This window comes from Falco punctatus (genome assembly GCF_963210335.1).
Source record: "Falco punctatus genome assembly, chromosome: 3".
Taxonomy (NCBI): domain Eukaryota; kingdom Metazoa; phylum Chordata; class Aves; order Falconiformes; family Falconidae; genus Falco; species Falco punctatus.
Genome location: NC_137582.1, coordinates 57,447,211 through 57,571,821, shown reverse-complemented (window position 1 = coordinate 57,571,821; position 124,611 = coordinate 57,447,211). Strand labels below are relative to the sequence as shown.

General features: G+C 40.3%; 4 protein-coding genes across 5 annotated transcripts; 2 read left to right on the top strand and 2 right to left on the bottom strand.

Annotated features, from left to right (window-relative positions):
• The first annotated feature begins 12,922 nt into the window (after positions 1-12,922).
• On the top strand, positions 12,923-66,179 carry YES1 (YES proto-oncogene 1, Src family tyrosine kinase). The gene is made up of 12 exons (XM_080378832.1): positions 12,923-13,562; positions 47,522-47,794; positions 52,077-52,176; positions 53,287-53,385; positions 57,716-57,819; positions 58,616-58,765; positions 58,969-59,124; positions 59,395-59,574; positions 61,817-61,893; positions 62,240-62,393; positions 62,964-63,095; positions 63,869-66,179. Exons 1-12 carry the CDS (start codon positions 12,932-12,934, stop codon positions 64,075-64,077), a joined length of 2,265 nt encoding a protein of 754 aa, XP_080234958.1. The 5' UTR covers positions 12,923-12,931; the 3' UTR covers positions 64,078-66,179.
• Positions 66,180-72,416: 6,237 nt separating this feature from the next.
• ENOSF1 (enolase superfamily member 1) lies at positions 72,417-86,362 on the top strand (the record flags this gene model as incomplete). Its single annotated transcript, XM_080380626.1, has 4 exons — positions 72,417-72,508; positions 73,021-73,080; positions 78,898-79,123; positions 84,093-86,362. The coding sequence occupies 4 exons, from the start codon at positions 72,417-72,419 to the stop codon at positions 84,384-84,386; spliced, it is 672 nt and encodes a 223-aa protein (XP_080236752.1). The 3' UTR covers positions 84,387-86,362.
• An 837-nt stretch (positions 86,363-87,199) lies between these two features.
• On the bottom strand, positions 87,200-99,062 carry TYMS (thymidylate synthetase). Of its 2 annotated transcripts, none has more exons than XM_080378834.1 (7): positions 96,534-99,062; positions 95,756-95,829; positions 94,355-94,529; positions 91,913-92,014; positions 90,550-90,639; positions 89,103-89,174; positions 87,200-88,229 (listed from the first exon to the last, which is right to left on the bottom strand). In XM_080378834.1, the coding sequence occupies exons 1-7, from the start codon at positions 97,363-97,365 to the stop codon at positions 88,183-88,185; spliced, it is 1,392 nt and encodes a 463-aa protein (XP_080234960.1). In that variant the 5' UTR covers positions 97,366-99,062; the 3' UTR covers positions 87,200-88,182. The 2 variants fall into 2 exon arrangements, with proteins under 2 accessions (XP_080234960.1, XP_080234959.1); XM_080378833.1 differs by having other exon boundaries at positions 87,635-88,229; positions 90,550-90,725.
• Positions 99,063-100,848: 1,786 nt separating this feature from the next.
• Positions 100,849-114,831, bottom strand: CLUL1 (clusterin like 1). The gene is made up of 8 exons (XM_080378835.1): positions 114,713-114,831; positions 113,683-113,792; positions 112,373-112,521; positions 109,655-109,822; positions 107,213-107,657; positions 105,780-105,917; positions 102,144-102,358; positions 100,849-101,019 (listed from the first exon to the last, which is right to left on the bottom strand). The coding sequence occupies exons 2-8, from the start codon at positions 113,783-113,785 to the stop codon at positions 100,852-100,854; spliced, it is 1,386 nt and encodes a 461-aa protein (XP_080234961.1). The 5' UTR covers positions 113,786-113,792; positions 114,713-114,831; the 3' UTR covers positions 100,849-100,851.
• Between the last annotated feature and the right edge of the window lie 9,780 nt (positions 114,832-124,611).

Genomic DNA, 124,611 nt, shown 5'->3' with positions numbered 1-124,611 from the left:
GGTTAATATTCAAGAAAGGGTTTCCAAAGAAATGAACAGAGAAGTTTTGCTGATTGTAGAGTTTTGCAAAGCCTAATGCCAGAGGCACCCAATTATCTTAACTGGATGTTGTGGTTTAACCCTCCCCAGCAGCTCAGCCCTACACAGCCACTCACTCACTGGCCCCCTGTGGGATGGGGGAGAGAATCAGAGGGGTAAAAGTGAGAAAACTCGTGGGTTGAGATAAAGACAGCTTAATAGGCAAAGCAAAAGCTGTGCATGCAAGCAAAGCAAAATGAGCTTTCTCTTCACCACTTCCCATCAGCAGGCAGGTGTTCGGCCATCTCCAGGAGAGCAGGGCTCCACCACATGTAATGGTTACTTGGGAAGACAAACGCCACAACTCTAAACATCTCCCCATTCCTTCCTCTTCCCCCAGCTCTATATGCTGAGCATGATGTCATATGGTATGGAACATCCTTTTGGTCTGTTTGGGTCAGCTGTCCCGGCTGTGTCCCCTCCCAGCTCCTTGTGCCCCCCCAGGCTGCTCACTGGTGGGGTGGGGTGAGAGGCAGAAAAGGCCCTGGCGCTGTGTAAGCTGCTCAGCAGTAACTAAAACACCCCTGACTTACCAACACTGTTTTAAGCACAAATCCAAACCCCATACCAGCTACTATGAAGATTAACTCTATCCCAGCCAAAACCAATGCACTGAAGCACAAGTGGGGATCCATGGGTAATGTTTAAGCTGGAAGGAGAAATAAGATATTTGGTAGGATTCTGGTCACTTGTAAATGAAGATCTAGGTTTCTTTGTGGATTTTCCAAGGCCAGAAGACTTGTGAAGAAGAGTACCATGGCCACAGTGAGTTTGTTTAAGATGAGTTGATGAGAAATGGAGGCCACTGCTTTGTAGCCATTCTAGGGCTGGAATTATGGGTTCTGGGTGGAAAGGACAGAAAATTTTTGCTTCCTGCATTTCACAAGGCCAGTGCATCTTAAAGTCAACTTCTCTTTAAAGGTAGGGTTGGAAATTGGATTATATTTGGAGTATGGGATGAGGAGCTGTTGCCAGGGATGTGGAGTTGTATCTGGTAGAGATGCTCAGGATTATAAAGCAAGGGATCAATACTAGGAGTTGAAAATGGCTTTTTACTATTTATTAGCCATGTGGGAACTGTGTTAGGTAGTTTGATCTGCTTGTAGATCCTTTGCTTTCAGCAATGGGTTTTTTAAATGGGACTGGACATGCTCCTTTCCCCAAGAGAGACTGGGAAATCAGCTGAAATCATGCAGAAACATGAGACATGGCTACAGTGGCGAATTCTGGGTACGCCAGCTTGAAAGAAATTCAGATTACAGAGGACTAGATAACATGCCAGGATTTCAGCAGGGAGGTAACCTCTGTGGCAGGCACCCAGGGAAATAGGCAGGCTGGTTCAAGACCAAAGCACTGCAGTGTGGGATCATAGCTGAAGTGCTTGGAGTGATCTAATTAACTTGAAAGAGGGATGCAGCTGCATAAACTTCACATCCATGCTAGCTCTAGAAAAGGAGCAAGCTCCCATGATTGAAGTGTGATAAAAGGAGCCCTTCAGAGTTTGGTGGCATCAAGCAATCAATGCATGTTGAGGTCCAAGTAGTAGCTTTTCTGTATATGAGGGTGCTTGTAATTCTATTTTGTCCATCCACCTGTGCATACTTGCATGCCCTGTGGAAAGACACAACAAAATTATAATGTTGACAGTCATGAGAGTACTTGACCCGTTTCTTTCCCTTTATGACAGCCCACAGAGTCCAAAGCCGTCCGGGCCATGTAAGCCATGCCAGCTGGAGATCTGCAACCATAGCTGCTCCTCCTGGGTCAGCCAGCAGGGTGCCAGGCTTACCACTGTTCTGCCAGAAGTACATAAAGTCCAGCATACAGGATGAGTGCAAATATCCAACAGAGATATAAAAATGAGGCTTATATCCTCATCTGGGTTCAAGCACCATATTACTGACTGCAGAAACATATACTGTTTGAGAATGGCAAAGAGCCCTTTAAAGCACAGAGCAAAATCACAACACACAAGCGAGTAGAAATACAAATGTGAAACACTGTTGATTGCTGTGGAATTTCAGAAAGCACAGAAGCCCTGTCCCAGGTAAGGCAATGTTAGTATCAGACCAGGACCCCTTAAACCTGACTTTCAGACCAGCATCTTGAATTCTGTTACCCCACCCAGAGGTGTTGATAGGTTGTATTTCACCTCTCAGTGAGACATGCTGGCAGTGCAAGAACATGTTCAGACATAAAAATGCAAATTAACTCACCTCATTACATTCTACATAGGGAATCAAATGCTGTATAACAATTTTTTTTCTCTTTTTTTAATTAACCATTTGCAGAGAGCAAGACAAATTCTTCCAGCTTTGTAATTGACATCAGAGCAGACTCTGGGTTAATTCTTTGCTCCAAGAAAAGAACAGCAGTGCTGTGGCCCACAAAAAACTGCTGCTGCTTACATGGGAGTTTAATGCATTTGAATACTTAGTGTATTAAAATTATGTAAAATCTTTTAGTATCATTTCATTAAAATTTACTAATGGAAAGTGATATTTTCCTAAATGTCTTGTTACTCTTGGGGCATTTTTATCCTTTTATCAGTGAGTGTGTCTGCTTATGGAAGACATGAGAATTTTTTTTTTTTTAATCCGTATTTCTTTCACTGTGTCTCAGTCAGAAAGTCCTTGTGTTCACACTAACAGTGAAAAAAAAAGTTTGAGGCTTTTTTGCAGAAAGAGTAATTTCCTGTAAACAATTTTTCTTCTTTTTTTTAAGTAAGGGAAATACTGTATGGGACCCTCTGTGTGACCCCATGTACTGCAGAGTGGGAGTTGGACATGCCAATATACTTGTTTCACCAGGTGAAGTTATTGCTTCCCCTGCCACCACTCCTCAGAAACCAGAGTATAAATGCATTCATGAATTTAAATGCACTTCCTTTAAATAAGGTGTCCACATGAGTCACAGAAAAAAACTGACATCTCGAGATATACAAGTGTTCAAAGCTAAATTTTTAACGTGCAGCCTAACCTACTCCGTTCACAAGCATACTTGCCTGCAAGAACATGCCCTATTTCCATTAGTGGATACAGGGAGACCGACATCTGTGTTCATGGATTTGCACACACAGAGAATGAATGTAAATTATTTTTCAGGTCCATGCTGGAAACTCTTAATGAATTACTGTCCTTAGACTTAGCTGTACCATTTCTATGCATACAGCCATACCAACTCTATTTCTCTTGAAAAATATATTATGATAGGGATCCCCACAAAAAACAAGGGCAGGAAGGTCTCCCAGGGTGCCTTTGAAAATCTTCCCCACAGAAGTTTGTCTTCAAAGGCTGTCCGAGTTCAGACATTCCAAAGTTGCAGCTTGTTTTTTTTGAAGTTCTCCAGGAAGCTTTGTTGCTGTGTGGCCTCAGGACGCTTCTGCTATTTGTTTTCATTTGACTTGTTCAGAAAAAATAAACCAGGTGGTACCAGGAAACCGAAATAATCTACTTACCAGCCTCCACAAGAGGGTGCAGTTGCATTTTGTTAAATCCAGAGCCAACCACAACTAATAAACGGTTTGCAACAGCTGCCTAGCTGCCTACAGAAATGACTAACAAAACAATTATAGAAAAAACACAACCCTCATCAAGAGTGGTAAAAGACGAGAAAAATTATATTGAAACACACTGAATGTATTAATAAACAACACTGTTTGTCAGGTGATGTTGACTAAAAACCCTAATACCCTTAAAACATCTGTCAAACCTCAGTGGGATCCATTTGTAATTTTTCTTTGACCTAGTGAAAAACCACAAGTGCTTCAAGGGGAAGCCCTCAGCTATGAAATCTACTCTTCCATTTTAATTTGACTTCCCAGACATTCCCAGAGACATCATGCAGCAAGTAGAGCATTTTCTGATTTTATCAGCATAAATCTGCAATGGCCCTGGGCCCTTCAATAGCTCACCATGCATTCCCTGCGGTGTGATGAAGCTCAGAGTTGTTAGTGGCTATTTTGCACATCAGACTAGCAAGGGCTGTCTATATTACTGTAGGTTTTATTACATAAACACCTACCAGGCCCACCACGGGGACTAGCATCCCATTATGAAAACTTTACACACAAAGAACAACAAAAAAAGATACATGCCTGCAAGAACCAGGTGAAAGATCATAAAACTTAGCTGACCAAATGATTGATGTGCCAACAGGTGTGATGCCAACAGTAGTATTCAAACACCTGTCAAACAAACAGTCGTATTCAAACAAACCCCATTTGATTTGTTGCTCTGCTCTTCTTGATTGTTGGTCCCTTAAACCTTGCCACCCAATGCTGGGCAATCCCCATCTCTTGGTGCCTTCTGATCAATATGGGACACTTTGATCTGGCACAAGTGACTGGGCTGAAGCGTGGGTGAAATCTGAGAGGTGGTGATAGTCAGAGCAGTTGATACTGGCTGGTCTGTTTGTCACTTTTTCTCATAAACTTGGTGCATCGCTCCTTTATTATACTCAGAAAAACATGTAATTAATTTGGGCAATGGGAAATAACAGGCTCTGTCTTCTACCCACTATTGTCAAGATGAAGCTTGCCCTGATACAAAAGAAGCCAGGACAAAGTTTGTCACATTTAGAGCAGAAGCTGTTCTGAAAAACAGACATTGAGATGACCATCAGTTCTAGAAAGTCAGTGACTCACAGCCACTTTTACAAGGCTATAAAATGGCCTGACAGGTTATCTTAACTACCCATAGCCTAAAAATTCAGTAAGACTACCACATCCTGTATGTTTCTCAAAAATACTTTGCTGTTGTTAAAAAGAGGTTTGTGCCCATTTTTTTTAGAAATCAAATTTAGCAGTAAATTTCTAAGTATTAAATAACGAATTTTGCGGTCTGTTTCTAAAGCTGTAAGTATGTTTCTAAACACAAACTTTTGTGTGGTGGACAGAGATACTTTTTTTAAAAAAAGCAGTGCTCAGTTTTTAAAAAATGCCCAATTCTAGCAAATCAGTTGTGAAATCTCAGATGTGATTTTTCACCTCAAAGACCCAAGCCTTCCAGCACAGCTCTTTCACATTTTTTAAACAGAGTTTTCGAGTGTCCCTGTGAAACACCATTATTTCAAATATGTTGAAACACATTAAGCCATGCCACATGGATTTCATTACACTATGTTTGGTGTCTGTGAAATATACTTACCTTCATATAAAATTCTTATTGCTAGGTTGGAGTGGTCATAAGGTTCTCTAGGGAGGACATTTTCAAATGTGCTTGGTTTTGGCTTGACTGCTTCCCTCTATTGCTGCTCCAGAATTTTCTGTTCATAGTTTTTAATAGAAAAGTGGTTTCTGTAATATTGACTTTTTTCCACAGGAAAAAGCTGGTTATGCCAAAACAATGTAACATCCCTTTTGGGAAAATAAAAAAGAATCCAAAATGTTTTGAACTGTCCAAGCGAATCTAAATGTTTTTCTTCAGGATGGTTTGTCATTACTCATCATGATTTGTCATGGTTTAGGTCCCTCATTTCCCCCATCATCTGGTGTTCCTGAATGGATTGCATTTTCCATCGAGAACAATAGAGTTCCTTCTAGTTGTGTTATGATGATGCATCAAAGATGTCCCAAGCCCACATTTTAAAACAAAAATATTTTTTAACTTTCCATGGTTTTTTTTTTCTCCCCAATTAGAAAACAAAAGCAAAAATATGGGACAGCGTAGAACACACAGTCTGACTTTCAATAGGCTCTATTTTGAAGGAATGAGGAGTAGGATAACTAAATTCTTGTGCTTTGGAAAATCCCACTTTAACCAAAAGTGAAAGGAAAAACAAGCAGAAGGAAGCACCATATCACCATGTCAGCCATACTAATGCAATCGTTAATGCCATGTATTTTAGCTACATTTGTCTGCATATTATTAACTAGCATTGCCTCATTATTATGAGAATAATAAATTTATCTTTTTAACCCATCATTTACAATTTATTAAATTAATAAATAATAATATTTTTTCTGAAAATAGCTCACAATTTGGAGAAATGTGTATTGGTAAATACTCTCCTTTCTTAAAAATATTTTTTTTTTTACATCATCCTTTTTATAGCTTCTAGTTCTGAATTCATGGCATGTACTTAGTTCTCCTGAACCTTTATATCAGCCCTTTTTTCCCTTCTGAAGAAGATGAACAGAAAGCTTCTGAGCAGCCATGATGTTTCATCACCGACTTCAGCACTCATGGAGGGGGCTCCGATTGGTTTCTGTTACGCTCCTTTCCCCCAAGAGCCAGATTCTCAAGAAGCATGGTGATAAAACAACAGGACAAATCCGGAGCCTGCAGAAGAAAAAGAGTAACAACTTGGAAGCAGTCTTCCTTATTTATTCGTTCCTGTACTTTTTTTCTTTTTAAGCAAATGTTGGAGAAGGGAAAAGCCGCTACCATTTTCCCACAATAGTTGTTGCATGGTGGGAGGTCCATTCCAGCTCTGCGTGCCTATCTAATCACAAAGAAATGCTGGCTTAGCCTTTTAAGCCTTGGAACGAAACACCTCCATCTTCCTGGGTGAGTAGGACTTGTGGGTAGATATGCAGTTAGTTTTTGGAGAATTCACCTTAGATCTGCTAAGCCCCTACATGCGAAGTGAGACTCTGCAGAGGCTCACTTAGCATCAGGTCAGATGTGGATGTATTATTAACACATACTGCAAAATGCATATATCTCTGACATCTGCATGGGAGACTTGCTAAAATTCAAAGGACTGTGTCCAGTTTGGAAGTGGAGGTGCTTCTCTACAACTCAGCTGGCAAAGTTGCTTCCTCCTAGCATGAGAAAGCAGCAGATTTTCACATTCCAAGTGTCAGAGCAGTGAGGCAGGCAATTGCCAAGAACAATCTTAGCCTAAGAAGTTGAATTTGGGTGGTTATAGACAACTGCTTTTAATGGACCCACGCTTATCCCATCTCTTAATGTGATTTTCAGATTTTAAAGATCAGGTTTTCCACAAGTGCCTCTTGAGTAGTTGTTACCTCGGCTACCTCATTCATGACTCTCATTCACCCAGACACAGACTGTCAGGGAAGAATGGAAGAGACTGCAGTTGCTTCAGGGCAGCAAAGCAGATAGCAATAAGGAAACCAAAGGGTGTTCATCTGGAGTGGGGTGGGAACTGAGAGAGATGCACGAAGAGCCAGGTAACAGTTAAACACCAGGGAAACAGAGCAATCTAGTCTTTCCTATTCCCCATCACCACTGCTCTCTTCTCATCTAGTAATGCAATTACACCGGGGTTTCCTACTTTCTGAAATTTCAGAAAATTTAGACTGTTCTGGCTGCAGCTGAGGTGGGATAAGAAGTCACTGGCCTCCTCCCTGTGGTGTTACCTCTTTACTCATGCCAGTGAGCATAACTGTATGTATGTCACTCCCTAGCAAAGCTGCATCAACATACTCTTGGTTTTTAGAAAACTATTAGGAGACTTAAATTGACTAAGATCACATTGGCAGAACTACAAAAAATAGGAAAAAAACTACAATTGTAGTTATGCCAGCAGACCTGAGGGGACTGTAAGCTCCAGCTGAAGGAATGGTCATGAGAAAATAGAAGATGGGAAAGAAACAACAGGGACACAGAGCATGCTGAGAAGAAAACCACACATTCGACAGCTGTCTAGTTTTCTGAGATCTCTAAATGGTGCACAACAGTTATGTCCACCTGTAACAGTGAACAGCCCCATCCTGACTGAAGCTCTCCTCTAAGGATTTGTCCGGCATCCCAGACTGAGGGGATGATTCTGTTATCCCGGAATTATTCCCAAAGTAATAAACTTCATCACATTCACCTCTAAATGAAGAAAGCAGGCTTTCTGGTGCCCAGGGTTGTGACAGACAATTATCCTCAAAACATTAGGGCAAGAATAACAACAACCTGGCATGGAAAACTGAAGATCTGTTAAGCACTAAATGCATAATAAAGGGCATCGATACAGGCCTGAGGAATTTGTCCATCTTTAGTCAGAGTGGGAGCCCAGAGGAAAGGACCATACAGAGTCTCAAGAATGGCTGAGCATAAGAACAAACAACTGGCTGCTGATGATGAAGAGAATAAGATAGGGGAATACAACAGGGACAACTACAATGGGGTGGACAGAGGCTGATTAGGAAAGGCTGGTCCCACAGGGCCACATTAAGACTCTGTATATAGTTGCTATGCCTTTTAAAAAAGAAGTTGACTAACTCTGTTTCACTTGGCTTCATTTTATGAAGTCATGCATAAAAGCGCCACAACAGCATGTGTGTTCCATAGCTAAAATTCAGGGTGCCTTGGAAGAGAAGACTGATGCAGAATCATCTAGCAGCACTCCCTAAATGCTGTATTAACTTGGATTTTGCATCTACTAACCTTATGAAGTGTTTCTTCCATAGTAATTTCTTAGGCAGTCAGCACAAGAATAACAGAATAAGTATAACCGATAACAAATATGTGCAGGTCTCCCAAAGTCAGCAGAAACTGCTCCTTCATACTGTCTACCAAATGAGGTCAGAAGTCTCTTACAGGCTATTAACGACTAGCAGTGATGTCAAAACCAAAGTCAGTTCAGGTCAGTGTTACCACACATACTTCTTTTTCTCCTACTGTTTGTCATTTTCCTTTCTGAATAAGAGTATGTGACCCGCTTTGTGAGGAGGAGAGCAGATGTTCCAGATCTCTCAGAAGAGCACAGTGCCCAAGTAATTGCATTAAATTTTTCTGGACATGTATGATTTCATGAGTTTTGGATTTTTCAAACATGAAATTTAAATGACAAATAAAAGAATGAATGTGTCTGTGCAGCTTCTAAATTAAATCATGCAAGAACCAAAGATACAGGATGTGTAGCTGCTGCCAAAGAAGGGTTGAGTGTTAAGTGTTCATCATAGGTGGCACTGCCCTTGAAAAAAGCAGCAGTTATTTTAAGTAACCATAAGCAATACTCATGCGCAATTCAAAGGAGATCTGATAAAAAGAGATAAAGATTAGAGTACAGCAATACGGCTTTCATTATACAATGTAATCCAGCATGTCTGATATAACTAGATGTGACACGAATAGCAACAGGTTTGGAAGTATAAGGTTTTCCAAGTCTAGCATGCTTTCAAAAATAACTTTAAATAATCTCAAAACCAGTGTTTGAATCAATGTTTTTCAAAAAGAACCCTCCACATACTTGCTAAAAGTATAATATGCATAAGTAGGTAGTCATGTTACACAAGATCAAACAGAAATATTACTTGAGAAAGAATGGATTATTTAATCTTGCAAATAGATGTGCACACCGAACACAAAGATCCCGGGCATTTGGAGATGCAGAACTATTTTGAGGCAAAATGGGGCATCTGTGACAAAAAATTTTGAAGTTTAACATAAACCTTAAATGGAATACTTGCTTCAGAATAGGAAATGATGACAGATACATCACCCAGTGACTTAGCACTCCATTTCCTTACTGAACTACTATATTCATATGTAATTTGCATTATATTCAAGGAATATGCTTCACTTTAAAAAATCAATTATTTTATTAATAGCTTCACTTGAAGAAATTAACATGACAAAACAAAAACTACCCACTTATTCGACTAATACTTAGAATATTCAGATTCAGAAGAACTACCCATGCTTTGCTAAACCTATTCTTAAAAACAGTGATGCAAGTGCTTAAAAGAAAGGGTGTGACTAATACTAATCAATTCCAAGAAGAACTGCTTTTTGTAATAGGATCACACAGTACAACGAGCAATGGGAACTTGGTCCATGAATTTTAGGAGATGCTGCTATAAAATACCAGTTTTCCACACTTTCAAAGAGTAAGCGATAGCTATTTCTCAGAAGGAATGAATTTAGGTCCAGAAGAACTTTTTCTATCTTTTAAAAGAAAATATTGTTTCAGGAGACCATGAACCACTACAATATTTTTCTATTTATTCCGATTTATTGGAAAACAATTCCACCAAGTGTTTTCATTAAGGTCTCAATGTTTCCAAATTACTATAAAATGTGCCATAGATTAACCTTTGGCATGTATCTTCAGAACACCAATCTGCCCATCTCCCTCAAAATAGCAGGGTACAAGTCCTGCATTCCCAATTGTGAATTACTGAACCCACATCAATACCTGAAATATTGCCTTCCTCCATCTCTATTCCTCTGTTCCTCCTTTTTTTCTTCCTGCTCTTACATCTGTATTCCCCCTTATAACCCTAAAAATACTTCCTCTGGCATAGTATGTACTTGATCCTACCAATCATTAATGCGAACAGAAAAAACAAATGTTAAGGATTGTTTAAACATAAATGGTCACCTTCTTTAGAAATTAACTCAACTATATGAGAATTCTGAAAGATACCCTACATTTAGGAAGGCATTTTTTGTGTACCATTTGCACAGATATTTAGGACTATGCTAATGCCAACTAAAAAAGGAGGAGTTGGTGAATGCTGAGCCTGTCTGAAGGGCTATTTGGGAAACTGTATCCAGCAAACAGCCGCAATGAACCCCTACAGCAGTAAGCATCTCGCACCATGTTCCAGCCATACTACAGCATATGAGGGTAGCTCCTCTCTTTCCTGGACAAAATAAAAATATTAATTTAAACCAATAGAGTAGAAGGGGTGGGAAATTCCTAAAAGCAGGCACCAGCTTTGGCTGACTCACAGCTGAGCTGGTGTCAGTTCCAGCTGATGCCTCCTGAACAAATACCAAGCAGTGTCAGTCCACCTGCACGGCTCAGAGCGCTCACAGCACTGCAACAGATTTGCGCACCCACTCAGTGACAGCAGTGCAGCAGCATAAGGGAATTTTAACTAAGTAAAATGTGGCAACAGGTTGCAGGCTGGCTCGCAGGCAGAAGGTGGCAATGATGCCCCAGGTCCCCTCCATTAATTGCAGGATTAAATGGACTGAACCACCAGCAGTTTGATCGTTTTAAGTCACCTGCTCAACATTTCCTTATAAAAATGAGGAACACTCAGACTATCAGTGACAAGTGCAAGACAATTTAAGCAGCAGTCAATTTTTCCACTGCAATGAAAGCATGTCTAGCCTCCAAGACTCCCGACTCAAACCCTTAATCTATTCTTTCATGCCCATATGGCGTGGTTCTGAGCTTGATGTCAGTTATGGGACTGGTCATCTCATCTTCTCCCCAACTGTTCTGCTATTTTAATCACACTGTGCCTGAAATTATGTGCGCTGGTCCCTCCACGATCAACCGAAGTTGATTACTGGTGTAGCCCCAGTACTCTGTGGCAGCTGATAAGACAGCAAGTGGAGGCCACAGTTAATGGCTCTGTCTTTCAGAAGCCCACCAAATTATTCCTTATATTCATCCTAAGGAGAAAAAGCAACGGGAGAGGTGTCATGAACTGAGAAACCCAACAAACCTTTCTGTGCCATGTGGGCACAGCCAGGTGCTGGGAGAAAGGACAGCTATGTAATCCCATCCATCAGTCCCTGGCCTGAAACTCTTTAAGTCAAATTGCAGTGACAGCTAGCAAGAGCCAATATGCCTTAAAAGCATATAGCTTTTCAGCAAAAAAATAGCCAAAAGCTACAAAGCTTTAGCCCAATGCCGAAAAAATTCTTAAAAAAAACCTAGTAACTTTGAAGCATAATGAAGAAGATTACATACTTGGGGCTTATTCCATTTTCCAGTTACCATTGTGCTGTAACCACCCAACACTGCCTGTGTATAAAAACCTCGCAACTGATACAGGTCAAACCTTGGTCTCACACAAGACTACTGTAAGCCCAGCCGGTGCCTTGAAGCCACAACAGACCCAGTGCTCCGACCAGCCTGCTAGACCTCCTCCTCAGTCGAATAATTCATGCTCCAGGTCAATTTGTAAAACTCACTGTTGGCTTCAATATTAAAAATCAGTTCTGTATAATGCTATTTAGGCTCCTGACTGAACAGGAACATGTTAAACTCCACTGCTCTAACAGGATTACACGTGTACAATTTATGGTAAGGAGTCTCCAAATCCAAAACACTTTTAACTTTTTTGTACTTTGTTAACTGCTTCGTCTATTTACGGTCCTGTAAGAGCAAATGCTTTATCTTAAATTAAAAGATACAGATGGCTTTACTCCACAGCATTGCCTGGAAGACAAACTGGACATCCTGTTCAATTTTTTTTAAAGATTAAAAATATATTGTACTATTATCATTAGTGAACAATAGTTTCATATTCAGCCTTTGAACCAAATAAAGAGGCAAGAGATGTGAACACTATTCCAGTGTCAAATTTGACTACTAGAGAACTGAAAACAATAAAGTTAATGCTGAATGAGAACTGCCAGTTTGCCCATGTGAACTTTAGTAACATTGCTTCTTTAGGGCAATCTGCAGTCTGCAGTTCTGAAGGCTAGATGCATTTGAACGACCTTTCTCCGTAAAGCCCACCTTGACACAAATCCAACGCTCTCTTCCTTAAAATGTGGAACGCTGACTTCTGGAATTGCGACGAGTGGGAAAGCCGTAACACAGAATACCACGGACTTACTGGTGCGTTATTTACAGGCTTGTCCTTTGTCTGCCGAGTGTTTGGGCGACAGGTCTGCGCGGTGGAGCAGCACGGGGCTGCCCCGAGCCGCCCGCGCTGCTCCCGCCCGCCGCCGCGGCCCCTGCGCTTCAGCAGGGTTTTGACCCAAAGGCATTAAGTTCACCCGACCTAAGCCCTGGCCCACCTGGAGACGCCTGGTTGACGAGTTTTAAAGTTATTTTTGTCCGCCTTTCCCCCACCACGCCGCAGGGCTCCCGCTGCCGAAATCTCTCAGGTTCAGCTTTCCCCTGCCGAGAGGCTTACCGAGGCCTCCCGCCCGACACGGCGGGCGGCGGGGGGCAGCCACGCGGCTCGGCCGCCCCCCCCATGTTTAGCCCGATAAGGGTCCCGCGACCCAGCCCCGCGTCCAGCCCGGGGAGACGGCGACAGGGGCAGGCCACGGCCCACGCCTCGCCCTCGGAGCCGCGGGGCATTGCAGCTCAAGCCCCGGCTCCCTCCCCGCCGCCCCCGCACCACGGGCCCGCCGGGGAAGCAGCTGCTCCGGGCGCATCCACCATGTTGACTCCGTGCGCGGTGGAGCGGAGGAGGGGGCCGCCTCCGGCTCGGCTCCGCAGGGGCCGCCCGGCTCCCCCCCCACGGCCTCCGACTCGGGCACGGAGTTGTTGCCCCGGCCGGCAGGCGCGGCGAGCCTGGCCCGGGGCGCATGGGGCGGCCGCGGGGGGAAACGCGGACGGAGGAGGGGCCGAGGTGCCCGCCGGAGAGCCCGGCCGTAGGGGCGGGGAGTCTCCTCCTCCTCCTCCTCCTCCTCCCGCAGCGAGGCTCCGGCTCCCCGCACGCACCGGAGCGCCAGCTCCCTCCTCCTGCTCCTCGTCCCTCCTCCCTTCCCCTCCTCCCCCCCTTCCCTCCCCGGGTCGCCGCGGCTCCGGGAGGAGCGGGGGGGGGCCCGCTTCCTTCCACCCCCCCTCCTTCTCCCACCCGCCACGCCGAGGAGAGGCAGGTGAGGCCCCGGCCGCGTCCCCGCTCCCCCGCCCCGCGGGAGAGGCGGCCGCGATGGCGGCGGCGCCCGCCGAGGCGCTAGGCCCCGGCCGCCCGCCCCCGGCCTCTCCCCGCCGGGCGGCCCCGCCGCCGCGCCCCGGGTGGGGGGGGCCGTCCCTCATCCCCGGCCCCTTCCTCTGCAGAAAGTTGCTCGGCAACTTTTTTCCGGGCCCGCGCCCCCGCCCGCGGGGCCGAGAGGTCGGGCGGGCGGGAGCCGCGGCGTTCCGCGCTGCCCGGGGCCGGGCTGGCCGCGGGGGGCGGGCGGAGGGGAACGAAGTTTGGGGGGGGAGGGCAGCGCCGCGTGTCCCCGCCGCCGCGGCCCCTTCCCGGCCGGCTGCTGTGGTCGCGGGGCGCTGCGGGGCGGGTGCTCCCCGGCGGGGGCGTGCGGCACCCGGCGTAACCCGGTCCCGGCTCGGCTCCCGGGCGCGGGCGGCCGAGTATCCGCACGGCCGGCCGGGGCTCCAGGATGCAGAAGGGCAGAATCCAGGAAACAGATTTGCGAGTTTTCTGTAGCTTGGCCTGAGTGGAATTATTTTATATTATTTTTTTCCCCCCTTCATTGTTCTGGTTTGTTTCCTTGCATTGAGCTGGAACGCAACTGCTTTAAATTTCCGAGTCAGTAATTTCAGTGTTCAGTCATATCACTTTTCTAAGCCTCCTTGACTTCCTCACGCTTAGGGAGCGTGCGGGACACATGCAGGCCCCTGTGCCAGCCGAGGCTGTCCCTGACTTTCCGCGCTGCGTGGACCCGCAGGCAGGCTTGCTGTGCGTAAAGCTGTGTGCACATCCCTCGGGCCGAGGGCTAGCGTGGCATCTTCCCCGTTGTACCACAGTGCAAACACACGGGTTTGTTGCATTCATTTCGGAATGGTCCGTTACAGATGTCCATGTGTGGGCACGGTCTGCTTTGTGCCAGGAAAACTGGGATAGAAATATTTCTCAACTTCATGTTGTTAAGAAGGTGTATTGAGACGTACCTGCTGGATTCAACACTAAGCAGAGGCTGGTCATTAATCAAAAAATAGATGTTTGGATTTATTTAAACTGGCAGAATGTTCCAAAACTGGTTTAAAACTCAAGAGTGTGTTGCCAAGCAAAGTGTATCGTCTTTTTCTTAATAATTCTTGAACAGCTGAATGAAACTTCAGGCAAATTTTTCAAGCAAAATTGTCATTCGGTGAGGGAAGCAAGATACAAAAGTTTACATTAGAGCCTTTTCCTTTCAGTTTTGGAAAGTAAGCCCTTGAAGAGAGATTTCTAATAAAATTTGTCTATTATGCTTGCAGTATCTCTGTCCGTAGGTAGTACAGTTTTGCCATAACTCAATGTTTCTGCAGGCTTCATAGGTGTAAAGAGCTGTTCCTTTCCAAACAGCAAAACCTTGTACTTCCACTCGTGTTTCTCCTGCATGTCAGTCAATTTAGCTATGAGGTTCTTGCTGAACATGGAGCAGAGACTATGGGTGTGTTTTGCACAGCTAGGGTGTCAGAATTAGTTTTGGAATGAGGTAGTGTCCATTATCGAGCGGAAGGAGAGCAGCACTGGTGCTGTGCTGAATTTCAAAGAAAAAGACCCAACGACACCAGGCATGTGAAAAGGTGACAGTAGTTGGTAGCAGTGGTTGATGGTAATTATTCCACAGGTTTCTTTAGCTTTATTTCCTCAGGAGGTACAGCTGAAATGCAACTGCAGTATCTGTGCCATCAGTCCCTCATTAGGCTCTTCTGGCTGTTAGATGCTTTCAAACAAATTTGGCAGCAGAGGTCTCCCAGGTAAGCAATTTCTACCAAATTTGTGAAAATAAGGAAGCCAGGTAGAAGAGAGCCCTTAAACAGTACACCAGAGAATTCACATCAACGCTTATCTCAAGCTGGAAATGGATGCAGGAAATGAGGCCTCCCTGATATTGCTGCGTGCAGCACTACTGGTCTAGTTTTCAATAACTTTTTAATATTTGGACCCCTCTTTGAAATCTGAAGAACTTAATTTGGAATGAGAGTAGTGAGCCCAAGGTAGCTTTAATCTGTATTTTGTATTATAAAGAGAAAATTTCAAGGGGGATATTTATTGCCTAACAACAGTTCTTTGGCTGTGAAATGAATGAAATTGGAAGTACGTTTAAGTTGCAATGTTATTTGAAATTGCTAGAAAAAGACATCATAAATCTTTGGTGTGCTGCATACTGTGTAACAGAACTATTGAAAACCTGCAGTTCACAGTTTAGGGGTTTTATCAGTATTCATGTAGCAGAGCAGAGAACTGTGGTTCTGCACTCGAGGAATACTCTTTGTTTTGAGCTTTGAATACTTTCTGCAGCTCCTGAAGAATGAAATCAGCACTCTCTTTGCTCCAGTAAATGATGACCGTCATGTGAGAGTGATGTGAAAGTCTGTGGTGTGGCACATGCCAGTTTATGTGGTCAAAGTTTACTTTATTAACTGCTTGGTTTTATGTTTCTATATGCACTATCTGTGGACAAAGCTGTCTATTTGCAATAGATAATTCCTTGTGTTCAAACCATTAGTTAAAAGAAATATGTTCTTTCATCTGTATTCCCTACTTGGATCCAACTGTTTTGCCTCGTATTTTGATCGCAGTTCGAGTAAGCTGCCTTGATGTTAATTTAAAAATTGGTGTCAGAATTAACACAAAGACTACTTGAGGAATGCATCCTTATTCTGCTGCGTCACATCAAGCAGCCTTTTTCAGATAGGATGCCTTCTGTGCATACGTGCACAGTCTGTGGTTTCTGTGAAGCCCTTGTGAAAGATTTCAGGCTTTTGGTACTGGAAGTCCTCTGCTGGTTGGTGTAACAGATTGATTAGTGAGGGAGAAATGTAGTTTTCTCAAACTACTGTAACAGAATGGTTTAGGTTTTGTCCTGGAGGATCTACCTCCAAATACAAGTAAATAGCTTGTTCTTGGTACTTACTTTGTTTTTCTTCTCCTTAAGAATGCCAGTAGGATGCTGTTTTATAGTGATGGATTTTATGATGTGGCAACCACTGAACTTTAATATTTTTTTTTAAAATACAAACTGCTTTAGGGTTGCCATATGGTAACTTCTTTCAGTCACTACAGTCCCCAGCTGCATTCAAAACCCAGTGACTTAGAGCAGTAGGGTTCCAGATTGTATTATTAATTGCCAGGTTTTGAAGGCAAACCTGGACAAATTCCCATACGTATGCTGAATTTAGTAGGGAAGAAGTCATGCTGAAAAGATGCTGTCAACTAACTGTAGGACAAGTTTAATTTTTAAGAGGTCATTCTTACTGTCTTTTCCACCTATGGGCGTTTATCCTTAACACAGTACCAATGCAACAAAGCAGAAACTGGCACCAAAGCAAGTTATTGAAATGAGCGGGACTGCACCCTTAGGTAGAGTTAAGGTGCACAGCTGATGGCAGGATCAGAGATCTAGATGATAGCAACATTAATGCTAGAACTTAAGTAAGTAAACGTTATTACTTATGCATGAGTTTTGTTCCCTTTAGATTTAAACACGTATTCTTTAAAAATGTAAAGGATAACTGGAAATAGTTTGGGTAGGCACCTGCATAGGGCACCAGGTTTCACACTGTGTCCCAAGTCAGATCAAAGTTGTGCTCAGCTGAAATGAGCCCTGGAGCTGATGGTCTCCTGTGAGGATTACTAGCCCTGGTTTGTGTCCAAACTCCACAGCCCAGCAGGATTCTGCTGTAGGGATCGTTCGTAAACGACTCCAAGGCTGCGTTGACTGTTGTGGCTGAGATTAGGGTTTTGTTTCGATTTTTCTTGACTGTAGTGTTAGGTAATGTTGCAGGGTATGGTTGGAGAGTTGCCGAGGAAGTAATGACCACTAAAACCTCAGACTGGCATCATCTGTAGTTCAGCTTCTTGAGTACTCGAAGATGGAGCATAGGAAATTAGATAACTTTTTTTGCTAACCTGGCTGTATTTTACCTTTGTATTTTTGGAAGGCAAACGCTATTACAAATGTTATATGAGACATTCTAGTAAGTATCTATATTGACTGCGTCCATATCTTCAACATTTACGTAAATTCCGAATTCTAATAGCACTACTGAACTTCAAATAATTCGTCTTTCAAATTTGTACTTCAGGGGGATGGAAAACTTCTGTGGCTTATGATACATGTTTCTGTGGGTTTTTTCACACAAGAAGTCTGGGAAAAATAAATGATTCTTCAGAAGTGTTTAGCTGCCCCTTCAGTTCAGATTTTAGGATCAGGTAGACCAGGTTTACAAAAGTGAATAACTTCATTTACTTCCATTGACAGTGAAGCTGAGTCAACCCACCCACGTAAGTAAGGGCCTTTAACTTTGTCTCGGGGAAACTTCCAGGAGCGTTGATCAGACATTTAAAGCCATATTGGAAGTCTTTGGTTCAGTGGGGTTAATTTCCTTTGCTTGCATATGGCCAAAGCACCTTCTGATCCTGCAAAACTGAGACAGTAGTAGTGTTTTATTGATTGTGTGAATGATGGGGTGTAACTGCAGTCAGGTCTCAGGTATGCTTAGCAGGACTGATGGCCCCGTTACAAAAGAGGGGTTGGAGTGGAGGACTGTGTTCATGTTCAGTCCTGTTCCAATGTTTATCCATAGTTCAAGTAAACTTCTTGATGGTGCGCATGAAGTTCAGCTTCAGGATGACAAAATACAGTATCTGGGCTAAAGGTTTTGAAATTTTCTACCATACTTAATGCCCTCACAATTGTAAGAAAAGGCAGTGCTTGTGTGAGGTATTTAAAGAGTAATTGGAGGGTACTATGACTCTCTTCTGTATTGCAATTGTATAGCATTATAACTGGTTTGGCAGTCATCCAGGAAAAGATGACTTAAAACTAATAGTGAACAACCTGGTTTTAATAAGTTATTTTTAGCATGGTTAGATAAAAAAAATAATATTTATGTTTAAAATATGACAAAGGAAACCCAGGTATGAGTTATGTGTATCTGCTTGCTTTTCAAGAACATTTTATGAGGGACCAAAATTGTGACTGACACTTGTAACCACATAAGAATCAAAAAAACCACCAAAACACCTCCAGAGTCCTCCTATATACCTTGCTTTTCCTGTTTCTGGTTGGTTTTTAACAGCTTAGCTTATTCAATGTAAATACTCCTATTTTGCCAGCAACAGTACCCCAAAGTCCAGAAGCTAAAAGACTGTGCACAGGATAGAATGGCCACAGGCTTTCCTGGTTCTTAGGCTCCCTTCCTGAGCATCCAGGGCTGCCCAGCATGTCAGACGGTGGAGATCAGTGGTGAACCTCTGGTCTGACTCAGAGGTATTTGTGCTAGATGGGCTTCCGGACTGATGTGTAACGGGCTGGCCTGTCCATAGACTTAACTTAATGAACATGTGCCTCAAAGATGAGCAACACTGTTAAGGCTTTGGTCAAAGCATGCACCACTGAAAAATGAGTATATTATTAATGTCTAGAAAATACTCTCATTTTCAAAATACACATTTATCTGAAACCAGCATTCATTTGGCAAACTGTGGGAAAGAGAACATTAACAAAGAGCTGCAGTTGAGGAAGGAAATTTGAACATAAATACAAAAGTTTTGTATTTCATTTTAATGTATTTATAGCAAATAAGTTAGTAGTACATCTTCCAAGTTAGTTTTTCAGTTCTCTTGTATCGCCTTTCTTTGCCTTGGTTCTGATGCTGTTTTTCTGAATGTCTGCAGTTTGACATGAAAATCTTACCTTACTGATTTCCAAACCAAGGTTTTCAGAAGCATATTAACAGACAAAATTTGTAATGTTTCAGTCAAAAGTTTGACAAGGTTAGTCAGTGAGAAACAGAATTAACATGCAGGCCTGAAATTTGTGTAAAATAGTGGTCTCCAAACATCTTAAAAATCTGCACCAAGCCTAATACCCAACTTCACATTTTGAAAATCTGTAAAGACATAGCATTTATATTTATGTGAGGGCTAAGCAAGGGTGAGATGAAATAGGAGGAAAGCTTATGGTAATAAAAGTGAGTATTTTGTGCCCCCTTTCCCATAACTTCTTGAGCTGAAAACAGTATGTGCCAGCAGAATATTTTACTTCTGGTGTTTTTGTTGATACACAGTATTTGTGACTAGCTTCAATTCCAGTAGTTCACCTGAAGTACTCCACACTTTCTTAAAGATATGAACTTAATATTGGTGCTATGATGAAGCTGCAAATGTATGGAATAGTGTATCTTATGCACTTGTACGTAATTTCTCTTAATAGAAAATCTTGCAATACTTAGTGACAGGTGAACCTGAAAATACAGAATTTTTTTCTTTTTCCCAATGCAAATTTATGCAATGTTTAGATAAGATCTGTATGGCAAAGACAATTCTCTACTTTGCATGATGACCAGCCCAAGTGAGTTGTGTATCATTCGTGTGAGAAGGCTGTCCTGTACTGCATGGAGATGGAAGACTTGTGGTTTTCAGGTTTGTTTGTTTTTTATCCTGAATTGTAACAGTGCTTCTCCTTGATGCACGTGTTCATTAAGAAAGAACAGCTGTCATGAATCAGACCAGAAGCCCATCTAGGTAACTATCTCCCTTTTTTATTTCCTCCCCTGCCCCATTCAGGAGAAATTTTTAACATCTCAAGTAAAAGTTTTTTGGAAGTTCCATTAAAGGGAAAATTTCAGAATGGATTCTTTCAATAACAGGTGGCAGTTCTGATTTTGCCTGTTCTAAATAAACAGCATGCAGGTTTCCTTCCAGCAGTAATATCTTAAAATGTAAGTGTGCTCTCTTTTTTTCTGAGGTTTCTGAGCCATGTGATAGTTGGGAATTTTGCCAAAGTATGTTCTTTGGTTTTGTTTTTTTGGGTACATCCTGCCCCCCGTCCTCCCCCCCCCAAGTTCTAGGTAGAAGGTACATTAATAGAATGGTGAAGTCCTGAAAGCAAAGAGAGGGAGGGATTTGTTTAACTGATACCGATGTTAAATATTTGTTTAAATGATTATTAAAGGTTGTAATAGCTCCTCCATACCTAACTGAAAAACATGCATCGGATAGAGAAAAAGAGTGTACAAATCTCACTGTGGACATCCATGTTTATTGCTGTTTTCATAGTAAAGTTAAATACTCCGTTCAGGAACACTTACATCATAGAGCAAAATACTGTTCCTTTTGAAAATGATTACCCATGAAGGAAAAATAAGGGAAAACCAGGATAATTCATGAGCTGTCAACTAGTCAGTTGGGGAAATTTTCCTGAGTCAAATTCCTTTTCTCAGCAGTCCTACTTTTCAAACCTGAAACGTATTTGATTAATATTCTGTAGGGGGTGAATAAAAAAAAAAGTTATGTTTTGGGACATCGTTGTGTTGTTTTTTTTAGTTCTGTGGTCTTCAAATGAGTGAGCAAAATGCAAGTACAAAATTCTCAACTTCAGAAGACAAACACATTAAATGCTAACTTGTATGTGGCTTTAGAGGCTAAGATGCAATATATGGACACTTTTTTTTTTTACTTTCAAGTGCAGTTCTGTACTGTCTTTTAAGTACATTTATATACTTAATTCATAAGTCATAGTGGTTGAGGTTATTTAAAGTGATAAGCTTTCAAAATAGCTTGCTGAATAATTATATATATTATGTAATTTGCTAAAGATACCAGTCTTTTGCATCCTAGGAAATATTTCTTAGCTTGTATGCTGTAGAAATCTGTAGGACTGATTGATTCAGGCAATTATGATGTATGTAAAATGAGACAAGTGATAGTTTATAGATTAAAAAATTATTTCCCTGGAAATGTTTGATTTGTTTATACAAAGTAAGTGTATTTAAATATTCTGGAATTAATTTGCATTGGTTGTCAAATGTAGGGCTCCTTTGATTACTTCCCCCCGCTTCAGCTTAGGTCTAACATACCTTTAGAATACTATTTAAATTTGGTGTATACATGGTGAAATCATAGCACAATACAAAGTGACTTACGTTAACAAACATGCCACCTTGATTTTATATGGTTATTTAAAATTCTTTTTACTTAGTTTTACACTTGTGCTTCTTCATTCTTTTCCCAAAGAAAGGTTGAGTCATACTGGTCAGTAAAATATATTGACTGTAGCTATAAATTAGGTTTACACTAATCTTAGCTTTTTGCCAGGGGCATATATTTTCTGCATGTGTATTTAATGTAAGGATAGAGTGTCTTAATAATTATTTTAACCTATATATGTAACTATTTAAGCAATGAAAGCCCAAGTTATATGCCAGACTTTTTTCTTTTCTTTCTAATTTATGTTCGGTGGCATTCGAATTGAAATTCTGATCAAAATTCATATAAATATCCACTGTTACATTTTAAAATACACGTTAATAATATGTTGCCTTTTAGATAAGGATACAGAAGGCAATAATTCTAAATGCAAAACACATTTTGTTTGAAATCTGTTGGATTTATTTAAGAAAGGGAATGTTAGCTTTAATTTGTTAATTAATTTTGGTCACCAAAACCTCTAAGGTGTTAGAATGGATAGATCTCATACTTGTAAATTTTTGTTTTCTTTGAAAATATGAACAAAAATCTCTCCTCTGTCTTTTAACCTTATCTTCTCTAAATGTTTCTTGGATTCTAGTGAATTAATATATAAATAATATTAATTGGCGCAGGGGATCCTCTACACTTGTAACAGCTTATGTTACCTCAGGTATGTAGGTGTTCAAATTCTGATTCCAGGTGGTTATATATGAGCTATGGTGGTTTGGTGATTTGAATTTGTTTAAAAGTTTGGTGGCCAACAACATGATTTAAAAATTATTTAAACTTAATACAGGTTATCCTAACAGTAAATTTGGGTCTGAATATAAATTGATGTTACAATTAAAAAAAAATACTTCTTTATTTAAATATTAAAAACATGCCATCAGAAGGGTAACTTTCCATTATAAACATGGCATGTGGTCAGTCAGCATGTGACTTAATTTGGCTGTGCAGGTACATGCTATTTTATTTTTGCTGTTATATGAATACTTAGAAGTAAACATTGTTTACTACATTATATGTTGTATAGTGTAGCCAGGTAACTAGGTAACTTAAGTGATGGAATCAAATCATATTCAGGCCAACAGAGTGGCCTGCTAAAACTTTTGAGCAGGTGGACTGATCACAGTGTAAGACGGTCTTGAGGAAACCCTGGCAGCACTGATGGAGAATTGAAAAGTTCGTAAGCGTTATTGCTGCATGATTTCTACAGCTTGGAAACCATGCCATTAAACTGTTGCTTCTCTTTAAAGTATTTCCTAGACCTGAAGGATTGTTACTTTTCCCACCTCAGTTACTCTGAAACTGAAAAGGTGAGGCAGATGCATTAGATAGTACAGTTTTACAGTCAGAATGTTTGAATGAGATTATAGTCTCTTTTTAAAAACATTGCCATGTAAAACAACTTTTCCTGTGCTTTAAACTGAAATGGAGATTAATTTTTTCCATTTTTAAAAATTGTTTATTTCATCAAATCAATTATATCTGTATATATATATATATTTATAATTTTTTTTAAGCTAATTAGGAAGTGGAAAATCTGAACCTATTTTTATTCACAAATATTTTAGCATTGCTGTTCTAGGACGTGATCCTTTTTCACACTGAAGCCAAGTGCAAAATTCCCCTTGACTTCAGGGAGAACTGGATTAGCTTTACACAAAAGGACCAAATTGTCCTCTGGAATAAGTGGAGGCAGCTCTATTCAAGTAGACTTCATTAGAGTATAAAATGAAGACAAAGAAGTGTTGCGTGCCTTTACAGGCGATGAAATTGGATCTGTTAGCTCAAAACAGCTAGGTTAATTTAACAGTTGAATCAAAGACTTTTTCTTTTTTCCAATTAGATAATACACTTACACTAATTCACTGCATTGAGCAGTGAATAAAATGCTACTTATTTTTGACTACAGATATTTTACAGAAGCTACAATCAGTTTATGAACTCTGTCTATATGACAAGAATTACCATGAGAAAACTCAAAACACTTTATAAGCTGTTAACGAATGTTCAAGCAGTTTATCCTTAAATAGCTGAAAGAGATCTGCGTACTGTTTAAATGTAATAGGCTTTATATGACAAGTTGTGTGGTGTTTGGGGGACTTTGTATTTTCAGCACAGTCTGGCAGTCTGAGTGGCTTTCTGTATTCTTGCTGAGACGGGAAGAGGGTAATTCATTTACACCAAAAGTCAGACTAGATGTTATCCCGTGTGTTTGCCAGTGGTATTTGGAGTAATCCTGCTAACTTCCACAGTACACAGTAGTGCCTTTGGCATCTTTTTTCTTATGCTTTACACAACAGTATCTGTATTGTGTACACAAACAATGAAGAAACAGTATTTGAAAAATGAATTCAAATATAGTGATTACTTATATAATACTCTGATATATTTCTTGTAAAATGTATCATTTGTCACTCTTGCATATCAAGTTTTTCTTTCAGTGCTTCTGGTATCTGTGGGGATCATGAATCAGTTCAGCAGTCTGTGATGATTTTGACCTAAGCACTGTATGGCTTTCTTTTTTCTTTGAAGTTTCACAAAGGGAAGGGGGGCTAGAACATTGTAATCTCCTTAGAATAATTTGTGGACAAGTCCTTAAATGCTGCTTCGCATTTCTTTATTAACACTTCACATGAAATAAAATCTGCTCCCTGGGAAGAATGCAGATCCACTGAGCTCTGAGCCGTTTAGCATACATAGCTCTGCAGAAAAAACTTCCGCAAATAACTGCTGCTGCAATATTTAGCTGGTGTTAAGGGGTTAAGTAGTAAACTGAAATTCTCTGAAGCACTTGAGGCGCTGTAATTTACAAAATAAGACACAAGAACTGTTTTAAGATTAGTCATAGTTAGGAAGCTTATTGAACCACCGGCATCTTCCCGGAAACATCCTGTGTTTTTGTCGTCATCAGCTAGCTTCATCTATTCAGGATTTTAACTGCTCTTTGGTTTTTAGGAACTCTTGCTGCAACTTCTTTGTGACTAAGGCCATTGTCAATCAGTCCTGTCCTGCCCATGCCAGCCAACTGTCCCCTTAATGCAGCAATTCACTTGGATGAATAGTGCTCATACTTTAAGGAGACAATAGCCTACCAGAGAGAGTGCCAAGCTGATTTAACTTAGCACAAGTGTGAAAGAGTTTTTAAACGGATGCTGTCAACTAGCATTGACCCGGGCTTCAGCTGCCTGAAAATTGTTACAACCTGATTGGGAGTACATCCAGATTTGTTTAAATTATTTTAGTTAATCAGTTGGCTGCAGAGAGCATTAGTACCCCAGAAACTTGTCAGGCGATCATCCTTGGTATGTCAGAACTGCAGCAGACATGTCCTGGCCAAATGTACAACACTGCTTTTAAAATGGACTCTTTTTTTCTTTTTTTTTTTTTTTTTTTTTTTGTCAGTATGCTGCTAAATTGACGAAAGGATACAGGATTCATGTTGTAATCTGCTCTTCCAGTTCAGTTTAATGCCACAGCATGTGTTTGAAATACTTAGTCGGATGTGTAATACAGTGTAAACCCACAACTGTAACGTGCCATTACCGTAAGACTTACAGAGCTGAGCTACCATTTAGCCAAACCAGCCACTAGATTATCCACTACCTGGAAACGTTTAGAACTGGACAGAGTTTGGGAAAACTGCATTGCCGCTTTGCTGGCCAGAAATTCTTTTTGCATTTTTAGTTTTAGTGGAGGTTGAAAAGACACTTACCTTACAGGTACTCCATCACTTGGATGCAGAGTGTTTGGTGCTGTGCATTCTTTCTTCCCCGATAAGTGTAAGCGCGGGCCTTTTCTTAAGCATAGTTTGGGGTCTGATATGTCTTCACTGCACTTACAAAGGGAAGAGAGAAGGTGAAAAAAGTTAAGGAAAAAAACATGTGGAGAAGATGCTCCCTAAATTCCTGATGTCTCTGTTTCAGGGAGGCCAGGAAATGTGAGAAAAGGAGCTACTTCTGTCGAGAGCCTGACAAAATTTGGGAGTTATACTAGATGTGTAGAAAGGATACTGTTAACAAAATTCTCAGTTTAAAGGAGGGAAAAATTCTGGTGGTTGGATGCAATGCTTGGTGAACTGGTGTTTTCCCAACAGTGAGTATGTTTGGGGGCGGGGAGGAGGGTGTTTTCTTGCTTCTCTGAGATCATTAGGCCCTTAACAGCTGCAACAACATCGCTACTAGTTTAGATACATTTGTGGAGAGAAAAAAGCAGCATTGTTACTTCAGTGCCTGGCTAGAATAAGTAGTTTGTTAAGCAGTGCCATGAGATTGTTAGTTGTTTTAAGGACACTCCAATTAGTAGATGTGCAGCTATTAATGAGTAAGTGTATTGTATACATCAGAAAAAAACGCTCAGATTGGAAAGGATGAGGAACAGGACCTGGAATAACTTCCAAATATTAAAGACTAGAAATTGATTTGGAGCTGTCAGTGTAGCATGGATTTATGAAGGGGAAGTCATGCTTAATCACCTTCTGTGACTGGCTGGGGGGTGAGAGCAGAGCAATGAATATTGTTTATTTTGACTTTAGTAAGGTTTTCTGCACGGTCTCCCATAGCATCCTCAGACAAACTGATGAAGTACATGCCAGGTGAGTGAACAGTGAGTGACTGGAAACTGGCTGAACTGCTGGGCTCAAAGGTCATCAGCAGTGGCACAAAGTCCAGCCAGAGGCCAGTTACTAGTGGTGTAGCGTGGGGCTCCGTACCAGGGCCAGTCCTGTATTACACCTCCATTACTGACCGAGGTGGTCACACAGAGGTGCAGCCTCGGCGAGTTTGCAGAGGATACGAAACTGTGAGGAGTGGCTGGCAAACTAGAGGGTTGTGCTGCCTTCCAGAGGGACCAGGGACCTTGGCAGACCAGAGGAATTTGTTGATGGGAACCTCATGAAGTTCAGTAAAGGCAAATATCAAGTCCTGCTCCTGGGGAGGAACTACCCCAGGCTGCAGTATATGGTAGGGTCCAACCAACTGGAAAGCAACTTTGCAGAAAAGGACCTGGGGTTCCTGATGGAAAAGGTGTACGTGAGCCAGCGATGTGCGCTTGCAGGAAAGGCAGCCAGAGGTGTCCTGGATGCATCAGGAAAACAGTTACTGGCAGCTTAAGGAGGTGATCCTTCCCCCCTGCTCAGCACTGGTGAGGCCACACCTGGCATGCTGCATCTGCTTCTGGGTGCCCCAGTACAAGGGACACATGGACATACGTGGTCTGACAAAGGGCCACTAAGGTGACTAGGGGTCTGGAGCAACTCTCCTGTGAGGAAAGCCTGAGAGAGCTGGGGCTGCTCAGGGAGATCTTAGGTATTTAAATACCGGCTGGGGTGGATGAAAAAGGACACAGCCAGGCTCCTCTCAGTAGTGTCCACTGACAGGACAAGAGACAATGGGCACAAATTGTAGTACAGGAAATTCCATTTAAACTTAAGGATAAAATGTGAGATTTTTTATTGTAAGAGTGAACACTGGAACAGGTGGTCCAGAAATGTTGTGTCGCCTCTGTCCTTGGCGAACTGGACACAGCCCTGAGCAACATGCCATTGTTTAAATGGCTTTGAGCAGGGCGGGGTGGAGTAGGCATCCTTCAGAAGTCCCTTCCAACTTCAGCTATTCTGTGATTTTCATGAAAGAATTTAATAGGGCCACAACAGTAAGTGTAGTAGTTGAAATGAAACAGAACACAAGTGTTGAAAAGCAGAATATTTTTGTTTGTTTTGACAGCCAAATGTTTTTCTGTTTCTACCAGCTTTCTTATGACCACTTGGGGAGGGGGGAGATAACTCTGCAACTGCATTGTTCTCTTGGGTTTCTTAGCTTTCTGCTGTTATTATCAAGTCTGTTTATGGCTATATTGTCTTCTGTATTTTCTCCCCACTCCCATGGCAGAAGTGGTGAGGATACCGTTAACTTCTCTGCTGCATGGAAGACTAGCAGCAACAGACGCTTTTAAGTCAAGGAAATGTTTTCATCTGGTATTTGGAAAGGTGTTTTTTTCAGTGCCTATGATAGGGTAATTTTTTTTTTTCTTCTTAATGCTGTAAAAATTTAGGATATGAATGCTAGGCTTGCTCCAACGTCTCTTTACCAGTGGTGATAAGATGTGGGCTTTTTGGTTTTGTCCCTGCATTTGACTAAACATACTGAATTGATGAATCCATGCTGCTGTTCTGTTGGTGTTAGAACTACAAACTTACGTTAGATTAATAAAAAAGGTAGAGGTGAAAAAGGAGCTGAAACAGTTGTATATGGATTTGAACACATTATTATGAATAACTTTAACATTCTACCAATAGAAATATGGTCACCATGAAACCTAGCATTTGAGCTTGCCTCACAGAAAGGCACCTCATCAGTTAAGTAAGATGGGACTCATTTTCAATTCTTCGTCTTTGGACTTGCAAGTGAAAAATAAGATGAAAGCACTATGCTGAAGAAAAATTGGGTGAACTTGGACTTGAAATTTAGAGGGCACTTAGAAACCTTGTGAAACAAAAGTGCAACTTCACAAAACTGGTGAGAATTAAAATACTTGTGTATGTTGAAAGTTGGCTTGGTTTAGTCTTTGTCTCAAGTTGCCTGCTTGTTAGTTGTAATTTTGCAGAGGTTCTCAGTTCCAGTCTTATAGCAATATGTTAGAAGTTATACTTCCCTTTGAACACTGCCTCATTTGCAAATGAATAACTATGTTTTCACAAGCTCATTTGTGTTTTGTGGTAATTAGGACAGCTATTAAATTATTGAATGGCTACTGCTGCACAGGAGCTTATCTTTCTGGAACTGTCATTTACAGACTGGAAAGATAAGAGAGTTCTTCTGATACAACTAAATATTTGTAGTATTTCTGTTATGGTAAATCTTTATCATGTACTGATCTTCCCAAAGATCCTGCTTAAACCTTCTAAGGAAAAAAAACAACCCACTTGCATGTCTTTAGAGAGGCTTGCTTTTGCACTTAGAAGTAGTAGAGCTTTCCAAATGGCGAGCAAGCAAGGTTCATTGTATCATAGACAGTTAGCAAAAAATTCAAGATCTAGCTAAGGTGTAAGTTCATTTATGTATGACCTACATACATATGTGACACTGATTTTATTAAAAAAAAAAAAAAAAAAAAAAAGGGCTCCAGGAAGAGATCTGGGGAACTGCAGATCACTAAGCCTGACATTTGTTCTGAGGAAATCAGTCAAAATAATAATGAAGATAACATGGATAAACATGATGTATTGAGGAAGAGTTAAGAGCCTGCTGTGAAGGGATGTCATGTTTTGCAAACTCACTGGAGGTTTCTTGAAGACAAGCACATGAATAAGCAAGATCTGACAGAAGTAGTTTACTTGGATGTCTGACAGGCATTTGACATGGGCCCCCACCAAAGAATTTTGAAGAACCTAAGCAGCCATAGGATAGGGGAGAGGATTTTCTGTGATTAACTTAATGACTAAAATAAAAGAAAGGGACAGTTGGAGGAAACAGAGTGGAGAGGGGTTCCATTTAACAGTTCTCCAGGGTTATGGTAGTGGAGAACGTTCAAGTTCTTAAAGGATAAAGAAGAAACATGAGCTCACAGACTACTGATGGGTAGCAGATGCAAAGGCAGACCTTAGTGCTGCACAAGGATTTGACATTGCTCAGCAACCGGACTTCAAAATGGCAGATGAAATTTCGCATAAATTGCTTCATGTGGTGTATTTGGAGGTGGGGAGAAGCAAGCTTGCCTTATATAAAAAGATGAGCTCAAAGCTGATTATTGCCACTAGAAATGGTTAGGAGAGAAAGGGAGAATAATGATTATACTGTTTAAAAAAGTAGTTTTTTAAAAAATTGAATTATCTTGTGTAGTTCTGCCCTGCTCACCCCTACCCCTGCCACCATCTCAAAAAGAACATAGTTCAAGTTTTTAGGAAGAGCAAATCTGAAATATGAAACAGTCTCTGTAAGAGGAGCAGTATGAATTCAGTAGGAAAGGTGATCAAAATGTGGTGTGACAGAATTCTGTAAAGTGTTCAGCAGCCAATGGGACATAAATAGAGTGTTTATTCACTGTCTTTAGTGTGCACACACTAAGAGGTATCTAATGAAACTAGCAGCTGATGAATTGAAAACAGTCAAAAGGAGGTCGTTCTCGACAGAACGTGTAATTAAGCTATAGGATTTCTTGCCTCAGGAATTTAAAGAGGCTAAACATTATATTAGTGCAGAGAGAAACTGCTGTTTTGTGGAAGAATCATCAAATGCAAATACCTGTTCTTGTCCAGGAAATCCTGCTGCTGCAAACTGTTGGGGGCTCAGGGGGTATTCTGGGGAAGTATTACTATATATTTGTTTTCTTCTTACATGCGTCGCTCTGTATCTGTTATTGGCTGCTGTTAGTGAGAGGGTATTTGAATGAACATGGACCTTTGGGTCTAGCTCAGTTCAGCCTTTCCCTTGTTGTAAAGCCTACTTCCCCTGTTTTTTTTGTGTTACTCTTTTTCTAGAATCCTTTCCAGCAGTAACATTCAAACTTTGGCCCAAAATGGGGTGTTAACCTATTTAGAAGGTGTCTTAGGGCTACTGATTACATACTTTTCTCTTTGTGTGACCTTGTATATGCTACCAAAATATAAAATCTCCATGAAACAAGGATCATATTCAGAGCAGGGGTAGGACTGCAGGTACATATGAGTCGAGTCAATAGCTTAATTTCATACAACTTCATCTTCTTACTGCTGCATAGTACGTTTTTGGTCATGTAATGGATGCACTTCCAATTGCATCTCTCTCGTATGCTCTGCATGCAATAGAGGCCCTTTAGGGAAAGACATATTTTAAAAGGCGTTTGAGTGGGCATTGATTGAACAAATGCATGGTCTGGGCTGTCTGTAGGCTGGTTGTTTCTGCTGTCCCTTCAGACTCCTTTGCGGTGATTTTGTATTGCCCTTTCCTCCTCCAGATGTGCTAAGCCCCTGTATCTCTGTTGTATGTGCCAAGCTTATCAATAAAAATATACTTCTTTGTGTCTGTAATGACTATTGAAATAATCAAGGGACCTCTACTCATAAATGGAGAAGTAATGCTAAGAGGACGTTGTGCTGAACAAAAATAATGCATTTGAGAAGATTCACACTATTTGAAACAAGAGGCTGCTATTTAATACAGCTGCCCTGTTCCTTTTGTTAAGGTGGCAGCTGCACAAATCACAGAAGATTTTTACTGTTTGGTTCAACCTTAATAGACTAGTTTGATTTAGTAGTATACTTGACTGTGTCACTAGTTTTTGAATCCTAAGTCCCTGCTTTCTGTAGAAACATTCTTAACATTTAGGCAATTAGTAGACTTAGTAATGTTTTCATCCAATTATGCATCAGGTTATGAAGATACGCGCTTCTGGATAGCTTTCTGTGGGTGGGTGCATTATTTTAAAATACTCCTTTCATATTCAACTGGTGTTAAGATTTATACAAAGATGTCAGATGCGTTGGGTTTTATTTGAAAGGTGTGCTTATTTTTCCACTAGCAGACCTCTAACTGTTGCACAAGGGGAAAGTAGTGACTGCTAATGTTTACTTACAACTTAAGCTAATTCCAGATGCTAATTTAGGGCAATGCTGCTTCTCACCTAGTTGAAAGAAAACTTTTCTAGCCTGATTTTTTGATTCAGTGATACATGATGATTAGCATGCTGTGCAGCATACACTTGAGCATTATCTATCAGGAGACAGGTTGGTGAATACCAGGGTTGGCTGCCTATATGTGAGCTAGTTTTGTAGGCTCGCTTTATAGTCAGTGGAGAGAAATAAACACTTTCACTGCATGATTCATCTCACCCCCATATGGATGTCTAAAATTGGAAGATGAATTCCACCTGAAGTCCATTACTGAATATAAATTTCATTAGTTTAAACTAGACAATTATTTGAAAGAGCACTAGCTTGACTGGCAAAGCAATTGAGTAGAAGTCTTTTGTTTTTTTCCATAAATTAGGTTTCAGAGATTTAAAGTTAGCACTCTGTAGCCGATTTCACATGTTGTGGTGTTTAAAGCAGGTTTTTGTGGCAGAAACTTAACAAGTAGGGTATATTCACACTGCCTAATTTCTAAGCATCTAGCTCTGCAAAGCTATCTGATTAGTCTTGTTGCCAACTGGTTTAGTTTTTGGGGTGGGGGAATGATGACAGGCACTAGCATAGTGGGAAGAGCAGGGCATATAACACAATTATTTTTTTCTGCTCTAAACTTTCTGTTAAATGTCAGGGATTGAAAGAAAAATAAATATTCCCGTGTCCTTAAAATCATTGTTCCTCTAGAGGAGTGTGTTGTCCCTCCATTGGTTGTACAGGAAGCCCGTGTAAGGTGAGCCAGCCTTCAAATTTTCAGGACCAAAAGATAGGCAGTGCAGATACCTTCCTTAATTTTTGTTTGTTTTTGTCTGGAGCAGATACTTGGAATGGCTGGTATCCTTTTTAGGTACTTTTCATGCTGTGCTATGCTTGGTCACTCTGCCATGCTTGAAAACTCCTAATCTTCCCCCCTTCTTTTTTTCTGTTTGTGTTGATTCCTGTCAGTGGCAGTCTCCTGCTGTTTTCTCTTTCTTTACTTTTGGGAACTCTTGCTTTTTATGTCATAATTTGAGGCAACTTTATCCTCTTGATCACAGTGATCAAGTCCTGCCATCAGACTCTATCCTTACTGCTGAATCAAAACTAAGAAATTACTACAGTCCCATTGCTATTGGACTACTACTATTTTTCTATCCTATTGGTTATACTTATATTCAGTTATATATCAAAGGCTGATGGAGCTCTGTCAAATACGTTGGGTTTGTATGTTTTTACATTAAAGTGAGTATTATTTTATTTCCTACATCAGCCTGAATATTCTGGAAAAGTAGTTTGGGATTAGAATAAAACTTATAACGACATTCAGGTTATGTATTTCATAGCAACATGCATCCTTCAAACAGTTTCCTCCACCAGATACAAACATGGAGGGAGGAGGAGTTCCCCACTAGGAGCTTAGGGGAAATGACTGGTTAGAAACTGGGAACTGAAGTGGGGTTCCCAGCTGGGAGAACGGGGTGCTGTACAGATATTGTGTGGACTCCTTATTTGTACTGACAAGAATGTAGAACAGTTCTTAGCTCTCTAACAGAAATAGCAAAAGTCAGAAGTCACAGCCATGACATGCTTCAGGAAGATACAAGGACAGATGAAGCACATTGGCAGCCCTTAACAGTAGCAGAGTGTTTGTCAAATAGAAGTTGCTTGGTACTCCTAGAAAGAAGCACCTTCCTTACAAGAGGAGACATAAAAACCCCAGCAGTCTACCAGCTGAGAATGGCTGCATAGTTCTCCCCATCCCTAATGTGGCAGTTTAAGGCTGGCTGTTGTATGAGCAGAAATGCAAACCTGTCCGTTTGTGTGATGAGGAGCAATTGCTGAGCTCGCCACTTGACTTTGCTTGGGGACAATATCCCTTCTTCAGGTTGAATTACATCCAGTGTTTGGTAGAAGTATGAAGTGCTACCTACTTCTTCCCTATAGACTGTTCCAGGGAAGTTACTCCCTTCTCGTTTTTCCTTTCTTACTGTGTATTTGGGGTTTTAGTGCTGTATTATGCAGATCTTACTTGTCCTTAGACCCGTTGCCAGTGAACTATGCCACTCCTCCAGTGGCTGAAGGTACAGGTGTTTACTTCTAATTCTGCTCAGCCTCAGGGTTATCACTCTTAGTATTATAGTTTTGAATAGCAGTGGGTTCTGGCAGGGAGCAGTCCACAAATTGCTGCAAACAGCAGAACCTGTTTTTCAGCAGATGCATTTTGTGTTTAGTCTAGAAGAGAGTGCTTAAAAATTTGCAGAACTGATTCTTAAAGCTGATTTGTGGGATGATAGTATTGCATTGCTTCCTGCTTGAAAGATGACATTTAGAAGCACAAAGTTTATAAAACTGGTGAGGATTTTAGGAATTTTTGGAGTACGGAAGATTTGAGGCTTATCAAAGAAATCCCATTTCTGCTGGATAGGGAGCACCTTTAACCTTCTCTTAGACACAGCTTCCTATTTAAGCTTGTGAGAAGTGAGGAATACAAGTTTTTTTACGTATTGTAAACCATTAGTTTGGATCAGTAAAAGAAGAACCAGAACACTGAATTGAATAAGAAGATAACATAAAAGTACATAAAATACCTCTTGTCTACCCTCCAGGAGAGACATGGAACAGGGCTTTCTTCCCTTTCTGTTGTTTTATGGGAACATGGTAAAATAAAATAATCGTAAATGTTTATTTTTTTATTTTTATTTAATAAATACTTGGTTTTGTTGAAATTTGCAGTTTGAGCTTGTCGAATCTGCAGCAAGGTACATATTTCGTTCTTTTAAGCATGCTGCTTATTTTTGAAGAGGAAAAGTTCTGACATTACAGTGTTTCTATCAGGCAGCATTAATTCTTTTTGAATACTGTTATTTTGTTGGTTCCTTCATTATTACTTGTAACTTAAGTCCTTCTGACCAGTGACCAAAATTTAAATACCTCATGGAAGTTACTGAGGAGTAAGTTGTTTGACATGCATGCTTCTGCTGAATCCCTAGTATCTTCCTCCCACCCTTCAATTTAACATTTAATTAAAATGGAAATTGTTCTTCCTTCTGGCAATAGTTTTGGAGTCAAAAGAGTATTGCTAAAAGCTCTGCTTACTGGTTAAGAACAAGAAAATTTGCTGCTAAACTAGTAGTTATTTAGCCTGAAGAGAATCTTTAAATATACACTGTATACTCCTGAAAACAAGGTACCAGAATGACTGGGAACACAAAATGGCCAATGCATTTCACTTACCTGTTTTGAAGAGTGTTATCTGAACGTGTCGGTAAAAACTGAAAGACGTCTTCGTGCTGTGGTATACCCTATTGTAGGTTAACAGTATTTACCTACATTAAATGTATCAAAACTGTTTTCTATTGCTTTTTTCTTTTTCTTTGATTCCTAATACTGTTTCTTCTTTTAAACAGAGCTCATAGCACTCCAGTTGTTGCTCTAGCATCTCTTCACTCTCCTTTTCGCGCTCTTCTCTCTCTCATCTATTCCTGTTTTACTTTGTATCTTGTCCAGCAGCTAACTTACCAAGTTACCAGCTATGTTCATGTCGTGGTTTAACCCTCTTAACTTTGCACATCTTTGAAGAGTCGTGAGCGATAATGCGTTTTCCATGCTGCTGACTGGTTCATCTGTGTTCACGCTTGGATTGTGTTGCCTGCTTGGTAGAGAGTAATCTGAGCTGTAAAATGCTAAATTAGAGGGAAGGCCCATTGCCTCATATGGAAGTACTTAAAAGACAAACAGAAAGTGGTGTTCTTTAACACGTCCTTAGAAGATGTCTGAAGACTTCAACATTTTATTGAGCTGTATTTTGATAAACCTTCCCATCACAAGAAATGCTGAGACGGTTCATTCCCCTTTGTTTCAAATAAAAAACCCTCAGGAAGAGTTTGTCTTTGATATCTTTTTCAGAGATGCTTTTGTGAACTGTGTTTAAAACCCTTTCAACAGTTTTAATTAGTAGAGGAAAAATCATAAGATGAGTCTAAAGGAAAGCCAGCAAAGAATGGGAAGTGAATGCTATGTGGTTTTCCATTACGTGCCATCATTGCAGGCTTGGTACGCCTCGTACGTGTCACTCGAATTGTAAGTCTAGAGCTGGAAAGAGTTAAGTATTTTGATTCCTTAGGCAAATGAAACAACATGAACATGAGGGAAAGTAACACTTTGGTTTGGAAAGCAAAGAATTAAGATTTTATTTTTTTTGAGGGAGAGGGGGAGCAGGAGCCAGTTTTGCCTCCCAAGACAAGAAGAACATGAGTGCTTTCCTTCTGCAGTGTGCTTGCTGAGGTGCAGCAGAAATGTCTTTCTCCTGCAGAAGCGGGTGAGCTCGGAAGGTAGAGCTGCTGCATGGCTGAGCTCCATGCACGCTGCAAAACAGTGCCAGGTGCTCACAGGGTAGATGGTGAACGGGGCAGTGGAGTATTGGAGATAATTGTAAGAAGCCCTGGATAGGGTAATGGTGAGACTTCTACTGTGTCATGTTGTCTCCATTTTCAGATGAGTGATAATTTATTTTTTTTTCCCCAAATTTGGTCTCACGGCTCCATGATTAATCTGGACTAGTTGAGAGTCATGCCTGTTCAGTACAGCAAGATTATTATTGTACTTCTAGAAAGATAGATGTGGGACGTATTTTCAGTATGTGGAAATGTCTGTTCTAGAGCAGTACTGAAAAAGACCTGAGAATCATAAGGGACAGTGGCTGCTGCAAAAATAAACTATTTTGGTCTCAAATGGGCCCATGTGAATATCATGAAATACAGCAAGGCTAAGTGCAAGGTCCTGCACCTGGGTCAGGGCAATTCCCAGTATCAATTACAGACTGGAGGAGGAACAATTTGAGGGCAGCCCTGCAGAGAAGAACTTAGGAGCACTGCTGGATGAAAGGCTGGACAGGAGCCAGCAATGCACGCTGGCAGCCCAGGCAGCCAAACGTACCCTGGGCTGCACCAGAAGAAGCGTGGCCAGCGGGTCGAGGGAGGCGGTTCGGCCCCTCTGCCCCGCTCTGGTGAGACCCCACCGCAGCGCTGTTCCAGCTCTGGGGCCTCGGCACTGGAAGGGACAGGGACCTGCTGGGGCGGGTCCGGAGGAGGGACACAAACCTGGTCAGAGGGCTGGAACACCTCTCCTGTGAAGACAGGCTGAGAGAGTTGGGGTTGTTCAGCCTTGAAGACGAGAAGGCTCTGGGGAGACCTTACAGCAGCCTTCTGTACCCAAAGCGGGCCTGCAGAAAGCTGGAAAAGGACTTTTTACAAGGGCCTGTAGCAATAGGACAAGGGGTAATGGCTTTAAACTGAAAGAGGGTAGGTTTAGATTAGATGTAAGGAAGAAATTCTTTACTTATGAGGGTGGTGAAACACTGGAAGATGTTTCCCAGAGAGGTGGTAGATCCCCCATATCTGGAAACATTCAAGGCCAGGCTGGATGGGGCTTTGAGCAACCTGGTCTGGTTGAAGAAGCCCGTGTCCATGGAGGCTGGAACTAGATGACCTTTGAAGATCCCTTCTAACCCAGACTGTTCTATAATTCTATGAACAAAGGATTAAGTAATAGCCCTTACCTGGAATACCATGTGTCCCTGGTGATCACTGTTAATGGGGAGGCACTGAAAAAGCTGAGGGACCTTGGGGAAAATGAGATGGCTGAGTGACTGGAAACCCAGTTGCTAGACTGGAGTGTTGTGGGACTGCATCAGCCTTGCCAAGGGCAAGGTTGAAGAGAGCCATGATCTACTTGCCTACGCAAGGAACAGAAACGGTGTGGTGGTAGGGCTCCAAGGCAAAGATGTAACAAGACTGTTGGCTGGATGCTGGCATTAAATTCAGATGGGACCCAAGCCATGTACTTTAATGGTTACTGTGTGTAAATTTAGAACTCATCCAGTATGGCTGAGCTTTCCATAACAGGTCACTTTGAATGAATTGGAGCATCTGTGTACATTAAAAACCATAACAAGAGAAATTAATTTAGGGCAGCCCTATGGTCTCTATTGTGCAAGATGCCTGAGAAGCTAGTTAAGGTAATTTCTCCTGGTCTTCTTGACTATGAATGCCATTATATCTGTCAATATAGAAAGCAGTAGAACAGCAGTAATGATAGCTAATAGGGTAATAATTCTTGTTTCATTAACATGTCATCCAGCTCTTCCCTTTTAATAAGGGTGTTATTTAGCAGGTGTCATCTTACATTTTTTTGTTTAATTTTTAATTTCTTTACAATTAATGGTACTTATCACTTGTTTTTTATGTATAAAGGAAAACATAAGCTGTTGAGTGAAGAACTATGTACATGTGTGGTTGTAATTATTTGTGCATTCTTTTACTTTTTGTTTTAGTCAAAAGATTGATACTTTCCAGCTGGCTTCTTGAAATTCCTGTTGTTCAGTAAAGAGCTAATTGCTGAAGGAGATCTGGGTATATGGCCCTTGAATAAATGAGAAGCAACATTTTGCTAGTAATTGGATTTAAATACTTCAATTACTGATTTTTCTTAACATGCTAATTATGACAATTATAGTTGCATAAAATAACATTGAGAATAAAGGGGAACTTACTTTCAACTTAGGGTGACATTTGGCAAACGGTAGATGGGAAAATTAATCTCTACAAAGCAGGTTATGTGCACATGTAAAGTAACAGTGTGTCAAACACACAAATTATATCTAAGTTCCATGAGATTCCTTAGCAAAAAGTGTTTCTGTGCTGTAATTTGGGTGGTTCTAACAATCATTTGTTGAACCTTTTTTTGATTAATCTTTTGAGTTCCTGTGACTGTTCCTTTCCTTTGTATTTCATAGCTGACTAAATTAGTTGCAAATGGATTCTTGCTAATACTGAATTTCTCTGTCATTTTAAAATATAATTTTAAATGTATGCCGAGCTGAGAAGATGAAAAATCACAGAATTGGATAGAATCATAGTATAGTTTGGGTTGGAAGGGACTTTGAAAGATCATCTAGTTCCAACCCCGCTGCCATGGGCAGGGACATCTTCCACTAGACCAGGTTGCTCAGAGCCCCATCCAGCCTGGCCTTGGAACACTTCTAGGGATGGGGCATCCACAGCTTCTTTGGGCAGCCTGGCCCAGGGTCTCGCCACCCTCATAGTAAAGAATTTCTTCCTTACATCTAATCTAAACCTACCCTCTTTCAGTTTAAAGCCATTACCCCTTGTCCTATTGCTACAGGCCCTTGTAAAAAGTCCTTTTCCAGCTTTCTGCAGGCCCGCTTTGGGTACAGAAGGCTGCTGTAAGGTCTCCCCAGAGCCTTCTCGTCTTCAAGGCTGAACAACGCCAACTCTCTCAGCCTGTCTTCACTTTTGGCTTTCTGGGCTGCAAGTGCACATTGCCAGCTCACGTTGAGTTTCTTGTCCACCAACATACTGTAGATTCATACAAATTTCAGAATCTGAATTTCTAGGAGCTTGCAAATGTTGTAGTCCATTTTTCATGTGTAAGAAAGTGCTTAAATTTTTATAGAATTTTTCAGAACAAAAATGCTGCAAATTGTTTTTCTGCCATGTAAGTTTTAATTCACTTTTTCTGTAACACAGATTTCCCTTGGGAAGGCAGTTTGCCTACTTCCTGCTGCAAGACCCAGAAGCCAGAATGTTAATTTACTTTAGTAAACATAATTAAAAGTTGTTTTTAAATAACTTTTGGAGGCATCTCTTTTGTAAATAATACTTAAATAGAATGGTTGAAAATGGCATGTATAATAATATTCCATGGTACCAGGCATACTTTTTGCTGTTTTCCAAATAGGATTTAATGAAAACAAAATCTTTCTATTTTTAAATTTGTTCCTGAATTATGTCTGAAACAGGCTAGATAGCTTTGACAAGGTATGACATGCATCTTACTGTATTCTGGAACAACCTTTTGTCCAGACCTTGCATATATCAGATTTGTAATTTTTAAGATAATTGTAATTATATACAGATTAATCAAAATAGCTGTTGCACTGAAGAAAACCAGAATTGTCCTTTTCTGCTTGCATTTATTTATTAACTCTTTTTTAATTAATAAATTATTAATTTAGATGTTCAAGACAATGGAGCAGCAGTAATGCTGTCTAGAAAATATATTAGTTGTTTGTGGTATCATCTGTTGTCAGAGAAAATGTCTGTTAAAGGCTTGAAATTGTAAAGCTAGACATAACTGAATTTTAAAAATGGTCTCATGTATATGTGTTACATATTTTAGTAGATAAAATTGCTTTTGCAATTCTGATATTTAATCTTCCTTTTGTAATCTTGACTACTGGAATAAAGAAAATGAATCCATCAGTATTGTGTATCCATCAGGGTTGTGTTTTTTGCATCATCTGCCTTCGCTTTGTCGGCAGCTTTGTTGTTGGATGTACAAAAACATGGATTATTTTTCACTTTTTCTGGATGTGAACAATATGCTGACTGCACTGCAAATTCAGAATAGATCCTGAAAACAAACTTTCTTAGGCTAGAATTTCTATTTAGCGACTGGTAGGTTTTTTTACAATTAAGTTTAAACATATAAATTTGACATATTTCTTGCACTCTGCTCTGAAGTGAGAAGCAACTCCCGCCGGCTGTCAGTCAGGTACATACACACCCCACCCCACCCCCGCTAGGCTCTGTGCCTACTGCAGGTGGGTTTGGGGTGTTGGGTATTTTTTTGTTTGTTTTTTCCACCCAGCATCTTTCTTTTGTGCTTTCTTTTGCTTTGCGCACAGGGTAGGCAGCTTACAGCTGAAGTAGAGATTGCTCATGTGAGCAACTGGAAGACAAGGAGGTTGTTGATGGGAGTATGCTTTTTCAGGTGTTTGAGCAGCTTTGATGAGGAAGCCTTTCTCGGGTGCATCAGAGTGAAAGTCAGGGCACTACATTCGCACTTGGAAGATCTCAGTCCAGGTTTTGGCTGTAACACTTGCCTCCTGTGGGTTTTCAAAAGCCTTGTCTAGAACAGAAAGCTATGATGTATCATTATAGCAGTCTATTTTTATTTCCTTGGCTATGATTATTCTGACTTAAACCAGGCAGCATAAAACGATTCAAGTAAAAGTGTACTTACATTAAAATGCAAATCCTCTGCAGATGTTGCATCAACATAACTACATTTGTTTTAATTCATAAACTAGGTCACACCTGTAGGACTTTCATCATGTAGCTGAGTCCTTAGTCGCCGTCTGACTGTGGACTTTCTGAGCTACAGACTGGTGGAGGTTGTAGCAGTTTATGCTCATCCTGCTTCTCTCAGCTTCTAAGGCATCCCCTGCTGGTTACTCATTCTACAAAGAGACAACAGTCTTCATTGTCAAGAGTCCATGCCCAGGCCCATGGTGAAGGAAGAGCTCCTGGTTAGAGGCAGAGGCCACTACTGAAGACAGAATACTGAACTAGATCATCTTTGATTAGGGGAGTCTTTAAAATTACAGCAGGCTTGCTTTCTTCCACCTCTAGTTTCTTTCCTGACTGTTTACTAATCTGATTGGAAAAGCCACCTTCTCTTGCTATGCTTGTGTACAACATCTGGTCAAAGGAAATCTATCTCGGATAGTATAGGTGAAACTGGTTATAAATAAACACAATTTTACCAGTGTGTATTTTGCAGAGCCAGCCACGTGTCATCCATGATGTGATCATTGTCTCCAAAATGCTCTGCAGCCTTTGCCTGCCTTAAAAATGAAGGACTGTCCATATAGATTCAGCTGTCCAAATACAGAGGGGGAGGAGATCCTACATGTTTGGTCCAGATAAAAGGAAGATGGGAACGTGAGCAAAAAACTGAGAGTGCCCACATCTCTCCTGACTTTGCCTGACTGATAATCTTTAATTCTACTTCTTTTGTTAGAACTTGTTGCAGTAGTTAATTTTTCCTTCAATTTGGTAAGCTGGCATCTAATGGGACCTTGCAGTTGGATGGTAGGGCTTGGTGTGGATTGATGTGAGGGTTGTACTGTCTGCTGTGGCAGCTCTACCTGTGCTTCTTCAGGAGAGAAGCCTTTGTATGGGACAATTCAAACTGGAGGACTGGAAATGCTCAGTCTCCTTCATAGATATGGTGTCCAAAGTCTGATACATCTGAATAAGTCTCCCACATCTAAGCCATTTAAATCTCAAAGAATCATACTTCTATGCTTCCATTAAAAAAAAAGTCAAGAAAATAATGTAAAGACGTGAAGGATTGAAGGACCCTGTTCTTTTTTATTCCATTCCTGCTTATCCTAATTTTCCAGGTGGTGTTTCGAGATCTGGTATTCCTTCAGAGCACGGTTGTAGTGGTCTTGTCAGCCAGAGAGAAGGATTAGTCTGTCAATCTAATGCAGATTTAAAATTGTGATTCCTGTAAAAACCATGAACTAGAGCAGAAATGTGTAATATTTGTCCATCTAGAAAAGCAATTTTGTACTCATTGTTTTTTCTGTCTTTGTATAGTTCGCTGTGCTGGGTTTGCTAGTTGTAGATTTATTAGCAAACAATATGGGGTTTGTTCTGCTTCTGTGAAATCAAAAGCATTACCACAGCAGCCCCCGAAGTTTTTCTTAAACATGTTTTTATAGTCATGATAAAAGCAGGATTTGATCTGTAGAAACATTAGGATCAAAATTTTCAGATTGCATTAGTCGGTGATAAAAAGGATGTTTCTTACTTTTAAATACATTTTTAGTGTGTGGGCAACCTAAAGTCTAATAATACTGTTTTATAGTTACTTTTCTGGGTAGAACTGCACAAAGATGCATGGTAAACACTGAAATTCTAGTAACCTAAATCCTTGCTTCAGTGTCTGTTCTTCTTACGCTTCTTCCTTTATCTTCACTTTTTGCTCTTTATTAGATTGTTAATTACAGGGTCATGTTAGTTGCACTTTAAATGCATAATGATACAGACTCTCTAAGGTGTTGTTACATTGATGTTATTGCTAATTATAAAACAGAATACAGTAGAACATCATTCTTTGAAATACCATGGGTTGTTTGTGGTATTGCAGTTTATGACAGCTCATAAGAGATAAGCTATCACATGGTAAAAACTGCATAATTTTTGAAAATTGTGTATACTCTGTAAAGAACACAGGACAATTCTTTATTTTCCTTTACAAACATGGCAGGTTGCTTTGTAGACAAGAAAGCCCACTTACATTTTCATGCCAAAGCAGTGACCTGTTAAAGATGGACTGAATTAGTTGGATGTTTCAGTATTGGCCAAACTGTACAAGTATTGTCCAAGCTAACAGCCAAAGAGGTTAGCCTCTTTTCCGGTTATCTTATTTTCTTTCAGTCCATGTCACTTAAGAAAACAGTTTTTGACACCACCAGCTGAAAACAGCTGTTTGGCAGATGCTCTTCGTTGTTTGCCTTGTGTACAAAAACCCAGTATAGGTTACATGTCTCCAGTGACATGCAGAGTCAGCTCTGCACTTGTGTGAGCCATGGTCAGCTGTCAGCTAACGGGTCCATTAGCAAGCTTCCCACAGAATGTTCTGTCTTCGTCATTGCATGACATTTTAATAACTTTAAATCTTTACTTTAGTTGAAAGTTAAGATGACCTTTTTGTTAGATATTTCTTTCACATTTGAGAAGTGAAGGTTTCTTTTTTTGACAGAAACAATTTTATTTTTTTTTTGCTAACTCAGAAGTGAAGCTAGAGTAGCAGTGGAAATCTTTCAAATTTGTTAAAAAGCTTTTTATTAGCAATTTGGGAACCTCAAATGAAATTCTTTTTTATGTTATGTAGCATGGAGGGTTGTTTATTAGTTGCGGGGTTTTGTTTGTTTTATTGGTTTTGGGCAGGAGGATATTTGCAGTCTTGTTTTATCCTTCTGGAAAGAGATTTGACTTGCTTGTTTTTCTAACTTGACTCTTTCTTCACAGTGAAAAATTATTTATGTGCTCTTTTGGCTGTATGAACAGTTCCAGGAATGGAAAAAAGAAATGTTGCAACCTGCCCTTCCCCTTAGTGATTTTTCTTTTGCCCTACCTCTTACATTTAGTTCTTGTATGGTTCTAGTACCTGTTTTAGTCTAGAGGTTGAAAAGAGAACAGCTCCCTAGAGGTCTTTCCCTTTGCAGCACATCAGAATGGCTACAGGTGGCTGTTGTTCCTGGCCTTACATCACGATGAAGTCTCCAAAAGGCATCTGGGGAAGTGCTGCATCCTAACAGAAGTGCAGGATCAGAACAGTACCTCAAGTTGGCCCCAAGAGGAAACTCCTGATTTATCTTGGTTTTTTTTCTAATGAACAGGTTTTGTTACCAAATCCATTATGGCAAATCAAATGAATATGAGGCTCTTGCAGCTTTTGGTCTTCAGGGTTTCAGAGGCTAACATCTAGCTCTTAAAATATCGATGCCAATGGGTAGAGTATGTTGAGAAAATTAATACAGTGTTTGGAGGCATTTGCAGACTGCTTTGCTCTGAGGCAGCCAGCTGTAACCAGTTGTCTGTTTATCCACCTGAGTTAAAATCACCTCTTTTCAAAGAAAGCTCTAGCATCTTCCCTCGCACCCATAGGGGACCTTTCTTCAAGCACTCCCCGGAGCCTGTGTCCCAAGGAACTTCTGTAACTATCAACTGGAAAGAACAAAGACACATTGGATGAACAAGTGGTTCCCTTGTGATACCCATGTGTCCGGGCTGGATGGGCAAGGCTGCAGACACCCTGAGGGAAACATTTATCCTAGAATGTCATGGCTTTTGAGGAGAAACTCGTTTTTCTTGGGCTGGTAGGTCATCCTTCTGAAAGGAAAGCAGAAAAAAAAAACCACCACAAAGACTTTACTGGCCACACTTTTTAAAAAACTTTCGTTGAATAAAGCTTTCCTTGTGGTCCAGCGCTCTGCTATAAAATGGAGTTGGGAAGATAAGAGGGCAGCATTGACTTTCTTGGAGCTCTCTTATTTGGCAGAGGAGTTATTAAGGGTCCTCTGTCATTGAGGCATTTGTAGAGCATTGAATGACAATGAACTTTTTGCCCTTTGTATGGCTTCTCCAAAAAACCCAAGTCAAATTAGATGTCACTAAAATCTCATTTGATGACTGCTTCCTGGAGTACTCTCATTCTTGTATTGATTTTTTGGGGCATTCTGCGAACCTTCAGCTGTCCTTCCAGTAATCATTTTAGCTTCTGCTGCTTCTTGAAAACATTATAACATGGGATTATTTTCATCTATCTTGCTTTTAGACCATACCTTGCTGAACATGGTTTCCTGATAAACCTGCAGCAAGCTGACTCCCCCACCAACCCCCTCCAACAAACGTGTGGGCATGCTAATCAAAACCAACAGGAGATTGCTTGTTTCAAAGAAAGAACAAGCTGCTGGAGTTACTTAAATTGTTTTCTTCAGACACCAGTCTGGTCTAAAATAACGATTTAACTAATGGGAAATCAGTGGTTTGTGAATAACATACTTTGGGCCAGCATTTCTTTAAATAGATGGACTTCTACAGAGCAAACAGGAGCTTCTCATCTGTATCTGTTTCTACAAAGAGTTCAGTGCTTCCGAAAGAGAGCCATGAATTTTATGACAGAAGTGTATTCCGTAATCTTTTGTTGCTGGTCAGACAAAGGGTGATAAAAAATAGTTGTAAATTTGTTTCAGTTACATAGATTTTTGATAACAAATGCAGTACTAGAATAAGCAAATCCAACATTGCATACCAGGGATGTTTAAGGACTTTTTTTCTTTCTCCGCTAATTTATTACAAGACTAAACGATAAGTTGTTGGGTTTTCCCACTATAGGGTAGGCAGTCATTTTTCCTTTCCTTACTACTCCCTCTTGGTTTATGTCATCTTCCCTCCTCTAGTTCCTCCTCATAAATGCATTACACGGTATTTTATAGTAATTTCCACCTACGCTTTTTATTTTAGAAGCTAAGGATTTTGCTTCCTTAATTTTGTTTTGTGGGTAGGCAGTTATAAAAGTAGAGCTTTTGAATTTTTGTCTGCTTATTTCTAAATGCCTTTCTTTTTGAAGTGCTGATTGACTCTCTCTTAATCTCTTAATCTCTGAAAGAAGATTACCTTAACAGTGAAGTGGCTGGGGAGGGGAGAAGCAAGGGAGAGGAGATGCTGACTATTTCTGTAGAATGAATTCAGGTCTTCAATAAGGGCTTTTCTTTGCCACACTCAAGGTACCAAAGGTAATTTCTTGCTGTACCCACAGCTTAAGTGGGTGAGCATGTATGGGTGATAACAGTTATAATTGCAGTACAGGGTAGCCTTGTCACTGTCCAGGATGAAGAATATTTGTGATTAATGCTTAATTGTACAAGTGTCCATACATTTCCCTTCTAATCTACTTTATTAACATAAATAATGTGCTGGACTTTTGAATCGTGTGTGATGCTTAACTTTCAGCCAAAGGCAAGGAGTCAGTGCTGTTAGCAAAGATACTTTTGCAGAGGTGATGATGGACTTTTATTCAATGCTAGCAGAAAACTTTGATTGCATTTCTTTTAAGACAATCAAAGAAATAGGCCTCAGAGCCAGGCAAGAATTCGCAGTAGGCAGCCACATGGCCAAAACAAAGTGGTTCAAATTACAGTGTCTATTTGCAGTGATAGAGAAATGAAAATTATGTGGTTGGGTATTTGATTGACTTGTATCATGAATTAATAACTGGCTTTCTACTGTAGAATGTAAGGTGCTTTTTGTAAGGTATTTAGACACATTACATTCTGCATGTATTTGAGTCTTGCTCTGTTAATATTTGTGCACAATTAATAAATTGGCAATAATAGTATCAGAAGTAAAAAAAAAAAAAAGGATGTGCTTTTATGATGATTCATTATTCTGTGTAAAACTCGGGTGAGATTTGTAAAAATGCAGTTATTTGATTTTGTTGCTACTTGTTTCTGCACCAGTAGTTGTGTTACATTATAGCATTAGAGCCTGAACTGACAGGATGAGTATTCTTAATCTTTATGAGCATTAAATTTCATATGGTGTTTCACCAGATATGGACCTTCTTCTATCCAAGAACTCTGATTAATGGTTCTTGAGGAAATTGCGGTATCTTTAATATTGTAATGGTTAGTTATACAGAGGGTATTGGTTTCTCTCAGTGTGACTATATTAAGGCAATATTTGTTTAGTAAGAGTTACTTTGTTCCATCTTTCTGCCTCTAATAGTTAACAAGAAAAGAGAGAATTGAAAAGGGAGAAAATGGTTAGACAAACAGTGGGAAACGCTGTGTTTCCCTAATTGCTAGTTAGAGTCCATGAAACTGTTGTGGTAGTTACCAAAAGACTTTTATTTATTCCTCTGGGCTGCTGCTGAGTTGTTTTTTTTTTTAAAATGATTCGTTAAGAGAATGCAGAGCAGTTGATTTCTGTGGAGGTTTATACTTTTGAAGTTAAAGTAGATTTTTAGCTCCCGCCCCCATAATACAGGAGTTTTTATGCCAGGCTGGTGCTGCTTCTAATAGAGACTCCTCTTTTCTTCCTGATTTGTTTCCCAGCTGGGGTAAGCCAGAGGATGCCTCTTATCAGTTGTCACTACCTAATAAAAGGCAGGTGGGGACTTCTTAAGACATAGTCATTTTAATTGTTGGTGACATGGCTCCTCTCTGGTTGCCTCTGTCAGCAGGTAATTGGTGTTGCCCTCGATGAACAGCTCTGGCACAGGCTGCCTGTAGTGGTGGCAATCGTGGGCCATCAGACCTATAAATTGTCACCTGTCTGGGTGCGGTTCAGTTTCTAACCCATTACAGATGTTGTAATTACTTTTCTAAATTCTTTTCGAATTCTAGCTAGAGTCTAGAGCTTAACCCTATCCTCTGGCTGTGAATATCCCAGGTTTGTTTGTGAGTCGTATTTGGGGGGCGGACAATGGATGAAAACTCTGCATCTTTAAAGATACTAGTTATAATACCACCAGACAGGCAGGACCTTATTGCACAGGTGCATAAAAAAGAAAGCAGGAATGCCTCACTCATTTTCTTCATATAATTGCTTTACATTTGCTTTATATAATTTACTCTGATTTGTCACATCTGTTTCCCCTTGCACCCTGCTATAGAAGTCTTCAGTGTCTTTCTCATCTGTTGCCTGATTCTCCCTCTCTCTTTTTTTTTTTTACTATTTACAGTCCACCAAGGAACTGGGCTGAAGAATAATCAAATATGCTGTTAATATGTGATGTTGCACGGGGAAATAACTAGGTCTTTTCTGGTCTGGGAATGGCTTAGATTCTTTTTCATCAGAGTTTATAGTCTGCATGTGGTAGCAATTTCTGGGGGTTGTTTTGGTTTTTGTAAACAGTAATAAATCAGCATTGTGGGGAACTTTTTGGGAATATTCTCTGTTAACTATCAAAAGACACAAGATGGAGGTGAATCTCTTTTTTTTTTTTTTTTCCTTTCATTCTCACAGAAGCAACTATGGGGTGCATTAAAAGCAAAGAAGATAAAGGTCCATCCATGAAATACAGAACTGATAATACTCCAGAACCTGTTATTTCCCATGTCAGCCATTATGGATCAGACTCCAGCCAAGCAACACAGTCACCGTCAATAAAGGGATCAGCAGTTAATTTTAATAGTCATTCCATGACTCCTTTTGGAGGGCCCTCAGGAATGACACCCTTTGGAGGAGCATCATCTTCATTTTCAGCTGTGCCAAGTCCATATCCTAGTACTTTAACAGGTGAGTGTTACATAAACTGATGCTGCTATTATTATTAATAAAAATATTATTATTAACTATTAAAGGCTGACAGTCATATTAAAAAATACTATGACCCCTTGCCACACAGAAATAAATTGCAAATCTAAAATTAATTGTCTTTTAGGGATTTCTGATTTTCAGTATCTTTACAGCCCATATTCACCAGTGACTGAGGCTTGGCTGTTTTGGCTTTTGTTTTTTGGGAGGCACAGTTAGGATCATAGCACAGAGAACTTTAAGACATTAAAGGCAGTAATGGGAATAGTTGAAAAACTTGTGTTAGAGGTTCTAAACTGTTGGAGGTGTGAGACAACAAATGGATGCACATGGGATAATAGCTTTAAACTTTTGGAGAGGTGCAAAATGAAAAACACTTCAAATTCAGGAAGTATTTTAAACTGATTTTTAAACTCACTTCATTAGCTTTAACTTATTTACATTAATGCAATATCAAATGTGTTCATTTATAAAGCTAAGCCGGATATGCGGTATATTCTGTGCACTTTACTGTATGAACAATATGTGCGAAACAAAAGAGAAGAATTCTCATTGTTGATGGTCATATTAAAACCAAAGTTGAAAATGTAATAATAGAATTTACAAGGCACGGAGACCTTCTTGGCTGAGATACGAAGTCTCTGATGATACAGCATTTTAAAGCAATATACACATTTGATGTTACAAACACACCTCTATACGAAAATCTTAAAAACTTCTTTACAAAAATACTGATTTTGTGCACGTGGCTAATTTCAGTAGTTTTACTGGATATTTTTGAGAGGAAGCTGTGGTTCTTTTTTTTTTTGAGAGAGAGAGGAAGGAATTTATTCTAGAAGCTTTCCACAGACACTGCACAAAACACAGTAAATATTTCTTCATTAGTCTATTCCTAGTTTTCCCACAAACTTCTAATGTTAGCAAAATCACAGTGATTAAATGTTTGCTTGGTTACAGTGGCATTTAAAATCCTTTAAACACAAGAAATTTGAGATCCATGAAAACCCACTCTGACCTTGACATTAAGCAATTCAGAAGACCAAATATGAATTATCAGGTAATGTAGTCCCTTTTTGGGAATTAATTAAAAAACAAATAATTAAAATGAGCATCTCTCCAGTCTCAAAATCTTTGAGTCAGCTCAGAATCCCTGTTTTGGATGAGCATATGCAGAAATGAAGTAAGGCCAGCATTTCTTTTTATTCTTTAGCTCCACTGAGGACAGTTTTTATAATGTTTCATCTTCTCCAAGAACTCTGTGTATTTCTTCTTACTAGATCTGGTTCTTTGTTCACGTGGGAATCTCCAGCAGTTGCGTGCAGGCACTCCTGGACATTACCAGACATCAGGGATGTAGCCCCCTGCCAGGTACCACAGATCCTTTGCTGCAGAGACGAGAAGGGATGTTCCTTTGCCTGTCCCTGCTCCTGCTGGTAGTTAATCATGTTATATCTTGGACCAGAGTTAGCAGAAGAGATTTCTCATGACAAGATAGACTAATACCTCATCAGTGTGAGTTTAGTTATCAGCAGGCAGGCTGAACTTGGGTGAATGTTCCTATCATTTTGCAATCAGGTAAAATGATGCTGCATATGTAATTATTCCTCCTCATTTTTGTACAGTCAGCCCATCCACAAACAAACACACTTTATAAATAAATAAATAGAATTGCACTAGCAATTGTCTGGTATATTCAGTACCGATTTTCAGATCCATCATAATTGGGTGGTTTTGTGAATGAGTAAGATGACAAACTTCATCTGGCTGTAAGCTCTTTGTATTTGTGATGAATAAAACACTGGATTGCATTCTGTGGCCCTTTGTTTAGCAAGAGAGGAGAGTAGATGAGTTTGTCAAACAGGACGTAAGTGTCATTAGTACTTATCCAGTCCATCAGTGATGTCTGACAAGAGGATGATATGGTTGTCATCATGGCCCGTAGTGAGGTGGCTGAAAAGAGTTGAGCCATGTTTTATTCCTCTAGAGCAGAAAAGGAGAAGAAATCTGAGTTAGTCACGCTGCTCCTGTATTACACATTCCCAGTCATCAGATACTTTGAATTCATAGAATCCATATTACTGAAAATCCAAACAGAAAAATGCACCACTGTTCTTGCCTTCCATGAAGCTGTGTAAGCAATAATTCTCTATAATCCTCATGCTGAACAAGAAAGTATTCTCTCCAAAACCAGTTTTAGAGGATGGGAATACTGACCTAACAAAAGGATAAACTTCAAGGGAAATGTTTTGACCACAAATAGCTTGAACGGCTAAACTAAATCACCTTGCAGTGACTCACAAAGAAAACAGCTGGAAGAGACTTCAAAAACTATTTGAGCAGTGTCTGTTTAGAATATTCTGTGCTGATGCTGTTCTCCATATTTTATTATTCTTTGCTGTGAAGTAAGTAACACGTGGGAGTCAGAAGAGTTGAAGTGTTGGAATCAAAACTTTCCAAGAATTATATGTTAGCTTTTTCAATTCTTTCTTTAAAAATATTTAAGAGTACACAAATACTGATGATTACCGATAATTCTTTCATTGCATGGTTTACATTTGAATCCATTACTTTGACTAGTGCTACATTGTCTAGAGGCGTTACCTCTCTCTGGTTCCCACGTTAGTATCTTCCTAGATGTACATTTTGGTGCAAAGTTCTTGGAGTCTCCCAGTTTCTTTATATGCAGTTAAAAACTTTTGTGATATTGTGACTTGAAAGTATTGATTTTCTTCATGTGCCGAAGAACTCTCTGGGGATGGTTTATTTCCGTAACTTGTGTTTCCTGTTTGTGCAAATATGGTATGTATACCCACAGTTTTATTGCTCCATGTAGTAGATAGTAATGCAGGCAAAAATTGGTAGAACTATCTTGATTTTTAACTTTGGTTAGGAACTGTTAACTTCTAGGGAGTATTCTAAGTCATTTATAGGTCATAAATCACACTTCAAAAAACCCTCTCAATTATTCTAACCTCCTGTGGGGATTTTGTGTTCTGTTTTTCCTAGAGGAACTGTAAATTCATTTCCAGCTGTGGCCTGCTGAGAGTCTGTAATCACAGGAAGACTCTAAATCAAATGAAAATATTTAAGTGATTAGAAACTCTTACATCAGAAAGTGTACACTGCAAAATAATATTAGATGTAGACAATACCTGTTGCATTATGTATTCTTCCTTGGATTACTGTACTGTGAATTGTGAGATCTAAAATTGGATGCATGTGTTTCCTGGTACATATATGTGCATGTTAGAGATGTGATATTATACATTTTAAAATAAATTATTGCTTGGACTATCACTAGGTTTTCTAAATTTCCTTTAGACTGTGAAATAGCATTTCTAGAGCTTAAAAAGTTTCTCACTTGCCCATCTGCAGTTTTCTAAGTTAACTTTCACTTGTACATCTCATATAGCCTGTTCTCCTTTCCCTCTTTCTCTTTTAGCCCAGTTTTATAGCTTAGTTCTTTCAAGAATAGAAAAAGTTTTCCTACCATAAGTATAGGAGCCTCCCTACCATCCACCTCTCACACTTGTATCCTATTTGTGGGACATGTTCAACAAAGTGCCCTGTACCAGAAGTGGGATGAGGAACCGAATTCCTTAGGGTTGGTGAACTGCAGCTGCTTTCCTGAGATGTATCTCAGTCCCTGTTCTCTGGAGTACTGCACTGATGGATCATCCTGAGCGAGGGTCTGCTTCACTGATGGGGAGACTTGATTGAATTAAAAAAATTATTGGTCCTAAAGCAGAGAAATGCCTTTGTCCCCAACAGAAAACTTTTAGTTCTGGTTCAATTCCTTGATATATAACCTCAGAAGGTTTGGAACACATCAGTTATTTATAGCTTATTTATAGGAAACTACTTCTGTAAAAATTAGTGGCTGATGGTTTACGGTTGTGGTGGTGTAGGATCTTCTAGAATTGCATTTAACAAGAAGCTAGCTTAATAAAGAAGCGAGCTTTTTCTACTGCTGATGTGTTGTGCAGGTTTCTGTATACAAGTGCTCTAATTATTAATGTACTTCCAGTGATGTATCTAGCTGCCTTTTGTGGTGTGGAAGCATATTTTTAGGGTGTCTGTTTGTAGGCTTTCCACTGTCTTAAGAAGTTAGCTGATTATTGATCCAGCTTCCAAAATGAGATGCAACCCAGAGTGTTTAGTTGCTTCCAGATCAAAATTGATGAGTTGTTCGCAAGCAAGTCCTTAAATCAAGTGTTACATTATTGCTGTATCATATGAGGGTTGTTTTTTTCTTTTTCTTAAGGTGGTGTTACTGTATTTGTGGCCTTATATGATTACGAAGCTAGAACTACAGATGACCTTTCATTTAAGAAAGGTGAACGGTTCCAGATAATAAATAACACGTAAGTGTTCTCCTTCACAAACTTCACTTGGTTGTTGTTGGGAATAAATAGATTCTCAACTCTTCTTGCAATCTGTGTATCCTGTTTCAGTGAAGAGATATTTTTTCCTTGAATGCATGCAATGTTCAGCAAGCATGGAGTTAAAATATTGATAGTGGTAAGACAGTAACCTTCAGGCTGAGGTCAGGATTTGGGTGCAGATGTAGCACTGTAGTGACTAGGGCAGCCCCAAGCCTCTCCTCCTCAGTTGCTTGGGTGGCATCCTTCCACTCCCTGCTCCAGTGAGGCACAGCTACCCCCTTTGGGGCAGCAGAGGTGGAGACATGTACTGTCCCATCTCAGGCTCTGCACCTTGCAGATTCTCTCTGACAGGTTTCCATATCTCTTGGGGAGGTGGGCGCAGCTGGCAGCACTGCACTGTGAAATACCAGAGGTGAGTGCACTGCCTGGAGGCAGGGACATCTCACCATGGAAGTCTAGCTGGCCTCCACAGTAAATCCATGCTCAGGTAGCTTATGAGTGGTTTGATGTTCTAGTTCAGTTGCATCAGCATTACAGTATTACAGCAAGTCTAGTGAAAAGGAAATAATTTGTTCACCTTGGAGATTTCTTTACATGCAGCTTTTGGCTGCCATAATAGTTCTAATTCATACATGTAGTAGTTTTCATTTGTCCAGTTCTCTAATTTTATTAGCTGACTTCCTGCTTCCTTCATTGCTTTCTGTCATCATACAGGCAGAATGATCTGGGAGGGGCAGGTGAAGACTAGAGAACTGGGAATTTTCTTTACACAGGTCTGCCATAAAATGTTTTATTGTAGGTTTACATTTTGCATATATAGATAAAATCCTTTTACATTCAAAACCAAAACCAACAAAACAAAACTAAACCCAAATCTTTAAAATGCAGAATTCTATTAAGGGGCATTCATGTTGCTTACAATGAAAAGAAAAATGTATTGAGGTGCAGCACAAACTATTTTAGATGCCTTGATAATTAAAATAACACATTACCTACATTTAACCTGCCTTTCATATGTGGGGACGTTATAGGTGCTAGAGAATGATGTATTGTTTATATGTGGAGGAGATAACTGGTGTTTTATTGCAGGGAAGGAGACTGGTGGGAAGCAAGGTCCATTGCTACAGGAAAAACAGGCTACATCCCAAGCAATTACGTAGCTCCTGCAGACTCCATTCAAGCAGAAGAGTAAGACATTGTATCCTGTCAATCTGTTCTTATTATCCATTCTACACTTTGTGCCCTGTGGTGGTACTATTCCTTTAATTTATTAAATGTAACATTTAAAGGTGAAGTAGGATAATACTAGTAATTAAAGGATAGCAATGCTACTTGGATAATGTCAAAGGTATAATTATTAGTAAGTGCGAGGTGGGCACTCATGCAAATATTTTGTGCCTGCTTGCTATATGTAGGGCTAAAGGAAAAAAGATGGGAGAGTGCAATAATGAAGATAAGAATTGGGGAACATGCATTGTGTTTTCATATAAAGCAAAAATGAATGTTTTTTACTTAAAGAATTCACACACCCTAGGGTTTTATCCTTATTTTTGCTTGGTCAGCTCTATCCTTGGTAGCACCTCTTCTTACATTCTAAAAAAAAATATTTGTGTGGACAGTTATTGCTAATCTATTAATCTGTAATAACTTTTTGGTGACAAAATTGTTAGGCACACTAAGGACTACTATGGTTTGGGAAGATTGTATTGCTTTGGGTGCCAGTACTTCCTACATTTATTTACAAACAAAGATCCCAGAACCCTTACAGAATCACATAAAATTACTGTTGGAACTGTGAGCTGGGGTACAGTTTCAGGTTATGCTTGTTCCATAGAATTAATTTTATTTGTTGTACTAGAAATATAAAGCTCCGCAGCTCTTGCTTCAGTATACAGGCATAGTACCACCAGTAAGCAATTCCCAGATACATGAGCTGCATATTTCTGTGTTGCTAATGCACTTCTGGGAAAAGTGCCTGATTTCCAAGATGTTTCCTGAATCTCAAGCTGAGACTTTAGCATGTTGCTACTGCTGTCACCTGGCTCTTTGCTATTAAAAATAATTGGATCAAAGATGCACTGTTAATTTATGCCCTTGAGTTTCAGCTGCTTTTAAAACTATTGACTTCAGATTTTTTGAAGAAAAATTGAGGGTGTTTTTTTTTTAAAAAAACTGTGCAGTAAAACCATATTGTCATTACAGATGCAGTAGTGCTGAAATGGGGATGATAGCCCCTTGCAAACTAGAATTCAGTGTTTCTGCAAAGAAAGTATGGTCCCTAAGAGCTGGCTAGTTTATGTGATGACTGGAGGCGAGACTGAGAGGTGATGAGTGAGGAAGCTTTTTCAAACTGACTATTTTAAAAGAATTAGTGCTGATTTTATTAAATATTGCCACAGCATTTGGAACAGAGTTCATTTGCGTTAGAGTTCATTTGTTAACCCTGGGGTTTGATGGCATCTATAGGGTTTTTTTTGTGATTGCACTTAGTTACAAGTGCAAAAGCAATACACAGACCCAGGTTGCTAGGATTTTCTTGAAGTGGTCTTTTCTAAAACCTGAAGTCATTTATATAACAAACTGCTTGTGATGGGATCCATATTACCTGTGTGCCTTTTGAATGAGATGGGATCTGTATTATGCATGTGCCTCTTGAATGATACCATAATATAAATATTTAGTGCTTATAAAAAGAACAAGTAAATCCCACTATTATTTTATAGGCAATGAAACAAAATAACACTTTACAATACGGTTTGTAAATTGTTGTGGTAGTCTGGGGAAGAGGCATTTTCATGTGGAGTAGTTAACTAGGGTTCAGGTTTGCTTCAATAAGATTATAGGTGACATCCAAATTGTCTCACGTGTATGTACTCTCATATCCAATTCTAATTTTGCACATCTACTTAAACAGTCAACCTATAAATAAAATAAAAAAGTAAGAATAAGTTTCAAATTCCCAAGTAATTGCACAGGCCATTCTGTTTATAGGCCAACAAAATGATCCCTCTTTACCTACGTATTTCCCCACCAAATGTTTCACCCACAAAACCATTGTTTTGCAGCACTTTCCAATATTAATTTTCTTCTCACAACACTCACGAAGCCAGATTTGCTTGATGCTGTGGCAGCGTGAAATGGAAATGTTTGAAATTTATGTTTTGTATCACTTTGACTTCTGAGGCACATATTCAAAATAAAATGTAGTTAGGAATAATGTTATTCCGAAGTCTGGGGGTTCACTGGGATACGGACCTTAAAATTTATCACTGGCTCAGGACAGAGCTGTGTGCAGGCTATTCATCAGGACGAGCACACTGTGGGAGCATAAAAGAAGAAATTCCTTTTGTGAAAGAACTTAAGGCAAGAAAAAACGCAGGTGTTTTAAAACATCTGTGTAATTTTTAATGTCAGAATGAATGCCACAAAGGTGTGTTGTTACTTATAGAGAAGTAAATGATATCTACCACAGGGTTCTTTCTAAATGATCAGTAGAAAAAATTGCTCCCTCTACTGAGGTAGGGAAGGATGAGAGGCAATAGAATTTGAAACAGGAGAGATTCCAGCTGGATATAAGAAGAAACCTTTTTATCCTGACGACAGGCAGGCAGGGGCACAGGTTGCCCAGTTGGCTGTGTGGGCTCCATCATTCAAGGTTTTCAAGACTGGAGTGGACAACGCCCTGAGCAGCCAGGTCATAGCTGACCCTGCTTGCAGCAGGAGGCTGGACCAGAGATCTCTGGAGGGCCTCTTCCAACCTAAACGAACCTGTCATCCAGTGACATTTATGCACACCCACTTTGCATTAAATATTGTTTTCTAACATAGAATCATAAAATCATTTAGGTTGGAAAAGACCTTTAAGATCATCAAGTCCATCACTAAACCATGGCCCTAATCACCGCATCTGTGCGTTTTTAAACACCTCCAGGGATGGTGATTTTACCACCTCCCTGGGCAGCCTGTTCCAATGGTTCGCCACCCTTTTGGTGAAGAAATTTTTCCTAATACCCAATTTAAACCTTCACCAGTGTAACTTGAGGCCATTTCCTCTTGTCCTATTGGTTGTTATATGGGAGAAGACACCTTACCCCACCTGTCCATAACCTCCTTTCAGGTAGTTGTAGAGAGCAATAAGGGCCCCCCGAGCCTCCTCCTCTCCAAACTAAACAACCCTGTAAGACTTGTTCTCCAGACCCTTCACCAGTTTCGTTGCCCTTCCCTGGACATGCTCCAGTACATCAATGTCACTTGCAGTGAGGGGCCCAAAACCGAACCCAGCATTCGAGGTGCGGCCTCACCAGTGCCGAGCACAGGGGGACAGTCACCTCCCTTGTCCTGCTGGCCACACTGTCTCTGATACAAGCCAGGACGCTGATGGCCACCTTGGCCCCCTGGGCACACTGCTGGCTCACGTCCAGCTGGCTGGTGACCAGCACCCCCAGGCCCTTTCCCACCAGGCACTTCCCAGCCGCTCTGCCCCAGCCTGTAGCGCTGCGTGGGGCTGGTGTGACCCAGGGGCAGGGCCCGGCACTGGGCCTGGCTGCACCTCAAACAGTTGGCCTTGTCCCATCGGTCCAGCCTGTCCAGATCCCTCTGCAGAGCCTGCCTGCCCTCCGGCAGGTCAACCCTCCCCCACAACTTGGTGTCACCTGCAAACTTACTGAGGGGGCACTCGATCCCCTTGTCCGGATCATCAACAGAGATACTAAACAGCACTGGCCCCAGCACTGAGCCCTGGGGAACACCACTTGTGACCAGTCCCCAGCTGGATGTGACTCCATTCACCACCAGCTGGGCTCGGCCAGCCAGCCAGCTTTTAACCCAGCACAGAGTACACCTGCCCAAGCCATGGGCAGCCAGTTTCCCCAGGAGGATGCTGTGGGAGATGGTGTCAAGGGCTTTACTAAGGTCCAGGGAGACACATCCACAGCCTTTCCCTCATCCGCTAGGTGGGTCATCTTGTCATAGAAGATCAGGTTCATCAAGCAGGACCTGCCTTTCATAACCCCACGCTGGCTGGGCCTGATCCCCCAGTTGTCCTGTATGTGCAACATGATGGTGCTCAAGATGACCTGCTCCATAACCTTCCCCAGCACTGAGGTCAGGCTGACAGGCCTGTGGTTTCCAGTAGCCAAAACTTCTTATAGAAGGGAGTTTCAGCTGCTGCAGTGTTTAAGTGTGCTACCAATGTGTCATCTGATCCAGCTTAACCAGAATGAGGGTGTTACTTTCAATATTGAGTACTGTCAATGTCCATTGTTAAACAATCAGAAGAAAGTAGTATTTGTGGATAGAAGCCTCTTTACATGTATTTTGCAAACAATAGAAATGAGAGTCATATAAAAATAGGTCATCTTAATCTTTTGATTATATGGATGTCATTATTTTGTTGATCTTTACCTGCTTTGGGACAATAGTATTCCAGTCAACGCTTGAGATTTCACAATTTGTATTTATATGATTACCAGAGCACTGAAAGCTTTTACTTACACATGTCTTATTTAACATTTTCTAGGTGGTATTTTGGTAAGATGGGCAGGAAGGATGCAGAAAGGCTACTTTTAAATCCTGGGAACCAGCGCGGTATTTTCTTAGTAAGAGAGAGTGAAACCACTAAAGGTATGTATATTTATTATATCTGTTGTGGTTTAACTCCAGCCAGCAACTAAGTGTCACACAGCCGCTCACTCACTAACACACACCCACACCCTAGTGGGATGGAGAGGAGAATCAGGGAATAAAGATAAAACCTATGGGTTGAGATAAGAACAGTTTAATAATTGAAATAAAATAAAATATAATACAATACCAATTCTAATAAAAATTGTAATGAAAAGGGAGATAAATTGAGAGAGAGGAATATAACTCAGGAAAAACAAATGATGCGTAATACAGTTGCTCACCATGCACTGACCAATGCCCAGCTGGTCCGCAGCAAGCGCCTCCCAACCAACTCCCCCCAGTTTATACACTGAGCGTGAGGTTCTGTGGTATGGAACATCCCTTTGGCTAGCTCAGGTCAGCTGTCCTGGTTATGCTGCCTCCTGGCTTCTTGTGCAATTCACTTACAGAGCATGAGAAACTGAAAAGTGCTTGACTTAGAGTAAGCACTGTTTAGTAACAACTAAAACATCAGTGTGTTATCAACATTATTCTCATACTAAATCCAAAACACAGCATTGTAACAGCTACTAGGAAGAAAATTAACTCTACCACAGCTGAAAACAGGACAGTACCTCTTCTCTCTCCCGTTTTGCCACTCCCACCACCACCAAGATGGATATAATGACTATTTTTGTCTATCACATGATACATATGCATGTGCACACATGTATGTGTTTAATGACAGCTGGGGAGACACATTAAATATGTTTTTAAATTTTTGGTGAAGAACCAACTATGACTTTTTTCCTAGGTGCTTACTCCCTTTCCATACGTGACTGGGATGAGGTCAGAGGTGATAATGTGAAACACTACAAAATCAGAAAACTTGACAATGGTGGATACTATATCACAACCAGAGCACAATTTGAATCTCTACAGAAGCTGGTGAAACACTACAGAGGTAAGCCCAAGTGCTAATGTCCCAATGCTGCCTTGTGCCTATTATGAGGAAGAAAAATTGCATATGTAGCTTATTCTTAAAATTTACAACCATAACATTTCTTCTTGTTTTGACAAACGGTAAATGGGCTCGTTCTTTTTATCAATATTAGGATGTTGTGTTACCCCTGTTTAACTATGAAGCTTATTCTTTCTGTTTTCCAGAACATGCCGATGGGCTGTGTCATAAGCTAACAACTGTGTGTCCCACTGTGAAACCACAAACACAGGGGCTAGCAAAAGATGCCTGGGAAATTCCTAGAGAATCTTTGAGGCTAGAAGTTAAGTTGGGCCAAGGATGTTTTGGTGAAGTATGGATGGGTAAGAACTTAAATGTGACATCTTTCATTTGTTTCCGTGAATGTTTTAATAGTATTTTAAGTAAATCGGTATTGGGATCTGAAAGATAATCTGACAAATAAGTGAAGGGAAAAAATACCAATGATCATCAGGCATGTAAAAGTAAAATACTCAATATCATTCTAGTTTATAATTATTCTTTTAGCTAAGAAAACGGAAGAAAATCCAAAGTTTCAGCAGAAAATCTCTTCAGTATTATAGTGGAGAATAAAATCTGATTTGTTTCTCTAGGAACATGGAATGGAACCACAAAAGTAGCAATCAAGACACTAAAACCTGGTACAATGATGCCAGAAGCTTTCCTGCAGGAGGCTCAGATCATGAAGAAATTGCGACACGACAAGCTTGTTCCGCTATATGCAGTTGTTTCTGAGGAACCAATCTACATCGTCACTGAATTCATGACAAAAGGTGTGTGTGGCAGAATAATCTGAAGATACTACATTTAAAAGATTATTTAAGATCCCAGCAACAAATTAAATGTTTAATTATTGTTAGGTTTAAGCTGACTGGAGTATAAGTAGAAATTTTGATTAAATTAAAATGATCAACGCTTGACCTACTTGAAGCAGTTCTGATTTAGATTGTGAGCAGGGGCATGGCTGTTTTTGCGCATCTGTGTCACCCTTGCTAAACTTCCGTACAAGACTGGGGGGTTTTCTCCTCATTTTTTAGTGTGTACTGTCTGTTACATTAAAGTTGGATGGCGTAGCTCATCATGATAATATACCTGCCTGTAGACAGATCGTGCTCGCAATGACAGAATCAGTTGAATTTTGGGGTTTTTTTTTTAGTTTTTCTTTTCCAGCAGTGTAATAGTAAATGTTAAAAAAGTTGAGGTTTTCTTTCCAGACTCCCTCCTTTGTTATCAGTCTTTCATCCCTCTTCCCTTGCTCTGTATCGTTTCCTCTGCTGCTGAAACAGAGATTTAGAGATTTAGGCTGAATGTAGAAATAAACACGTTAGTATTAAGAAGCAGCAGATTTTCAAGTCATTTATTCCACTTTTTAAAAAACGCAGACTTCTGTTCATCTCACAGAGATTATTTGCTATCCTGATAAGAAATAGAAGCAATTTTAAAGTCCAGGAGAGTGGCTACTTGTGTTCACTACTCTGCCACAAATATATGGGAGTCTTCTTCCTGTTTGGATGGTCTTTTTAAAGTGTTGTGTAAGTAGAAGGGTAAAAAGGAGTAGAAAATCTAAAAAGTTCCTTCTGTGCTGTTGTTTCCTTCTGTGCTGTTGTTTCTAAGTAACACTAGATAGTCTGTCAGGTCTTAAATCTGCCATGCAAAATCATTTTTCAGTGTTCAGAAGTCAGGTTTCAGGAAGGCAATCAGGAAAAAAAAATGCTTTATAGCTTTCTGTCTAAGAAAAAGGAAAGTTTAAACCCAGAATTGGGATGTTACATTACAAAAAACAGAAGAATTGGAAAAACAGTAGCATGTTTGATTAAATTATAGGTTAAAAATGCCATTGGAAGCCTCTGTTTTCATTTGAAAAACATCTCACATTTTGCCAAAAAACATAAAACCTCTTTGGTGGTTCATACTTGAAAGCTAGTGGCAATTTTTAAAATTTTTTTTCTTTCTCTTTTTACAAGGAGAAGAGGTAGGTGAGAACTGCACAGTACCCAAAATTTTTTCCAATGCGGACAGGTTACTAAGGATCAATGTGAAATCTTTGTTCGTCTTTGGTCCTTTGAGCTCATGAGCCAAGGTGGGAAAAAGTCTGTGCAAACACACACAACAAACAGCAGCAGCAGTGTGGGTCTGGCCTGCCACACTTTTACTTTCAATGCAGAAATACAGCAAGTGACTAAAACCACATCAGAATTATCTGATTTGTGGCTACAGCGATGAATCCATTGCAAGATATGTGGTTCAGTGTTTTTTTCCCTACCATCACCACACTTGTAATTTTGTCATAATTTTAACTATGATGAGACTGATTAATCATTAGTCTTCTCCAGTTTCTTAGGAAAAGAGATTAGGTTCCTGTATCCTTATGGCATAATTACACCTGTAGGGAAAGCTGTTACGTCAGAGACCAAGTTTTACCATGTGTGTAAAGATCACTGTCTTTAAGTGCAGATCCTTGGAACTGATTTCAAATACTGCTTATGTTGTAATGTTCTGAATGCAATTGCATTATATAAATGGGATAAGATAATATATTATAAAGAATGCAAGATACTTTTGTTTTCCCCTGTAAGGAAGAAAAAGCAACAAAATGAACCCAATTTCAGAATCATTTTTCTAGTATATAATTGGAGCTGGCAGAAAGTAATGGATAGGAGGTTTTTTGTTCTTTAGTAATAAATCTCACTGTGGAAAAAAGCCCAGCTAGGAAAGACATTGATACCAGGAATATTGGAAAAAATCCTTACGTATTGCCATATAATCATCAAGCAGCAATCTGTTTTATTGAATTATTGAAATGGATTCCAAAATACTTGGAGAAAACTTGCACTAGCTGGTTATCAGGCACAGTCATTGAGTCGTGTATTCTGGTAAATGATGGATTTTCAAATACAGATTTGGGGAGATGAATAAATCGTAATGTCTAGGAAAAAAGTTCTCATTTCTGTTTTCAGATCAAATTAATGTGTTGGGTTTTCCCTTTCTTTCCCCAAAATGCGTTATCTTTTACAGGCAGCTTGCTAGACTTCCTTAAGGAAGGAGAAGGGAAATACTTAAAACTCCCACAGCTGGTCGACATGGCTGCTCAGGTACATTGTATAAACCAAGACAACTGTGATTTTGTGCTTTAGAGAAGAGATTTAAAACTATATCAGATATCAACTAAATATAAATATTGAATGCTGTGGCTATTTTACACTGTTCTGTCTTACATATTCTGTTGTAGGTTTGTAATTTGGCAAAACCAAACAGTCTAGTACCCAGTTAGCAGATACCGTATAGCCAGACACCCTGTGCCATCACAAGCTCTTGCTGTGCTATACTTCCTATACTTATACAATGAGAATGGAGCTAAAATAAAGGGATGCAGCTTAATGCTTGGGAGAAATGTATATAGTCATGAAGAATAATCTTTAATAAAACTTTATTTTTAAGATTGCTGATGGCATGGCTTACATTGAAAGAATGAACTACATCCACAGGGATCTCCGGGCAGCTAACATTCTTGTAGGAGACAATCTTGTGTGTAAAATAGCAGACTTTGGTTTAGCAAGGTTAATAGAGGACAATGAGTACACTGCAAGACAAGGTAAGACTGATTCATTTACTGAATAAGACCAGTTACCTTCAAATTACTTAGAACTATTACATTTGGCAGAATGTGTCTGTGTATTCTGTCTGCATGAATAAAGATTATTCATGTGATGTGAAAGTGTGCTTTCACGGTTATGTTTAGTTGTCCTCCTCTCCTAAGCACAATTTTAGTAAACTTTTTAATTTTCAAAATTATCTGGTAGTTTGCTTGTGTTTTCAAAAAAGTTTTTAGGGTTTTTTTGGGGGGTAAAACTTGCTACAGTTTGAAGAGAGCTGACATTCCAGAGATGATGCTTATCAGATTCTGAAGATCATTTCACTTTTTTGAAACATATTTAAGAGTCCCAGATGTCTTAAGTGCTTCCAGAAATTGTGGCCAGTAGTTTCTGCCTTAGTTTGAAACTGCTTTCCAGTTTGAAATATTAAAATACTAAACCACCTTAAATTTTGTCAACAAAGCAAAATGTAAAATTGTTTTGAGTGCAGTACTTTTTTTAATATAGTTTGAAATGTAAGCAAATTATGTATAAGCAAGGGGAACTGAGCGTCTTTCTGATGTTTGTAGGAGCTAAATTTCCAATTAAATGGACCGCTCCGGAAGCAGCATTGTATGGTCGGTTTACAATCAAGTCAGATGTGTGGTCATTTGGAATTTTACTGACAGAGCTGGTAACAAAGGGGAGAGTGCCATATCCAGGTAAGAGGGAAATTTAATAGATTTTTCTTTACCGTATTCTGCACTTCTGAAGTTACCTTTTGTACTTTTTGCCTTCATTCAGAGCCCACAGTTGACAAGCAGAGTCAAAAAATTAGTAACACTTCACTGGTTCCTTTTTTCACAAAGCTACTTTGTTTTATTTAGAGATTAACTCTTACATATTTTTTAAAATGCTCTAATAGCATTTGTAAATGTGACTGATAGTTCATTTCAGATTAGCGGGTATCCTTATGTTATCCTATCTGTCCCTGAAATTTCTACTTCTGATATTTTCCCAAGCCACAGTAAGCATCAGTAGAGTGAAGCTACTAGATCGGTTTTTGAACCTAAACATATGTAATGTATTTTGTTAGCTGTTTTCCTGGGACTGGAATTTGTAAGGCATTTCTGTTAGGTGTGTATAATGCCTTTTTGTTGACCTGATTTCAAATCAGGTGGTCCTTGAATGGAACTTAAAGGTGGGCAGAAGGTATTTGTGCTTGAGTCTCCTTTTTGAAAGGGTAGGCCCAAGGCAGTGGGAAAGTATACAAATGGAAGAAGAACCAGATACTGAGGGATTCCTAGAATAATGAAACAATTTTCAGAAAGTGTCTTTAATGCAAAATGTAAAGATTTCTTTCATTATAAAGTGCATTCATTACAGGTCCTGTTCTGGTAGATTCACATGCATCGCAGCTGGAGACACACTTGAAAACCTTCAGGAAACTGTTCTTTGCATAATGTCATTCAGACCTAAAATGCTTTTCTTTCAGGGATGGTGAATCGGGAAGTTCTGGAACAAGTGGAACGTGGATATAGGATGCCTTGCCCGCAAGGCTGCCCAGAGTCTCTCCACGAGTTAATGAAACTGTGTTGGAAGAAGGACCCTGATGAAAGACCAACATTTGAATATATACAGTCTTTCTTGGAGGACTACTTTACTGCTACAGAACCACAGTACCAGCCTGGAGACAATTTATAAGCCAACAGTCTATATAACATGCACAAATCTGCCAAATGTTAAAAGACTTGCAAAGAGTTCCTGACGTCTGTAAGGAATCAAAGGAAAGAAAATCTTTGCTACTTTGCATGCTCTTTATGGCAAACTGGAATTTCATGATGCAGTTGCACAAAACCACTTTTAAAGTGTTATAATCTAATTTACCAATGATATGTTTTTATTTTTTTCCTCTTTCCCAACTTATTTTCAGGGTCCAAAGGAAGCTTACTGAAAATACAGGGTAGAAAAATGAGTGTTGGTGTGAACAATAGCAGAAAAACCAATGTTTCAAATCCTTTATTTTCCCAACATTTGATAATCATTCTACTAAAGAGGGAATTGTCTGGAATTAGTGATCTTGGGGTAAGACATTTTTAATGCAGAAGAACTTTGTGGGACCAAGCAATTCTATTCCAGTTCTGTAAAACTCCCTGTGTTCAAATTTACATGTGTGTCCCCCACCCCCACAAAAGATGGTATAACTGTATTTGATACATAGTCTTGATCTTTAAGCTTCCTCTTGCATGGACATAATTAGGGTAGGCAGGTTAAAAGAGAAATTGGAGCAGTGAATGACAAAACTTGATCTAAATGGTAGACCTCAATAGTGAAATTAGAGAGCATAATGCACTGTGTTAATACTTGTATTAATATAACTGGAAAATAGCATGAGAGATTTTTCTTTTTTTCTTTCTGCATAGCTAATTAAGAATAATGAAGGTAACTAGAAAATGAGGTAATATTTTATAAAATTGTGTTGATAAAGTTTGATGATATTTGAACTTGAAGCTATGTAATACAATCAGGGGGGGAAAACCTTTACTCTTTTAAGCTCCAATCCAACTGCAAGCTTTTGTATGGGAAGGCTACCTGAACAAAGCTCACCAGGAAAGCAAGACTGAAGCTGGTAACCGGCCGCTTTTTAGTCCTTTTTCAGAGACAGGTCTGGTACTGTTGTATGTGGCTTATACGTGTTAACAAGGGTGGGTGCCACAAGCACTAGCTGTCACTAGTTCAGGGATTTGATTGCACTTTTGCTTTTCTTGACTATTAAGACACACTTACACGCAGTTGCTCTTCCCACTTCTGCCCTTCCTACAGAATTATTTAACTGAAAATAAACAAAAGAAAATGTGAAAGTTTAAAAACTAAAGGGATAAAGTATATTTAATATTGTCCGAATATAGTGACATTGAAATTTGCTGGCATTCAGCTCAGTCGACACTACATCTAGATTTATTTTCTTTGGCTAATGACATATCAAGCAATAACACCATGTCTTTTACTCAACAATTTGCATGAGGTTCTTGAATTTCTGATTGAGCTTATGTACTTTAATTTTGAAACACTAAACTTAGCTACCAGGTTGGAATTCATATTACCATTGTAAAGCTATCCACAAATGAATTTCAGAAAAACTGGTAATATAGTTCTGGTACTAAACTTAACTTTCTTCATGGGTTTACACTACATTGAATCCAACTACCAAACAGATCTTTGTAAGAACAGTGCCATCATTTTTCATTATCCCTCATCATTGCTTATCCCCTATACATCTGTGGTTATCAAATTTTAAAAGGGCTTTATGTAAGAAAAACAAAACAACAAAAAAACACACACACAAAATAATCAAAAAAACCCAAAAAAATAAATGGAATTTTAATTTTTCTAAATATTTTAAAATCAATAACACAATCATATGAGTTTATGTATTAATACAGTTATAACAAAAAATGCCAAAAATGACGCCGGCATTGTTTGGATTTTTAATTACTGAATGGAACGGTTCATTGTAATAACACTTGTATAGTAAAGGAATAAAACACTAACTTAATGAACGTGTTCATTGTAAATGGTTGTGTATTATAAAACTTCTCCAAAAGAGTTTGTATGTTTATGAAAATTTATTTGTTTCACCTGAAGACCTTGATGTGGTTCTTACCCTAACAGAGTTTAAAATTCACATTCACACTTTTTATATAAATAGTAATAAGTTTAATTATGTAACTAAGTATTTTTATAAAGTATGGCATTGTTGAACTGTTTTGCAGAATTGGTTCAAAATAAATTTCTCCTTGATTGCATCTGCTTATTTGAAATGGGGGGGAAAGGTGGGAGGGGGACAAAACCAGAGTAGTTTTCATATTGAGGGGAAAAGGAGGGGAATTAATCCTTCATGAGTTTTGGGTGTATTTTTGTGCTCTGTAAACTATTTTAATGTACTTTCATACAAGATGCTGAGTTCAGGGTGCATTATTGCTGTGAAAAGGGAGACATTTTCTAGAGCAGTTCAGAAGCTCTTGGCAGGAACGGACTAGAACAGTGCTGTCTGGACATAAAACTAACCCTCACGACAGACAGATGGACAGACTTGGGATTCTTGTGAGAGCAAGCCCAGTATAGAATCTCAGCTGGCGGTCACTGCCACTGCAGGGCAAACACATCTCCTCTCTCTTGCTTTGATGGTATTAGCAGCCACTGTTGACTTCTGTGCAATTTTTCAGGGAGTTTTATACATTTGTTCTTGTGATAGCTGGTGGTTTATCTCAACTTCATTCAATGTTACCTGTCTCAATGACCAGTAAACTCAAACCACAAATCCTGACGTGTATGTACAGTGCCACTGTAGATTAAGGAGCGAGAGTACTGTTTGAGTTTCAATAACTAATACAGCACTAAAACCATTCTTAACAGAACCTAAAAATGGCAAAGTTTATTGTATTTTTAGTATTTCCTGTAATGTAATTATTGTTTTACTATTTTTAATGACAACAGTAATGTAATTCTGGTAATCTGTGCTCTTCCCATTGTCCACCAGAACCTTGTGATACCCATTCTGCATGCTAGGCCTGCAGATTGTTTCTGTCATGCGTTGTTTCAAGCTGTAGTATTTTAAGAATATTTTCATACTGTCTTTGAGTAAACTTCCAAACATAAAAATGTGCATTATCCTACTATTTAGATAAAATACATCCCTATTTTAGCATAAAGCATTATAAAAAAAACTTTGTCTTTTTATCCTTGCAGCCACTGGACTGTCATTTCACTAGGCTTGTGCGTAGCTCTTACCCCTGAAAAGTATAGTCTTGGAAAGGTCTTACCTTTTTTTTTTTTTTTTACAAAAAGAAGTCTCCTAGAGTTTGCTGATGGGTAGCAGCAAGTTGGAATTCTATCATACCTGTAGTCATCTACAATACTGTTTATTCTAAAACACATTATCCACAGCTGGAACGCATATAAATGAATTTTAACAACGAAACTTAATGAGCCCTCAGTTTTGTTATTTATTTTGATCTGTTCAATCCAATAAACTTCTGAATTTTTAAGTTTTCTGTGAAGATGCTGTAGATATTTGTATTTGTGCCAGCTTTCCCCCAACACACAAGACTTCACTTAGAGCTACGCAGTTATGTTGGGTTTAAACCACAGGAGCACTCACTTAAGCTAAGCAGTACATTGCAAACAGGAGACTCAGATTCTTAAAACTTGCTAAAGAATTTAGGACTAAATTTGAATATCTGATTTGGGCACCATAAGCAGGTGGTGTATAACTGCTGGCGCCTGGAACTGTGGTTCATCCAACAGCCATTGTGTTGTGCAGTAGGTACTCCGAGTCTATTTGTGCAAATGCCCAGAAGCGTGGGTGCTTTGGTAGCCGCGCATCTTGTTCCTACTTCAGCCTGATCCTAATGCAGGAACAAGATTGCCATTGACCTTGGAAACGCTGCAGAAGGCTGCCTGGCAGTGCAGGGCTGGTAACCCCCATGATGCACATCTGGCAGACACCTTTTCAAGTCAAGGTGGGAAGAGTCAGCAGATGGGAATGGGATGGTTGCATCTATTTTTGATACAATGACCACGAGTGTAAAACCTGGGCTCTGATCAAGAATCCTGGATAGCTGGTGGGTCTTACACAGGTGGTTGGCAGCTGTGAGAGACCTTTAGGAGGTTGCAGAACCTGCTGCAGGACTTCACCTGCAGCCACAGGCTTAAGGATTTGCTCAAGGACCAGGTTTGGGGTTTTTTTCTCTGCACTTTGCTCTACTGCCGCTTAGAGGGAGAGTGTTTGCTGGGCAAACAACAGCTTCCCTGCTTCTCCCTTACCATAGGGGAGGGAAAGGGAGAGAGTGAGACGGAAGGATGGAGGCGAGCAGCTGAGGTACCACACTTCAGTGGGCAGAGGGGAGCAGGCTGAGGGGTGTGGCATAGCAGATGTCTCTCTGTCCGATTTTGAAAAGGAGGTAGAAATGCAGGGGAACTGAGGAGCATCTGTTCCCTTGCGCGCAGTGGAAATGGAGCAAGGCTAATGCCAGGTGCTGCTTCTGCTCTCCGTGATGGTTGTGGTCAGCTCAGCCTGGTTCTGAGCAGGGCACATTCCGTATCAGCTGGGGAGTTCCAAGCATCATTCTGCCGTCATTTGTAATGCTGAACCTTGATGGGGTCTTGGGGTAAAAAAAACAATACAGAGAGCCTAACCAGAGAGATTCTGATTCCTGGATCCCAAATTTACAGGGATGCTTGCCTCTGGAGCTCTGCTCCAGACTGATAGCATTTCAGACGCTGACTAGTACCTTAGCATTTCTTTCCTAGTGGATGTAGGATTTTATGTGGGGTTTCCCTTCTTTCCATGTGGGTACAGCATGCCTAGGAACTTCACAGAGTTCAGGCATTACCCATGGGATTCATGTTCTTTACTAGTCCTACTCTTTGAGCTTATTTTCCTTCTTAGTTCTGCATGCAAACATGTGCTTCATGTAGGTAGCACATTGTTGTCTGGTTGGGTTTTTTTAACATTCTCTTTTAATTTAAAGGTGTATTTTTTTGTCAAATTGTAATAACCACTCATATTAATCTTGGTGGGGGATCAAAGTATTCATAGCACTGTACACTTTTAGGGAACATTGTCCACCTTCTCAGTATTTCATTTACTTTGTGAGTAGAAACACATGTTGACTATTGTGTTGCTTTGGATTTGTTCTTAAAGGAGAAAGAATAGTTACATAGTTAAACCCAGCAGGGTCTAAGGAACAGACTGGAAATTTAAAAGGTAAACCTGAATGCAAGCACTCTTGGTGAATCAGGCATGTACCAACACTGAAGCTGACTGCTGTGAAAACATTCCTTTTTTTATCAAAAAGCTACTCCCAGCAGGAGCACTTCACCCCTCTCCTTTGTGCCCTGCTACTAGTTTATTGAGTTTCTAGTTGAGGCTACCGATAAGGACATACTGGGAAATTAATAATCTGTGCATCCTACATTTGGCCCTGAAAATCCATTCCATGCATGCTAACAACTCACTTTTTTCCTGGACCTCAGCAGGTGCCAGCTGTTGCATTCACCATTCATTCAATACCCCCACATTTATTTACATTTGGGGCAGCCTTCCAGGCGCTCCATGGCTGATGATTTTTCACTCGGCTTCAGTGTTTGGAAGCACCAGAGTTGTATTTGCTGGGTAAAGAAGCATTTCTGCTCTTTCAAAAATAAGAAAGGATAAATCTCAGTTCAGCATGACTCCTATGATGAAAGTGCCACAGATACGGAAAACATTTGACAGCTTCATTATGAAAACAGTGAGGATGGCTCCCTGCTCCTCCAGCAACCGTGGAATACACCACTCACAGAGGTGCCCAAGATGTGTTGAACAGTGAATGACCGTGCTAGATTGTAGTCCCTGTTCAGTCCTGGCAAGGAGGCCAAGTCTGTGGTTCTGTCCTTCTGAAGAGTTCCCAAGGCAAGTGTTGGCTCACATTTCTAAGAGTGGAAGTTGATGACTAGATGACTTACATCCCTTACATCCCTCTACCCACCTTCAGCTCCTCTCAGTTCTAGCCTAGGTGCTCACTCTTCACCATCATGTGGTGTTGCAGTAGTAGAATGAACACAGATGAGAATTGACAGAATTAAAGATTAGAAGCCTATAGCAGCCTTGTACCATCTTCTTTTTTCTTTCATAAATGGGCAGTGCCTAGCAAATTGAGCAGCCTTATTAGAGCAAGGTCAGATCCATATCGCTTTCACTGGAGTTTTGATTTTGTTCTATTGTTACCCTCTTCTCTTCTGGAATTTCTCCCTCTTTCAAACTGGCTTATGACTGGCATACATGTATATTCTTTCCATTGTGCCAGAAGACTACCAGTACAATAGAAATAGTTTCTGTATTTACATTTTAATTTAGCGTTATTTGTTAAAGGTGACTGCATCAAAATCTGTGCATTTAACCTTCTTGCTACCTTTATCAAAGGAATAGCATTTGCAAGGGGATATTTTTTTCTATATGAAACTGAAGTTCAATCAATAGCTTCAGTGGGTTTAAGGTTATAATAAGTAGATTGCTAATAGGCTAAATATAATCTCTGGTGCCATTGTTTAGAATGGCCCCAGCCTTTTCAGACTGCTGCTAAGTGTTTAAAGAGCAAGTGTGTGTATACATAGCAATAGGTATGTCCCCTGAGTTCAACTGATCATTAAGGTAAGAAGGAGTGACCCTCTCTGCTACCTGGGGATGACAAACGGCATTCAGGAAGATAGTGGGATACACGTCTGCTTTAGCAGGCCAGCCTGCCTTGTGCAAATACTCTTGATTTATCAACAAAATTGCACAACCCTCATTTGTTTTTTGTCCCAAGACAGACATTGTCATGCCAGGTAATATGCAGAAATTACTGATCTGCAGCACGTCTCTTTGGGGTTTCTAAGGCACCTGTCATCTTACCCAACAATGCTTATTACCTAATATATAGCTTTTCTCACTCCCAAACTCTTCACAGATGAGAGACAAGAGAAGAGACATTTTGACTCATCCAGGATCAAGTTCAACACTGACCATGCAGCAGCCAGAATCTAGCATTTGGTCTGCTGGGAATTTCCTTTCAGATAGAAAGACTTTAGCATTACCTACCAATCTCAGCTCCGGGTCTTGAGCTTGGAGAGGTGATTTCCTAAGACAAGCCTGCAGCAATTTCCTGTTATGCCCCACAATGGACACTTGAGGTACTCCCAAAAAAAGGAAAAAATCTGGGTAAAGCCTGTGAGCCCTGCACAGCAATTTGGCTGCAACAAAGCTGATGTATCAGTAATATGTGTGGACAGCATGGAGCTTGAGCTGGAAAACCCTGTCAGCCCCTAGCACGCTCAGCCTGAGGCTAGCCCAGGTGGCCCCAGGGTACAGCCAGCCACCACACAGGCAACCTACATGTGGGGAGGTGCTTACCTCAGCCTCTGAGCATGGCAGTGGCTGTCAGCAGCATCCACCTTCCCAGCCTGATGGGCTGCCACATCTGGGACACCATGGTATGCGGAGTCAGGTGGTCAGGAAGCTTTTGTTAGGCAAAGCAGTTTGTTATGACAGGATGGGGCTTCAGTGGTCTTCTACAAGCACTGCCCAGTAAGCACATGGAGTTCCTCTGCAGTTCTTGCTCCCTTTTTGTACCAGAAGTAACTTCCATAACTGGTTTGCAGGAGTGCTTTAGAAGGACTTTCTAGTGCCCTTTCAGCCAGTCAGTGTTCTAGACCATGGAATGAGAAATTCCTTCTTTGCCACTCTTCTGTTTCACTGACACTGCTGAATATGTTAAACCCTTCTAAGCAATCAGATGAACACCCACAAAACATGTGATTTGATGATATCATGCCTTTTCCTCCTTCAGTCTACCTTTGCAATGGTTTCTTACAGAAATGTCTTTTTTAAAAAAAAAAAATCACTTAGCAATCTGGCAAGTGCACAGTTATTTTAAGCTTCTTTAATGATAAATTACTATCTTTAGTCAACCTAAGATTGGAGTCTGTGTATCACCTGGTCTTTTATAAGATGCTGAACACCCTTCTGTCATCATGACTGAAATGTGCTTGGTACAACCTGCCTAGATACATAAATGGCCTCAGCCACCATAGTACAGGATTTATCACACCCAGGGAACGTGGGATGGGGTGTTCCTCCCGTGGTGCAGATAGGAACAGCATAGAAACTGAGACACAGGCAAGTAAACTGTCTTAGCTCAGACCACAGGAAAAGGTTCTTACAAAACTGAGGTTTAGACACTGGTTTCTCAGATCTCAAGCAAATACCCTGAACAGGGGAGACCTCGCAGAATTGGACTTGTGGTTTCATATTTCTTAAGACCCTTTTTATTGCATGATGCTAAAGAAAATGATGCTTAGCACGAGGCTTCATACTGTGTCTGTCCTTTCTCTGACACTCCGCAGTTTGCTAGACGTGATTTGCATGCGGTTTACCCTAATAAAAACCCTTGCTGGGAATATATGTTGACATTGACTAGTGGTATGTGGGGCTAGAAAAAATAGAGAACTCAGTCTCAGCCATGAGTCTGGTGGACTTGAAACAGCTGGACCACAACTGCCACTATGTCATTGCCAGAAACAGAATGTCTTATGAGGAAATGAGAACTGGAACGTGACTATAAGTACCAAAACAGCTCTGGGAGATGCAGCAGTTGCTTGAGTAGGATGGTATTTAAAGGTTCCCTCATTTATGGATATGCTGTTATCCTCAGAGATGTGATCTGATGGCCTCTTTCTCCTTAACAGTGTTCGGGGCTGTCAGTCTGGGACGGCTGTTTTCTTCCTCTGTGAAGTTGGAGGAGATACAGGAGCAACTCTGTCTTGAAACCCCTTTGTAATTAGCAGTTGTTTTGAGGAAGGGATCAGCATCTGGAAACAGGCAAGTGTTAAGATAAAATATGTCCATGCAACTAAATTGGCAGTGGCCAGGGTGCAAGGTGAATGGTTCCATGCTGATATTTCAAATTCATAGACTGTCAGAAAAGTTACTTCCCCAAGTATCATCTGAGGAAAGGGCCCACAGTCATTCTGTTACAGGCAATTGGCTGTAATGAGGCAGTAAATTCTGCTGTGCTTTACAGTCATATGTGCTGTGAAGGCTCTCTTTCCTCATGTGGTCAATAGAGACGTGGGAGAAATTGGCAACAACTTTGGAGGCTTCGACAGAGAGCTCACCAGCAGCAGGTAACTGCTGGCTAAGACACATTAGGGGTGCTGTTATGAAAAGGATAGTAACAAATGTATAAGTTGTACATTTTCACAAAAGATTTCCATTTTTATTCTCAGAAATCAGGAACATGCCTGGTGCTAAGGCAAGCCAGTGTGAAACTGCTGACCACTCAGTTCCAGGTGGGTATTTAATGCAACTCGCACATTTCAGCATCTACTTCTTTTGTGATTTTTAACAATATAGAGTTCTCCTTTTTTTCCAGTATCAGTGACTTTTCCCCTTGCTGCGTTATTAATAGTGCTGTCTTTTAATGTCTGGTGAACAAAATATCATTTAAAAGAAACTGAGACATGGAAGAGTATCAAACCATTGTGGATGGCACTGGTGGATGTACAGTTGTTTGCCCAACAGCTTGGACCAGAGAAGGGGTAATTTATACATATGTTAAATACATATGTATATGTTAAATACATATATTAAAGTAATTTATACATGTTTAGCTTTAAAATATCAAATAAAGTACAGACATCACCAAGTTTTCAGAGACTCTGCACATGCTTAATTTTTGCAGGGTGGAAAACTAGCAACTGCAGAGTGCTTAGTGGTGGAATTGGGCAGAACATTTCAGAAGTAATTTTGCTGGAGCTCTGGCATTTCTGAAAAAAAAAGGCTTTTGCCTAGCCCTACTTATCAGATGTTTATCTGTATGCCTGTCTCTTAAATCTTGGAGATTTTAATTTGAGATGTTAATCTTTTAGCCACTTCTCTACTGAATATTCTGTTGATCTGAGAGCCAAATCTTGTATACCTAGCCTGTACTGGATATTAAAAATAACCTTTTTTAGTCAGTGAAGTGAACAGCTGTAAAGGTGGCCTGGTTAGAAGGGGAAATTACCGAGCAAAAGATATTGTCTGTTAAAAAATACTGACAGAGAAAGGGCTGTCAGCCTGGAACTACGAGCCTGGAAACCATACAATAACATCCTGTGAACCATACAAAAACATCCTTGAAAAGTCCAGCTGGCCTCTCTGAAGTCCAGCCAGGGTACCTAGAAACCAGGGATAGAAACCACAGATACCACCAATAAGCACAAAACAAGTGACTGCAATGGCAATGTATCATCTGAGAAGGTGGAAAACAGTCTGAAAAAATAAAATGTATCTGAAGGAACTGAAACCAGCATCATCTATTGGCTGTTACAGGTGAAAATCATTTGCTGCTCAATGTCCTTCTGGCTGTTATGTCTCTGTAATATAAAAAGGACTTAATTTTTATCCAAAATGGAGCCTCTCTCTTTCTGAGAACTTCCCAGGTGAATTCCATATGACCTTTCTATGAGCTCCTGGGCTCTCCCCAGGGACACCTGGCTGAAACCAGAGTCTGTGATGTGGATCATTTTGGCAGTGAGACTCTGCATACTGTCTTATCAGCTGTCTGTCCTCCCCTCTTTTGGGGATGGTTGGTCCCTCTCTGAGATCTGTTTGTTCAGCCCTTTTGGGATGGTTTGGCTCCTTCTGAAAACTAATTCACATCATATCAATATTATATTTATTCATATTAGTAATCTATCATAACTTTATCTGCTGTTATATTGTTGATAAGTTTGCTTCACTAATGATAAACTGTAGTAATCTGTCATAGTAAACAGCTACTGGCTGCTGCTGTTATTGGTTGTACTACAATACTGATGGATGCTATTACTGATTGATAACACACTATTGTTTGATATGGTATTATTAATTGCTGATTGCAGTTTTAACAGCTTGATATATATTCATACATATTCATTTTATTAATCATAGCTGTTTGCTAGTGGTGATTTTTGTCGTAGTGTACTAGCTTGTGATGATTTTTGTGATATTTGTAGTAATTTGTAATGAAGTAGAGAAATTTAGAGGGTTAAGCTTCCATGTTCTTGTGTATCACAGAATCCTACAAACAGTCAGTTGTGATCTCTCCATACATGTAGACCAGGTAATCCTTTAGGTCATGACAGGCAGAAACCGACCTTTTGCTGTGAGCTTAAAATGCTTGGTATGGTGGAGTCCTACTCCAGAACTAGCACTTCAGACCCCTGCAGGAGGACAAATAATGCCTGGTACAGTGTTGCTGTGGCCATATCCTGACAGGCACGGTTGGACATGCTTGCTGTTTGCAGACCTTCTGATTTAAGAGGACAGAAACAGTAAAAAGCTGTAGCTACTACTGGACTGGAGTTGCCACTGTGCATGCTCATGTACCGTGTGGCTTGGGACATTCCACCGCACTACCCTGACTGTAGAGTTTGCAGAGGAGAGTGGGCTTGAGTCTCATGGGCTCAGGCCTGTCAGCATTCACTCTTTTCTTCACTCTGCTCTGTGGATTGAGCCTTCACATATCATTGCTTGTGAAAGCAATCAGCAACTTTCAGCTTGCCGAAGTCCAAAAGAATAATACAGCCCAAAAAAGAGGCTCATCAAAAAATTCAAAAGAAGCCATCTTATGTGTTGAAAGAGTAGTTTCTGTGATGATGATTTCCAGCAAGGGAGGGGGCCAGAGGGAAAGTCACCATTTCAGATAGCTGGTATGAAGTGGGCTTTTTTTTCTTTTTTTATAATCACCCCACCAATATTGCTTCCATAAAGAAACCAGGTTAAGAAGGGTGCTCAGTCTTTACTGATTTTCAGGGGGAAACGTCAAATGTTCTTGCTTGAGATTGAGAACCACATTGCTTTGGTGTCAGTAATTAATTTTGTGTGCCAAATGCAAACATACTTGCATTTTGTGACACTTTCTTATAAAGAAAAAAACATCTCTGTGTTGGATCTTTCATGGCACCCATGTGGTTCCAGTTATTTGTTTTGTTTCCTAGTTTATGTGGAAGTTACTAGTCAACATGGTAAGGAAATATGGTTGTATTTCCAGTCAAAAGGCAACACGGCCCTATTGTTTTTAACTGTATTAGAAGAGTACATGTTTTAGTTGGTGTCCAAACTAAAATGATCTTAGAGTTTATTTCAGACAGAAGCTATTTCCCTGGCAGTGCGTGTAACTTTCTACTCAAAGATGTCCTTCCCTCCCAGTATACCCTTTTCATGTCTCTACCCTCACACAGAGATGCAAACTAGCCCCTCTTCTGGGGAAGCTGTACAGCTTGTCTTGTCTGGCATCATAGCTGGCAGGTGGAACTGATGTCTACTGCTAATAGGAAGCTATGTACTTAAAGGATTGTGCTTTTATCTGTAAGTCTTTGTTTATGATTTGGCCTAGGAGATGCTTTCCTTTAAATCCGCGCAACAGAGGGCGTGCTTTACTTTTTTTAATTGCTGGGGGCTTGTTCCCAAATATAATTCTTTAAAAACTAAAAACTCAGTAGTTGAACTGCATATGCTACCATTGTCTGCTAGCAAATGCTTGGGCCCCAAGTGTTGGTCTGTTTGCTGAAGCGATCGGTCATTTTAGGGGAATTCTGTTCAGTATTAAGATCTAAAAGAGCCTACTCTAAAATAACCTGGGTTTCCTTACCTGAGAGCAGGAGGTGTGACAACAGGGGTGCTTCTCTGTCTTAATTTGATATCTGAAAAGTGTGACTTGGCTTTCCTGTTTAATTTTTTGCTCCTGCTTCGATGGAGTTTAAAAGGAAGGTGAAAAGGGTTTATTATCAGCTACCCACACCACAGAAGTAGGCACACACACATTTGGCAGTGCAACACAGGTTGATGAGGTGGTTGGGGGGGAAGGTTTAAAATATCCGCTGTCTCAACTCCCTGCTTGCTTCAGAGAAATAGGGAAAAGATTGATAGCCATTCCTCAAGCGACTAGCATTACTTAATCTTTTTCATCATACAGTTTTATTATGCTATGCTTTTATATGTCATCCTTGAATCAGGATGCCAAACAATCGCTATTCTGCATGAATTTCAGATATATCATTGATGTACTAACAGATGAAGAATCTTATAGTAAGTCATCTTCCTTCAAAGCTGGACTTTGGTACCCTCATCTTCCTAATCCTTGGATTGTCTCATCAGTTTTGGTCAGAGTAGCTCACCCAGGAATATTCCAGCAGCCTGTGAAACTAAGACAGGTTGGAGGGACAACTGTAGTGATGAAATCTGGAGGGTGAGGAGAAGTTGTTGTTCAGTATAATTTGGCATTTATACTTGTTGTCCTCCAGAAATACTCCAAAATGGCCTGTTTGGGAAAAAGGAAAGGGGTGAGCTTAAACAGATCTGTGCCTGATGAAAACCGTTACTCTGCATGCCTTAGAGAATGGGAAGACAACTGTGTGAGAGGAAGCTTGTTGTTTGCTAGCATCTCATGTGTTTCAGGACTGCAAAGTCAGACATCTGGTTTGTGCTGCATTGATGACTTTTTGCCATATAACTCTTTGTGTTGGATTAGCAAGAAGATTATGCTGTTCTCCGCTTTTTCCAAGGATTTATCTGGTTTGCAGTTCTCTTGCAATGAAGTATCTAGGGAGAAGAGGGAAGGAGTTATTCAGCAAAATCAACCTATTTGATTAAAATGATGGAAAAAAAGAAGTCAAAACCTCCAGTCCTTCAGTTTCCTCACAGAACATTCTTTGATGCACTATTTAACAAAATAATCCTCTGTTGGCTAAAGCACAGCCTGAGTTCAAACCATCCTCATCTGCAGTTTTCCCAATAAGGCACAGTGTTAGTGTTACAATCCTGTCTATGATCAAGAATATACCCAAGGAATTAAGGTAGAAATGGAAGTCTCTTTATGTTGGTATGTAACAGCAGGTTTGCATGGGTGCAGCTGTGTTGGCTTAAGCAAGGAGTTTATGCACTCAGAAGAGTGGTATCAGTTAACCAGAAGTGTGATCATTAAGAGTGTTAATGAAAGCACCTAAAATCTGTGATTGCATAGCTATGTTTACAAACACAGTGCCCTTAACTTGCAATAACTTCACAGATGAGAAATGGGGGTGTCTCCTTCAAAGACAACATGAACCTGAAAAGTTTGATAATTGCTGGTTTCTTCTAAAGCTTCTGGTTGCTGGCTTTGAGGGATACTCTGGAACTGTCAGCAGCAGAGGGCCCTTAGCATCCTTCATAAGGCAGCATCCTTATTGCCAGAGAGAGTTGCATGTGCTTGGCTTTCTGTGAAATATTGTGAAAGGTTTGGGCAGTTTATTGGTGTCAGATTTAGTTAATACAGCTGGGATTTATCTTCTGGGAAATACACACCTTGGTATATCTAGAAATAGTGTTGCTGAGTCATGGGATGTTCATACCTGGATTAAAAAAAATTATCGTATGTTACAGTTTAGCTGGGTTGGGGGGTTTGGTTCAGCTGGATGTTATTGAATATATCTGATCTTATTTTCTGATGTTTTTCTGCTACCTCCTAGAAAGAAAGACGAGTCTTATTCTAAAAATGTGTAAACTAATATTATTCTAGATGCAGTGTTGTAGAGTTATTTGGAGATGTATAGCTGATGTAACTTTGCTTGCAGTTACGCACATAGGCCTTGAGACAGGGCTGGACAATGTATTGTAAACAATAGTATTGAGCATTATTCTTCTGTGGTTCATGATTTGAACAGATGGACTAGACCTAGTCTAACTCTTCCAGGTCTATGATATGGGCAGCAATGACTTTGCTTCTGTATCTGTCTCAGGCACTTCTTTCTACCACTGCATAATGCTGCATTGCAGGAAAACAGTAATGGTGTGGTGAAGCTAAGGGCTGATGACAAATGAAGATAAAAGTGTTTCCACTGATTTATAGGAAAAAAACATTGCTCTCTTTATTTTCAGAGTAGAATGAAGCTCACTCACAAGGGAAGAGAAGTAATAAGAAAGTTCTTTCTGTAAGACAGTGATGCTGAAATTGTAAATTCTGGTTTACGGATTGTAGTTTACTGCTGCATTAATCGTTCAGAGTGTTCTATATCTTGTTCCAAATATGCATCTAGGTTCAAAGTAAAGGTGGGTGTAGATCTGCAGGATGTTATTTGCAGATGCAGATTTATACAAGAAATGATTGGCCCAGACAAAATAATGGTGAATATCACTTTTTGCTACTATACTACATTATTTTCTATTTAAAACCAGTAGACAAAATATCTGTCATTACATGCATTTCTTGACAAATTTTTTTTCTTCCTTCTTCCAATCCTGAATAATGATGGCAAAAAATGTTGATATATATCAACTAAAAGGAGTACTGGACATGACCGAAGTAGATGTATTACTAAGAATTTTATCCTGTATTTCAGTGCCAGAACTTCCACTCAAATCTGCAGGGGAACCCACACTTCCAGGATTGTCTTTTAGAAGATTTGAAGTGCCTTTAATATCCAGGGAGGCTTCCAGAGTAAAGCCTGTTAATAATTATTTCATCAAGATATGGCCAAAAATAAACTGGAAAAGAGGTTTTCCAAACTAGAATATTTAAATTAAAAGACATAATTAGATGGAAGTCACACATTTATTCTGTTGACTGCTATGGGCTGGATTCTTTGACCCATGTGTTCCCTGACACACCACAGCTGCCAATCTACTCTGGGTGCTGCAGTGCAGCACGGAGCTTTCATGGGATGCTATATATCATGAAATGCTGAACCAGAAACTCTGTGAATACAGGATGGCAAGGACCTGAAGAGCCTGCAGAGGAACTGTGGCATCATTTTCAGATGTTTCACTTTTTTAGGGAGAAAAAAATCTCCCTTGTGTGGGAGAGAAGTGCTACTTGAGAAACTCATCTTATTTAAACTACTACATTTTTTTTCCAATAAGCTTTTCTGCTGAAAATTTCAGGCAGCCATGTCCTTGTTTTAGGGTGCTTTACTCAAGGAAAGATGCCAAGATATACTCGTTCCCACAGAAGACTCTGCCCTACTTCCTACAGCTCCTGATCTGCTTGATTCAAACCTAGTCTGAATATTGCTATAGTCATTGCAACTCAGTGTAAGTGTGGCCAAAAGTACAAAACAGACAGAATGGCAATTCCAGCTTTTTATTTCCATTCTATTTCCTGAATTACTACCACTTCATATCAATTTTTTAGCTCTTTTTATGAGATTTTGACAGAAAAAAATCGATAGAATCTTTCAGTGTATTTGATTCTTATTTTTCTTACCCCCACTGGATGCAAACCAATGATGGGGAATAAAGGGAGCAATAGATTAGGTCACTAAATCAGCTGAGTTCAAACCCTTGTGGATTAAGAAGCCAGCTTTTCCAGATGAGGATATGTGTGTTCAGATGGGACATGCAACCATTTCAGTGGTTGGAGAGCTGATTTTTTTATTTCAGTGGTAATACAGTGACTCCAGTCAGTGCTGTAATGTAATGTTGATACTGTTCCTTCACATATTCAGAGTTCAGGTTTAACTAGTTATTCAGAGCACCATTAAACATATTTGCTACAGTATTTGGACACACATTTTGCACCTATATTCCCTTACGCTTAAAGAAAAAGCTTGTTTCTAAAAAAAAATACGTAAAAGGACTGTAATGCTTGCATGAGGAAAGCAGCCAACATTTAGTAAAAAATATGAACGGGCTTTTTTTTTTTAAATGTGTGGCTTCCAGTGACATTGGGAGTTCAGTTCAGAATCTGTGCTCCCAAACCACTATATTTAGTAACATTGTTAAAACCCCAGATGTACAGTATGTGCATGTCTTCACTGCTCCGCATACCCTGCTATATAATTCTTTACATTGCTTGTGGAGCAGAGAAAGCTGAGGGGGGTGGGGGGTGGGGGGAATCAATAAATGGTTTTAGAACGTGTTATATTTTCTATAAAATGCATAGAAAGCAGTATGCTGAATCAACTGTTATTCCATCCTTTATGCTACTGAGTAACTGTTGGGAATTAAAAACAAGAACCAAGTCTTGAATGTTTGTTACTTCCTTGCAGGTCTTAGCACTGTTAGGAATTAGTGTGACAACCAGAGAACACGTGAGTGTATGTATAAGTGCTTTGGGCTTTTTCCTAATTACTGCTTATTTAATGCAACTACTGCATAACCTTTGGAGCTGGTGCTAAAACTCCTTTGCATTTCTCACTACAGTTAAATACTAAGCTGAAAATGACTTGGTATCTTTGCCTTCACATTATCTCCCTGGTTCATTCTTCCCACACGCCATTTCTGCGAACAACCTGGAAATATCTGATTTTTTAAGTATTACTATTACAAGAGTAACTGCTAAAACATATTCTCACATCAATGAGAAATATGAAATAATACATCCATGCTCGTGATTGCCCATATGAAGGGTAGAGAAGCAAGGTACAAAAGGGTAAGTCGATGCTGCTCGGTGGAGCACACTGCAGTTCCATGAGGCAACTTGAGTAACATCTGTGCAGAAAAAGGTAGGCTAGACACTGTGGTCTGCAGAGAGCTGCAGGGCTGCTGAAGCTGATATCCCCTGCAGCCCAAGGATCATTGTCACAGCTCCCATTTTGCTCTGCGGGTTTGGTGCTTGAGTGTTTTGCTCAGCACAGCAGCATAGATGGTCACACCTGGGGGTAGCTCAGGCAGGGGCTGGGGGCCATGACCTGAGCTGAAATGGGTCCAAGGGTCGGCGTGAGGGGGGAAGGCCTCCAGTGAGGCTGGACAGGGCCAGCAAGGCCAATCCTGCCCTCAGTGCCCCGATGGCAGCTCTCCCCGCCAGAGGGATGTGTCCGCCCACCCAACAGAGATCTGGGCTCAGATGGGACATTTCAGGGGACACAGAGACAGAGCAGGAACATGGGAAAGGGACATGGCAAGGAGGACTGGAGCCAGGTGTGGGGCTCAGGCAGACCCTGAGTAGCCCCAGAGCCTTGGTAGTCTTACGGGGGGGGGGGGGGGGGGGGCAAGGGAGGGATTCTCAAATGGCCCCCAAAAAGCCCCAAAGACCTCTGTGAGGAGTTTGCTCAGAAGTTTGGTTTTAGGCAGGGGCCAGTGCTGTGGGATGGTCAGAGGCCAGAGCCAGGCCAGGTTTGTAGGGCAAGGCTGTGCACAGCCATGGGCCTGGCTCTGTGGTGCCGGTTCAAGGCTTGAGACAGCCTGAGGGAACTGGCAAGGTGTCACAGCGGCCAGCTGCTCCCGGGGGACACGGACTTGCACGGGGTCCCCACGGGGGCAGCAGGGCAGGGGCCTCCCAGCCAGGCCCAGCCCACCTGTGTCAGGAGCAAGGTTGGTGGGGGGCAGTGGGTGGCCCCAGTCCCACGCAGTGGCCACCTCCTTGGGGACAAGGACGCGGATGGGCTGAGGCCAGGCCAGGCCAGCAGTGTGTGCCTGGTTTGGGATCAGGCCTGATGAGGGGAACCGCAGTCAGACACAGCCCAGGTGTGACTGGGCAGGGCCATGGCAGAGCAGGGCCGTGATCACCAGGCCAGGCTGGGGTGTGGGCCCAGGGCCAGACACGTCCACAGCTGTACCACAGCTGGGAGCAGGTGCACCTGCAACGCAGCCCAGGCAGAAACTAAGGCCCATGGGCAGAGGGTGTGGGCCCCGCGTCAGGGTGCTGCCTGTCAGTGCATTCAGTGCCCTGTCTGGCCTTGGGTGGAATTTGGCCGGTATATATGCAGCTATTTTATAAGGTTGAAACCTTTCTTTTCCCCCAAGGAAACTCGTTGCTAGCATTAGTAGTAAGTCACTGCCATCAGCTATATTTAAATACTTTTTGCATTAAATATTTTTAATGAGTCCAAAGACCAGAACTAATTCGCAGATACATCATAAATAGCAAGATGTCAATAGACAGGCTTGTACCTTTTAGAATACTAGTCTCCAAGATAAAGTAAATTGTTTGTTATCGCACTCATCATTTTGCCAAGTCTTGACACCATATCTACAGAGCTAAAAAATGTGAATTAACAAATTCTTGGTTTTCTGCAGCAACTGGAGCCAACAGTGACAGCATTAGCATAGTTTCTCTGCTGCCAGTTTCTCATGGCAAGCCCTGCTATCAACATATTTCATTGTGCTTCTTGCTTTCAGCTCTTGTCTGCCAGTAGATAGGAGACTTAATTTGGGAAGGGGGATGTTTTATAGTGAACTTCTATTAGGATGGGTTTGATACCCATTAGCGTAGCCTTGCTTTACAAAGTAAAGGCCAGTCCTGAACACTAGCTTTGCCTGATGGTTTGTATAACCTTTTTCTTCTTTTCACCATAACATCTGAAAACCACATCAACATTTAACGTATTTATCCACAGAATTCCTCTGTGAATGAGGGGAGTACTATTATCCATATTACAAACTTGGGAAGTTAATGTAAGGCCTGAACTAACTGAACAACTTAGCCAAGCTCCAGACGGGAAATCTGTAGTACAGCTAGAAATGGAATCCTGACTCTTATCCAAGCCTATCTTGCCTACAAGGCCATCTCTCATCTGGCTGGACTGGTCTCCAGAAGAAGGAATGATTTCCTACAGCAGAATCACTGCTATATTCACTTTAGCTGTCTCAAAATGGGAGTCGCTGTTCATTCACATAGGCAAGCACATACCAAAGCTGTGCAGCCCTGAGCGTAGTGAAGTGGGGATAAGACAGTCCAGTCCCCAGTGTACCCCAAGTCCCTGCCTGTGGACACAGTTGGGTGACCAGAGGGGGGTGAGTTGGCTCCTCAAGGAGCCTACATCCTAAAAAGATCTTGAGGCAGTCTGTGAGGCAATTGTCTGGCAGAGCTGCCCGATCAGTTTATGCAAGCATTCCTTAATTGTTTCACTACAAACTTAGCTGTCTTTGTGTAAGTTAAGGCCCTGTCCTTGTTCTGAAACAGAAGAGCCATTTTCACTTGCATTTTCATTTCACTTTCATTTATGTGGTTCAACATGCAGTTAAAGGGCAGTAATTTCCCCACTCATTCCAGTATGATTATGCCCTTTCGCACTCGGTGATTTTTTTTCAGAGTAGCTCAGTTCACTGTGTCAGGTGTAGTGCTCTTAACATTGCAAGTATAAGCTGGCTATTTTTGGTATTGGCAGCATCATTGAACTCCACTTCATTCAAATTCTCATGTGATCTCCAATTAAATGGAGTAATTAAAATAATTTGGATTTATTGAGACACAAAGGAGGGACACTGTACAAATGTTTTTATACGAGTTGCCAGCAGCTCTTGTAATATGTTAATTTGGGAGACTTCAGGTCTTAACTTTTTATTTTTTCCTTTACACTGCCACAACAGAGTGGTATTTAAACAGCTTCTACAGGCTAAGGCCTTGAGTTATCTCCAAATCGACAGCTGCAGGTTGGGAAGTGTGAATGAAAACTTGTCTGTGCTGCTGATGGCCAGAAAGTTCCAGGGTAAGGCTCTGCAAAATGCAGCAGCAATGAGTAAATCTTCCTCTCCCCATCCTCCAAGTTAGTCTGATTAGTTTCTTCAGCTGTCATGCTTGTGATTTCTGAGCATAAGCTTCCATGCAATGCTGTAATATTTTTTTTGTTTCACGTCATGCTGTAGGAATACACCAAAGGGCTTTGGATGTCTTTGTATTGGGCACTGTCTTTCTCTAGTTTGGAATTGGGTGTCTCTGTGAATTAGTCCAGCACTTGCTAACATGAGATTATATCCCAGTATCTGAAAGCCTTGAAAGCAGATTAGTTATACAAAAAAACCCAGTAGCAATTGACTGTGGTGATCGTTCTTAAAATGTTTCTTAAAATGGTGGTCACAGCATGCATTTGCGGGCTGCAAAGCGAAGTTAGAAGTGTGGATTGCAGTTCAAGCAGGTGAAAGTGAACAGTTTGTGGCTTTGATAAAAGTACTTGAAACCTGGGCTGTATTCCATATTCAGACACTTCATAGGTGTCAGTCACTATGGTGGCAAATTCACCAAAAGTCAGACTAATTAACAGACTGTTGATTTTGACGGCTGATCAGATAGGTGTTTGTCTCAAAATTCAGAAACAGTTAGTTCCTGCTTTTCTGACCCCTCATCTATCATGACCAGATAACTAATATTCTTTCTGGTATTGCAGCAAGGCCAATTTTGCAACATATCATAACACGTCAGAAATAATGTGAGTTCTAAAAGCTTGTCTAAGAAGGGAGAGCATAAAGGAAGTTGGCATTTAAGTAAAGTGGTAAGAAATTTCTTGGCCCTCTCCGAGTTCATTGAATAGCCCTTGGCAAGTGGGGAAATGATGTATTTGGAGGAGGAGTGACAGAAGACAGCAAACTCTTCCAAGGCCAAATTGTGAGGCAGAATGAGTGTAGCAGTCAGCAGGGCAAATGGCAAGGCAGAAATGCTATGGATATGCAGAGCTGGTAAGGAACTGACTTCTAACGCCACCTGTACAGCTCTTTAAGTCATCAGCTGGGGAGTGTGAGGGACAATGAGCTACTGGAACAGCTTACTCACTGGGAAGCATGTCCAAGAACACACCTTCTTTTAGTAGGTTTATAGGTTCCTTTCATAGCTTCCCAAAAGGATCTAACAATGTATTGTGCTTCATCTAAAATACCGCTCTGAATATAGCCTGCAGTTATAGTAGTCATCTTCGCAGCAGTGAAGTCTTCGTATTCTGCAAATCAAAATTCCTTGAGTACCTCCTGTTTAAGTGTGTATGTTCAAATTCTTTGAATATTCCCTTTTTTTTGCTTGAAATCATAGAAGTCTTATACCTAGTAATTTAAAATAGTGTATTTTCACTTTTATTCACCTTAAAGTCTGCTGTGTAGTCTGCTTTTTCAATCTTTCTGGTCTTTTGAGCAGCATAAACCTTGGACTTTCAAGGTACAAGCTTCATTTCAACAACTGCTATTGGTAGTAAACTGTACTGATAAAGGGGAACAGTGAAGTTGTAGTTAATTCCTGTACTGAAAAGCAGTAATTCTTCCAGAGCTATATATACTGGTCTGTTTAAGCACGCTATGTATGTCCACACACCGAGGTAAGAATAGACCATTTGTTGTGTTTCGTAAAGGTAGTATTTAAGAGTTTTAAAAAAAAATTCCTTCCGATTGGACTAACTCCTCTTTAATTTATGAAAGGAATTAAATTATTCCAATTCTAAGTTCTCTTGGCTAGGTATTCCTGCCCTGGTTAACTTCACTAAGACTGCTAATTCCCACTACTCAAGCCCTGCAGCCAACATTTTGTTTCACGTCCTCTCTGTCTACACTTGCTAAAATGCCCTGCAGATTCCACCTTATCTGACGTGTTGCATAAAGTGGTTTCCAGCAAAACAAACTTAACTTGCTAAGTGTAGGCATATCTGTTCAGTGAATTTGCAACCTAAACTGTTTTCTTGTACTTTAAAGGACGATAAGTACACTTAAGAACATTTAATTTATAAAAGTATGCACATGGTAAAAGTTGCTGACAACCTACAGTTGGGAGGTATCATTAATGCAGAATGACACCTGGAGTATCTGAACTAGGTGACTTTAAAATCTAACGCTAGTAGAGCAAGGATGAAAATTTATAAGCATGTGACATGGCTTTCAGGTCTATTAACAAGAATACTGCTACTATCTCTGAGTTCAGTAATGTGAAAGAAGGCAAGACCCAACTGTGTTTAACCGTAAGTTGGCTACTGAGCATCCGTTTAATGCAGCCTCAGAAAAAGATAGGTTTAATCTTTCCATCTATCAAGCTTCTTAGATGATCTCAGCTGTAACAGCACATCATCTGATCATTGCTGTTCAAGAGAGACAGAGTACAGTAGACACTGAGAATGTTTTTCATAAGCAGTGGCCTATTTACATTTGATGTACTTAGAAAAGGTGATGACATCCTTTTTCTGCAATCTTGTGTTGGGCTAAATGTCAGGAAAAATAGAATAACATATTTTTTTGAGCACATGGCACTACAAAAAATTTAGTCTGAAGACCAGTGATCAGTATAATGAGGTTTGCAAATAACTTTGGTGCAAAATATGCTTTTGAAAGTTTTGCATCTTAAACCAAACTGATCATGAGTCCTCTTATGCAGGCCCTTGAATGAATGAAATCAAAGCACAGTGTATTAAATTCTTAGAATTATCTCCTATTGTACAATTTTACAGTATTTACCAGTTTATAAACTTTAAAAATTAATCAAAAAATACTATGCATTCCTCCATGTGTTCAAATACATATTGAATATGCTATATCTGAATATTAACCATAGACATATTCACAATTGAATTCCTGAAGAGGAATTTTAGGAGGACTGTTACTGCAGAAGTTGCAAGGATAAGGAAACATGAAAGCTGAATTCTAACATTTAACTAATAAGCTCCAGTCCTACAGACACTACTATTCCTAACCTTCACTGCTCCAGGCTACAAAATTAGTCCATGTGTTCGTGAGATCTGGTTTTAAATGATGACAGATTGTTACTATCTAGTAACCTCTAACTACAGCTCTGTTTGATTTATACCAAATTCTTCATTCATGTAGGGTTGGGGAATAAATAAAAAAAATAAAATGCTGATACAGAGGTATTATGCAGAGATTGCATTTCAGATCAAGTTCCATTAAGATCTTTTGTCTTCCTGCTGGTTCATCTATGAAGATGACAGGAAGTTAAGAGTTTGTTTTTCATCGCTAGATTTTACCCTGCAACATCCTAAAATAAAATGGAATTTACCTTTACTTTCCAACTCTTATTTACCACTAGCTATAAACAAACATACTAAAATTAAATATGCAGCATCCCTTCCAGATTTTTTTTTTAAAAACTTTATTAAACTCTTTAGAACACATTTAAACACTTCTACAACCTTGAAGGAATCCTCAATCATACACAAAAGTTCTTGTTTTCAGCACTAAACAAAGGATGTAAGCAAGTGCTACTCACATGTAATAACTACATGGTAACAGAACTGGCCACTGGTAACTGAAACAATCTGTAGAAAACTATCTCAGTAACAAAACTGGGTTAGCACCTGCATAGTACAGCTGGAATAAATAATCATCTGTTCTGTATGACCACAGTTTAGTACTGAAAGCAGTACTGGTCAATTAGCATCTGTTTCTTTTCCAGTATCGTATGCATCTTTTGAAGTATATAGAAAAAACTAAGTACAGTGAAAGCTAAGTAGCTTAGGTACATTTCCACATTAACAGAAGCCAGTTTATAGCATTAAACAGCCATCTCCATTTTAATAGGTGGATGAGGATTATAATCTTCAATCTGAAAGTCTTCTGCCTTGAAGTCACTGATGTCTTCAACCTTACGAAGAATTCTGAGTTTGGGGAAAGGTCTTGGCTCCCTCTGAAGCTGAAATAAAAGCAAGTTGACGGTATAAAACTAATACTTGAAGACACAGATTTTGTTATAAAACAGATCTCATTAATCTCAATTCAGAACACACGATGTAAATTTTCCCTCCTCCTCAAAAAGACTCACTTAAAAAACAGTTAGGTGGAATCTACTTTACTATTTTGATAGGGACCAGTAGCATAATTTTGAAGTGGATCCCCTGGTCATCCAAATGCACCGCAAGCATTTTCCATTTGCAGAGCAATTCCAGTGGGTACAGATTAGATTCCTTCCAAAAGGAAACTAAACTGGAAATTCTGACCCAAACGTGCACCAAATGCGCTGCAGTTTCTCACAGGAACATTCAGGTCTGAACCAAAAACTAGTTCTCCGGATGGTTTGGAACCATACGAATGGTGAGGACATTCAGTGTGAGCTAAATCTCATGAAATAAAATTCTGATTTGTTCATACTGCAACAAATTACTTCCTGAAAATATAGTCTTATTCAGTCAAATAGTAATAGTGACTAACTCTGTGAATGTATAAATTATCCTTTTCTGATATAATACAAAGACATTTTATTTTGTGTTCATCTGTATTAGGCAGAATGGTTGGTTTTCTAAGGTTTTGGAACAATGAAGTCAAAAGTAGGGGTACAGATTTTGGATCTCTAACTTCATTCTAAAACACTGATGCATGTTTCAATCATGTTTGTATTGTATTTCTGTTTGTGACCTGAGCTGAGCAGAGGTTAAGGTACTACAATTATTAGGGTAAAAATGAGGAAGAAAAGCCACATATTTGCAAAATGATATTTATAATACCAACTTTGTATTGGATAAGCATTATGGAAGATAAAAGGATACAAGAATACAGAGTGAGTACTTACTTGAACTTTCAGAGGTTCCACATGATTCAGATATATGTGAGCATCTCCTAATGTGTGTATGAACTCTCCAGGCTGAAGAGAAAGGAGAATATATGTGGTTTTCAGTCAGGAAAGCAAAACATTACAATGCTTACAGTATTGATTCTAGTGTGGAACTGCAGCTTCTGTACTGGATTGGATTACCAAGACATCCTTGCAAGCTTTGAAGGACACTATCTTCTCAGACTAATGGAAAATACAATGACATTTCCACTAGTTTACCAAAAAGATTATCTTTGAAATCCTGCTAGGATAATAGCTTTGGTAAATGAATGGAGCACTACTGATTTGCTCACCAAGATGGAAACAGACAGGGCAGTGACACCCAGCTTTTACACTCCATTTCTAGCAAGTAGGACTTGCCAAAGCTGGTTTCCAACTATTTGCCTTAATCACCACTAAACAATGTAGCTTGTGGCAGTGGAGGTGTCGGTCACAAGCTAAACCACAAAGCACTATCAAGCATCCAGATGGGTCTTGTAAGCCTGCAAGTTCTGTGACTTAGCAGCCCCTAAGCAATCTAATTTAACTTAGGGAAGTTTTATCAATTATTTTCCTGCCCTCTGACCAGTGCAGATCAGCCCTCAGATATATTATGCTAAAACCCACCACTGCTGTGAGATGAAGTGGCAGAGAGGCAATAGCTGCTTTATGGACATAATGTTAGACTTCACTTTTTCTGGCACCTTGGCCTAATTTCTCAAGTATGTCTGCAATTGCCGTTAAGTCCAATCCTTCCCTATTTCAAGATCCTCTTCATGTTGCTGTTAACAGGAGGATCAGGCCCAAATGGCCTTGCTAGTATAATTTTTTACATGCTCTAAAGAAAAGGGGAGTTCACTTGTGCCAAGACTGTAGTGCATTTAAATTACTGTGCCAAATCACAAAATACAGCTCTGGAGTCAGAAGTCACCACTCTACGTAGTCATTTACAGTAGGAAATGAAAAAAATACCCAGCTGAAATTATAGCTAGAAGTTAGGTGGACAGAATATCCAAACTGGAACCTTGACAGTAACCGCTGAGCTACTGTTCATTTCCAATAAAAAACACATGCTACAAAATGTATTCACTTGTATGTTACCACCCCATAAGGACAAGCGTTCAGTTACGATTTCTAAGAAGCAGACTAGTGGAACAGTTCAGTTTTAACATGTTCAGTTAAAAAGACCTGGAGGATCTTCTGTCTGTTTGACGTGAATTCAAAAATTCTTACATTGCTGATCCCGACTGCCCATACAAACCAGAGACAATTCACAGTAAATTCATAGGGCCCTTTCTTACACATTTTTCAGCAAAATTTTGAACACTATGTTCATGCCAGTTTTTCTTGGACATGACATGAAGAGTCTAATCTTTTAGTGCCTCAGTTCTCAGAGAAGATTAAGTAAAATGATTAAATAGCCTACCTTTAGTCCTGTGACATGGGCAATCATGTATGTGAGCAGTGAATAGCTGGCAATATTGAAAGGCACTCCTAGTCCCATATCTCCGGACCTCTGATAGAGTTGGCAAGACAATTCACCATTTAGAACATAGAACTGGCAAAGGGCATGGCATGGAGGCAAAGCCATCAGAGAAATATCTAGAAATTGCAGTACAGAAAGGAGCAGGGGGGAAGAAATCGTAACAGCATTAGTGTGTTAAAAATGTAGCAGACGCAAAACTTGAACAAGCATTTAATGAGATACAGTAGAGAGCAAAAATTCAATGGCACTATCATTCTGTTGCTTTTACTCTTGTATAAAGGCACCTGCTGCCTAAGCAATTAAGTCTGGGTCATGACAAGCTGTCTCCTGGGCTGTATGACCAGAAGTCATAAACAGATATTCCACAGAACAGATTTATGCCATAATGCTGCACAGCAGTTTAGTTTTACTCACCTCAGTAAGACAGTTGATTTCCCTAAAGACATTAAGAGTAAAATTAAGCATGTACCCTAAAGAAACTTCCAAGTGCTTCATATTACTCTCTTCCCACTGCAATACTTGTTGAGATATAAAAGTAATGTTCAATAAAAAAATAATAATCAGAAAAACAATAGTTCTTTTGAGTGTTTATCTACACTTAGAAGTGCAATAGTGCAATTACAGCTTGGAAAGGAAAACTTGCAATGAGGTATCTCCTCATATCTGAGAATATTTAAGCTTAAAAATAACAGCAACAGCATGTGGCATCCCCTTAGAGAGACACGAGTGGAAATTGCTGGGTAATTATTTTTTTATGCACAGATCAACTGCTGTTGAAGTTAAACATGCTCTCTGGCACTAGCTTTTGTTTAGAAGTAGCCCTACAGAGTGAATACATATCTAGACAACCTATGTTTAAGGAGATGATAACACAAATATTTTTGTTCTCTAGTTTCAAGGGTTTTGTCAAGTTTAGAATTTATTGTATGGCTAAAAACCAGACACACTGCTTTGGGATACTCTTTTTCAGTTTTGTTTTTTTTAAGCTTTTTAAAATAAGAACTGCTGTCTTTGAACATAGACTGTATGTCAGACACCAGTAGCCAGGTATATTCCCCACTTTAAACTGGGGAGAAAAACTTTAAAGTAATGGTTCAAAATTTTTGAAGTCTGAACATGGCAATTAAGTAGAAAGAGAATCAAGCTTATAACCCCTGGCCATTTTTACTGCATTCCTGGTAGTTTTTTAAAGAATAAACAAGGAGACCAAATGGAACTGATTGTTGACACAGGATTAGAACATAGTTTAGCACACAGCAAGGTAACATGCAACTGCATTCACTTGAAGTTTGCTGTTCAATACCTTTGGGATTCCAAGCACACATAATGATTCTTCTGTCATCTGGATTAGTTTTGATCGTTTCAATCACTTTTTGCAACTGATCAACTCCTTGGTTGGTATAATCTGAAGAAAGATAACAAATAAAACCTAAGCCAGATAGATTCAAGTCATGGTATTTTTTTAAAACCCAGCCCACATCCCACTGAAAAGTGATACCCAAATAACAAGCTCTGAAGATTTTATTGTAACTTTGAATGTGATCAAATTTATCAGTTGGCACTCTCCAAATGTAAGCTTCTTGGTCTTCCTTAGGGGGTGCTTTAAGGCTTGTGAAATTCCTATGATGGTATTTTCGTATGTCCTCCCATGTGCTTTGAGTACCTTTAGCACCCACTGAAATAGAACCATTCCTATTTAGAGCACTTTATTCCAGCCTCAACAACCTGAAGTTTTTAAAGACCAAATAAGAAGTCTGCATAAATACTACAGCCCAGGAAATAAAAGCTGCAATACCAAAAAATGAGTTGGACAAAGCATGTTTATCATTCATTATGACTTGTTACCTACATAGGACAAAAGCTGTACAGGAATGGGCAAGATATTACCACCTAGTCATTCATGGTATTTAAACTAATTTGCTCATTGAATTTCTGGATTAAGATGCCTTTCTACATGTTAAACTTGCATGCTACAGTGCTCCTTCTTAAAAAATAAATTAAAAAAAGAACAGTAACATAGGGATACCAGCATCCTTTGCATGTTCAAGAGGTGAAAGTTTTTCTCAGAATCCCAGAATGGTTAGGGTTCAAAGGAACCCCTGGAGATCATCCAGTGAAAGCCCCTGCTAAAGCAGGTTCTCCTAGAGCAGGGTGCGCAGTTATGTCCAGGCAGGTTTTGAATGTCTCCAGAGAAGGAGACTCCACAGCCTCTCTGGGCAGCCTGTGCCACTGCTCCGTCACCCTCAGGGTAAAGAAGTTCTTCCTCATATTCAGACGGAATACAAAAGATGAATAAAGGCATCCATCTAGCACTCACAAGGTCATGTATGAAAACAAAATTTCCATAATACTTAGTGCCAGAAGGAAACTTGAATCACGTATAGCACAGGATATTACATTTCACCCAATGACGCTCCCAGGCTGACTTTTAGGTTCAATACCTGCTATATAAGAAATTCACTGGAATTAACTGAACATTAGAATGGATTCCAGAATAAAAGAGTCATTAGTTGTTACTCATTGTTCTGACTCATGCCAGTGAATCAGCACAGCTGGTAACTAATTTTTTTCTAATAACTCTTACTGCAAAGCAACAGCAAATTATGGTTACAGGGAGACTCAAGCTGGCAAACAAGGTAGGAATATGTAATTAGCATCTCAGGGAATTCTCCTGCCAGCAGCACTGTGCCAGAAGCCTTGTCAAATGGTTATGTTAGTTCCTGAAGCTAATTACCTATCCATTAGTAATGCAACTTAAGGAAACCTATTCATAATGAAACCTATGGGAATTTATCTTGTTCATTTTTTTCCAAACCATGTTATGCCTCAAACCTTCTAAGTTTAGGAATGCTGAAATATTTTAGTAAGTTTTTAGACTTGTCAGTTCACAATCTGCATGACTTGCATTAGCATAAAACTGTATTCTGCCAGCAGTCAACACGCCACTACTAAGTGTAATATCTGTAACTAATGTGAACTTTGAGACTGTTAACAAAAAGCAAGGGGAAAAAATATAACCAACCATGTTGTTAATCTGAGTTAAAAATCTCACCAACCCAATAGGGTCATTTTTTTTCTCTCCTTTTGAAACAGTAGTCCTCTAAATCTTTTGTACACCCTTGGCTTCAGTGACTTAGAAAAGAGACATCAAGACACTTCAGAATAAGTTAACGAATCAGTTCCACTGAAAATAATACTAACAGGTACTGCATCACATTATAGCTTATTACAGCTATTCTGTCCACAGCATCATCAGCTATGGATACATCCTACTTTCTTCCAGCTGTAGAATGGAAAAATTTCTCTTCCAGTCTCCAATGAATGTAGTGCACTAACAACAACTCTTGCCTGCACCACTGTATCATGGAAATTAGGACCCTGCATTAGTATTCAGAAATGGCAGCCTGTGTTCCACTGCTATCAAACATAGCTAGCTCGTGTTTCTGGACTACAACAGACACACACCCTTCCATCTATCAGTGACCATACCTGCTCTAGATAAAAGTACAACATATGCCTTATGATTCATCTGTTCCACAAATATCAAACTACAATAAACACAGCTACATCTTTCAGGATATGAGTTTTCAAAAAGTTAAATTAACCCTCTCAAAGACTATTTATTCCGGCTATCAGTTCACACTGTGAATGGTCCCTTTAACAACAACCCGTTCCCCAGGCTTCTAAAATCAAGGTGTCACAGTTGTCTCACTAAGCAATCAAAATTGTATTTGCATGTGATTACCTGTGTGCATATCTTTGTATTCTGCTCCAAAGTGCCTCCACTGGAACCCATAAACTGGTCCCAAATCCCCCTCCTCTCTGGTGCTAAAACCTTGCTTATCCAGGAACTCACGTGATCCATTAGCATCCCAAATCTTCACACCTTTTGCAGAGAGCTCTTTGGCATTTGTAGAACCCTAAAACACACAGACAATAAGAACTCTACCTACTAATCCCAACACAGAAGACATGATTTGAAACAGCTGTATTAAGCTTTGCTCATCTATAAGTATTTCTCCACTTCTAAAGGATGAACAGTCTAATTAATGTACTGGATGAGGTTATTGCACATGGACAGAATAAAACTTATGAGCAACACACTAGGATAAAGTTTGAAGTGCCATGCTGCTGTTACTTAACTCAGGATTCCTCTAACTTTGTGAATGCACAAAGCATACAGCCTCAAGGTCAACTGTGGTATACTACTTCATAAACACATTTGCAGAGAACAATTTTACTTTATAGACTGATGAAAACAGACAAACAAAAATTTTATGGCCAAGGCATTGTCCTTCCCCAGCCACCTATAATAAGCTTAAGGTCTTAAAAATCCTTTTGTTAAAATGACGAATATGATAAAATGACCCAGAGAAATGTCACCAAGTTCTGCCACATATCCAAATCAGGGCATTCAAAAATACAACTTAGAAAGTGTTTTGCTTTGGGCAGTGTCTATAGTCTTTTATATTTGAAAAAAGATACTCTAAAAAACCCACACGTGTATTTGAGTCCTGCTATCTAGCAAATGGTTAGGTAGACTTTCCCATATGTGCACAATGTCACAAAATATAAAGGAACACTTACATCGTAACGTATTATCTACAGTTGAATTTTAATACTCTGACTACAGCTGTTAGCTCTATTAGATATCAGCTTTTTGCTACTAAAAAGCCTACTGTTTATATCAGTCTTACTTCATCCGTGGTATCGCATTGCTTGTTTCTGTTGAAATCAATACAAGCTATCTAAATTTAAAAAGCAGATCATTAAATTGCTTACAATCTACTTCATCCTATAGTTCTTATACAAACACCAATAAAAAACACTGTACTAGGCTCTGTAACTGTGGGGTATATTCACATCAGGGAAAACCCTCACTATTTCAGACTATTTCCCTTAAAAAGAAACATAAAAAAACCCTCTTCCAATTGGTAACAATGCAAGTCTCCACTAAAATGCACAGAATGTCTTTAAGATAATGGCCTTCACTGTGGTCAAAATACCAGGTGGTGGCACATATTCTGTTGCCATAAGAACAGAAGCATCTGCAGTCACCCTAAATTCCTTAATCCACTCCACACTGGTTCATTCTGTTGATATCACTCTCAGAGGCACACCACCCAGAGACACCCAAATACTCAACCTTGATGAACCACAGCAGCTCCTCCAGCACTCCTTTCCAGAATACCCTCTTCGTTGTTAGCAGTGGAAACTGATCTGAAAAAAAAGTTTCAGTGTCAGAGGAGACCAGCGATTTGTCAGAACGAACTGACTTAGCTTTTTCCTCCAGAAACGGTAATGCCACCATCTGACATTCAGAAGTTTGGGTATGAAGTAAGGAGCTGGGAAAGGATGTGCAATTCTTATATTCAGATCAAGGAAGGCAAAAAGCTGACTTTTATTTTCCTGGACGGGGGGGAAGATGAATTTTCTGCGGGGACCTGGATGAACCCCACTGCGAGGGCGCCACAGTGCTGCACACCGATGTGTGTGTAGGCATTTGCTGCAGAAAGCAGAGGCTTAAGATAAAATTGTTGACAAATATATTTCACAGCCACCCTGTCTACTATGCTTGAATGGTAGGAAGGACCAGCACAGGCTATTTACAGATCTAATCCGGTTTTTCACCAGGCGCGGCTGCGGGGCCGCGGAGAGGAGAGGCCCGGGCTGCCGCAGGCCGGCGGGCTGGGAGAGGGCGGAGGAGCCGACGGAACGGACCGAAACGCCTCCACAGGCCGCTGCAGCGGGTGGGAGCCCCGGCGCGGAGCGGCAGGAGGCCTCCCGCTCGGCGGGCGCGAAGCGGGGCAGCCCGGGGATGAAGCTGGCGCCCTCCCGCCCACGGCGCAGGGCGGCGCCGGCCGGTGCCGCGGCAGGCTGGGGTAGGGGGCCGGGGCGGGGGCCGGGGCCGCGGCGGTGCCGACCTCTCAGGCTGTACCGCGCCTGCATGCCGAAGACGGAGATGGTGCCGGTGCCGGTGCGATCCTCCTTCCGGTGGCCGTGCTGCAGGATGTGCCGGACCTGCCGCAGGTACTGCGGCTCGCCGGGCTCCGGGCCAGCGGCACCCTCCTCTTGCTGCTCCCCCTCGGCAGGCATGTCGCCGCGGGTGGCTCCCTGCACGCCGGGGTGGCCTCCGGCTGTCCCTCTCCCGCCGTCCCTCTCCCGCCGTCGGCTTCTCCTCCGAGCCCGCCAAAGCCGGACCCTTCCCGCCAAGCGCGCCGAGGGGCGGGCGCAACGGGACGCCACCGCCTCCTCCCTCCCTCCCTTGCCCTTCCCTCCCCGCCCGGCCGTCTGTCTGCCGAGCGTCCCTCGGCGGCGCCGGGCTCTGCCTGCCCCCCGCTGGGGAGCGCCGCTGCGTCCCCGTCGGCCCCGCCGGGCCGGGCTTAGCGCAGCCCCGCAGGGGAGGCGTGAGGGGGTTGTAAGAGCCTTACGGCAATGGCTGTCGTGTGACCGCCGAGGCGCGGGGTTGCTGAGGGGACCTGGAGAGGTCGGCGGGGCGTAAGAAAGCCCCAAGGCCGCGGCGGCGTGGGCGGCCTGTGCCTCTCGCCTTACGCTGGAAATCCCGCACAGCCGCCCTTTCTGGCCCCGCACGGGGCTTGTCGCGCTGAGGGAGGGCAGTGCCGCGCACCTAACCCCGGTCTGTGCGCCAGGCCGTGCTGATTCTGCCTTGTTCTGCCCCAAGGGCAAGGTAACGCTCTTCGCGGGCTGGAAAGTGCTGCTGGCATTTGTCATCTTCCGCTCTCCAGTCTCCGGCATCACGTTTTGAAGCTGGACGAGGCCAGAGCCTTCGGCTGGGCCTGGCAGGTCTCACACCTCTGGTGAGGGACCCCTCCAGCTGGGATATCCCAGACCGCCAAAGCCCGAGTGCAGCCCGGTGCCAGCCTGCCTTGGCTTTGGTGTGGTGCTCCGGCAGCGCCATGCCCTGCACGCAGGCGTGCCATCTCTGTTGCAGCAATATTACACTGCCCTGTACCGTTAAAGCCAAGATCCTTTTATGGCATTACCTTGTCAGTTGCTTCCTGCCTCCTATTTTATTTACAGGTTTGCTTTCTCACTAAGGGTAGTACTCCTCACTTGCTTGTTTCATCTTGTTGATCTCATCTCTCCCATTTCTCAGTGTCGTTTTGCATCCTGATCTGTGCCTTCCACACCGATTGCAACTGCTCCCGATGTAGTGTCTGAAAATTTTCTAGGTATACTCTGTTAGTCAGAACAAATTGACTCTTCTCTGAATATTTCTTTGTTAGTAGATCTTAGAAGTCAAGCATTTTGTAAGAGTCGCTTAGGTCTCAGATAAAGCCCAGTTTTCTGACAGCTGGTGTGATTACAGGAGTTGAGACTGCTAATCTCACACGATTAGGAGCCTGTAATACAGGCATATATAATAGAGGTTGAATGGAACAGAGGACTGTGGATCAGAAAATGCTACCTTTCCTTACACCAGGCAGGAAAACGTATCTTTCCCACTAAAACAATGAAATGGCCTTTTTCTTTTATAAATGTGTGTACTTACTTGCATGTATGGAAGTAAAGGAAAAGGTATGGTTTAATTAGAGTATGGTTGTTTTTCTATAGTCTAATATAAATGGTTTTGTACACTTTGAAATTAGTACAGTTTATTTACCAGAGATACAGTTGGAAACGGTGAATATAACTGTGTGCAAAAAATGCTTAGAAATGCTAGGCATGGCAAATGAAACCAAATCACCTAGAGCCCTGCTTTTAACGGAGAAATATATCAGTTCTTAACCCTTATTATAATTTGCAAATGCCATTGAAATCTAATGTGTATAATCTAGGGGAAAAAACCCAAACATCTTTTCTGATAAAGGCTTCCCTCTTAATTAATTAAAAAATTAAATCCAGGGGTGAACTAGAAATAGGAAATGCCAAATGCAGAAGACCTGCTCATTACTGCATATTCAGAAAAGTCATTTAATGTATATGATAAACATCAAAAGCAACGGGAAGAATAAATGGAACATTTTCATTGGAAAATAATATGCTACATGCATATGGAAATCTGGTTGATTCAGACTAAGCTGAATGTGTAACATCTGTAGCGACCAATCTTGAAAAGGCTTAAGAATGTGCTTGAATTTAAGTATGCAAATAGGAATTATTTGTAAGCTTAGAGCTGATTATTTCCTTAAATCTTTGCATAACCAGGGCCATAAATGGTTATCAAAGATAACCTGATTTGCAACATAAATAACACTTTATTTAAATAAATGAATATTAAGATGGATTTTAATTTGGTTTTGAGTTAAAAGATTTCTACAGTCTTCAGTTGCTAGTTCATATGTCACAGTATTTACTAAGCAAATTTTTATTTATATGCAACTATTTTAACCATAGTCATTTAACAATTAGCTGAACATTGAGGTTAGGGGTATTTCACTTAAAGGAGTATATACTGGACTTCACGAAGAAAGATTTCACACATCTTCTTTCTAGGAGAAAAAAAAATTGATTTAATGTTTTGATTGTGGACTGAGAAAAAGATGTTAGAAAAGTAAGCATATGTGGAATGTATCAGTGCCCTGCTATAGAAATATGCAACATAAACAGAAATTTTTTTTCTCTTTTTGCCTTCTTATAGATGTTTCTCTTTTCTTGTAGAATTTTAAATCTTTGCTTCTGTCACACTTTCATGTACCCTAAATCTGTTGTGCAAACTGAATGGAAAACAGTATTGTGATTTGGAAATTAGTGCCACTTATTTCTCTCAGGTATGAAATGGCTACACAAGATATGTTGCACAGGAAAATCGGACTAAGATTCAGGCTAAAAATCCTAATCAGACTAAGGAAATGAATATTGTCATCATTAGGCCTTGAAGATTAGTCTTGCATGATCTGAAAGAGTATACAACATCAATAACTGCATATAAATTACAGAGAATTTTGAAGAAAAACTGTAGAGAAACTGTGCTGAGCATTTTATTTGATAGGTTCATAAATATTAAAATATTTTTGTATGTTAAATATAATATCCACAGGATTTCACTAATATTTACGTAAGCAAAGTTTGTGGTGAGGCTTATTATATTCTAAGTTCTGCAGCTCACCTCAGCTTTTCTGGTGGAAGTGATTTCTTTCATCTGCTTAAAAATTATGAGTCTGACCTCAAAAGAATAACCAGAATTAATATAGAATACTGAAATTTTCTTTTCTTCATCTACTTTGTTAATACTGAATTCTTTTCACGTGTCTCTCGTGACTTCTGTGTGCATTCAGGTCATGCTTTATTTGCTGAGATGAGGATATCACACACCCGAGACCTAAAGAGGAGCCACGTTCAAATCTAGTGCCTCCTTGAAAGACTGGGGGACACTACAGTGATTTGCCTGTAGGTCTCAGGTGTCGTGGCTCCAGTCCCTGAGAGAGCCAACTGTGAGAGTCAGAGGCCACCAGAGCTGTGCATCCTGGAGCCCCCTGGGTTTCCCTGGACAGCTGGCCAGCCCCACAGTGGCATGACGACACCTGAAACCACCCTTCTTTCATGGAGGTTCCCCGTGGAGTTAGAGAGTATGAAGCACTGTCTTCCCCTGCCTCTCTGCCTGGTTCTTCCCTCCCGGTCTAGAAATCTCTTAAGCACAGAGAGAGGCCTTTGTGAGCCTTTTCTACAAAAATGGTTAGAAGCCCATGTGAAGGATCTTTCTGTGCACATTCCTATGAGGCAAACTGCAGACTCTGCTAACAGTCTGAGCAGAGTGCTGCTAATAGGAAAATGTTATGGTAAGAGAGCTCTTTCATGTCCTGGTGCCGATTCCAACTTTGCACTCCTTTATCATCAAAAATGATACAGAGCATGCTCTGAAAAACTGCCAAAAATAAAACCCATAATGAACATGGTAATTCCAGTTCATTTGTGATGAATGAACACAAAGACGTGGTTTCCAATGCCAAAGCTCTGGACTGTGGTTGTAAGGCAGTTCTCTTCTGAAGTAATATTTATCATCACATTACCTCATCCCAGATGCTGCTTAAAGATCCAGGGTTTCACAGTTAATAAGGCAAAAATTTTAATATCATCATGTCTGTGTTTTGCAGGCTAGAACATTGAGTACTTGTTTTTGTTTTCCATAATGCTTGTTTGTCTCAATCAATGTGTGTTTCTGAGGAGACTGTCTTGTATATACCAGGACTGAATCCTGTTCCAACTAAAATTAATTCCAATGTAAGCACCTCTTATGAAGAATTGTGTTCTGTATGAAAGGAGAAAGAATGAACTTACCACTTAAAAATTCTGCTTATATAGTTGCAGTGCTTTCCCAGCTATGTATTCAATGAATTCACCACTCTTTGGATCTAAGTTGGAGGGAACTTTGATGGTGAAAGTAGGTGAAGTCAGAATATTCACCTCTACCACAGTTTCATTATTACCAGAGGGATCCCCAGGTACCACCTAGAAGAGAACAAATCAGTACTTTAGACACTACAAACTAGTGCATATTTTCAGTTTTGTTTCTACCTACTGTGCCTACTGTCTTTAATAGGGGGAAATTAAACAGAGCAATATTTTAAATTTGTATGCTTTCTTGAAATTACTTTCTTCTTGAAAAGACAGTGGGTGTCTGAATTTTATTGTAGGTGGTGGGAAGAGCTGACACGGCACTGCAGGACCATATTAAACTGCATCTTAATATTTGTACCAGGAACTACATCTACAAAGAGCTTCTGTTCTGCTAATGAAAACTTGCATGTGAGTCGTCCCACTAATTTCAAGACAAAGTTTGTGTGATTGAAATTACTCATTCCTGTGTGTTTTTCAAAACCAGACTGACTTCTGTAGTTTTATTTTTCTAGAGCAGATAGCTTGGACTCAGTTGGGAAAGCGTCCTTAAATATTACCTGTCCCCTTGTTCCTGATTTTGTGCTTTTTTTGGTGGACTGCACAATTGTTTCATATAAAGTTCATGTAGTAATAGTAGTACATTGGATTTCTGAGTTGGAAGGGAGAATGGGACTTGTCCTTCACCCAGCAAAATGGATTGTATTTACCTTGGATATATTCTTGTGTGTTAGATACAGTTAGTCATGATGTATTTATTGGAATATTGACAGATGCTGTTACAGATAGGCAGCTTCCACTGCAATAATCTGCATAACATTTGCCACCTTTGAGCTTTGGGATATATAGGTACAGATATAGACATATAACTGGATATTCAGGGATCCAATAAGGATGTGTTACTGACCAGTACAGTGAAATTTATCTGTGAAGGTAATCTGAGGCCAGTCAAAGCTGCTAGTGTCAATTTATTCTTATAAGACAGTGATTCAGGTTAGCCTGTCAGCCATCCGTCAGACTAAAAGGATTTAAAGGAAAATAGTTTCTAATCTCTGGAGTTTGAGCTCATCAAGGGATTATCAAGCATACATCAATTCAAGATGAGTAGGAACTTTGTGTTGTAAAAACCAAACATTACACATGTACAAACATCCACAACCCCCAAGAGCATAACTATGAGCAATGCATAGGTCAAAGACAGCACTGTGCAGTAGCTCCCTTCGGCAGACAACCCTTACCTTAACTATATTGAAAATGTTTTCTGGTCCGATGGTCATATTGGATAACTCAGACACCCACCCAAATCTTTCTTTCATTTTGTTCAACAAGTAGGAAGTGTCTTCTGTATGACGCTGAACCACCTGGAGAATCTGCTCATACTGCTTCTCTGAGAGATTAACCAGTTTAAAGGCTTCATCAAACTTTATGTGCAGTTCGGGAACATTTGGGCAATCTGTTAAAAAAGACAGCCACCATGAAGCTTATAGGAATGTAATGTCTTGTACTTTTTCTTTTCCATCTGAAGTACAGAAAACTGTTAAATAGTCTAGCAAGGGGGTATGTTTTGGGTCGGTGTTTAAATAATACTTAAAAAGAGTAATTCTTGCTAACCTATTTTGGTAGATTTTGTTTAGGTTCATAATGACTAAATGGATTAGTTATCCCATTTGCTGTATTACAATGATTTACCAAGTACTTTAAGGTTTATATCATATGTCATGGCAATAGATTTTCTGTTATGCTAAATAGGAATTGTAGATTTTACATATGGCACCTTCATAATCTCCTTATACATTGTTGTTTGTTTTTTTTTTAATTGTTCATATTCCATTGTCAATCCATCCCAAGCAGTGGGATGCAAGGCAGGGACTGGGGGAGCAAAGTCTTTCGCACTGTAAGAGAAGATCAGGTTTGAGAGCACTTGAGGAACACGAATATACATAAGTCCTGATGATGATGATGCATCCCAGAGTCCTGAGAGAATTGGTTGATGTAGTTGCCAAGCCACTCTTCATGATATTTGAGAAGTCATGGCAGTCAGGCAAAGTCCCTAGTGACTGGAAAAAGCAAAACGTTGTACCCCTTTTTAAAAAGGGTAGAAAGGAGGGCCCTAGGAACTACCAACCTGTCAGTCTCACCTCTGTGCCTGGGAAGATCATGGAACAGATCCTCCTAGAAGCTATGCTAAGGCACATGGAGGACAGGGAGGCGATTTGAGACAGCCAGCATGGCTTCCCCAAGGGCGAGTCCCACCTGACCAACCTAGTGGCCTTCTGCGATGGAGTGACTACCTCAGTGTATAAGGGAAGAGCTACAGATGTCGTCTGTCTGGACTTCTGTAAGGCCTTTGACATGGTCCCTCACAACATCCTTCTCTCTAAATTAGGGAGATATGGATTTGTAGATGTGGCACTTAGGGACATGGTTTAGTGGTGGACTTGGCAGTGTTGGGTTAACAGTTGGACTTGGTGATCTCTTAAGGTCTTTTCCAACCTAAATGATTCTATGATTCCATGATCAGTGGACTGTTCATTGGATGATGAATTGGTTTGATGGTTGCATCCAGAGGGTAGTGGTCAACAGCTCGATGTCCAGATGGAGACTGGTGATGAGTGGTATCCCTCAGGGGTTTGTGTGGGGACCAGTACTGTTTAGTGGGATTGAGTGCACCCTCAGCAAGTTCGCAGATGACACCAAGCTGAGTGGTGTGGCTGACATGCCTGAGGGACAGGACACCATCCAGAGGAACCTGGACAAACTTGAGAAGTGAGCCTGTGTGAACGTTGTGAGGTTCATCAAGGCCAAGTGCAAGGTTCTGCACACAGGTCAGGGCAATCCCCAGTTTCAATACAGGCTGGGGGATGAAAGGCTTGAAGGCAGCCCTGCAGAGAAAGACTTGGGAGCACTGGTGGATAAAAAGCTGGACATGAGCCAGCAACACGCGCTTGCAGCTCAGGAGGCCAACCTCTGCTGGGCTGCATTGAAACAAGCGTGGCCAGTGGGTCGAGGGAGGTGATTCTGCTCTGCCCTGCTCTGGTGGGACCCCGCTGCGGCGCTGCGTCTGGCTCTGGGGCCTCAGCACAAGAAAGACAGGGGCCTGTTAGAGGGGGTCCAGAGGAGGGCCACAAAGATGATCAGTGGATTGGAACACTTCTCCTATGAAGACAGGCTTCTGTCTTCTGACAGAGCTGGTATTGTTCAGCCTGGGGAAGAGAAGGCTGCAGGGAGACCTTATTGTGGTCTTTCAGTACTTTAAGGGGGCTAATAAGAAAGAGGGGGACAGGCACTTCAGTAGGGCCTGTTGCAATAGGACAAGGGGTAATGGTTTTAAACTAAAAGAGGGTAGATTTAGACAATATAAGGAAGACATTTTTTGCATTATGGTGGTGAAACACTGGAAGTGGTTTCCCAGAGAGGTGGTAGATGCCCCATATCTGGAAATGTTCAAGGTCAGGCTGGATGGGGCTCTGAGCAACTTGATCAAGTTGAAGATGGCCCTGCTTATTGCAGGTGGGGTTGCAGTAGATCAGGGGTCCTCAAACTACGGCCTGCGGGCCGGATACGGCCCCCCAGGGTCCTCAATCCGGCCCCCGGTATTTATAGACCCCCCCCACCGGGGGTTGGGGGGGAAACCAAGCAGCCGCAGATGACTGCCTGCCACTGCATCCGCGCGCCGGCCCCCTGGTTAAAAAGTGTGAGGACCTCTGCACTAGATGATCTTTAAAGACGCCTTCGAACCTGAACCAGTCTATGATTCTATCGTACAGCTTATTATAAGAAAGCTTGTATATTACTATTCCTGTTGAGTGTTAAGGCCTAATATTTACCTAACAATAGCTAGATATTAGTATGTGACTAGTATCATCTGCCGTGAATTCAGAACTGAAGTGTGCTGTGTTTTTTTCTTTACTAAAATACAGATTTTTAAAAAGGACCTATTTAACCAATACAAAAATTATTGTGGAAAAGTAAAATTTATTTCCTGTCAAATAAGAATGTCAAAGGACACCTTCAGGCTGATAGTACAGTAACCACAGATACTAACTGGTATTCGTGATACAGAGTTGTAGACACATACTTTTACTGAGATGGAAGTGGTCTAGTGTTCTTTTCAAAATGTGTCATTGGATCATTAGTATTTGCTACACTGGAGATATTCTGAAGACACAGGTTTAAGCATATTCTGTGGCTTTTAAGACTTAAATAATTCTGGAAATACAGATGTGCTATGCTGCAGCGGGAGTCGTGAGAGCAGTTCTAGGTCATGCAGTACAAATGTTTTTTCCAGGTGTCCATGGAAGGTGCATGCCAAAGCTTTTCCATCTCCTTATATACTGACAAGCAGTCCCCTTTTTGTCTTTAATATCAGCCTTGTTTGCTGACACGGTTCAGCAAAGAGTAATTATAGGATCTTCAGTGCTTGCTTCCTTGCGAGGAGCTGAATGCTATTTGATGTTACATCTGGTTGACTGCAGGAGAAGCAAGAGTCAGGAGTCTGAGCTTCTCCTCATTTTCTGTTCAGCACTTCTGCACCCAGGCAAGATCGATTACTGCCTGACCTCTTGCTTCTCTGCAGGATGGCAACTCTAACAAAATATATAGTTATTTTGTTAGAGAGTGTAGAACTTTTTGCACCGCCAGTGGTATGTTAACAACTGAGTTATACTGACACTCTGTGGAGACAGTGGGGAAAGGTAATTGAAATCATCTGGAATGAGGAAGAGTGTTTGTATCCGTAGTTACAGTAAAACCTCTGTGACTCAATGTTAATTCCAAAAATATGGAAACAGCGCAGTAGAAAATGACAACCTAAAAATCTACAAACTGCTGATCAATTCATTAAAGAGAAAAATAATTGGAAAATGTCTATTTACCATGCAAAAGATTGTCTTGACATTTCTGACATCTCTCATGAAACTGTGGGCATCCAGAGGAGTTCTCTCGAAGCTCCCTGCACTGAGGTCTCTGGCGCCCTGACACAATTTTTGAGAACATGCCTCTTCTGTCAGGATCTAGAATGAAGTCACAGTATTTTTAGACTGTCATTAAGCTTAGGGTCTTGATAAATGTACATTTGTTACCTACTGTGTGTGCTAGAATATAATTTCTTGCCCTTAATCTGAAATGACTGACATAATTTCCATGCTCACCCTCCTCCCCCCCCCCAAAAAAAAAAACCCAACAACAAACCAAACAACTAAGAAAAAGAAAAAAGGAATAAAATATTAAAAAGTAGAAGTCAGGAGAAGATACAAAGAAGATACAAAGAAGATGTTTTCTTCCAAGGAATTCATGCCACTATAGTATATTCCCTTATAAAGGCATAGTAGTGTATTCCCCACTAATAGCCAAACAATTTTTAATATTATTACATGTTACTTCTACAACATGCAAGTTCTGGTAAGATCTCTTTGACCCTTAGTAGTCAAAATGTTTCATAATCACATACAGCTAGATAAGAGCCCATTACCAAAGCTTTTTTCTGAGGTCACATGGGTCATGATACAGGAAAAATTTAAAAATGCTACTGAAGAATCACTTAACTTTACCTGCCACTCAGAGTTATGGCATGTGCTTACTGTGATCTCCTTATAGACAGGCACCAGCATGTATTTGGATGATGCTTCTTTTTCTGTTTGTGCTAGTAAAATATGAAGGATAAGGCTTTTCTGTACTCTAAAAATTGATTATGATTTTTTTCCTCCATTGAGAGTTATCACCTGAAACCAATCTTATGCCCAGATTTTTTCTGGTCATTGGAAAACATGATGGCTGGTTTGTATTTGATTGGCACACCACATTGCTGCGGTAGCCTGGAATAGGGCTTGCAGCTGTCTGACTGAGTTTAGTATGATTTGGAAAGGGCAGGGATATGACTTGACATGTCACAGAACTACCCTAATTTTTTAGAATTGGTGACATGTCAATATGATATGATATAAATCATATCGTGACAAATGCTGAGATCAGACCTGTCAGTCAGCCTTTTAAAAACCTGCATCCATCATGAATTCAAGCACTTCTGAGGAACTGCAAATTCTTCGAGAATTGCCGTGAAAATCAGGCTATGTAGAACCCATAAGTCCCCCTGTGACATTTCTTTGAGATTTCTAGGTGATCTGTACCTTTATATTTAACTGATGAAGTTATCCTCTGCCCATGCCTGTTTAACCAAGAAAGCCTCCAGAGCTTCAGCACAGTATCTCACACTAACATACTGCAAACTGAATCATTACCCATAGTTTAGCAATCCCAAGGGATCTGATGTCATTGACAGTGCAGTTGATTTTCATTTTCTAACACTTGCCTTTGGCTTGTTCTGGCACATCTCTTCTACTATCTCTGTATTCATCAAATGCTTCAGTAATCACCTCACTGACACCTTCAAACACCGTCTTACTGAAATCAAAAACTGTCTGTAAGAAACCAGGTATATTCCAGCCTTTCTGTGAGCCATTATTTCTGGTGATGTCCTCAGGTAAAGCTGTCATGCTGGGGGACTCATTCAAGTCCAGATCAGACATGAAATACATTTGAAAAGACTGGTCAAATTCTCTTTGCATCTGCTTGAAAAATACGATACTTCTGTTAAACACTGAGCCCATATCTGATAATAATTGTCTAAATAAATCTTCCATTTTTTCTAGCTGGGTATCCTCTTTCTCAGGCTTTTCATTAAATTGGATGTCTTTTTCTTGATCCTCATGAAAAGTAAAAATGAGCGGAGGTATTTTCCTCAAAAAATCTTCAACCTGTGTATAAGAAGGAGATAGATCAGCTGCCGGACAAGTTACCAGTTTTTCATCGCTCAAGGAAGTGGTTCCAATTTTTATCTTTCAAATACCCATAGAAACAGTGCCCTCTTAATAACTGCAAACTCACCATATTCTCCAAAGTAATTTAAGACACTAGACTCTAAAGAATGAAAGTATGTTCAGTCTAAATCATTAGCTCTAAATCAGATCTGGAGTAAAAGTGTTGCCAGTTGGCCTTTAATCTGTGGAGGCTTGAAGTTAGTATTGGCGTTTGGGTTTCTTCCAACAAACAATTTGGACTTTATCTTGGAAACATTTCCGTGGTACTTATGCACAGTGTAGGGAACAGAAGGCAATTGTTCTCGCTGTGATCTGTAAACACCCTGTCCTCTCTCACCAACAGCCAAGTCCTTACATCCTTGTGCAAATGGAAACCCATTAAAATCAATGCAACAGTGGTTCCGGGTCCATGGCTTGATGATGGAAGAGGTCAAGTGTTGACTCTGCTTTAGAGAGTTCCCACTCCCTGGGTCTCAGCCACTGGTTCCCTGCTTTGTGCTTTAACGCACCACCTTTGCCTGAGCAGATGCAGTGGCGTGTGGAGCCACGCTTCATGGCATTAGCAAAATGGTAAAGGTTTTGAAGCACCCTGCCAAACTCACAGAAGATAGAGACAGAGATAGAGATGGAGATGGAGATGGAGAGAGAGAGGGAAAGATACACATATACATGTGCATATAAATATACATATGCATATAAATATAGTTTTTTTCTTTTGATTCGATCAGCTGCTTGAGCTGACCACTAGTGCAGTTCAGAGGGAAGGTGAATTGTGAAACAGCCCTGCAGGAACAGCCTAAGCCCGTATTGCCCCTATTGCCTGTGTATCATCAGCCACAGCTATCACCCTTGTCCTCTTTTTTTAAAATGATTCAGGTCACAACACATTTCTTACTTTGATTGCTTCAAAAAACCCATATAGCTCAGTGAGGAAGTAACCAAGAGGGTCAAAGACAGTGACAGTGCAGTATATAACTTCTACTGCAAGAATTTCAACCTGATATCCACAGACTCTTGAAAGGCCAAGAGATACATTTGAGGTATCCATGAAAGTTATCTAAAAAACAAAAGTATCACCAATAGTCTTAAATTTAATATCTTCCACATTTTTACCTGAATAATTTTAAGAATATGCACAAATGTTTAAACACCTTTGCTCTAAAGCTTGTCACTTCTGAAACACACAAGTTATTGTGTTTTTGCAGTGCCTGGGGATGTGAAAGCTAGGTAATCTGACTGAAATTTCAGTAGCAGTAATTGTGCGGTTTCGGTTGTTAAGCTGCACTTAAAGCATACGGCCAAATAAAAAATGTTATTACAATTTAAAAAATCTTGTAATAATAATAATGTGCCAGCCAGGGAAGCACATTTTCTTTCTTGTAGAATTAAAGGAGTCTCCTTTGCTGACAGTTTCCTTTATTAAAAATCAGTTGAACATTTTAAAGCTATTTTGTTACTCAAGAGTAGATTTAAAATAAAATAAACATTGGAAAGAATGATGTTGTACAAGGAGGTGATTTTTTTCCCATGGAATTTTGCTAACTATATCTACACTTTTAATTCTGCTGATTTTCAGATAGACCATATTCTGTGTGATATTCTTCACACACAGTTATTGAGCATCTTAATGCAAATCCTGCTGTGAGAGACAACACTGTGTATGTTGAGTAACTCTGTTGGAGTCAGGGGAATAATCAGTGTCCATGTAGTCACACCAGGTGCAACTGAACACATTTTGGCTCAGTGTTCAATGAATATAATTGTATATAATCTCTGTCATAAAACTTCACAGTTATTTGCAGACCCTCCAAATCAAATTAATTTTAGTAACCTGATATAATTGGCAGATCTGGTATTGAGAAAATAAAATGTGCTCTCTCTAAAACTATTAGGTGAATTCAAGAGTATTTCCAAGATACAAAATCTTTTCCTACCTTTCTTCTAAATGTTGAAAACCCGTGTTTGCAAGTTGTATAATATCTCATGCAGGTACTTTCTAAACAAGATTCACATTCATCCCATAAATTTTTCAAGGATATGTGACATTGTCTTTCTTCCTCTTCTAGTCTTGCTTTTACTTCATCCATAAGTTGCAAGGCTTGCTAAGTAAGAAAAAAGATTCAGTTGAGGGCAATTTTCAGATTAATATTCTAAATACTTATCCTGGCATTGATCACTCATTTAGACTATTATGGTTTCTTTTTGTTGCTAGTCCCTAACCATTAAGTTGTCTTCTCAGCTGCAGTCACATATGGAGGGAACTGAAAATTGAAAAACTTTTCTTATAGGGTTTTTCTGATGTTGTTCTCTCAAAGCGCACAGTCTACAAAACCAGACGTGTCTCTACAGTCTACCTGGATCTTTTAGGTTTTGAAAATAAAACACACACCTGTCTGTGAAAGATGCATTCATCCTCTCACAAGGTCATGTGCTCAACTGGTATCATTTTTTCTCCATACAATATTTGCAGTATTCATCTGTTCCACAAACAGCCCTTTTTTGTAGCTTTGCTCTGTTCTTCAAGGGTGTGATATTTCAAGAGGCTAGGTCCTTACCATACATAAATTCTTCCTTTAATGCGGAAATAAGTAAAAGTATAGCATTTTGTCTGTAATTATACTAATCAAAAGACTCAAGTAAGGGGCTTTCTTCCTGCTCTTGTGGAAGTGTGAGGCACTCCTTCCACACTGAAGGGAATCAAGACACATTTTACAATGTTGCTTCTATTTACTGGATCAGTTTATCAGGTAGAGCACAAAGCTGAGCAGATCAGAAGCAGCTTTTTAGAGCAGATTTGGCAATGGAAAGACAGAAAGACTTCCTATTGAAGTAGGTTGCACATCATTAATTTTTTTTTTCAGGCACAACATATTTTAATAGTTTATGTTTCCAAACAATGTTCCAAGTTGTTGCTGTGTATGACAGAAACCTTTTATTTGGTCAGTCTTACTCCTTTCTGGCAGCATTTCAATAGGGAAGCAGCTCACAGTAAAGAAAACTTCTGTCAGAATGTGCTGGGTAGAGACAGTAACTGTGGTCTTCATAGCCTATGTTTAATTATTTTCTGATCTAATACATTTATTCAGTGTTTTATGAACTCTAGCTGTGGGTGTAAGTTCTGCGTAAATGAAATCATCCAGTAAAAGCTAAAAACAGCACAGATCGTGGCAGTGTACTGGTGTTCCTAAAGATGTTAGAAAGCTATCAGGTACTTTTGGGCTTGCTGATACAAATAGTTTAAACTACCTACCAGATGCTGGGGCAAGAGGGAAATTTTCTTCAACTTAATTTAAAGCAATAGTTAGAATCTTTGTACTTTTTTAAATATACAGTAATCTCTAGTTCTCAGGATCATCTGAGCAGATGGCTGTGAGCTAGGCATTGCACTAGGACACTTGAAATTCCCATGATCCCCTGTATTTTCTCTACAGCACATTATCATTTGTGGCTTTGATATTTTCCTGAAGGCCTGATGTTTGCAAAGCAAGCTGGGAACCATCTTGTAGCCTGAGGTGTGTGAAGACATGCAGGGCAGGACTGCTGGACATTCTGCACAGAACACCTTTATACAGTTGCTTGCAGTTGCCTTTGTGTGAATTCAGCGAAGCGGGAGATTTCTAGACATAAGCAGTAAGTGTGATGCTTTATTCAACACACTGCTGTTGCAGCAGCTCTGGCTTCTGGATGTTAGAAAACTCGGGTTCTCTCACCAAAGTAATGTTTGAGTCCACACACAGCATGCTGTCTCTTTTTACTGCAGAACTTCTGTATCTCCACATGATGGTCACCATCAGCTTGACTATGCCTAGGCTGCTGCTGGTTACCTCCCAATTGCAGAATAAAATGAGAGCTTAGGTCTCAAGATAACATGTTTTACCTTGCAACCAGGGCGGCCTAGGAGAAGGTGACTTGCTAACTAGTGGTTACTCAGCTGTATTTTGTCTAGTGCTCACACTTCCAGTTTCATTGTAGAAATAGCTTAGATATTCAGCCACAGGGGAAAATTAACAGTATGCCACTCAGTTAGAAAGCTGTATTTCTGAGGAAGGATGGAAAGTCTTCACCTCTAGCTTTCAAAAGAACCGTGCAATTTGGAAGAGGCACCAGTGAGGCAGGTGGTGCTCTTGTTCAGTGCTTTATTCCAGCGCAGTCTGAAGGCTTCCCTCAGGGTTGAAACCTCAGTCTGCCAGAGTCCTGCCAGCAGGCAAGCTCTTTCCTAAGAAATTGGTAAATATGAACTGATGTTTTAACTTCTGAAATATGGACATCCAGGTTCCTGATAGGCTAGTAAAGGATGCCTGTTGGCCCAGCTCCTGCTTCCAGGAGACGAGCAGTGAGAACCTCTTTAGAGATGCCATGAGAGTTTTCTTCTGCTAGGAAAGAAAGGGACAGAAGCAGATTTCCTATCAGTCCTGTGACTACATAAAGAGATGTATGCTGCTCAGTGTACATACAGTGTGGTTTTCATCTTTCCCAGAAAAAGGGAGACACCAAGGGATCCCTTCTGGGTTGCTTATTGGCCTAAGCACAATGGCATGCTGTACTACTTTCAGGAGACTATGCTAAATCCGTGCACAACCTGCCTCATCTGTAATTAAAAATACCCACAACTTAACAAAAATACAAACAAAAACCCCAGATGCACTTGTTACCTGTTTTTCTTCACTGCTCTTCTTCAAGGTTTTCATCAGATTTATGTGCTTATCTTCATTTCTTTCCATCATAATTTTCATCTGCTTAATACCAATCAAAGCTTTCTTTACTTCTTCATCTACATACTTCTCTCCAACATCAGATAATACTAAAAAAAAAGCCAAATTATACAGTGACTTAATCAGATTTTAACACTATCACAAATTGTCATGCATTGATGATGAAGGAGAATGAAACAGCTCTGTTTCCCTACAGTTGTGGAGCCAAGTCTTGAGATAATGAATGCTGAATAACAGAGCCAAGACAATTTCATCAGATAAGAATCCGTCCCAGAGCCTTTGCCAGTGATCATCTGTGTGCAACTCAGGCTATACATTCAGCTGTCCCCCAGAATAGTTGAGGCTGGAAAGCATCTCTGGAGATCATTGAGTTCAATGCCTCTGTTCAAAGCAGGGTCAACTTGAGCAGGTTGCTCAGCAGGTTGCTACAACTGAGCAGGTATGCTCAGTATTCATAAAAATACTATCTCTAGGTTTTCTGTGAAGTAATGACCATAGAGTTTTGTTGAAAGCCCAGGTTGGCCCACACATTGCACCTTGAAGCTCTGCATGCTTGCCTTTCCTTTGTCTGTATTTATTCCCTTTGCAGAAATACCTTGAAATATCACTGGAGCTATACAAAACAAGTAAAGAATATATCACTCTGACACTGCCAAAAGCACATGTCAGTCATTTCTTCCTTTATGCCTTTCTTCCCCTCTCCTGTGTTTGTTACAGGAATATTATTAATGTAGACTGAAACAAAGGAATATTTCATGGCTGATCCTCTTGGGATTCCTATTCACAAAATTTGAAAGTGAGTATAGGCAGAATAGCTGGGGTTTTTTCTAAATTAAGTAATTTTACATCAATTATTTGTAATAACCATCTTTTCCAACAAAGTATATAATTGTAGAATAAACATTTTCAAAGATTATATAAACAAAATTATTCAAAACCTGTTGAATTGAATTTTGGGTTCAGTTTATATTCCAATGATTTATGAGGAACAAAATCACCTATAAAAATGCTGTAAATACTTTTTTGTAAGGGGATGCTTATCTGTTAATCCCTTTACTTTCTCATCCTGGTTTTTTTTTATCTCCCCATTGTATGTGTGTGTATGCATGTAGTCATATGACGGTTTTTGAGCTCCACACGTGAAAGTGGATCCTCTTGATGCCAGTGAGTGTGGAAGTCAAAATGCACCAGGAGACTGGAGACCTGTACCCAGGGGCTTCGCACATTTTTGGCAAGAAAATGCTACTTACCTTTCAGGTTTTCCTGGAGATTCATTTCTTCCTGCCTTGTTGGTGCACACTGATGACCATTCAGCCATAGCACGTATATTATAAATAACCAAGAGGACTTCATGTTCTTTCTGTTAAAGAAGCAGGTCAGTGCAGTTAAAGTAAGCATCTTCATGATGCTCAAATGCCTAGGTGTAATTTTTACTAAGTATTACAAAAGTTTCCATTAATTTTTACTTAAACTATGCTTTCGGAGATCAGTAACATGCACCTAAATGCTACTGTTAGTGAAAACATTAGTAAGAAGCTTGATCTCATTTTTCATCATCTATTCAGACCAACTAGATTAATTCCACTGAATTTGCACAGTGTTGTAACAGAATCAGGACATAGATATATATATAAAACCAAAAGCTTATGCAGCTCAGTTGTCCCTTTTCTACCTTGTGAAACACACTAATTACTGGTCTCACACTATGTTCTTAGTTCATTCTATAAATGCATCCATGCTAAACATTATTGCAAAATTTAAAAAGGGGAATTTCTAGAATGTTGTTCCCTTCTTCATCTCCAAACATGCAATTCCTTTCATTGTCCTTCAGGATAATAGTTAACGTAGCAGACACAATAATAGGCGTGCCAAGCAATTGGCAATTAGATCAGTTTTGTAAGCAAACACATCAGCAGTTGACAGAAAGTCCTACAAAATAAGGGGAGGAAATGCCATTTGCTTTATTTCCATCTCAAGAGCAGTTAGAGGAGAAAAGTGTATTTTTTAAAAACCATGCAACTACACTTTATAGTTATCATTTGATTAAGTGAACACAGTATTTAAATGCCGCCTTCTTAGGCAGTATAGCCTTCTTGGAGATGCAGCCATCAGCTGCAAGTGCGAATGTAAATTAAGAGCCTAGATGTATTTATAGCCTGGATTTACTTGTTATAGTTACTTGCATATTGTACCTTTACATTTATAGCGAAAGACCAATTAAATTTGCAAAGAAATACAAATACATTACCAAAGAAAAGTAAAAAAACCCAACATATTTACCATTAATACCGAAACACCTCCTCTGCAAAATTGCTCCCTGCGTCAGGAAGGGGTCGGGCTGTGTTCTGATCTAATTGCTGGGAGTGTCAGGGATTTTTCCATGTTCTACTTATCTGATGAGAAGGTACTTAATCCTATTAACGGGACATTTTGTCATTAGGCTGGAGAATTTTGCGTGGATAGGACTTCATGCTCATCTCTGTGGTCAAAACCACTAGGGGGAGTGTTGGGCAGAATTGCATAATTTAATGTAATTTGGATCTGTTATTTTTCTGTAGTTGGTAGCTTTTTATCTTACTAGCTCTTCCATTGTCTTGCTTTTTACCTTAGGAGACATCTGCAGCTTATGTTCTTAGTGAAATTGTTACAATTAGTTTGGCTAAAAATAGCTTCATTTAATCTCTTCAGCATAGTTTTAGTTTGCTATAAAAAACACTAGATTACATAATGGCCTTCATATACCTTCTGAAGATACAGAAATCGAAAAAAAAAAAAGGAATCCAGCTACAGGCTAGCATATGAGTAGAATCTGAAATGAGATAAGCATTTTGTACATCATTATACTTGCTCATGTTTTAGGGATTTACCCTCTTAATGATTTTCTTCAGTTAATCCATGTGTCTGAAATATGTCTGGGACTTGACCTGCATTAAGTTTTGCATACTTTGAAGTAAGATACTGAAATACTAACAGATGCTTGATATAAAATATGGACAAGTATTGTTAGCAAATCATATCCCACCTTGTGATGTTCAGCAAAAATACCGCCTTGAATTCAAAGAGGAGACAGGGAAAACAGGTGCCTGTAGCTCAGTCTGTAAAAGCAGTTTTAAAACATCCTTTTTTTTTTTTTTTTTTGTTTACCTCATTGTTCATAAAAGCCAATTGATGATTGATGGTTAAAATCTAGTAGATTAATGCTGCTTAGGCAAGAGATTTGAGGGGTTTATTTTTAAACATGTTACCAGGAAGAGTGGAGAACACGTTAGCTCTAATGTGAACAGCAAGTCCTCAACTTGCATTAAAAATTAAGATAGCTCCACTCATTTTCTGAAAATGATGGATGGGAGGGGAATATATATTTTGGTTTAGTATATACATATTGCTGGCTCACTTAAATGCTGGCTCATTTGACCAAGACTCATCACTACTCAAAACCTTTCAAGTTCTCTTTTGTGGCAATAGCAAGCAGGCACCCACCCCTGCAGACTTTGCAGTCCCCTGGCCAGACTGTTTGTTAAGCACCCCTGGGGCTTGGGCTGAAGTAAAAGGGGCAGTCTCCCTGGGCCCCGTGCTTGGCTCAGGACAGAGAGTAAATGGAAAATACAATTGCACAAAGAAAGACAATCTATTACAGACACTTGTGAAATGTGTGTTACTAGCCTACACATGTAATGAATCCTAACACACTTTAATCTTTCACTGCCAGAGTTTGCCCCCTCATTTTTGGCATTTTTCTTTGCTAATACTCATTTACTAGCAGTAGTTACTGCTGGCCTTTCTGGACCTGACTCAATATAGAGCAAGCTTTACTCAATCCAGAGCAAAAAGGGCAATTTCAACACATCACCCATAGTTCACAAGAATTTGCAAGAAAGCAAGCGGCCCCAGCCATGCAGGGAGGGAGAGCAGCACTCCTGCCCCAGGGTGGAGAGGCTGGAGGCTGTCTCTGGCACAGATACCACTGCTTGTTTTCAGAACTGCCTGTCTTCTGAAGGTCTGTGGGCAGCGACCTCTGGTCAAATATGCTCTTGCACCTTGCAAAGCCAGTCTTTAAGGAAAATCTGTACTGAAGCGAATGCTGAGACATGGAGTTCTGGGGGGTGTGAGGCTCCTTTTCTCAATTCAGTTGATTTTGAAAATTGCAAAGTGTATGGCATTGTCTTAGATGTCGATCCTCACACTCTATTGTAACCACTATGCAACCACATGGAAATACACATTACTATATATAACTATTTCTTATTACAAAACCACCAAATCCTAGTCCTTTGCTCTCATGTTATTTCATATATATCTAATGGCTGAAAGAGTAGGTCTAAGGAACCTAAGGACAAAATTGTCTAGAGCTAGTATGCCTATTAAAGTTAATCTTGAGCTTAAACTTAACCTTGAAATGCACTCAAGAACCCAACACTCTGTTCCTGAAAGGCAGTTACTAGTCGTGCTGTCTATGGAAATAATTTCCTCTCTCATCTTTTTTTGAGTTTAATTAAAAATCTTACCAATTATACCTTCAGGTTTCATATGAGATATCCACTCTCTTTTCTTTTAACATTCCAAATCTGATTTGCAGTGATGCATTATGGAGATCTCCAATTTTTCTCTCAGCTGCCATGCTCAACAGTTCCCTCTTAATATTTTATTTTCCTCTGAATTTGATTGCCTCAATCAGCAATAGTATGCCGAGTCATGACATTGTGCTGACACATTCATCTTTTCACAGATTCAGTGCTCAATGAGGCTGTTGAAAATTATAAGGCACTCTTCTATTATTGAATCATTTTGGAGACAATCTGAAGAAACTAATGTGAGCAAATTGTAGAAAGTGTCTTTTTCCCTACCCCAACTGTTATTCCAGTACTGCTATATCTTAATTGAAATTAATATGTATATATTGGAACAAATTAAGGAAATATCTTGAAAATTAATTTCAGTAAAAAGAGGCTTTTTGGAAGATACTGATAAATTGAAACTTAAATAATCGTAATTATACAGATAGACACTGGGCTTGAACCAGGCTGAACTTAAGCAATGAGAGTTGTAGCTGCTTTGTGGAGTTTCCCTCTGTCTTGTTGGATGACCTCCACAAATGTATAACATTTTTTCACAATGTACTGTAACTTCTCCCTTTTTGTTGATCCATTCCACCTGGCAGGATTAAGCATCAAGAAATATGCTGAAATGGAATTTCCTGTGTTATACATCAGCTGTAGGATTTTGTTCCAGTTATATATTTACACAATTATTTTGCTGTTTGGAAGAGTTGTTTCCAACTATGTATTTTCACATTTCTTTCTGAGCTAGGCCAGTCATGTAATGATCAGGCTAAAAATACCTGTACATACCATAGAGGCTCTATGAGTCATGCAAAGTGCTACATATTGACATTAAATCTCTTGATACTTGTATGAAATAGTCCCCAGTTCTACAAAATCTTAATTAGCTTTATTTGTAAACACACCCTTAGTTCCACTGCTTTCAACTGAAATTAAATCCTAGTGGGGGTTTATGGTGTAATTACGTGGCTAATCTAAAGCATGCACAAAACTTTGCTGGCAGTTGGTATGGGGTTTAAGGCTATAAAACTGAACTTTCGTTGTGTGAACTTTTTGTTTTGTTTTTAATCCTTCCTAGTACTTCAGGAGCCCCTGAGTGGTTTCTGCTTTCTCTTGTATTTCAAAGGCTCTTGGAGCCCTCCTTTAGTTTGTATTCACTCTGTCTTTGAGCTCTACCTGAGTAGCTGAAGTTAGGAATGGAGGCTCCTTCTTTTGTCCAGAGAGAGTGGCAAGCTCCTGAGATGCTCTCAGCCATTCTGGATGGCCTCAGACTAAGGAGCTGAGGCTAGGGTAGCTAGAGTTAGTCTAATTTGTAGATCTTGCAAAAATACCAGCTCAGTACCCAAAAGTAGCACAGCTGTGTTAGCATGCCAGGATACCAAAGTTCATGCGCCTTGCAGCTCAGAGTCAGGTTGATGCAATTACCCGGTCTGGAGGAGGGTCAGGCAATGCCAGGTCAGGACTCTGCACTGTGCTCAGCACAAACGTGAAACCAACTGGAGGCATGAAATCAGCCTGCGTAACTGAGAGCATCACACTTAAGATTTAACGTGGCTTTATTTGGAACTATTAAGCTACAGCTTTTGAGGTTAGCAGTACCATCTTCACAAGGCTTAGTGTGCTTTAAAATGTATGTGCCTTTTCTGATTTCTTTCTGCTTGTCTACCTATGGAAGCTCAGGAGGACTATTAGGGGTGGAAAAAATGTTCCACTTCACTGCTGAAGTTTTTTTTTCCCCGAGGGCTTTGACATAAAGTTCTAAATACCAGCCCCAGCAGTAACCCGACAACTGTTGTTCACAGGGGCATGGAAAGTTTCTTTACAGCTTATCCAGAGATGTTGCAGAGGGGACCTATTGTGATACTGAGCACCATATTTGGGAAGACAAATCTATAATATAAAGAAATTTAATTCATTATAAGGAACAGAATTGAAACCTTAGAATTAAATGTAAGACAATACAAAGCTGACACCTAAAAACTATGTGGCTATCTTCAGAATTTGTGCCTGGGATATCAGCTGACTATTGAACTTGGAGTAGCACCATTACTGATGTTATGTTATCAGCAGGAGATATCAAAGTCAGTGCAAGGATAACAAAATGAGTTAGAAACAATTTATTATAAAGCTATGAAGCAAACCTGCATGGTACAGTTACACAAACAGATATCAGGAAGCATTTAATATTAAAATGCTGAAGTTTTGAACCAGATGTTCTGCAAGGATTTAGTTTCAAGTTTCCCTAGGAACATTAAAACAAAAAAGTTTTATTGCATGCAGACATGTAATATATCAGCTTTCAGCCTGCAACTGAAAGGAACAGGGTTCCTTGTGTGTATTCATCTGGTTTGCTCAAGCATATCTTCATCATTCAGCCCTGTATCAGCTGGTTAAAAGAGTGGCTGCTTATTGGAAACAACTCTGGAGTTTAATGAAATTAAGGTGACTGAATTATCAGTCTGTGAGGTGCTGAACAACTCTTGAAGATGCTGCTAACTGCCCTAACCTGTTGCTTTCTTGAAAAGCAGTTGAAGGAATTCAGGATAGGGCCTTGATAATATTTGATGAGGAAACTGGAAATTGCTTTGCTGGGGAATAATCCTCTGGGTTGTAACTTGGCCTCTGGCTTCTGCTGCATTTAAAGTGGAACCTGTTCAAGTGCCTGTGGGACAGCAAGCCCAAAGAGGGATTTCTGAAGATGTCTTCCTCAGTGTAGCCTATGATAGGACACAGTCCCCTTGCTTGCAGTAGCACGAAAGTGGAGGAAGTAAAGCTGGAATGCTGTCTGAAGCTTACTTTTTTTCCATTTCAAATATTAGGGACAATTTCTAAGAAGAGCTTTACTGCAATTAGAATTAATGACTTCATGCTTCTAAAAGTTCTCGCTTAATTGCCCTCGCACATGTTTTTACAGCTGTCCTTTTATATAACTAGTACACTGCCCTATGCATCTTCCTCAGTACTCAAAGCTTTTTAAGCACTGTGAAGAAACAACAACATTAGTTGCAGAGACATGACAAATGGGAGGAGAATAAGAAAGCAAAACTGATTTCAGAGCAAATGAGAATTAGAAATGAGACAAAAAAGGCAGAAAGAGAAATGGAGGTGAGAGAAGAAAGACCACAAAGTACCAAACTGGAAGTGTATGAAGTACACTTCTATAGCCTCTACCAACAGCTGATTAGTTGTTGCAGACAACAGTAATGTAGGAAGCCCATGAAAATGCACATGTGGCAGAACAGGACAACTGTATAACCCTTGAAATCCTTTATTGTTCCTCCTGTTTCCTTCTGCTCTGGTACAAAACCATTCTGGCAAAGGCTGGGGGATTTGCCCACACTTCAAGTTTCTTAATAAATTCACAGGCCCTGTGAAATATTAAGCACTAAGACAAGTACCTGTGGGACTTACCAGCCCAGATTTGAGTGTGCACAGTGTGTACACCTCAGCTAGTAAGTGTTCCAGGTTTTCTTTGTAGCCAAAGAGGAACTCTAGGCTAACCTGCAATTTAACTGACCTGTAGACCTTGACCTTAGTTAGATGAGTTGCACTTTGGAAAACCCTGGGTTTCTTCCCTGACTAGAAAGTGAACACAGCAGACTAACTTAAATGTAGACCTCTAAAACTGGGACAAATGAATCTCACTGATGTGATATGCAGTTTTCAGCAAGACCTGGTTTGTTTGTATTTGCCAGCAGCATCCTGAACTGCATTAAGAAAAGGAGTGCCGTCAGGTCAAGTGAGGTGATCATTCCTTTCTACTCAGCACTGGTGAGGCCACACCTGGAGTGCTGGCTCTGGTTCTGGACTCCCCAGTAAATGAGACATGGACACAAGGAGCAAGTCCAGTACAGGCCTATAAAGATAATTAAGGGGCTGGAACATCTTTCATATGAGGACAGGCCAAAAGAGCTGGGACTCTTCAGCCTGTAGAAGAGAAGGCTCAGGGAAATCTTATTACTGTGTATATGTACCTGATAGGAGGGAAGGAAGGTGAGGGAGCCAGGCTCTTTTCAGTGGTGCCCAGTGACAGGACAAGAGGCAAACAAAACACATGAGATTCCATCTGAACACAAGAAGACTTGTGGTCTGTGAGGATGGTAAGACATTGGAACAGGTTGCTCAGAGAGGCTGTGGAATCTCCATCTGTGCAGGTATTGAAACATGACTGGACGTGGTCCTGGACAACCAGCTCTAGGTGGCCCTGCTTGAGCAGGGGGAATTGAGTAGATGATCTCAAGAGGTCCCTGCCAACCACAACAGTTTGGTGATTTCCATGTTTATCCAGGTTTGGGAACCCCAGTACAAAAAAGATATGGACATGTTACAGTGGGTCCAGAAGAGGGCCACAAAAATGGTCAGAGGGCTGGAACACCTCTTCTGTGAGGAAGGGCTGAGAGAGTTTGAGTTGTTCAGCCTGGAGAAGAGAAGGCTCCGGGAAGACCTTATTGTGGCCTTTTGATACTTGAAGGGGGATTATAAGAAAGATGGGGACAGACTTTTTACCAGTGCCTGTAGTGATAGGCCAAGGGGTAACAGTTTTAAACTGAAAGATGGTAGGTTTAGACGGGGTATAAAGAAGATTTTTTTTATGATGAGGGGGGTGAAACACTGGAAAATGTTGCCCAGAGAAATTGTGGATGCCCCATTATTGGAAGTGTTCAAAGTCAGGTTGGACAGGGCTTTGAGTAACACGATTTAGCGGAAGGTGTCCCTGCCTATGGCAGGGTGGTTGAAAGTAGATGATCATTAAGATCCCTTCCAACCCAAACCATTATATGATTCTCTGATTCTATCGTGTGTATGATACAGGCCAAAGTGGGATGCATAGATAGCCTGCTAAATACGGATATGTACAATATCTATCATGGAAGGTGACAGGTTCTGAGAATTCACACTTAAAAGCACAATGAAGTTAGACATTATTTCAAGCTGTACAAAATCCTGTCTGCCATTTCCTAGCATAATCTGCAGTCAGCCAAGGTGGCAGCTACCACATCTAAATCATCTTTCTGAAAACTTGAATCATAGTGTCAAACTCATAAAAGATGAAGGCAAACTCCTACAGAGCACAATCATTTTCTTAGGATTAGACTCTAACACTTCAAAGTCATGCTAGATTTTCACTTAGGTTTTGGATGAGCTACATTATAATTGCTGTCCAGCACAGTATCACACAGCCTACTTTCTGGACAGTGGCTGGTAGGGATTCCTGATGCTAATTTTTTAATTTTGTTCCTACAGATAAAGGATGTAAAAAAATCTTGGAAGATAGGCTTGTTGCAGTTATGTAGCACAATGGAGAAAATGCTATCTCCAGATCAAGAAGTCTATGAACTTCTACCTGCTGGAAGGATATTTGGGGAAGGGTCTCATTTATGCATTTACCCAGGAAGTATTTGTTTTCTCACAAAAATGCTAAAGTGAGATACTTCACTGGTTTTCAGTGCTACAGGGTTTTTTTTATGGCTTTGCTTGTCTGATTCAGCAAGTGCATCAAAATATTATTGCAGAAATTATTAGAGGTAACAACCTCTTTGTTCTTAGGGGTTCTCTTTACAGTGGAGCACTGACTTCCCTGATCTGTGGAAAATTAAGCTGTCTCATATGCAAATCAAAGTATTTTGCAGCTCTACATTGAGATTTTTATAAAATCTGATATTCATCTCAACTTCAGTTGGAGATTAGGCAGAAAAACATAACCATTTGCTCATTCAAGTTAAATTAATTCTTTAAGAATTGGATCTCTGTTACATACAATATAGTTTGTATATGCAAGTTACAAATAGGCAATTTAATGAAAAAAGGTTTTGCTCTGGAGTATTGACAAAATTCTGTGGTATTGGGGTAGTACTGTATGTTAAGGAGTAGTCCCACTATATTCTGAGCACCTTACAGAAAGGGCTCGGCTCTGCATCTGGTCAACAGACAGATATAGAAGCCTCCAGAAAATAACTGAAACCATGAGTTAGGCAATACTCCACTTCCTGGTTTGGCTGATCTGAAACAGCCACTTCTTATTGTTTGCAAAGGGAGCCAGAGCCCCTGGTCACGTGTATGTAGGACACAGGAATGGTCAGTGATTAATACCAAAAATTCTGAAATAATGCAGAATCATTTGAAACACCTTAAGTGCTAGAAAGCTTTCAAGGGCCCATAGCACAGGTGTAATCATTTTGCAAACATTGTTCAAAAGTATTTTACTATTGGTACTGGGAGACAATACTGTATAACGTACTTTCATACCTGACCTCAGGAAGAAAAAAGCTTTCATTTCAGCATTTTGCCCTTGTGTCTCTAATATTATATTTCATATCCCAAGAGGGGATTGTTGAAGGCCTGTTCCTTTGCCCAGGTTTTACAGGTTTAACTGCACATATACATACATTTATGTATTAACACAGTAGGCAACAGGTCAGATCCTTAGTTGATGTAAGAAAGCACAGATCCCTCATCTCTGCAGACAGCTCTGATTCGTACCAGCTGAAGGCTAGTGTATTTTCCCTAGGTCTGGATTCAGTAAACCACACACACACAGACTGCAAAGCAGCCTATTGTTTGAAGGAAACCTTTCTTGTTTAGGGCACTGCTGAACAAATAAACTAGGCAGCAGAGGGAATTAGCAGGAATGAGGAGCATTAGTTCCTCAGAGAAAATAACATCAAAAAAGCCCTTGGTATCCTTCAGTCAAAATTCCTTCAATGCTGGACAAAAGCTGCAATGGAAATTGCTGTGTTGTAACCTACGTGATCCCATGCTGAATAATTTGCTTGAAACACTGTGCTTCCAACACGTTGTACAGATCAAGTATCATGAGTAAGGAATGACAGTAAATGAGAAATTGAGAAGAACTTAAATACTATTCAAGCAAAGCTCATAATCATGCATTTAACTTCTAACCTGTGAGTAGTCCTGTTGAAGTCAATGGGATTACTTATGTACTTGAAGTAAATCATGCAATTAAATGGTCCTCTGGATCAGGATTTTAAAAATCTGAGTGGCTGTAACTTAAAAATGGACACAGTACAACAGGGGAAGGGAAAGACAAAAATCTGTTTTCCATCCTCTGTTTCAAGTATGCTGACAAAGGCATGATAAGATCTAGCACCAGGAAGTTAGTGTTGGAAAAATCCAGCCTTGAAATAAGACATTTCCTCATAGCTGTGAGGAAAATATTGAGACAGCTTATGAGAAGGAAGTGGATTACCCTCACATAAAATTCGTATAATGGCATTAAATATTAAAAGGAAAAGGGTATTAATCCAGATTGAGTAAAATCAATGGGTTAAAAAAAAATAATTAGGCAGTTCCTGGAGAAGAGACCCCTCCACCAGTTTATTGCAGTACACTGGTGCAGGTCCACCCTCCAGTTCAAGGAATTCCTAAACTACTGATTATGAGACAGATGATTTTATATTGCCCTGCCTCTTGTATTTATTTTAAGCATCTCCTACTTTTGGAAGTAGTACTGGTCTAGACGTATTTTTGATTTAACCTAGTACAATGGTATTTCTTTTTTATATTGTGTTACACATACACACACATCATGAGAGGATCAGGCTGGCCAGTATTTGCAGTCTTTTCTGGCTTTAAAGTATGTCAGCCTGACTTCGGCTTACC

What these genes read in the sequence shown, in the direction of transcription:
- CLUL1 (XM_080378835.1), bottom strand. Translation starts at nt 113,785, where the DNA reads ATGAAGTCCTCTTGGTTATTTATAATATACGTGCTATGGCTGAATGGT. An exon ending in AGAGCAGTGAAGAAAAACAG is followed by an intron (nt 109,823 to 112,372) that starts GTAACAAGTGCA and finishes TTTCTTACTTAG; the next exon opens with CAAGCCTTGCAACTTATGGA. An exon ending in TCAAGACAATCTTTTGCATG is followed by an intron (nt 102,359 to 105,779) that starts GTAAATAGACAT and finishes CTTTTTTAACAG; the next exon opens with ATTGCCCAAATGTTCCCGAA.
- YES1 (XM_080378832.1), top strand. Translation starts at nt 12,932, where the DNA reads ATGTTTAGCCCGATAAGGGTCCCGCGACCCAGCCCCGCGTCCAGCCCG. An exon ending in ATATCCTAGTACTTTAACAG is followed by an intron (nt 47,795 to 52,076) that starts GTGAGTGTTACA and finishes CTTTTTCTTAAG; the next exon opens with GTGGTGTTACTGTATTTGTG. An exon ending in TGGTCGACATGGCTGCTCAG is followed by an intron (nt 61,894 to 62,239) that starts GTACATTGTATA and finishes TTTATTTTTAAG; the next exon opens with ATTGCTGATGGCATGGCTTA.
- TYMS (XM_080378833.1), bottom strand. Translation starts at nt 97,365, where the DNA reads ATGCCGGAGACTGGAGAGCGGAAGATGACAAATGCCAGCAGCACTTTC. An exon ending in AGCTGCTGTGGTTCATCAAG is followed by an intron (nt 94,530 to 95,755) that starts GTTGAGTATTTG and finishes TGTGTGTTTTAG; the next exon opens with GGTTCTACAAATGCCAAAGA. An exon ending in TGGAACCTCTGAAAGTTCAA is followed by an intron (nt 88,230 to 89,102) that starts GTAAGTACTCAC and finishes CTTTTATTTCAG; the next exon opens with CTTCAGAGGGAGCCAAGACC.